Source organism: Crotalus tigris, unplaced genomic scaffold (genome assembly GCF_016545835.1).
Source record: "Crotalus tigris isolate CLP2741 ecotype Arizona unplaced genomic scaffold, ASM1654583v1 scf7180000019007.31208882:3723066, whole genome shotgun sequence".
Taxonomy (NCBI): domain Eukaryota; kingdom Metazoa; phylum Chordata; class Lepidosauria; order Squamata; family Viperidae; genus Crotalus; species Crotalus tigris.
The window spans coordinates 2,847,474-2,991,652 of NW_024097321.1; the positions used below are offsets into that span (position 1 = coordinate 2,847,474).

Here is a 144,179-nt window from a genome sequence, read left to right on the forward strand (position 1 = left end):
GAAGAAGGCAAAGGCAAACGAGTTCCAAAATTTTGTGAAGAAACTTGCAGGGAATTGCAGGAATCAATGCTGACTCAAAAAGAGAGAGAGAGAGAGAGAGAGAGAGGGAGGGAGAGTGTTTTGAAGAAGATGAACGAGGAGGAGGAGGAGGTGGTCCAGATGGCTGCAGGGGGGGGGGGGGGCTAGCAGAGGATTCCTGCTGAAATGAACTCAGCATCACACTGTTTGGAAACAAAACTAATTTAATCTATTATCAAATGCTGTTGCCCTGAAACCATATGATAAAATAAACTGGGGCTTAAAAATATGTGTATGGAAAAAGAGATAATATGCAGACTTGAATCCTGAATTGGCCAATCCATATCACAAATGAATTTTAAAGTAACAAAGAGTTAAATCCATTCCATGTACCACATCCTTTGTCACAACAGATGCATATAGAACAAACAGTTTATTCATTTGTCCTGGCACAGAAAGAGCATGTCCTGTCCAGTGAACCTCATCTGTCTAATTCCACAAGGTACCAATCTTCTTTAATTACCCTTGCTTTGATGCTCATGAAAAAAAGCTTTGAAGAAAATGTTGACTTCTAGCCAATATGTGTCCTTCTAGTTTACTTATTTTGCCAGTTCCAGGCCTCTTTGAAAAGCAGAGAAGACACAGAGAGAGAGAAATAAGAGTCAGGCGAGGCGGATTCAATTTGTATTCGAAGTGAGAATCGAGCAGCAGACATTGTACCAGGGCTTACAACTGAATATTGTGAAATACTGATGTTCTCCTCCTTGATGCCCCCCCCCCCAATGACTCCTAGGGATGCATATCATCTAGGCTTAGATTCCTGCAGCAGCATAACATTCTAAGGCCAAGGTCTCAGACTGTCAAAATCTGCCCGTCCCTGGGAGAGTTACAAACTACTTGACTGCATTGTCCTACCAAACATTCAATGTTCTTCTGAAGTTCCTTCCTGGAGAAGGCAGGGTGACTTTGCACAGTTCCCAGTCAGAACATTTACTTCTCCCTCCCCATATGCTTTTCACCTTTTCATCCTTGCAGCTCTTTTTTTTTTTTTTAGGTTGGAAGCAAATTTTACCTGAGTTACTTGTGTCTCAACTCTTGTGATCTCAGCATCAGTGTCCTCCAGCTTCCCACTTGGAGGCAAGGATGATGTAAATGGCTATATTGATTATGTTTATGTGCTAGCCTGTCTGCTTCATCACAGGAAAATGTTGCCAAGGCTGACTCTGCCTTCTGCAACTTATAGACATACTTTTGTCCTGATCAGGCAGAAGATTTTGCCTGAATTGTCTATGGATCTATCTTTTGCTTTGAACTTACTGTGAGACCCTCAACATGATCAGTAGCATGAATAGAACAAAACTGTGGATGAGACTGTCATTTTCTTAAATTTTACTTTTTGGAAAAGTGAATCTATATTTGCTTTACATATATATATCTATTGCAAAAAATGAATGATAGGGGGCCACACCCATGTTAAGCTTGAGCTTCATCTACTTTTTGCAAAAAGACTTACCCATGCAAGATAATTCATTAGAGACAGTACATGTCTTTCACTAAATTTAAATCAATTTGAATAAATATCAGCATTTTGGATTGTTACCTATTTCTATCCACTGATACATAATAGAATAAATAGAGTATTCCACTGATATTGTACTCTTGTACTTAATGGAGTCTTTGTGATGGTCATTGAAGTCTCCCCATTTTGAGACTTCAGATTAGGTATGGTATGAGTGATCTGCATAATGAGTACAGTTTACTAAATCAGGGGTCCCCAACCCCCGGTCCGTGAATCAGTACCGGGCTGTGGCATGCCAGCAACTGGTCCACACAAACAAGCAAAACCTCATCTGCTGGATGCAGGCAGAAGACGAAACCATGCACCCTCTGGTCCGCGGAAAAACCTCTCTGCACGAAACCCGTCCCTGGTCCCAAAAGGTTGGGGGCCTCTGTACTAAGCCATGGCAAAGCTGGAATTGAATAGACAAGCTAATTGACTCCCCCTTCTATTTACAGCTTGATAAAGCATCTCTTGCTGATTTGAAAGCATAACAAGACAAAGCTATTTTCTAGTGAAATATCTATTCTAACTGTATGTCATATAATCTGAAATCTGGAATCTCACTTTTCATTCAACATCAAATCATATTATTTCACCATTTTCTTACTGTCCAAAATTAAATTTATCATTTTATAACAAGCAGAAGATAAAAGCTACAAGCATAGATACAATGAAAATATAGATGAAGAACCTGTCGACTGAGTGTAGAGGCTAGTTACCAGGAGAGATGAGGAGATGGATAGATTGCAGGTAAAAATAGCTTATTTACTCAATTTAGTTTAGCTGACACAAGTTGATCCTGCTGATCACATCTTCATATTGGAGGATCTCAAGATGTAAAGCATTCAGCAAGCTCTTTGGATCAGATTGAATTAGTTGGACCAAGTGACAAAGGATTTTAGGATTTAAGTAGCTGTGCTGGCTCAGTTACAGCCATTACTCTACATGGGAGAATTATAGGACAGATTAAAGAGTTTGAGTGACATGTAGACAAATAGGTAACTGGGACAAAACAACATTCATGAAGTATTTTTAGTACCAATATGACAGTTGGTCTGCCACTGACTTCTCCCAGGATGTTTTGCAATGTCCCTGTCTAATCTACAGTTCTGGAACCCCTTGCAATTCTTCATCCAAGTATTGTACAATCTATGCTTGACTCTGCTTAGTTTCTGAATACAGACAAAGTGAGGCCTGTACTTACATCTGCTATGGCAGAACAGAGGCAATTCATCTGTTGGTTACTGAGTCAATGGCCCAGGAGAAGATAGCAAAATTAGCAGCAACAAAAACTTGCATGTCACTGAAATTAATTTATCCCTTCTTCTCATTGAAATAAATGTTGGTGCACAATGAACATCATTGTCCTTCTTAATACTATTGAATAAAGTGCCGAGGGAATGAACATGAGGATGGGATTCATATTGCCTCAACAATGCCTTAGTCATGTGACAACCTGGTGTAAGTTACTAGAGGAGAGGTACATAACTTCCATTTTAGGGAAGATTATAATGGATGAAATTATAATGGATGGAGATGATTAGGGGACTGGAGGCTAACACATATAAAGAATGGTTGCAGGAATTGGGTAAGTCTAGTTTAATGAAAAGAAGGACTAGGGATGAAATGATAGCAGTGTTCCAATGACTCAGGGGTTGCCACAAAGAAGGGGGGGGGGACTTATTCTCCAAAGCACATGAAGGCAGGACAAGAAGCAATGGATGGAAACTAATCAAGGAGAGAAGCAACCTAGAATTAAGGAGAAATTTCCTGACAGTTAGAACAATTAATCAGTGGAACAACTTGCCTCCAATAATGTTCCAACACTGGAAGTTTTTAAGAAGAAATTGGACAACCATTTGTTTGAAATTGTATAGGGTTTCCTGCCTGAGCAAGGGGTTGAACTAGAAGATCTCCAAGATCCCTTCCAACTCTGTTACTCTGTTATCCTGTAATAGAGATCATCTCTCTGCCTTGTATTATTCTAAGGGAAAGTTTGGAACATGATCAACTGCTGTGAGGTGGCCATTTTTTGCCCATGGAGAAAAAGATATTATAAAATAAAATTGTGTCTTGCCAGCAAAACAATCCGCTCTTCTCCAGAAGAGAATGTTAAGTAGATGTTCCTAGTTTTGGTTCTCCTTTCCCAATCCTATCAATAAAACTCAAGATCAGTGGTTCTCAACCTTTTTAATGCCACGACCCCCAACTGGTCGTAAGTCGAGGACTACTCAACCAGTCGTAAGTCAAGGACTACTCAACTGGTGCAGCACTGTTTGCAGAATGGGACTTTTGGTGGGCTCAGCAGGGCAGAGACAGCCTGGACAATTCCTATTGGCTTTTGAAAGCCAATAGAATGAGACTCTATTCAAGAGAGTCTATTCTATTGGCTTTCAAGAGCCAATAGAATAAAAGGGAGTACCACAGCTAAAGAAAAGGGGGAAAAATGGTGGACTGCATTGTTTGGCGACCCCCGTGAAATGATCATTCGACCCCAAATGGGGTCCCGACCCACAGGTTGAGAACCACTGCTCAAGATCAAAGCTGCACATTTCAAGGTTGTATGAGTTTACCCTCCCCCACCCTCATATTGTCCTGAATATCTATGAGGTTACATATACAATACTAAAATTCATAGTTTAAAAATAAAAAATAGAGGGTTCAGTTTGTTACCTCTTTGGACATTCGATGGATAAATATGTCCTGTTTGCAACTGAAATAACAGAATATCAGCAGATTCTCAAAAATGAAAAAAAGAGGGATTAATGATCTTTGAGCATATATTTTTGGCATAAAGATAGGACATGATACTATAATAACAATACACAATCAATTTTTGTAGTCATTCATAAATGAAGTAATTAATTTGAATAGCAAAATAATCCCTCTCCAAGTCCTCTGGATCATGCAACTAAATTATTATGGGTTGTGGGAGGAGAACCACACATTCCTACTTCAGAGATAGAAATGAAATCATAGACTGTCCTCACAAAATGAGGGCATCTCATAAAGCTGTGCTTCACTTTTATTTTCCTTCTACATCCACACTGTGTGTGAGTACATACGAAAAAGTGATTGAAAAGATAAACATGAATAAGTCCTGTCAGGCTATCCGTGATTATATCAGCCTGATTGGGCCAGTATTTTTTTTAGACCCCAGATCCCAAACTTTGAATGAAAGTATAAGTCAGACTTTCCACCTCTGAAAGTGTTATTCCTCACTACAAATACTCTTTGCTTGATTCCTCACTACTCAATCTTTCTACTTTGGCTCACTGTTTAATGAAATTTGCTCCTCATTTTTGTATTTTTTGTTTTCCTCTTATTGGTATTTCCTTTTGTTATCTGATCCTTTTTTTTCTTTCAGGAATGTTTTCACTGAAAAAAGCTGTTCTTTTTAGCCCTCTGGCTGGACTTAGCATAACACAGTATGAGTCTGTCACTGCAGGTGGTGGATTTGCAGCACTATTAAGGAAAGGAAATTAAAAAATAGCTCAAATTGGCAGGTGGGGGAGGAACAGATTAGTGTAGGAGTGGGGAAGATAAAATTTCCCCCCACAAAGTAAACAGTGGAACAATTATATTCTATTTGTTCCTTCTCTGTATCTGCACGTTGTCTTCTAATTATCTATTTTAAACAAGTTCATATTTCTTACCTCTCTTAATAAAATCTTAACTCATTATCATCGCCTTCATTTGTAATAAATCTACTTTTGTCCCTTCTCTCTTTCTCATGTTTATGTTTTTCTCTATGGTCCTTCAAGAACTTGAAGAAACTGTGAACTAGGTCCTTCAAGCACATTCTGTCTCTTCCTGTCAACTTCTACTAGCTTCAAAACTTCCCCTATTGATTGCTTTTGTAAATTTGTGGTACAATTTCCATATAACACTGTAGTTCTCCAGTGCTAAATATTTTGTGGTCATAGCTGCTGAAACTCAAACATCTGAAGAGGAAGATATCTGGTTTTAAAAGTCTGCATGTATTGTGTGGGGCTTTGCATACACACACAGAGAGGGAGAGAGAGAGAGAGATAAATTTAATCAAATTTGTATGAAAAGTTATTTTTATTTATGTTTAGAACTCAACAGGAAAGTGCAATTTATTTTTTTAATCATTGTATCTTCGTGGTTCTGGCTTTTCATGCTGGCTTCATAATCAGAAGAAGTTCTTAAGTCATAACAGTTTGGCCTCAAGGCCACTGGAATATGCATTCTGTATATAGGATTTTGTATTATACATATATTTTATAGCATAGCATATATATAAAATATATGATATATTAATACATTGTCTAGTATATAAATGGAACCATTTACTTAGGTATGAAGAATCACCCACCAACTCCAGGTAAATGTTTAATAGCCTTGGATTTTATCTGGAAGTAGTAATAGATGGGTTTAGGATGAAAACTGGATTAAAATGAAATAAAGCAAACTAATATAGTCATTAAAAAGGTTGGCTTAGGAATTGAGAGTCAGCCATTCTGGAAGAAGTAACACTATTGTATTGCCCTAAAAGATCAGATTTATAACTGGGGAATATGTCCTTGATCAGATGCTGTAGCTGAATTTTCAGGTAGCATTGGCAAGAAGGACTTAATAGACAATGAAATAGTATTGCTGAGCAAATCTAATTTGACAAAAGTTGTCCATTGATGCAACTATGTTTTGCATGACGGATCTCTTCTCAAGATTGTTTGGAAGCTTCAGTTAATGCAAATATGGCAGTTGGCCAGACCAGACCAGATAAGTGAAAATACCACTGAAAGCTTTGTGTTTATTGTTTTCCAGACAAAACTGAAAATGTCTGCCTTGTCTTTTTCAATACAAAACATTGGGATTTTAAGATCTACAGGAAATAATGAATGGAGAATGCCCACATTACAGGCCAGGTCTCTGGGAAAAAACTTTCTCCTGAATCAAACACAAATGAGGGAGACACCCGTTCATTGGAGGTGCATAAGTTCACCTTTGTTTTTGGAAAGTGTGTTATGAAAGATAGCTCAACTGCAACATGTGTAACTGTGAACACCATAGCTGGCTCAGGAATTCTAGGAGTTGAGGTCCACAAGTCATAAAAGAGCCAAGGTTGCCTACCTCTGGACTAGCCAAACCCAAGTCCTGCATCCTTTCTTCATATGTTTTAGTCTCCAGGCCTTTGATCATTTTAGTTGCTCTTCTCTGAACTTTTTCCAAAGTCTCAACATCTGTTTTGTAGTATGGTGACCAAAATTGGTTGCAGTATTCCAGGTGTAGTCTCACTAGTGTTTTATAAAGCGGTACTAATACTTCACGTGATCTTGATTCTATGCCTCTGTTTATACAACCCAGGATTGTATTAGCTTTTTTGGCTGCTGCTGCACACTGCTGGCTCATAGTCAAGTGATCGTCCATTAGGACTACAAGGTCCCTCTCACTGTTATTGTTTTTGAGTTAGGTCTCGCCTAATCTGTATTTATACCTTTGATTTTTCCTGCCTAAATGTAAAACTTTGATTTTCTCCACATTAAAATTCATTTTGTTGGATAGGGCCCATTGTTCAAGTTTGTCAAGATCTTTTTGGATCCTGAGTTTGTCTTCTGGGCTATTGGCTATTCCTGCCAGGTTAGCATCATCTCCAAATTTGATGAGTTCCCCTTCTATTCCCTCATCTTTCAATCATGTATGATTTTCAGAGACTATCTAGAGAAGTCCCTGAAGTTTTCTTGGCAAGTTTTTTTTCAGAAGTGCTTTGACCTTGCTTCCTTCTTAGGGCTGAGAGAAAGTGACCTGCCAAAATGGAACTAGAATTCATGGTCTCCCATTTTTTAGCCTGATGCCTTAACCCAGTGGTTCTCAACCTTTCTAATGCCGTGACCCCCTAATACAGTTCCCCATGTTGTGGTGACCCCAAAGTGGGTGTGGCCACCAATAAGAGGGAGTAGGACAGCTAGGGAAAAGGGAAAAAAATGGTGGACAGCATGGTTTGGCGACCCCCATGAAATGGTCATTCGACCCCAAATGGGGTCCCGACCCACAGGTTGAGAACCACTGCCTTAACCACTACACCAAAATGACTCTTTTAGTGATTCCAATAACTATGATTAAAACATATCTTTTTCAAGATAGCCCTTGATAGCCTTTAATATTACTTCCTATGGATAATGATATGGTTGTTCCATTAACTCTTGGCTGGATATTCTGATATCCTCCAATTTATTTTTAAAATAAACTACCCAAACGTCAGATGAAATCTATGCTTCTATTATTACTTTTGATTTCTTTCTGACCTTGGGAAACTAGTTCTCTGAATTCTATATCCTTATTTTGTAAACATGACATTCTTAATTCTTGCCACTAACTGTAATCTTGTTTGCCTCTCTTTAACCGTGCGTGATATTTCGGGCATTTATCCCTCACTGCCTCAGCACTGTCAAATGATTTATCCCTCACAATTTGTCTGACTATTGTAGGCAGTTCCTTTCTTTCATGTCTGCATTTGTGGCTGAACCACGAAATTCTAGTTCCAGTAATTTTCACTTGCCATGATTTAGCTAGGGATTTCACTAGGGGTTTGAGATTGCTAACCACTTCCTCATACACGGTATGTGCATTTTCTGGATTTTGAATAAGTACAGCCCTCCACTGTGGCATTGTTGGACTGTATAATGTTAATCTAACAGCTTTGGCGAAAGGGGTTTTCCACTTCAGTAACTTGTAATTTTTTTTATAATGCCTTTTATATTATGGCTTTCTATGCTACTTTATTTCCACATATCCACATTAGGTCCAAGCCAAGTGGTAAGTAATCACTCTCTGGACTGCCTATAACATTAAAATGTTGTACTAATGGGAGCCATGAGGGTGATATGAATCAACAACAGCTCTCCCTCTATGGCTGACTGATGTATAAGAATTCCTAGATTGATTTCACCGTGATCCATGTAAACCAGACCTAGGCACTTTATGGCCCCTGGGCCACATACAGCTCTTTGGCTATCCCTGTCTAGCTTGTGTGAGGGCAATCGGAAATTAGAAATAAAATGTAAATAAGACATAGCTTGTATTCTTACCAGTACTGTAGTAGTTAATCAAAATCATATAATTTACTGCTTTTTATAAAGCGATAAAATTCATATTGAGCAGAATTAAATTCAGCCTATTGGTTCAACCCTCCACAACAGTCCCAGTTTCTCATGTGGTCCCTTTGGAAAATTGCTCACCCTGATGTAAATTGATCATTTGTAATTTATACATTAATTTGGGTAGTTCTACTCCATGCCTATTTTAGGTCTTATCATGAAATACATGTCCAAGAGGGAAGATGGCCTCCGATTCAAAAAAAAAGTATTGATGCCAATTCTAGCATTAAATTCCCCACAAATAATTAAATCTACCTTTATAGTTTGATGTAACATTTTAACAAAATATTGCCTCAGGTTACCCCAGGTTAGCTGTTGTCTAGGAGGTATATAAATGTTTACACAGATTAAGATTCCTCCCTTTAGATTTCAGCCTCATTATTTAAATTCCATCTATATCATAATTTCTCAGATTAATCTCTTCTATTCTCACATCAAGATGTACTGTGATTAGGCAATACATTTTATAATTACATTATAAAAATATTCACCATGCAAGGAGGTAAGGAAATAAAAATAACTAAGTGAAGATGCTTAGACCTGGGTTTCATAATTCAGTTTTGGGCATGCCTAAACCATTCATAATATTTTCCTCCATAATTTTACTTATGTGACACAGCAGGTGATACCATCTATGTAATTAACTTTGGCTGATCTTAAAAAAGCTAGTGTGTTAGCACTGAGTGGGAGACCACCAGAACTCCCCAAAATTGTAGACTACAATAATTTAAAAAAAAAAATCATAGAAGAAAGCAGGAAAACAACATGAAGACCTCACTGTAGTTCATCAGAATCTGAATTTGACTCAAGAGATACTTTCCATTTTTTAATTTTATAATTAGATGTTTCTGGATAGAGCCCCTCACCCCCCCAAAAAAACCTGCCCCCCTTTAATTAGAATCCTGAAAGCATTTACTATCTTCTTACCTTATAATCTCTTTCTTCTAGAAAGGTCAGAGCCATTCATTTACCAAGGCTATTACTGTGGCCAAGAGCTGCAGGAATGTTGGAACATTTATAACATAAACATGCAAGTCTTGGACTATTACATCAACTTACAAATCTGAGGGTTCTGCTTTAATAAACCGTATGAATGATAGATAAACCTTATGTCATATACTTTTATAGTAATATATCTGCATAAGCAATAGCGTTTTTTGACAGGCATATAAACCCGAGGCACATGGAATTATTCCTTAAGTCATGAGCGTTGGACAGTGGGATACTAGTGACGGGGAGCAGAATCCTGTACAGGATTCTATATAACACCTTACTCAATGGGACAGAGGCAAACCCTTTATTTCTGCCCAGACAGGCACAATTCCTTTCAAGTATTTATTTAGTTTAAGAGCTTATGTGGAAAGAAGCAAGCAAGCAAAGTAGCCAGCCTTGGCATTTCTTTCCCAAAGTTATGCCTAAGATGTGCAGTCCCAGAATGCATCAATTATTACAGTTTTGGTATTTTATCTTATTACTCTGTGAGGGAGAACTCCCGAATAAATAAGGGGCTGATAACACACGGAACCCACAATAACACAGACTCCTTGCAAAATGTTTGCAGGGCATGATGTGTATGTCTTTTGGTTTATTGAATTTTAAGAAAACATGTGCGCCATGCCATTTCAATTATCAGAAACAATGTGAGACCTAACAAAATTAGAAAAAGGAAAGAAGAAATAGGTCACCGCTTGCTTACGCTGACAGTTAATTGGCACTGACATGCCAATTCAAAGCAAGCAGAATTTATTTTATTTCCCAAAGAGTGACAGAATCTTTTCACATTAATTTTGGTGCACGATAGCCCCTATAATAAATCACAATCATTTGTTTTGGAGCAAATGGAAACTTAATCAAATGAATGTAGGACTCACTGTCTTCTACATCTTTCTTCCTTTGTTCTCTTTCTTTTCTTTCTTTCTTTCTTTCCTCCCTCCCTTCCTTCCTTCCTTCCTTCCTTCCTTCCTTCCTTCCTTCCTTCCTTCCTTCCTTCCTTCCTTCCTTTCTTCCTTCCTCGTGTATATTTACTATGTCATAGCCTTTGGGGGCCAGTAATAGATCTAAAGCAAAAACACTATTGTTAGCCAGGTTTGGTCTCATTAACTCAGCAACTGCTGGAATTAGAATACAAAGAAAGGGACAGAAAATTCAAGTTAGTATCAAATATCTTTTTTTAAAAAAAGTAAGCAAAACTCTGATCTTCTCCCATCCTGCTGTTTGTTTCCTAAAGGCCTTCTGCTAAATATGATTGCAGCTTTGCTCTGTAGCAAACTATAGGGGGGGAAAAAAAAAAAGCCAGAGCAGCTGCCTCAATAGAGCAGAAAGGCTGGCAAATGTAAGTGTCAGAAAGACAAAAAGAAAGGAGACATGTCTAAAAGTGAGAGGAGGCAAGGAATGGTATGTATAGTCCGCTTTCCCTTAAGCTCTCAGAGATCTGTACAGATGTTACATTATGTGATGTCCCCATATACAAGGTTTTATATGATTTGCATCCTCCCCCTTGGATGGAATTTTATTGTTACAATACACATCCTATGTAAATTGCAAAATTACTCTGATCACCAGGAGGCAGTATGTGGCTGGTTTCATCCTATTTGGGACTCTTCAGATGTACTGTACATAGCCCCCTGCTATTCAATGGGGTTGAAACCCTCTGCTAGGAATTGAACTCATGGACTTACTACAGAAAGGTAATCTTATCTGAGCCTCTTTGGGGGAAGAGAGGCTGGATGAGAGGCTCTCACCTGAGGTAAGGGATCCTATTCAGATTTATTCTTTGGAAATTGCATATTAGGTACCTGTCCTTGAAGATACTCCATAACTCCTAAATCTATGAGGAAAGGTATGGAACAATATAAACAAAGGTGCAATATAAAAAAATGGGTTGGGGGCCAGTTGTTTCAGAAAATGGTTTATGTGGGACTCAGGAATTTCTCCTGAGGGTCTTGCAGAGATAAAGAGAATCTGTGAGTTCAGGTGTGTAGATTCCCCAGTAGTCCCTGCGTGAAAGCCTTGCACAGAAGACAATCAAACGCTGGAAACAAGGTCAATGATAACTTCTCTTTATACAGTAAGTCAGTTGGCTGGTTGGTTAGTCTTACTTAAAACATGTATGTCTGTAAATCTTTGGATGGCTTATAATCCATTTGGAATTAGTCCAGTTCAAAAGGAGAATATGACATCCAATTTCACATTTCAAATCTATTTCTGTTCTCATTTTTTATTGCAATCATGATTATTTTACTTCAGTGAAGTAATATTTGTATGACATGATTGAAATTATTAACATTCAATTATTTTAAAGGCTTAAAATATTGAAAATAAAAAGACAAAAGTATAATTCCCATTGGTACTAATTTCTGTTAGGATTTTAGTGTTACCAGCGCACAATTATATATCCCGTCCCCAAAACAGATAGATAAATACACCCAAAGCAGGTGTTAGTACCTAGCTAGCCAGGTTTTAGCAAACCCCCTGAGGAAAGAAAACCTGTATGAAGGCACAGACTGTAATCTGTAGAGTAGAAGGAGAGAAAATCCATTAACCTAATATTGCCATCAATTGACTCATTTATTTTTTCCTGTCCCCTCAGCTGCTGCTACAGATTGGGCCCTATTCTTCTTAACAAATAGACTAGGAAATTGCAGAATGGCTAGAAAAGCATCAGATGCCGGTTTTGAAAAACATAATTTTCTTTAAAAAGCAATTAAAATAATTATACACTTTTTTATTTTTTGTGTATTATTATTATTGAAGCCATCCAGGTGTCTTGGCTGCACTTGGATGACTTGATATGAACTAATGTTTTTCCCCTTTGCTTCTTTCCATGCATTCCAGAACATCCAAGCAGGGAGCCGGTAATTGATAACAGCTGGTCTGAAGCAGGGAATTAAAACGATCAACTTCATTCTGCACAAACTTTAATTATTTTACAATAGTTGGCACATCTTGAAACTCTAAGAGCATGTTATGGGCATACACTTATAAAATGGCTTCCCTACTGAGCAAGGCAAGTCACAAAACACCTGTTTACTAGAAAACAAAGTGTGGGTGCTGGTCTCATTTCTCCTACTAAGATAACCTCGGTTTCTTCAACTTGCTCCTATCATTGTAGTGGAGGCTTTCCAGCAAAGCCCTAAGTTGCCCCATATCATTTGTATTTATTGCCAATTCTCCTGGGTGTTGATAGCCTCCAAAAGTTCCCACTTGGTTTATCTCAAAAAGCTAAGATAGGTCCAAACTGGTTAACATTTGGATGGAAGACTATCAGGAAACACTTGAGATTAGAGTGAGAACTTGGAAATATTCTGGATGAAGCCAGTGGCAAAACCACTCACATACTGTTGTCATAAAAACCACAGGACCATGCCCAAAAATCACATGGAGCTGAGCTCATCTTGGAGGAGACTTTACTATTACTATTTGAGGCTGGAATATTGCTTTGTAACATGCCAATTTCCCAATTTTTTAATTAAAAGAAGCCTTCAAGATTTCGTGACTGTTTCAATATTTTGAGAAGGGATGTTTTGTCAGGCTCTTCTGGATTCTTTGCAGAACCTTAACAACCATAGTTATCCAGTTAAAGCAAAGCTCATGGATAATCAGAAATGTCCTGGTTGACAATGCTTAGGCAATGAATCCACTTCCTTCGCTATCTTTTGCCAATTCCACAATGTTCTTTTATTTTTGCAATTTCCCTTTCTCACCTTATTGTAAATGATTGATGGATAAATTTATTTGGAACATTTTCTTTATATAGCAACCAAAAGTCATTCGTTTCAATAGTTTGCAGTATATGCTGTCAAACTTAACAAAGACATTTAAAGTCTGTGCTAAACATTACTTGAGCCTTCCATTGTTTCCTTTCTATCTGGATTATTCTGCTGATTCAACTCCAGAACTGAGACTTGGCTGTTAAGTTTTCCCCTCAATGTAACAGCATCAGCCAATAGAAAAAAAAAACCAATAATAATTGATGGAATTTTCCCTGAACAGTTCTATGACCTTGAACTAATCCAAGCTGTTCATCTTGGATACTTGACTAGTTTAGGAACTGTATATCAGTTCAAGGGCTTAACAGGAATGAAAACAATATTAAAACTTACTGACACATCAGTTTGGATCAGGCAATCCAAATAAATTAAAGATATTGCCAATTGCATGATGCAAGTCAGAAACAAATGAAAAGTTTGGTTTGAATTCATCGAAGTCATAGACAATGCCAGAAAATGAAATCTGTACTTCAAGAAATAAAATTAGGCCTTAGCTCAGTGCTTTGAACTTTCGTATGATTGCAGTCTGAAGGCTGCAGAAGTCTCTATGTACGGTTTTCTTCTTCTCCATTTACCTATTAGTTTTTATTGTTGGCAATTGGATGTTGCTATATTCTTATAGAAGAGTGAAAATATATTTCCCAGTAATTATTTTTAATGTATTCTTTTTTAAAAAAATGTATTGCAGTACACAAAGCGTTCAATCTACTAGGTAGATATTCATTTTAAAGTTAAAAGAATAGTTATCTACTTCTTTGTCAGGACAAGGTTGTGATAACAAAGAGGCTTAATCGGACTAATTATTTCATGTTAGGGAAAAGACTCTAATGCTGGAAAACGCAGAATGAAGGAGAGGACGAGGCGAACCAGCAGAAGGTGGATGGACTCAGTTTGCAATGTGGGCACCATTGAAAGAAGGACCCAGCTGGGGACAATTTGTCATGGAGAAAATCTATCTGTATGGTTATTAGAAGTAGACTGAATTGAAGGTGCATCACCATCATCACTGTCTATATTCTATAAACTTGGATTGAAGCATGATATAAATGCAGTCACTCAGTCAATCAATCAACCAATCAATAAATCAAAGCTGCTGCAGGAGATCCCAAGTGCCTGGATCTGAATCTTGTCCTATTCTGGCCCAATACCAGAATATTTGGATTAAGATTGTCTCTAGTGAGAGCAACCTGCCTTGAAATTTGCTTGCCACCTTCCAGACCACAATTTGAGAACTCTCCTTAACTATCAGACTACACTGGCTTTCTGTCTCCTATCCCTCTCAGTTTTTGTTATTGAAACTCCTGAATGTAATGTAAATGTTGTGATGGAATTACAAAAGCAATATACAAGAAAACAAAATGAAGGATGAAATGTTGGTAAATATAAGTGCACTATGATAACAATAAAGAAGTTAAATAATTCTATCTTTCTTATTGGCAGTGAGATTTTTTTTTTTGGATAAACTTTTTATTGCTGGCATGTATTTGTGCGCAATGAGTTCTGGACTTATTTTATTGCCCATTTTTTGTAGCAATCAGAGGAAATTATCGTCAGATTTCAGGAAATCCTTAAGATATATTGGTTTTCTTTCTTTTAATAAGTATCCTGCCAAACTTTATGCCAAAAAATGAGAATAAATAAAGTTTATGTTTTAATTTATTTGGCTTCAGCACTATTTTATACTAATTGATATAATTTCAATTGAGTTATTTATTATATTTATATACTGTTATAAACAGAACTGACTTCCAGTTACTTTAACTGGGTACCCACCAATCATGTATCTATTTGAAGACACATCTTGTGATAATTCGGGGGGGGGGGGGCAAAGACTGTTTCCCAAATCTTTATGGTCTGATAAAAGGCATCCATTTCTTTTTTAGGTCAGTGTCAGCACTGTTCCTTGTTCTGTACTTTTTCATTCATTGCCCTATTAATTTTTGTGGATTGGAGTGTCCCCTAGTGACAAAGATGTATGGTTGTTCTTGCTTTCTTTCTTTTAGATATGAATACATTCAGTGTCATCTTTGGGTATAAGCTGGAAAGGTAGTGAAGAGGAATTTTGGAACAGAGAAAATGAAAAACCTAGAGGGTGCTAAGCACAGGTAGTCCTTGACTTACAACCACAACTGAGCCCAAAATTTCTGTTGCTAAGTGAGACATTTGTTAGGTGAGTTTTGCCCCATTTTACAACCTTTCTTTCCACAGCTGTTAAGTGAATCCCTGTAATTGTTAAATTAGTAATGTGGTTGTTAAGTGAATTTGGTTTCCCCATTGACTTTGCTTGTTAGAAAATCACAAAAGGTGATCATATGACCCCAGGACACTGTAACTGTCATAAATATGAGTCAGTTGCCAAGCATATGAATTTTGATTACGTGACGATAGAGATGTTGCAATGGCCATAAGTGTGAAAAACGGTCCTAAGTCACTTTTTTCTAATGCCGTTGTAACTTCCAACAATTATTAGACAAACCGTTCTAAGTTGAGGATTACCTGTACAAATCTTTAATATCTAATCTATATCTCTTGGAATGAAGTGCCTCAGTTACTGATATTAGCTAACTGTTTTTATTTCCAGATGAAACAGGTAAGTTTGCAGAATTGTGGCCTGACTATCCTTATAGGCTGGATAAGGGCTATTCCATTATGTATTAATTCTGTTATGATGGTACTTCGTTAATTATTTCATGCAATTTGATGCTGCCTGACTCCAAGTGATTCTGGGCAGCTCACAAATCATCAAGACAATATAAAAATAACAACAAAACCATTTCTAGCTTCACCATTGTCAGTTTTCTTGCTAATAGTTTCTGCACCACCAATCATTTCTGAATGGCGACTGAGTGATTGTGGTCCTATTGCTTATCTCAACAAAGCCTTAACCCAAGTATGGCAATCAATTTCCCTCTTAGGAATGCAAACTCCTGAACTTTGCAGGAGAAGATTCAAGAATGAATTCTAGATAGGTCAGTCACTTCTGGCTGTGGAATTCTGGGAACTGAAGTCCACACATCTTATAGTTGCCAAGTTTGAGAAACACTGATCTATAGCAGAATCAAGAAATCTAGACATACTTATATGTCAACTCCATGATTAAAGCTGTAGGGTTTTTTTCCTGGTGTCTCTCTGTTACAAACTTTTTTTTTTTTTTTTTGCTCATTTCTCATTTTTGGAGGTTGATGATCTTAGCTGATCTCAAACTCTTACTTTTTGCTTTGCTGGCATCAGCTTTGCAATGAGTTTTATATGTGGCTGTTCACCAAGCAGTTCCAAACTTGAAATTTTACATCTCTTTCTCCTGCCTATTCAATCTATCAAACTGAGAGCTGGTCATTTTTCTGTAGAGGAAATGGTTAACATTAAGACATTGTTTAGTGTTCTATCTCTGGCTTTCTGATCCTGCTGGTTCCAGCTCTCACATCTGTCCATTATTATATTATTTATTTAAGGAAGATTATAAGTATCATGATTGATGTAAGAACGGGTTAGGCATTCATGTTGTTAATATTTTCATAGGAATTGGCTGAATTTGGGAGCTGGAATGCAGTTTTCCTTTGTTTTTCATTTTCCTCTGATTTTGGCATGTTAAAAAGTGCAGAAAAAAATCCATATTATTAGGGAGATTACAAAATACTAAGGAAAACAGGGAATAGAAAGGACATGAGTCACCACATAATTAAAATGCACATAATTTTTCATGTAAATGTTAATAAACAAACCCCAGAAATTACATAGGTGGGAAAGAAGTTATGGAAATGAACCAGATTTATTTACTTATTAAATAAATGAAACATTTATCTGTTTGAAGCATGTGCACACCAGCCGTATTATATCATGGGGACGTGAACCTGTATTCTCTGTGTTTCATCTGTTCTTCTTTTCCTATCCCTATGGCATCTGTCAGCCATTTCCATAGGTCATATATTTATGTATGTGTTCTTTCCATTTTTTCCCATCAGTCTTACTGCAAAGTTCATTGATCTCCTTTTATTATTAATTGCCAACACTGTTAAGAGCGAAACACCAATTTATATGCTTTGTGAAAACAATCTGAAAAAAATTGTTGTTTTTTTTAATTCATGTCACATTAGCAGTAGATTTCCTGTTAACGCTGAGGTATTGGCATTCTCCTGATTATTCTCTAATGGATATAATCCCTTGGCCAGCTCCATCAAGAATAGTTTAGTATGCATGCAATTCATTTATCAATTTGCTTTGTGGACATCAGTAGGACTGTATAAGCTACAAGACATTTAGTTATTTTGAACTTTAAAGTTGGGCATTGTAACTTGCAAGGGATTTTTTTTAAAAGTCTGCCAATTGTTTTGTTTTGTTTTGTTTTGTTTTAAAAAACTGCTATCTTAGTAGGTAAGAATTTTTTGAAAGACCTTTTGTGGCACTCCTGCTTATTTCTTAAATGGGAATTTGCTGAGGAACCACTCTTTTGGCACAGAAGTGCAGAATTGCACATTGTTTTCCACAGAACTTTCAGGAAATAACTGTATTTTTTTAATCATTCACCCAGAAATATAATTTATGGAAGACTTGGCATCAAACAGCATTGTGTTGCTGTTTTTTGTGTTTGGTTGGCAATTGCTGCAAATATGAACCATGCCTTTGGCCTCTGGATCTTCCAAGAATATTCCGTGGTGGAATTCATATAATACCAGACAAACCACTACTTTCCAATGCTGGATTATTTAAAATGTTTTGTCAATGTATTGAACTACCATCACTATCTACTTGCAATGCTTCCTGAGTCCCATGTGGGCAGATTCTAGCTCAAGGTAAAAGCACCTTCAGACTTTGCAAAGAAACAATCCCATTTCAGTCTCTGACATGATCTCCAGATAAGAAAGAGGGTATGCCCACCTAGTTCACTAGTTCACTTAGCGCAGTATCAGCCAAACGACAGTGAGAACAATTAAACAATGGAACTGCTAGCCTCCTGGAATTATGGATACTCCATTGCTGGAGGTTTTCAAGAGACGTTTAGACAACCTTTTGTCTGTAATGGCATTGTGCAGAGCATTGGACTAGAAGACCTCCAAGGTCCCTTCCAGTTCTATGATTCTACAGCAAACAGATGAATGGAGAACTTTCTTGGATCCCCCCTACCTGCCTGGAAGCTTCTCCAAGCATTAAGCTATGATCTATTATGAACTTTTAACTAAGCTTAGGATTCCCTGTCCAGACAACTTGTCTATACTTTGACCAGATGCAAGGCAACTTGATCAAGAGAAGGTGGTGATGCGGAACAAAATATTTTACAAGAAACAGTGCCTGCATAATTAGATATGAAGAGAGAGAAAAAACCAGTAAGCAAAGACAGATCCTTTTTGGGATTATGGCCAGAATAACATCCAGAAGGAAGCAGATGTGATGCAAAGATCAGTGCACGGGCCAAGTGTTACTGCCTAAGAGCATACTTGAATTTCTGTTGGGAAAAAAAAGTGGAGCATTTTCACAGGCTCTAAAAATGTTACATGAGCAGCCATGTTAGCAGAACTGTGATACTGTACTACTTATATTGCAATGATAAGCTTAGTTATGTACAGAATCAATAAAGAGGGGGCCATTAGAGCCAAAAAATAGTGCCAAAATGAGAATCCATCTGGGAGGTGATGCCAGTTTTAGATGAAACATTTAAATTATGCATATGCTTTGATGTTGTAACCTCCATCACTCCCCACACTTTTGGCAAAAGTTAATGTAACAGAGCAAAACAGATTACACAAGACAAGTTTGGGCTTATTAAAACATTGCACACCATCTAATTTACTGTTTCCATTCTGTAAGGAATTCCATTTTTCATTTTCTTTTCCCACATAAATGTTTCCCGAAGGTGCAAAGCTTGTAGAGATAAGCAGATGTAAAGGAATCCTGCAGCTCTTTTGTTTCCCGCTGCCACATTCTGCCATTTGTTTCCTCGATACATTTGCAGGTTCCTTTGAGAAATGTCAAGGAAAAATATATATTTTTTAATTTTCCTCTCTGCTCCGTCCAGCTCTTGTGGGGACAGAGCAGAAGAGGCTGACTGGGATGGAGAAAAAAAAATATATTGTAGCTCATCAGCCTGAATAACTCAAGAAGCAGCTCTTCTGTTGACTTCCACTACAATTTGGTGTGTCGGGTTGCAAGAATATCACATGCCTTAAGCAGATGGTCACAGGAATTTGGTCTCCCATAGTTAATTCTTAGCACTGTAATAATGAGGTTTTGCTTCCCAGAAGAAAGACAGATTCCATAAACTTACCCAATCAAAAAATAAAGAATGCATTCCTCCTCCTCCTCTTCCTCCTCCTCCTCTTTTTCCATCGTGATGAAGGAAGCCACAGAGTTACTTGAGAGTGAGATGGGCAGCATATAAATTTAATAAACAAAGATAGAAGAAAGGAAAAAGAAATGTCAAAGGCCAGCACAAAAACCTTTACTGCAAACCCTTGAGTGGTTTATATTTTCTCTGGCCAAGCTATGCATCAGGAAAGAACTGGGTCAGAAAAACTGTTTTATTTTTATTTTCTAAAACCAACTTTGGCTTGTCACTCCCTTTTTAATTTTATTTCTCATTGATTCCCAAAGAGTTTAGTGATGGAGCAGGAGCAAATGAACAGTTGGTGCTACTTCTCTCTATGGCTGAAGAACCTTGCTCTTTCTCTCCCAACCAAATCTTGCAGTCCTCTGCAGTCACCTGCCGTACAGCCCAGATTAACAGAATAACAGAATAACTGAGTTGAAAGGTCTAGTTCAGGGGCCCCCAACCCCCTGGAGCCACGGCCTATTCAGAATTGGGCTGCATGAGTGGCTGACTGGCTGGCTTGCCAGTATCTTCTGCCCAGGTCTGAGACAGGGTCACTGGCTCAAGATCATGCAGACAGTTTTGTAGTTAAGGCAAGCCTGGAACTCAGTCTCCTGACTTCTAATCCAGCGCCTTAAATATTGGGTCAATCAACTCTTATAGATAATAGTAGGAGAAACTAATTGGAGTTATTCCATAGTTCCTGTTATGCTAATCCTTTAATCTAGTAGTTATTCTAGCTGTGACTTGGCAACATGTTTTATTACAGGCCTAGGAACTCCAAACTACTTTCCTACACATAAATCCCTTTCACATAGAGACAAGCTCAAGATTTTTGTAGCCCACTTAGAAAAATAACAAGATGAAGCCAACATAATCTGCACAAACCATAATGATACCAAGCTGACCAAGACATCACATTTACACAGTGATGTCTTCACATGAATGCTGCTCTTATATACTTTCATCCTGATGTCTGGCACAAATGCAAAAGTTGTGATGTTCGCACTATGATATTCTGCACATTCTTCATTTGCTTCCCCGGCCTGCCACTCATTCAATGGAGGGTGGCTTTTCTTAATTCTTTGTACACAGACAAAGGAGTCAGGAGGTCAACTCTTATCTCAATACTGACAATAGGAAGGTGTCCAGTGCCACACTTATGGGGCAGCAAAGTAGTTTTGAGTGTTTTTCAAACTTGGCAATTTTAAGATGTGTGGACTTCAACTCCTAGAATGCCTTGTTATGATCATGCTGGCTGGGGAATTCTGGGAATTGAAATCTACACATCTTAAAAGTTGCCAAATTGAAAAACATTGGGTTAGACCAGTGGTGGCAAACCTATGGCACACGTGCCAGAGGTGGCACTCGGAGCCCTCTCTGTGGGCACGTGTGCCATTGCCCCAGCCTCGCCTCCCCCTGAACCCCCCTCCTCACCAGCAGCCTGCCTGGAGGAGAGTCTCCCCCAGACACGGCCCATGTGCAGCAGCATAGCCAAGCACATGGCAGCCGGGCAGCAGGGGCAAGACTCCGCCCTAGCGCCCCATCACGTGCAGATGATGTTGCGGGGTGCGGGTGTAGGGTGTGGCCGCCATGGCGCTGCAAGGCCACCTGAGCGATCTGTGGTGAGTGGCCCTGTAGGGGGGCAGATCAGGGGGCAGAGCGGGGGCGGGCTGGGCAGTTTTGGATACTTGGTCTCTAAAAGGTTCGCCATCACTGGGTTAGACAGTGAAAGTCAAGCTGTCTAGCAAAAGCCTCTTTGCTCTTCTGAATACCTTGAAGGCATCATTGTAATGTCCTTTATGTCAATATGAGGCCATTTCCTCAGCTATGTTACAACGCTGGAAAAATTTCCTCTCATCTATAGGTCAGCCCATTAGTAGGCTTATATATTTCCTGCTATGTAAATGATACTTGAGGACTACCATTACAATTTTTACCTTTCTTACAAGGAAATGATTTTAGCATGAATGAATAGTTGGGTCTACTCTCAATGTGCAAGACGTAACCTTCTGACAAGATGTTCTGCTGCTCCCTAGCACAGGGAAACATGAAGGGCAGCATGACGGAATAAGTATGAGGGAACTTCAACTTCCCAAGGGTACTTTTATCTTACCTATGTCTCAAGCCAGTGGTGGCGAACCTATGGCACAGGTGCCAAAGGCGGCACTCAGAGCCCTTTCTGTGGGCACCTGTGCCATTGCTCCAGCCCCGCCTCCCTCCTCTCCTCACTAGCAGCCCCCCCAGAGGAGAGTCACCCCTGAACGCAGCCCATGCAGAGCAGCACAGCCAAGGACATGGCAGCTGGGCAGGGGGATAAGACTCCGCCATCATGCCCCGTTGCACGCAGTTGATGCTGCGGGGGCGCGGGCAGGGCAGGGGCTGCCATGGCACTGCTGGGCCACCTGGGTGATCTGCAGCAGGCCATGGAGGTGGTGGGTGGCCCTGTGGGCGGGCGCAGGGTGCGGGGACAGAGAGGGGGGGGACAGGGCAGGCCCGGGTTTTGGGCACTCGGTCTCTAAATGGTTCCCCATCACTGTCTTAAGCCCATGACTGAAGACATTGCGTTGATTAATAATGAACCTGGCTCAGATGCATGTACTACCTGGTATTCTAATGAAAAGGAAACTTGAGGAGGAGGAGGAGGAAGAAGAAGAAGAAGGAGGAGGAGGAGGAGGAGGAGGAGGAGGAGGAGGAGGAGGAGGAGGAGAAGGAGAAGGAGAAGGAGAAGGAGAAGAAGAAGACAGGTTTTTGAATATATCAACATCAAGGCTGGGAGTAATGACCTGCTCCATAATTTCCCTTCAGTTGCATAATGTTGCCCAGATGTTCACAAGCACTTGTAACTTATCATTCTTGTACAGGATGGATGAGAAGAAATCCATAGGAAACCTTCTGGATGAATAAAACCCTTAAAACCTGTTTTCGGGGTGTGTGTGTGTGTGTACGTGTAGGAAACCTCTGAAAGGAAAACTAAGCTACAAGTCTTGGGAACCACTTGAATCTGTGAACTTTTGAGGGAGGATGCTAAACAGTCTGGGGAAAATTATTTGGTCTTTTTAAAGCAGAAGACATTCATTTAGACATTAATTCACCCTTAATAATTCCCAACCCTTCTGCCAATTCAATTGTGGTCACACCCCTTTTTGTAGTGTGCCATCAACAGTAGGATTAGCAGTGGCCATCCAGATTTAGGGAGCCCAAAAGAAAAATCTAGTTAAACTTGATGTGGACTCTGAACTAATCAAAAATTGTACATCTCTGGTTTAGCAGTATGTTTAATTATATTACATATGCAAAATCTATCCTTCTATATCCCTTCTTAAAAAGAAATTCAAACCTGGAAACTTTTCGTTTACTATAACTTAAAGGGTGACAGTAAAAATTACTATAGCCCTACATATCTGAATTTGCTAAACAACTAAAATCAAAGGCCATTCGGAAGAAAACAAAACAAGTCAACAACCATGAGTTAAAGAAGCCAGAACTTAGTTTGATCTAGAAAATTAGCAGGTTCTTCTTGTCTTACATAGTACTTCACAAGGTTGTTGTATGGATAAAAGTTTGGGCCTGTATTTAAAAGAGAAGCAATAAAAATGCAATTAAATGAATCCCGGAACAGAAAAAATGGAATATAGCCCTTCTGTCCCTTGGGTGTATTTTGTCTTTCACGTTTAAAAAAAAAAAAAAAAACACTTTTGTCTTCAGACCTATGACTTTCCTCGCCTGCAGTCTCAATCCGCCTAGCAGAGCCCGTGTTTCGGACGGCTCGGGTTTGGTTGATTGTGTGACGGAGATTCTCAGCGATCACATACGGCAGGCCGACCTCCGGGCGAGCTGACCCCAACATCGCCGCTGCTGAGATCGGAGCTGCCTGTTTCGAATCACGGAGATTGCAATGGCGCTACCGGCCAGCAGGAGGAGACAGGAGGCCGGCTAGGCAGCCCCGCGGAGAGGAGCGGGGACCGCGCTGAAGAGAAGGGGCGAGCAAAGACGGCGCGGAGGCGAGGCTGAGCTCTGCTAAGTGGGGAAGTGCGGAGGAAGAGCGCGGTCTCTGCACCGGCCCGTCGGCGTCCACTCCCAGCCACCTTCTGCGGACACCGCTTCCTAACCCTCCCTTTGGCAGCTTTCAAGGCGCCCCTGGCCCTTGCGCCCACCGGCTCCATGGCTGCTTCGGCTTCGCGGACCTTCTTGCTCACCGTCGGGGCGCTCCTGGTCCTCTTCGCTGCCCTGCTCCACTCCGCCTCCCCAGGTACAGTCCCCGGTTCGTTCTCTCGACGGCGCGCCCGCGGGCGCCCTTGTGGAGAGGGAGGGAACTCGGGAGACCCTGGGGTAGTTTGCAGAAGGGGTTGGGACGCCCTCCCCCCTCTCTCCCTCCCTCCCTTCCTCTCTCTCCGTCCCCCTCTCCCTCTCTCGACGGTTAAATTCCTCAGCCTGGCACCCCAGGGTGCGTGGGACTACAGCTCCCCAGTTGGCTATGTTGGCAAAGGAAGACGGGAGTTTTAACTCTGTGTCTCTGGAGGGCCCCGCGCTCAAGAGAATCGCAATGGAAGCCACTTCCCCACCGCAGGAATACCTTGCGTGAGAAATGCCGCGCTTCCCAATTCTTATCGCCTCTCTTGCCCCCCCCCCCATAACTCTTATCTCCACCTGCTTTGCGGTCTGTCAGCCAATTGGGCTTCCTGACAGAGCAAACGTCTGCTAGCCTGGATTTTTTTTTTTTTTTTTGCATCACACATAGATAGATGAACATGCAAAAGCGATTGGCCAGCATTGTCTTCTTTTTCTTTTAAAAGAGGATTGATGGACCATGGCTCTCCACACAAAAAAATTTTTTTAAAGAAAACCTCATAGGAATGCAATGGAGCAAATGTTTATTTGTGTACATGGGATCACTGCTTAACACACACACACACACACACACACACACACACACACTTTTCCAAAGCTCTGATCTCCACCTTTATTGTCCTTCCATGTCTGTTTTGGTTGCACAGTCCCACAGAGCCAGGAAACCTGAACCAGTTGTTCCTAAGTGTAAAGCAAACACAAAATACATCTCTTCCGAGGAGCTCAGGGAAGCTTCTCAGTTGTTTGCAAGGCAAAGATTGCAATCCAGGGATAGCATTCCTACCAAATGCTGCAGGGTAGATTTGCAGTAATTATGCATAGGTTAACTCCAGAAGAGAAATGGTTAGTGATTGGAAATAAGATTTGGAGGGGGGGGGGGGAAATGAAACAGTGAGGAATGACTGAGGGAGAATTTGCCACGCACACGCTGTTGGAGAGGATTTCCAGGGTCTGGATTTTTTTTCTCCTGCTCAGAATGCTCCCCACATCCACTTTTTATAAAAATATGTATTATTGGTAAATGTCATTGAAAAAAAATTGTCTAGAATCTGTAAAGATACTTCAGATTTGTGTTGGGAGTGTAACCAGCAAGAGAGATCTTTTATCATATATGCTGGATGTGCAAAAAAAAAAAAAAAAACTAGGAAGTTTTGGGTTCAATTACATTTCATTAATTCAGAGGATTTTTAAGATTTATGTACAACTGAAACTAGAGGCTTTTTTTTGGAACTGATTGATAAATAGTTGGGAACTTCATGGAGCTTCATTTTTATATATGGCTACTGCAACAAGACTATTATAAGCACAAAGGAGAAAAGATTTGATACTATCCACAATGGAGGAATGGAGGATGAAGATGATGGAACTTGCTGAGATGGCCAGATTGACAACTCTGATCAGAAAAAAAAGATCTATTATCTAAGTTCAGTGCTGACTGGAAACCCCTACAGACTTTGTGTGAAATGGTGGGGGGTGGGGGGGGAATGAAATTGTGACATATGGTTTTAATGACTAGAAAAAAATAGATGGTAGAAAAAGTGTAAGTCATGTTGTAACCATGAGTAAGAAGTTAATTTATCTGTAACTATTATAAAAAAAATCAAAAGTCTATTCTTCCTTCCTTCCTTCCTTCCTTCCTTCCTTCCCTCCCTCCCTCCCTCCCTCCCTCCCTCCCTCCCTCCCTTTTGCCTTTTTCTTTTCCTCTCTTTTTTCTCTATTCTAAATATTCTTGCTAGATTTTAATCTTTTTAAAATAAAATTATATGCATAAGAAAAGAATGTTCCCCACCTCCCACTCCTTTTTTTGCTTTTATTTTTGGTCCTTTTGATCTGTGTTTAAAAAAAGCATGTACTTTTCTCTTATAGGAAGGGCAGAAATGGTAAGTAGCTGAATATGCCCATACAAGTTGAGCTTGGGAGTAAAGTACAGGAATTCCTAGTGCATATTTGCCCACAGGGCCAGTTCCTCGCCATAATATGATGATAGGATTGTTAAGGTAGGGACTAAATCCTAAATTAGCAAATCCGTTTAGAATCAAAGAAACATCAATCTGAGAAAATACAGTATAAGTTCATAATGTCAAGTTGGAAAGTTGAAACAAAAACAAGTGCGCCTTACTGAGTGGTTTCTCCTCTCCCAGGTTTTGAATATCAGCTATTTCATGGTATTTTTAAAAAAACGCATTATGAAGTATCTTTCATCAGGCGTACATTGTGTCAATACTGTGGTTGTTTCCAGCAAGATGTCTTAGATTATAAAGATGGGTGTGGCAACTCCTGAAGAGTTCCCACTGCATTTTTCAGCTCTTCTTTTGGAGAAAAAAAAGCTTTGCAGGACAGTGGCTTCCAGGAAGCGTCTGCTGGAACACTTTAGTCTAACACAATACGGAACTCTACAAAGACTTTAAATCAGTGGTTCTCAACCTGTGGGTGGGGACCCCATTTGGGGTCAAACGACCATTTCATGGGGGTCACCAAACAACGCAATCCGCCATTTTTTCCCCCTTAGCTGTGCTACTCCCTTTTATTCTATTGGCTTTTGAAAGCCAATAGAATAGACTTTCTTGAATAGAGTCTAATTCTATTGGCTTTCCAAAGCCAATAGGAATTGTCCAGGCTGTCTCTGCCCTGCTGAGCCTGCCAAAAGTCCCATTCTGCAAACGGTGCTGCACCAGTTGAGTAGTCCTCGACTTATGACCGGTTGAGTTGTCCTCGACGTACGACCGGTTGGGGTCGCGGCATTAAAAAGGTTGAGAACCACTGCATTAAAGTATCTGCAACTCACTCAGAGGTCACTTATTGGTTCTCTGAACAGTTCCTGATGATCTAATCAGAGTTGTTAATAGCAATTGGGAGCTCCTAATGCCACAGAGAGGTGTTTTGGTTGTTTTTTTTTTTTTTTTTGGTCTTTGCCCGAAGTCTTGTGCTGAACCTCAACTTCATCCCGTTTAACTCAGTTACAACAATTGGATGCACAAATCAAAGAATTTTGTGGAGAAAACCAATTGGATGACCAGGGGCAAAAAAGTTTTGTCTTTGCTTTTATATGGAAACAGTCACAAGATATTGAAGGCTGAGTAGTCTGCCTGGGATAAAATAATTGCTGGCTCTATTCTGTTCAGTTCCAAATAAACTTGTTATAGATAATCGTTGACTTACAACCGGTGACTACTTGAAATTACGACCTACCTGAAAAAGGGAATTTACGGCCTAGATCAGGTGTAGGCAACCTTGGCCTAGATCCAAAGTTCCAATGAAGCCCCCCCCCTGCAGTCACATGACTGCACTTTGGGTGCTCAGCAATATGGCTATATTTACGGTGGTGTGTTGCATCCTACAGTAATGTGACAAGTTTTACACCAGTGTTATGCAAAACTGGTTACTTCTGGTTTTCGTCAAAAACTGTGCCCATTGTGATCCATCGGTTTGCGTAACAACTGCTGCATTTGTTTAACGACTGCCACAAAAAATGTTATAAAATCGTGACTGACCCATTTTTTTGACTGTTATGACTTAAATAGTAATGGGAAAGCTCTATTACCGTCTTAATTTGAAGACTATTTGTACTTGCTTGGAAAGAATTCTAGAATTTCAAAAATCTGGAATTTAGTGAAAGGACACCCACATGAATTATCATGTCTAATATTTACTGCTCCATTCACCCGAGCAGCCTATCTTGGCCTTAACTTTCCTCGCCTTCCAGAGATGTAATTCTTAATCTCATAATTGAGAATGATGCTTAGCCATGCTAACTGGGAAGGATGAGATAACAATCCAGCACATCTGTATGACCAGTCTACTATCAGCACTGCAATCTTATACATGTCAACTCAGAATTAAACTTTATTAAGGCAAACCCGCACAGATTAGCCCACTAGCTGTTTCCTAAGGACATGCCCACCTCCCACCCCCTCTATCTCATTGACCACTTGCAAATGAGGCAAACCAAGCACAGCTTTAGATACTCCACTCTGGAAGTAACTTCCCCCCCCCTTCTCCTACCTGCATATGCCAAACATAGGCAACGAAGGGCACAATGATAAGTCTTGGGGGAGGTCGCCAAAAATGTGCTCCTTGCTATGCTCTGTGTCAGTAAATTTGTGGCTTTGGTTGGTTCTGCCAGTTTCCTGTGGAGCTGCACTCTTTCATCTGATTATTGACTCGTTCTTAGACTGGTCTTATAGATGTGATGGACTATTATCTCATCACTATCTCCTTCTACCAAAGGAGCAATTAACAAGCATATCGATCTAGATCAGGGGTGTCAAACTCGCAATGTCACATGACAAGTCGTGATGTATCACAACTTTTTTTCCATTGCCGGCAATGGGGTGGGCAAGGTTTCGGCATGATGCATCCTGCCCATGGGCCGTTAGTTTGACACCCCTGATCTAGATCCAGCATATGAATAGGTGAGAAACGAGACCATTTGAACTGCCAATCAATAAGAGAACCAGAACTGCTCAGAATTCAAACATAGCACCAAACGAACAACCAATCGCACGACCAACTGACCACACTGACACACATTTATAAGCTAAGGAGAATAGGACAAGAAAATCCTGCTGATGATGTTACCTGGTTTGGAAACGAAACGTTCAGAGAACAAACCGCAGCCAAAATTATCTCATCATTTCCAGTTAGCATGGCTAAGCATCGTTCTCAATATGAGATTAAGAAATACATCTCTGGAAAGCAGCTGGGGAGGAAAGCTGCAGTAGACCAGTGCTTCTCAACCCTGGCAATTTTAAGATGGTGGAGGAAAGTTGCAACAGACCAGACCAGTGTGGATTTCAGTTCCCCAAATTCCCCAGGCAGCATTTGGGAATTCTGAGAGTTGAAGCCCATAGACCTTAAAGTTACCTAGGTTGAGAAACACTGCTGTGGATAAATCCTTTATTGAATATCTGTCCTTGATTTGCTTGAAGATAATGTTTTGTTTTGTTTTTAAATATTTTATTGGTTTTTTAATTTTTAAGAAAAAGTACTCAGGACACACCATGGTATTTGGATAATCAAACATTCCAAAGTAAAAACATAAATAAACAACTCAACTCAATACATTCACTGTCTCCTCTCTATTTCCCTCAAATAACATAATACGTTTAAAATATTCCATTTCTAAATTAAATTTCTATTACTACTAAACCTGTTTTAAAACTTTATCAGTTTACAATTACCAAAATCAAATTTCACTTTATCAACAAGTTATCAATTCAGGTATCCCTTCCAGATATATTCTAGTTCTTAATTTCTCCCTCCTTTTATCACCAATCTCATTTATTTCTTCTTCCATTACACAATAGCTATCTTAATTAAAAAATAATATTAATTTACTTCAATTCATTACAGAAAGCTTGAAGGTAATGTTAATGAATAAAATATAGGTAGTCCTCAACTTACAACTGGTTGCTTAGAGACTGTTCAAAGTTACCACAGACCACCCACCCCCCAAAGTATTTATAGCCCAGATTCAAAGTTCTGATAGCCATCTTGCTGGTCACATGACCACATTTTATGTGCTTGGCCACAGGCCTGCATTTATGGCCACTTATGATCATGTGACCAAGGTTTATGACATATTTGCCAGAAACAGGTGTTTACAATGGGCTCACTTAACAACCACTGCAAAAAAGGGTCACAAAATTGGGCTTGGCCATGTAACAACCCATTTAACGACGGTCACAACTTATGACCATAGTTGCAGTCTCAATCATGGTTGTAATTTGAGAACCACCTGTAGTTTTGAGAAAGGGATTAAATCCTTGACCTCTTTTTCTTTAAAAATGGTTTGTTTTCTTTCTTTCCGAAAAATGTGAAAGTTTGCCAACTGTTGTAATGAAACTTTCCTTTAATGAATAATTGCCCTATTAAAAGTTATGAATGAAATAATTATCAGAAAAAAAAATAGCACGTATTTTATTTTGGCATAGTGCAGGCTATAGTGCAAGGTTCCAAATGCTGGCATGCATTGACGTGAGGGAAAAGAGAATTTTATAATAACACTTTCCATAACTATTGCATTTATTATTATTGTTGTTATTGTTGTTATTACTGATCAGCGCATAGTCAGCCAGATGTTCAGACCGGATTTGGCATCCTTGTCTACCTATTGAGTCCTTACCAAGGATCTGGGATAGGCAGATGTGGATGTTTGATAGTATTACAGATATCGTCGCAGGACGGAAGCAGTTCCTAGTAAGGCCGCCTTTTGCAATTGACTAATGGCGAATTTGTCAATGCCAATGGTGTTCAAGTGGTGCTCCAGTTGTTTTGGGATTGTACCCAAGGCGCTTATTACTATTGGTACTACTATTATTATTATTATTATTATTATTATTATTATTATTATTATTATTATTATTATTATTATTATTTTAGCATTAGTATTACTGTTTACTGTTTCTAAAAAAGGGAAAAATAAAACATTGGACTATCTGATTGTCCATCCAAGTGGTAGCCCTATCCCAGTGTTTCTCAAACTTTGGTAACTTTAAGTGGTGTGGACTTTATGCTGGCTGGGGAATTTTGTGAGGTGAAAAATCTACTCATCTTAAAGTTGCCAAGTGTGGAAAAACACTGCCCTGACCTATTTTGTTTGATCTTGGAAAGATAAGGAGGATCAGGAAATCCAAGGACTGTAAACCTTACTGAGAAAATCAGAGCAAAGCAACATAAAACAAGATTATGACTATGGATCGTGCCCACTCTATTAGAGGCCCAATTCCAGTGGCACTGATTGTTTAGCACGTCATGACCTACTGACCACAAGGGAGCAGTAGGGGACAGAGAGTTAATGATTCACTCTGTGTCTCCTCTGTGTCTTTCACCCTGCTTGTTTTAACAGATGGCTAATCTCAGAAAAAGAGGAAGTAAAGAAGAAGTAACTCCTGCAAGAGAGTGACTTTGACATTGGTTCCTGGCAACTGCCTGGACTAGTCCTTGCACTTTTCTTGGTAAAATTTCTGATATAGTTTGCTCTTGCCTCCTTCCTAAGGCTGAGAGAGAGAGAGTGACTAACTCCAGGTCATCCAGTTGGTTTCATGCCTAAAGCGGGACTAGAACTCACAGTCTCCTGGTTTCAAGCCTGGTGTCTTAACTGCTACTTAACCTGGCTTTCCAAATGATATTACATAATTACATAATCTTCAATCCTTGTGCTCTTTGCAAGACTTTAAGAAGGCAGATCCTAGCTAAATCTGTTAAAGTTAGCAAACTATCCTGTGAAAAATTATAAAGATCAGAAAAGGTCATCTTCTGGATTGGCTTAATTCAGGCACCTTCCCAATCTGTCCAAAATGGAGCAGCATTTCTGCCAACTAGCATGCATCCTACTTCTGAAGCTTCACTAGCATTTGGAAGGAGGTATAGTTGGGCGATCTTTGAATAAGAACCATTCAAGAGCTTGAAGAGGGGAACACGAGAAGAGATTTTTGATTGAAACATTTAACTGCTAATCTTAGTGAATGGGTTTTTCTCTTTGTGAAAAGGAAAGGAAAACAAAAGTAGCTTTGGATAAGTCTGCTAGACAATGTTGTTACTGAAACCAGGAGCAGAATATTGAAAGGGTCTTAATGTAACATTGGATTCTTATTATGGAAAATGGAAATGTTCTGCTTCTGCTACTGTTTACTCTATTTCTATACTCAATTCATGTCCTATATTGTAATTTCCATGACTTTGGAGCTTATTGACTATAAAATACAGCAAAACAAAGAATCCTTTAGCCAGCTTTAGATTCATCTTTTTCCAGCTTTAAATATCATCCCAAAATTGCAATGCTTCTTGTCTATAATGTACATAATTTTTTATTTTCATTAAAAAAAAAAGATAGGAGAGAAAGAAGTAATGCGACTGTCCTTTGTCCAACCACATCATGATTTTTTCATTTGCTGTACAGCACGTAAAAGCCTTGGTATCGAAACTGGGCAAATGGAGAAGCTATTCAAAATTTGGAAAAAAATCATTTTTTCTAATACATAAATATGTTCAAAATTTATTTTGATGGGTACGTAAAACCCTAACTTACATCTTTGTTTCAACTTATGACCTTGGTGATGGCAATGAAGTTTAAATTGATTCCAGATTAGGGGATGGCATAAAGCCAGCCTGGCCTAATCAAAAAGCTAAGCAGAATCAGACCAGGGCAATGCTTGGATAGAAGACCATGAGGAAATACTAGGATTATAAATTTGATTGAGACAATTACATAAAGTCAAGCATGACTCAAATGAAGGGTAACATGGAAGGTGATGGGTTCTCCTTCACTGAATATAGTTAATGGAGATGGGATGGTTTTCTACCACAGATGCCATCAGTGGAATCCCACACTGGGCAAGAGATTAAATTAGAAGATCTCCAAGAGATTAAACTAGATGATTAAATTAGATCTCTTACATTCTTCAGTTCTGTGATTCTTTCCTTAACAGTGGGTAATCTGAGGCCTCTGTCTTAGGCAGGCCTTGGGCCTCTTTTTAAAAGTCCCAACTATGCAAATGTCTTACTAAGGCCACGGTCTCCTCAGAGTTTTCATTTCATAAATGACCAGGTTCAAATTATCCATGGTGACCACATTAAGTGAAGAAGGTTCTAACAAAAAATGGAAGGAAAGAGAAGAGGATGTCCATCCATAAGGTGGATAGATTCAGTGACAGTTGTCACGAGTGCATTGTTGAACACTTGAAAGATCAGGTTAGGAACAGATTCTCAGGAAGGAAATTTATCCATGTGGTCATGAGAAGTTGAAAACAACTTAATAGCACATAATCACTCAACCAAAACCACAGTATATTTATTTCTCCTTTCCTTCAAAAAAACAAAACAAAAACAAAAACAAAAAAACAGTCTTTCTTGCTTATTATGAAAAACTCCAGAATATAACCTTAAGTTCAATGGATAATATCTGTGATTTTCTTAAAACATTTTATATCTAAGAAATTTATTTTTATCTTGAAAACTTAACACAAAATATTAGTTAGCTTTTGAAGACATCAAAACTGCTTTGTGAAAAACAGTTTTCATAAGTCTCACTTTTGTAAATAAATAAATACTTAAATGTAAATACATAAAATATTGAATGAAGTATTTAATAGGGTGCTTTTTTAAAAAAATTATATACTGTGAAATATAACTGCCTTATTGGGTAAAACATGCACCAAAATGCAATAACATTCATGCATTGTGAAAATAACTTCAGGTTTTTTATATTAAAACTAAAACTTGGCTTTAAGGAAACAACCTTCAAAATTGTCTCTGTAAAACTGATGAGTGGTTACTCTAAGTGGCAATACAGAAAAGAACAAAATGCACTCAACTTACATTTTACAAAGATAAAAAATGTTTTTTAATATAATTTGCCTGTTTTGATATTTTATAGTTTGGACTTTGGCAAAGGAGGATGTTTCCTAATCCCTAGAAAAGATGCATCTGATAGTGCTGATTTATTGATTGTGTTTACTATTAAAAATACAACTAACAAGAATGTTAGATTTCTTCATCAAGTGCATGTTAAAGCTTGAGTATGTCTTCCTTGACATTTTTTCAAATTTCTGAAAGAACGTTGGCAAGAACCAGTGGAAAATTGAACTTGCACAGTAGAGATGGAGTGGAAAACCTTTCTATAAACATGAATCTTTCTTAGGTGGGCAAAAAATGTCTTCTTGTAACACAAAGTGGAAGAATATTTTGTAGTGTTGAAGGAAAAGTCTTCATCATGGTTCAGTTCAAGCCGGGAATAAACAACATGGTGACTGCTTTAGAAAGAAGATTGCAGAGGAGAGCCAGACAGAAAGATGGCTCTGGAAAAAAAGAGAGAGAGCACATGTAGGGAGTGGGTTTTATACCTTCTTGAGCCTTTTGTTTGGAGTTGTTCCAGTGGCATGAACTTTGACCTGAGTCTGAGTGTGCATGTGCCTTTCTGGTATTCTGATGGTGGTGGGTTAATCCTATTATGTCCCAAAGGTCAATCCTGCTTCCCTGGGGCTGATGACTCTTAGATTTTTGGTGTGAGGGATTGTTGATTCTAGGGATCTTTCTTCCTAATCTCAGTTTCCTGACTCCAGTCTTTCTGACAAGATTATCACATCTGCAATTCTGCAGTCTTGGTTTCTGTTTGGGACAGAGAGACTTGGGGGTGGGGTTGATTTCTGCTTTTAAAATCCTTTAGGGAAATATATTCTGCCTTTTAAATATTTCCAAAAATATTTCTTTGTCTGTGGGGGGGGGTTTGACTTCCCACAGTAGTCAGGTCTCATCATCATAACCCAACATGGTCATGAGGCTTCTGTAAAATTTGCAATGGAGCATCCTTGATGGATAAAAGGCTCTGATATTAATTTGTCCTTTTGAATTCTGAAGTTAGACTTTTGTCCATTAATTCAGGGGTCCTCAACTTTGGCAACTTTAATGCTTGTGGACTTCAACTCCCAAAATTCCTCAGCTAGCTTTGCTGACTGAGGAATTCTGGGAGTTGAAGTCCCCAAGTTTTAAAGTTGCCAAGGTTGAGGACCCCTGCATTAATTGTTTTGGGTAAAGTCTTAAGCCACAATATTAATTTTCTTCTAAAAGGACTTGAAAGAAAACATCTTATAATTAACTTTGCTTGACACACTGGAATGTGTGTTACTTAACACACAGTATTATGCCTCTTTCTCTCACAACAGCAACCTTGTGTGGTGAGCTGTGCTAAGTGGAAAACTTAAAGTGTGGATATATATCTTTCATTCGAATGAAAAGCTATCAGACACAGAAATGCATAAAAGTGTGGATGCATTCTTTGATCATCATTATTTCATTGTATCCAGCTTTTTATTTCTTTTTCCCTATTTCACTGAAAAATGAAAAATAAATCTAAATTTATATTTTAGTAATTCATCTTACAGTGGTGATCCCATTTCAGAATGTTGCAGGGAATGAGTCATAATATAGGTTTGGATGGAGAGGATTAGAGTTAAGCTCAGGTCCAACAAAACCAAGTGGCAATGGGTCTTTCCAGATCCAGGGACTTTTCTGACTCTAGTTCTAAATGGGGTTGCATTTCTCTAAATAACACTAATATGTCATATGAGGATCCTTGAGAACTCTTAGCTCTTTCTGAAAGAGCAAATGATAGCTCAGTCAGTGTCTATTTACCAGCCTAGACCAGCCTTGATACAGAGAGGAAAGCTTTTTGAGCTTCTATCCAAAATCCATGTGCAAAATAAATGGATGGATTATAGAATGTACAAAATGAATTACAAGACATACTAAACTTGACCTACCAAGGAAAAGTTTCATCTAGCTTCAAATATGTGTTGGACATCTGGAATTTTTTAGCTACTGTTAGTATTACATCACAAATATATGCTGTAAAGTTCTGGAATCAATAAAAATTTACGAACCAGAAGGAGTTATCAGCACTTAAAAGATATGAGAGCCAGCTGGATGTATTGATTAAGGCACCAGGCTAGAATCCAGAGGCCATGAGTTTTAGTCCCAATTTAGGTTACTCTCAGCTCTAGGAAGATGACATGGGCAAGTCCCTTCTGAAATCTCCCCTGTAAAATCTCAGAAACTTAGCCAGGCAGTTGCCAGAATTGAAGTCTGACTTGAAGAGGGGAAAAAAGATAGAAAGCAAGAAATGTAATTAATTCATGGACTGAAAGATCTATTACACCAAACAAAATATTTCTCTGTCAGCTTTGCGCCTAGTAACTAGTAACAGGGAAGAAATTCCTTTCACCCATTTTTTTACCCTAATTTGAATTACTGTGACTTTTACCCTAATTTGAATTACTGTGACAAATGGAATATAGTTATTCTTTGAATCATAAACTGATCCAAATATGTATGGCTTTCCTTACTGTTTTGGAGTCAGCAACAGGCTCAAAAATACCATGCAAAACCATGTCTATAAAGAAACATTGAATGCAAAATAATATACAATAAATGTTGCCAACAAAGCATGTGTTATTAGAGGTGAAATTTTGTGCTATTTAAAATTGCAGGCAGGTGTGGAAATTGGATGTCACTGATTTATGAGTGAATTCATACTTGATTGACACGAGTTAGTGGTTACCTACTAAGAAGGCCACAGTCCCCTTCATTGCAAGGCCCTGTCATTTCTATTATTATTACTATAGTTGATTACACAGTCAAGGAGATGTTTTAACTAGATTTGGCATTTTTGTCCATCTATTGAGTCCTTCTCAAGGATCCGGGCTAGGCAGATGTTGCTTAATAATATTAAATGTATCTTCACAGGTTGTAAGCTGTTCCAAGTAAAACTGCCTGTTGAAAGTGATTTATGGTTATTTTGTCAGTGCCTATGGTGTTCAGGTGTTGCTCCAGAAGTTTTGGAATTGCATCCAAGGTGCCTGTTACTATTAGTACTAGCTTTGCTTATTTTGCCACGATCATTCTATTTCTATTTGCAGCTGTTTATATTTTGTGATTCCCCCCCCCCCAGTTCTTTCTCTTCTCTTCTGCTGTCTCCAGGTATTGCAATGTCTACTCTCCACAATTTCTTTTGTCTTTCTTATCAACAATTGTTAAGTGTGAGGTGTTGTGTAGCAGATGCTTCTCTGTTTTAATTCTAAAGTTCCAAAGCATTTAGCTTCTTCATTTTCTCTTACTTCGTCTATTTTGTGGTCCCCCAGTTCTTGCTTGCAGGCAAATGGTATTTCTTGCAAATATTCCAGTGCATCATTGTTGCTACTTTGTCATGCTGTTGTTTGTAGTCGGTTTGTATGATCTTGCAGTAGCTAACTAGGTTCTTCAGCTTCTTTGCAGAGGCAACATTTGCTGTCTGTACTGTCTTCTCAATCCTGGCTTTCTATGCATTTCTTCTTAAGATTTAATCTTGTGCAGCCAAAATTAGCTCCTCTGTTTCTTTCATCAGCTACCCTGCTCTTAACTCTTGCCAGGTCTTGTTGTTATCTGCTTTGCCTGCTAACTTTTGGCTATGTAACTAGCCATGCAATACTTTGTTTTACTATGTCTCTTCTATCTGGTCTTTCTTATAGGCCAACTTGGTCTCTTTGGTATTCAGTAAACCTTCATTACTAATTCATCTTCATACTTTATACAACAAGAGAGCAAAATAGAATCTAGACCTGTGTTGAAAGCTGGGAAGATCAGAACGAACATAGAATGGTCTTCCTATTATCTAAGATCATCTTTACTGCTACACCCAACTGGCTCTGGGTTCCTTTATGGCAGAGGTCCCCAACCTTTTGGGCATCAGAGACCCATTCCGTGGAGAGAGGTTTTTCCACAGACTGGAGGGGGTGTGGTTTTATGTGCTGCCTGTATCCTGTGGATGGAGTTTTGCTTGTTTGTGCGGACCGGTTGCTGGCATGCCGTGGCCCGGTCCTGGTCCACAGACCGGAGGTTGGGGATCCCTGCTCTATGGCATTTCATCTTTTCCTCACATAGCTCTCAGTGCTAGAACATCTGAGATGCATGAAATATCTGCTTCAGAGCTCTGCATGAAACACACACCAGGATGAGAAGATATAATTCCATAAAGAAGGCCCACCAGCATAGGAGCAGCATGTTCCTTCTGGCTGTGAAACTAAAATCAGAAAAGGATCTAATTCTCAGGGAATGCCTGGCGATGTACTTATCTTCGCGTGATATGTCATGATTTTTAGCAGGAATCATGTGAGTAGCGATGTTGGATTTTTTAACGGCTCTCGTGATATCTTCTCCAGATGTGTGACACCTTTACTGCATGAAGGTTTCCATAAAAGGGCTTCCTCCCAGCATTTGGTTTTAGCTATCAGTTCCAAAATGAAAGTTTCCAAGATTCTTCAAGGGGAGACATGAAAATTATAAATCTGTGCTTTTTTTAAGTCTACAAGATTAGCCTGCTTTTTAAAACAGATTATCTCATCTATTTTTGTGGAATTATTCTGTGGGCCTATTTCATCAGTATTTACTCTATTTATGCATTTGCATTAATAGCGTAAGATATTCTACATCCTTTCTGATCTTCCCATCTTTCACCGGAAGTCTTCATTCAGTTTTGTTTTCTTGTCACATAAAATATTTCTACTTTTGAAAACATGTGAATCAACAACCATTGGAAGGTGGTTAGATTGGCTTTCTAATTTGCTAGCCCTACAGTTTTTCTGAGTACTAGGAAAACTGGGAGATCTAAGAACCCATTGGATGAAATCCTTGAGCTGGCAGACCTTTCAATATAATGACTAAATAGCTGTGGTATGGCTGTTGAGCGATTTAGATTTTTAAGAAAGAAGGTATAATTGCTCATTTCAAAAAAAACAAAACTTTTAGAGAAACAGATGTACAAATGTGGTTTATAAATAAAAGCTGGAATAAATCCCTTTTCTGTATAAAATAGAGATATTTTTGACCCAGAATACCCTCAATACATTAACAATTTATAGTACTACCCTGCAATTACTGTGGCAATGTAAACTGTGTCTGCATTAGGCATATATCTCCAAAGTAGTGGATAGATGGTGCTAGAAATCTATAATGTAGATAGTCTCAGGTTCTTCAGAGATCCAGTGATATGTCTGTTAAGTAACCATAAATTACTCAGGGTTGATCCATTTCTTCTATCCTAAAATTCTTCTTATATTGGCACATGTTTACTTAAGGGTACATGCCACTGCATACCATGGGATTAGTGCTATGTAAAAATTTCATAGTATTTCAGTTCTAAGTCATTCTCTTTTCCTTAGCTTCGAACCTATACTTTTGTTAATATTGTGGTGATTTGCTCTGAGGTTGGTATAGGAAAGAGAAAACATTGAATGTTGACTAAAGAGATCCAGGTTCATATCTCTGTTCAGTCAGGAAGGCAAGAATGTAATAATAATAATAATAATAATAATAATAATAATAATAATAATAATAATAATAATAATAATAATAGTAATAATATCCATCCTGCGACGATACCTGTAATACCATCAAACATCCACATCTGCCTATCCCAGGTCCTGGGTAAGGACTCGATAGGTAGACAAAATGCCAAATCCAGTCTGAACATCTGGCTGACTGTGCGATGATTGATAATAATAATAATAATAATTAATTATTATTATTATTATTATTATTATTCTTTTATTATATTACTATTAATGAAAAATCCAGCAAAAGGGGCAACACCAGGCAACTACAGGCCAATTACCTGCTTACCAACAACTTTCAAATTACTAACTGGTGTGGTAGCTGATGCAGTACAACAGCATCTAGTTGAAAACAATCTCTTTCCACCTGAGCAGAAAGGAAACCGTCCCAATAGCAGAGGAACAAAAGATCAACTCCTATTAGACAAAATGATCTTGGAAAACTGCAAGAAAAGGAAGACCAACCTGAATGTGGCATGGATTGACTACAAAAAGGCATTTGACTCTCTGCCACATGACTGGGTAATCAAGTACCTAGAAATAACAGGAGTCAGTAGAAACATCAGAAAATTTGTGTAAAGATCGATGGCACAATGGAAGACACAGTTGCAGATCAAGAGAGGAATATTTCAAGGAGATTCATTGTCACCATTACTATTTGTTATTGCACTGTTTCCTCTGTCAACAATACTGAATAACTAAAGACATGGCTATCAAACATCAAAAACATCTACCAGACTATCCCATCTCCTTTACATGGATGATCTGAAGCTGTATGGAAAAACATCATCTGAAATAGAATCGCTGCTCAACACTGTCCGTATATATAGCCAAGATATTGTTATGGAGTTGGGCTTGGACAAATGTGCCACACTTACTATCAAACAAGGAAAATAATGAAAACTGAAGGAATCAAGATGCCCCACGAAAATAACATTAAGAGTCTGGATGAGGAAGATTACTACAAATACTTGGGTATCCTTCAAGCTGACAACATCAAGCACACTGAAGTCAAGAAAAAGATTAGAGGTGAATACATCAAGAGAGTGAAAAAGATCTTAAAGTCCAAACTCAATGGAGGAAATACCATAAAGGCAATCAACACCTGGGCAATCCCAGTCATTAGGTACACAGCTGGAATAGTGGACTGGACTCAAGCAGAACTAAAAGCAACGGATAGGAAGACCAGAAAAATAATGACAATGAATCATGCCCTTCATCCACGCAGTGACATTGACAGACTTTATCTACCAAGGCAAATAGGTGGGCGTGGAATGATACAAGTACATCAGATGGTTAAAGAAGAAAAAATGGCTTTGGAAGAATATCTGAAGAACAATGATGAAGATGCACTGAAATTAGTATATCAGGAAGGCTTACTGACTACTGGAGAGACCAAACTGGCCTACAAGAAAGACCAAATGAAGAACAGAATAGAAGCATGGGAAGACAAAGCACTACATGGCCAATACATGAAAAAAATAGCTGGGAAAGCAGATAATAATAAAACCTGGCAATGGCTAAGAGCAGGAAAATTGAAGAAAGAGACCGAGGGACTAATTCTGGCTGCACAAGACCAAGCCTAAGGACAAATGCATACAAAGTCAAAATTGAGAAGACAGCAACAGACAGTAAGTGCCGCCTATGCAAAGAAGCTGAAGAAACAGTGGACCACTTGGTAAGCTGTTGCAAGAAGATTGCACAGACTGATTACAAGCAGCGACATGACAAAGTCGCAACAATGGTGCATTGGAAGATCTGCAAAAAATATCATTTGCCTGTAAGCAAAAACTGGTGGGATCATAAAATAGAGAAAGTCATAGAAAATGATAAAATTAAACTGCTCTGGGACTTCAGAATTCAAACAGACAAGCACCTGCAACATAACACCCCAGACTTAACAATTGTCGATACGAAAGACAAAAAAGTCTGGATAGTGGACATGGCAGTGCCTGGAGACAGCAGAATAGACGAGAAAGAACTGGAGAAGATAACAAAATACAAAGACCTACAAATAGAAATAGAAAGACCGTGGCAAAAGCAAGCAAGGGTAGTACCAATAGTAATAGGCTCCTTGGGTGCAATCCCAAAACAACTGGAGCACCACTTGAACACCACTGACATTGACAAATTCGCTATTAGTCAATTGCAAAAGGTAGCCTTACTAGGAACTGCTTCCATCCTGCGATGATACCTGTAATACCATGAAACATCCACATCTGCCTATCCCAGGTCCTGGGTAAGGACTCGATAGGTAGACAAAATGCCAAATCCAGTCTGAACATCTGGCTGACTGTGCGATGATCCATCATCATCATCATCATCATCATCATCATCAAAAATTGGAAGGGACCTTGGAGGTCATCTAGTCCAACCCTCTGCTCAGGCAGGAAACCCTATACCATTTTGGACAAATGGCTGTCCAGTCTCTTCTTAAAAACTTTCAGTGTTGGAGCATTCACTGCTTCTGGAGGCAGGTTGTTCCACTGGTTAATTGTTCTAACTGTCAGGAAGTTTCTCCTTAGTTCTAGGTTGCTTCTCTCTTTGATTAGTTTCCATCCGTTGCTTCTTGTCCTGCCTTTAGGCGCTTTGGAAAATAGCTTGACTCTCCCTTCTTTGTGGTAGCCCCTGAGATATTGGAACACTGCTATCATGTCCCCCCTCATCCTTCTCTTCGTTAAACTAGACATATCCAATTCCAGCAACCGTTCCTTATACGTTTTAGCCTCCAGTCCCCAAATCATCTTTGTTGCTCTTCTCTGTACTCTTTCTAGAGTCTCAACATATTTTTTACATCGTGGTGACCAAAACTGGATGCAGTATTCCAAGTGTGGCCTTACCAAGGCATTGTAAAGTGGTATTAATACTTCATGTGATCTTGATTCTATCCCTCTGTTAATGCAGCCTAGCATTGTGTTGGCTTTTTTGGCAGCTGCAGCACACTGCTGGCTCATATTTAAGTGATTGTCCACTACAACTCCGAGATCCCTCTCACAATTACTACTATTGAGCAAGGTACTCCCTATACTATACCTGTACATTTGGTTTTTCTTGCCTAAATGTAGAACCTTACTTTTTTCACCATTGAATTTCTTTTTGTTAGATAGCGCCCAATGTTCAAGTCTGTCCAGATCCTAGCTCAACTCATTTTATGGATCTGGAGATCTTTGGTGCATAACAAGAACTTTCTAAGCTTTCTTTGCTATTTCATAACCTAGCATAATGCTGTTGATATATAGTGAATTGGTAATGAAATTCAGTTTGCTGGCTGAAGTGGAACAGAAATGGTACACTGCCCCATTACTGGGTTTAACATTTTTCAAAGATCTTTCTGGACATTCATATTCAGTTCCTGTTTTCATTTTTCCCTCATGATGTAGTCTAAAATCAGGTTGGTTAAGCAAGATACATTCTCAAAGATTTGTTCATAGCTCCGCAGGATTGTCTGGGATGCTACACACCCTCTTCATGATCTCTTTTCCTTGTTACCTTCTGGGAAGAAGCTTCGTGGTATCCAAAGCAGAACATTTAGATTCGGTCATCTCTGCAGCACTAATGAAGCTTATTTTTCAGAAGCAGTTTCTGGACAAACAAGGTAGAAGCTGTAAAGATTTGATAGTTCTGGAAACAGAGATGTAGTACAACAATCCGCCACCTGAACTTTCAAAAGGGAAGAATCCTAGTGGTGCAGCCTATGGAAACTGTGGCAAGCAGTTCAGGACCCACTGATGTTTCATATTCACAGTATAGAGGCAATGGACTCCCTAATGGACTACTGTAACATGCTCTGTGTGGAGCTGCCCTTGAATTCTGAAGCAAAATGCAGCAGTGCAGATAGTTATGTGTGCCCCTAGAATGGCACATGTTACACTTCTGTTCTCTGAGTGGTGGTTGCTTCTTGTTCCAATTCAGGGCGCTATTTTTGACCTGTAAAACCATACATGGATTGGAGCCAGTGTATTTGAAGGACTACCTTTCCCCGATCACATCTATTGATCCCGTCAGGTCAGATAGGAGGGACAGGTTACAGTTCTTGTCAGCAAAGGAGTTCCATCTTACTCAGGAGCAGAGCCTTCTCTGCTGTGGCACCTGCACTTTGGAACACCATTCCCCGTCTCCTGAGGTGAGGAGGCCCTGATTCTAGCCCTAATTCTATTGACCTTCTAGAAAATTCTTAAAATGTGACCTGGGAATCCCTTGGAAACAGGGAGCCTATGAGATATTATGAGTCTTTCAAACATTCCCTACCCCCCACGCCTATGGTCTTACTGATATTTAATTGGTTGTAGTGGCTATTTAAGATATGCTTTCATTATTTTGTTTTCTAGATGTCTCCCAGAGTCACATTCATGACAGGGACAGCTATATACATTTGATAGATAAATAAACTTGTCTCCTTTATAAATCTGGCCAATATGGCAAAAAAAAACCCCATATTAAAAAACTCAATCATACTGGCATTAATTAGTACCTCAGTTCTACTGAAGAGAGAGGCAACACAGGGTACACTGCAGAACAAGTGACATTCTACCCTACTTCTCATCTTAACATCTGTCTTTTGAGGCAGCTGTTTTACTAATGATAGGGTTGCCTTTTTGTTATATGATGTAGATGAGATAGATATCATCGGTGAATGTCTAGAGCTAATCCTCAGTAAGAAAGGATAATTCTGTTCATGTTGGTTTCCCTAATTTCTTAACTTACTGACTTCCAGTCTGGCAGAAAAAGCTTGCATCATTATTCATATTGATGCTGTGATATGCATACCAATTCTATTGCTGGAAATCCACATTTTTATATTTATTCTAATGTGGGTATTTTTGTGAAACCATTTTTTCTATATGAAAATACATTGCTTTTCCAGTTTTTGGACTTTGAAGAAGTAGGATAGAAAGAGTATTGGCATTTTTGAGATTTGGTATTGAAGAAGACTCCTGAGAATATCATAGATAGCCAAGAAAAATAAACAAATGGATCATTGAAAAAGTCAGCTCAGAGTCTGCACTCAAAGTACAAATGACCAGGCTGAAATTATTCTACTTTGTATGCATTATGCCTAGTTCTCTACAGCAGTCTGTAATGCTGGAAAAAGTGGAAGAGAAGAAGAAGATGGACTTTATTACAGTGGTGATGGCTGCGCCATTGGAAGACCTAAAGGACCTAGCTAGGGATATATTGTCATGAAGAAAATCTGTGTTGCTAAGAGTAACACCAAGTTGTTGGCAGAGCACTGTATTTTCAGGTATGCTTTCCCTGAATGCATGTTTTAAATTTTCAAACATTTTGGAAAGTTCTGAGTATAGATTTCAGCTTATATGTGCATTCCAAATTGTTCTACATATTTAGAAAATATTTTCCTAAAGATTCTGCTCAGCCAAATTTTTCTTCCATCTTTACTTCTGGAAACTTCTAATTTCATTTCCTATGATTTGTTGCTCTTTCCTCTTTCTCATGTAGTGACTGAGTCAAAGGCTTAGACCCAGAAGATGATGCAGGTCAGAGAGAGACAGAAACCAAATTTACCACAATCAGAATAGTACTGGAAGGGACCTTTGAGGTCTTCTAGTCCAACACTCTGCTCAAGCAGGAGACCCTATACCATTTCAGACAAGTGTCTGTCCAATCTGTTCTTAAAAACCTCCAGTGATGAAGCACCCACAATTTCTGAAGACAAGCAGTTCCAGTGCTTAATTGTTCTCACTGTTAGGAAGTTTCTCCTTAACCCCAGGTTGCTTCTTTCCTTGATTAGTTTCCACCCATTAGTTTCCATTGGTGCTTTGGAAAATAAGTTGACCTCCTCTTCCTTGTGCCAATCTCTCAAATACTGGAATACTGCTATCATGTTAGTCCTAGTCTTTCTTTCTCTTGACTGGCCATACCCAATTCCTGCAACTGTTCTTCATATGTTTTTGTCTCCAGGCCTTTAATCATCTTAGTTGCTCTTCTTTGCACTTTTTCCAAAGTCTCAACATCTTTTGTAACATAGTAGTATTCCAGGTATGGCCTTACTAAGGCTTTATAAAGCAGTAATAATACTTCACATGATTTTGATTCTATGCCTCTGTTTATACAGCCAAGGATTTGTAGAGTATTAGCTTTTTTGGCTGCTGCTGCACACTGCTGTCTCATATTTAAGTGATCATCCACTAGGACTCCAAGATCCCTCTCACAGTTACTGTTTTCGAGCCTGATTTTGCCTTATTTGTACTCGTACCTTTGGTTTTTCCTGCGTATGTGTAAAACCTTGCTTTTCTCTACATTAATTGTTATTTTTTGGATAGGGCCCATGGTTCAAGTCTGTCAAGATCTTTTTGGATCCTGAGCTTGTCTTCTGGGGTGTTGGCTATTTCTGCCAGCTTAGTGTCATCTGCAAATTTGATGAGTTCCCCTTCTATTCCCTCATCTAAGTCATTTATGAAGATATTGAAGAATACTGGGCCTAAGACAGAACCTTGTGGTACTCCACTATTTACTTCCCTCCATGTAGCTGTAGTGCCATGTCTTCTCCCATCTATCAAGCAGCTTATTCCATGGTTCATTGGGGTGGGTAGAAATAGGTGCTGCCATGTTTTGGAAACCAGACTGACAGGCAAATGCAGTGGGCAGTAAATCTACAGGGAAGAATTCATATTAAGACCTCCATAGAATGTTTCATATTGCTCTCCCTTTTTAAAATCCTGCAAAGAGAACTAGGGTAGAGAAGCAAATCCTTGTCTATAGCCACATTTATTTTAAATGGATATACTTTCCATATGGCTTTTTGGCTGCTTTAGTTTTTCTCATGCCCTCTGTCCCACGAAGAGTCTTTATACCAATTCCAGTTGGAAAAGGGTATCTATAACTGGTGCAGAAGAAGCTGATTTATTGCAGACTTCCTTCCTGCCAAACCAGACCAGCAGAAGTTCAATTAAATTATGTGGCCAGTAGCAATGTATTCCGTCTTTGTCAAGGATCAGCAATAAGTCTGATTTATTACAAAGTGAAAATCAAGGAGTTATGGCAGGATATGAAAGCGCCAAGCCCATAGAACCTTCAGATATGGCTATTTAACAGAAGGTTGACATATTAGAGTTGCCAGCAAAATTGCTCTTTAAGAGGATTCACAGCTACTGCTATATCCAGGTGAGATATATATTACAAGCTATAACATCTTTAAATTCAGTTTCACTGGCAGGTAAGCAGGTTTATTACAACTTCTCTGTGGCTTTTGGGAGGAATATCAAATGGACTGATTTTTAACAGTCTGTCTATGGACTGTCTAATTTTCAAATTATGCGTCAGGTAAAAATCTTACTGACATTTTTCTTGTGCACAGAAAAGTCAATAATAACTTTTATGACTGATCTGCTTGCCAACCACATGAAGAGGTGGTTGATCCACTTGCCAGGAATTTAAAAAAAGTTTAAGCTGCTCAATATACACTCATTATTATATGGATCCACATTAGTTGTACCCCCCCCCTTGTGAGTTTCAGAATATTTGCTGGTGTGCTAAGGAGGGAGGGAGCAGATACAATTTTTTAGGCTTAAGGAGCATTTAGTTTTTTGCTATATTTTCCAGGAGAAATAGAGATTTTCCACATGGAGCATTTATACCAATGCTACTATCACCTCTCTGCTGTTGTTTCCCATGATGTCCTCCTTGGCCGATGAGTTCAGTCCTGCCCACCCCCAGCTTTGTTCTGGAAGTCCAGATAAACAACATATGCACTGCGGTTTCATCAAAAGAGTCCTTTAGAGCAGTGGCCCCCAACATTTTGGGCACCAGGAACCGGTTCATTGGAGAGAGGTTTTTCCACGGACCGGAGGGGGGTTAGTTTTACATACTGCCTGCCTCCTGTGGATGGGGCTTTGCTTGTTTGCATGGACCAGTTGCTGGCAAACCACAGAGCAGTGCCAGAGTTGGGGACCCTCCCTTTAGAGATTTGGTACTCCAGATCCTGTGCAAACTGTTTAAGGCAATGGTAGGCAACCTTGGCTCTTTTATGACTGGTGGACTTCGACTCCCAGAATTCCTGAGCCAGCACTGCTGGCTCAGGAATTCTGAGAGTTGAAGTCCACCAGTCATAAAAGAGCCAAGGTTGCCTACCCCTGATTTAAGGGATCAGAACAACCTTCACAATCCCACTCCTCCTTTTGCATATAGCTTAATAGCAGAGAGGAATAAAGTTCATAATGAATATCTTAATAATTGCTTCATGCTGTCCAGAGGTTCAGGTCTGAAAGTAGGGATTTAAAATTGGCTTGATGGATTCTGATTAAAGGCAACTCCCTAGTTACGGTAAAGTAAGGTGAAGCTGGGAAGCTGTGGAAGGCAGAAGGATTTTTGGTGGGAGAAGGAAGAATCTGAATAACAGAAAGCAAACCAGATCTTGTACTGATGCCTAATTGGACAAATACGCTGAAGGAAATGGAAGCATGGCATCATAGGTCCTAAGAGTTTTCCAATCTTGGCAACTTGCTGGCTGGGGAATCCTAGGAGTTGAAGTCTTAAAGTTGCCGTGGCTGTGAAATCCTCTTCTAAAAGAAAAGTAGCTTTATTAAGTCTGGGGCCTTTTAGGGCAAATGCAAAGATGCCATTGCATGCATGTAACTGCTTTCCCACATCCCACATCAGGACAGACTGATGGCATAATCATGATCCAAGCATCCTGGTACCGTTTTGATTGTAGCGTAGTTCCAGATCATTGTAGAAAAATGAGAATAGTTTCTCCTAACTTACCAAACAGTAGTTCAAAGGATAATTGCCCTGTATCTTCTTATATAGATAAGTGGCCCTTCCTTCTTTGGCCTTATTTCATAAGCAATAATTTCTTTTTTTTAAAATTTTGTTTTTAATTATTTTTCACCATACACCATACACCCAAACAAACTTAAAATACATAAACATAAATCTTTTCTTTTAACAGAACAGTACTATACATTTTAAGCATTCTTTACATCTTATTTACATTTTATGTACATGAATAATTATGTCTTTTCCTTTCTCTGTTCTAGCCAATTATAACATTTATTCCAAATTTCATAAAATTCTGTCGCCTCCTTGTCTTTTAATTCTAATGTAAGTTTGTTCATTTCTGCGCATTCCAAGACTTTGTACATAATCATATCATTTGTGGGAATATTTTCACTCTTCCAACATTGAGCATATGCTATACGAGCTGCAGTCAATATGTGTATAATGATGTGTTGGAGTTGTTTTTCCATCTTTAAATTTATTATGCCCAAAAGAAATAATTCTGGTTTAAAATCCATTTGTATCTCAGTTATCTCCTGTATCCAATCTCTTATTCATTCCCAATAATTTTTGAGCAATAATTTTTAAGGCATTATTTGATCTGCTTGATGAGAGTTTGAGATCAATCCTATGTCAGATGATTGCATACACTTTTCATGAGTCATGAAATTCATTTTCACTCAGTCCTGTTGGGTCCATTGAACTGTTTAGAACACCCGAAGAGCACATTTCTCTAGGTGTTGCATTCAGTGGTTTGTTCTTAAATTGGAATGTAGATTGCTAGCCTTGGTAAGTGCTATTCATTTTATTCAGTACTAGTTTTTTAGTGTATGGTTTTATGGTGGAATTGGATGTATTTCTTCTAAATCAAGGGTGGGCAACTATGGTGCCTTTTCGACCTGTGGATTTCAACTCCCAGAATTCCTCAGGGCCATAGTTGCCCATTCTGTTCTACATAAATATGTGCATTTTTGTTTGTTTTTACCTGAATTTAAGCCACCCACCATCAATGTTTGGGATTGCCTATAAATAGTTGAATAGCCTTTTCAGTTATCTACCAATATGTTTGTGCTCTTTTCTATTCTGTGGCTACACTACATATGACTTGCAATTTTCCTACCACTTAATTTACCATCAATGGTTTCCACATCCACATTTTTCAGCCCTTTCAATTTTTCTCCACTATTGCAATACCTTAATGGCTTGGATCTTGAATTCATTATATTGCCTCTTATTTCATCTCCATTGTACATGTTAGTGTTTGTGTCTATCTACTTACGGTTAGAAGATTACATGTCAAATCTTCTCATTAACAACCTGGACTGGTGATTTTTTCCCCCTCAACTCATGTGGTTTGAACTCATGTGGTTTGTTTCTGTAGTTCAGCCAGTTTAAATGCATGCCTTGACTCTTGATTGCTATTTTTTTTTTGGCCTTTTCTCATTGTGGTTTTTCATAATCTGTACAATATTTCAACTAACAGTTTTATTAAGGGAAGTAGTGGTATGTGGATATATGCTTGGCAAATACTGAAAATGCAGCTAATGTATCTTGGGAGCTGTTGTAGATTACAAACTCACCATACTGTATAACCTGTGTCTACTTAGTTTGCCTTCAGTGGCCTTATACAATGTTCCTCAATGAACAAATAGGTGTTTTGTTGCTGTGTAAGCACGTCAGCTCACTCTTATGTACTTTTGTAGCATATCAGAAATGTATTTGGCATTTTGATTTTCATGTTGCGCCAAACACATATTGGTGCATCTGGATACCATTGGTTCCATCTGAGCAAGCATGCTTATTTCATAGAATAAGCATGTTGGAATGTCCTACATCAATCTTCATTTATGTATCTAAAATAACAATTTATTCTTCTTGGAGGAAAAGTTACTCCTTTTCTACTGTTAATTCTTTGATATCTCAGAAGTCTTTAATTTCCTATTGTTCTGAAAACCCAATTTTGAGCCAGCTGATTTTTATCATTTTAGCAGACCTTTAGCTTGGCTTATTTCCACCAGTTTTTTTCCAATGATTTGGCCATGTGGAAGTAACTGCTATTCTAGACTTATTCTAGTGTTCTTTTCTACTTAAGATAGCCAAATGTAACTGGACAGCTATAAAAACAAGCCTCTTGTCATGTAGCAAATCAAAGGCCAATTCATACTGTGTTTTTAAGGACTCCCTTGAATTGATCTTGTCTTCGAGGCAAGAAGGGCCATGTTCATATAGTTTTCTTGGAACAAAAGTGATTTGCACTGTCTCCCTCTGTGATCATTATTCCAGTTGTCTACAACAAATCCAATATTGACTAACAACCTTCTAATTTAGCTCACATCTTGGGATTTCCTAATGTTATTCAGGAAACTAAATGCAAAATTAGCAGCAGAAGATTATGAGCAGAACCACTACCATTACCTCCTCCTCCTCCTCTGAGATCTAACAAGATTGGCTAACAGTGCCACCTCTGTGACTACATATTTGAAATAGATCAAATGTACATTGTGGAATGGTATCCTAGGCCAGTGGTGGTGAACCTATGGCACGAGTGCCAGAGGCGGCACTCAGAGCTCTCTCTGTGGGCACTCACATCATCACCCCAGACTTACGTCCCCCATGGTGCCTTCCTCACCAGCAGCCCCCCCAGAGGAGAGATGCCCCCAAGTACAGCCGGCGCAGAGCAGCACAGCCAAGGACATGTGCTTGTGCCCCATCGTGCGCAGATGATGCTGCGGGGTGCTGGCGGAGGGCATGGCCACCATGGCGCTGCTGGGCCACCTGGGCAATTATGCGGCAGGCCGTGGAGGCAGTGGGTGGCTCTGTGGGCGGGTGGAGCTGGGCTGAGGGCGGAGCGGGTCAGAGAGGGTGGGATGGGGCAGAGCGGGAGTGGAGTGGGGGCAGGTGGGGGCGGTTTTGGGGCACTCGGTCTCTAAAAGGTTCACCATCACTGTCCTAGGCAGTAAATGATTGGCAAACCTTGCAATGGGTCCCTTGCTCACAGGAAAGACATGTAGGTTGAATGAAGTTGAATGCTGGGTAGCCGCTGTGAAATGCAAACACCAATAAAGCACCTACCAGATCAGTTATCCAGGTAGTACTTCTTATCAATATATTTCATCAGAACAGATATTTCGGTAAAGAACCAAGGAAATGAATAAAAAGTTAGAGCATATATTCAAAAAATGTGCAACATTTTTGTAGTGTCACTATCACCTAAAAATCTGAATCTGGAAAAGGGAGCATGTGAGACTGAGGTTAAGGCTGGAAGATTCTGTTGACCAAAGAGATGTCTCATTTGGACCGTCAAAAAAGATCTGTATGATATGTTACGCAGTAGATACACAAAACATTTTATGTTTGTATTTAGGGGAGAGATCCACAGGAGCAGTTCTGATATGGACAGTTTGAAATCCCGGGGACTGGAATTACCTAAAACTATGTAAAGTAATTAGAAATTTGCAGATTTTTAAGATCTTTAATAAGAAATAATTCAAAGCAATCAGCATTGGAACTGGTTATGTCATATTATATTTTCTTAATTTCATTACAGCAGTGTAAAAATTGGCAATTATGCAGTTAATGGTAGGTTTCATGTCTTCTGAGAGAAGATTCATGTGGAAATATGGGATCTTCCTGGGGATCTATTTATTAGGGGCAACTTAAATAGACCTAATATCCCTGTAAGATGTATGGTGTAATAATCTGTGCAAAATGGTTTATCTTTCTTTGTTACCACACAGGTAGATGTGCTTGATTTAATGGAATTTTAGGTACCTGCCTCGCTGTGTGGGTTGTAAGCTAATTGTGCCTGATTTTAAAGAATGCAGTTCTCATTCTGGGGAAAATAAGGTTCTGTAAATATTGTTCCCAAACGCCCTGATTTATCCAATTTCCGCCATGTAGAAGCAGCTTATTAATTTGTTAACTCCATATCTTGTATGAGCAATTGCTTAGCTTGGTCATTTCCTAGGGAGATTAGGAATGGTGTAGAAAACTCATATAATGCTAACTCCTGCTGCATAACCTGTTGCTTGGAGAAGGGAAGTTATCTGTGAAAATTAAAGAGATCGGTCCAGTTGGAAAAAAAATTGGATTTACAACCAGGAGCTTATCCCCATCTTCCAGGCCTTTACCTGGATTTTGGACACTCCTCTCTCAACTCTTAATTGAAGGTCCATTCAGTGTAGTGGGAACTCAAAAAATGTGTTTGCATTGATTCCAGCACATTTTTTGCATAAATTCTTACTTCTGTGCTGCAGCAGATTTGGCTTCAGAGTTTGGTGTCACAAGGGATCATTATATCTTCATCTGTGTAACAAAAAATGTTTAATAGCATTTGGTTTAACCCCAATAGCATTTGGGGTTAAAAGCAGCAGCCTGCTCTATTTGTATCCTTCTGCTTTCCAGAGCAGAATTTCTCTGTTTTCATTCAAGATCCCCATGTTAGCAGTTCCTTCTTCAATTAATGAATACTACAGTTTTGAAAAGTTGGTTCTTCAGTGTGGACGCAGAAAGAATGTATCAGAGTAACTGTTTACTTGTGTGCTTGTGTGTTTTTTTACATTTTTTTTTAAGAAAAGAAAGTGCCAAACAGACCTTTGAGAACACGCTTCCGTTCATCATCTGGCAGGTCGTCCATTCAGTGGAGACCATCCCATTCGGCAGACTCAAGCCCGCGGAGATATCCAGGTTATCTTCGTGGATATTGGGAGAGCAACAGAAAAATGAGTTTTAAATCTCTGCCAAAAGAAGAAAGAGCCCATTATGCTAAAAAAATAGGTGTGTATCTAGTGAAAGTTTTCGATCATCTGCTTATTGTTCTCGCTGTTATGTTGTTTTATGTGCTATGAAAAATCATTTGATCTCTTCTCCTCTTTAATGTGTTTGTTATTTCATTCACCAGAATGAATGATTATATCATTCATTACCAATCATAAAATTGATTATAGTAGTTCTAAACTGCGAAGAACAAAGTCAAGCCAAAGTTCACCCTTGGCCACCAAGAAATAAAATAACAATTGTATGTTATAAAAAAGAGGAAATATGATGGGGCACTCAGAAAGGAAGGCACATACATTGCTAATAAAAGACTTGATTAAAATTGCAGTGACTTCAAATAAGAGGTATTTTTGCAATGTTACAATTAAGTGGAACATTTGCAACCCAAGTTTATTTCACTTCTAACTTACCTACATCAGAAATAAATTCTGACATATATTGCTAGCTATTTATTAAATTAATTAATTAGTTGGGTGGGGTTGATGGCATTCATATCAGAACAATGAAGCTTCAGATTGAGGCAATTTTTTCCTCTTTTTTTAGTTGTCAGTGTCTCACCCCTTTTTAATGTGCATCGCTTGGATTGCACACATATAAAAAGGGGCAGATCTTAGATCCAGTCACACCTGCCATTTTGATATTGTTTCACCCTTGCTAAGGAGACCCCTGGCCACTTTAGCTGACAACAGTGGTACTAGTGCTTGTTCTGACTGCAGTGGTTGTCAAGAGCAATCAGTTACAATTCTTTGAAATGGAAGCTTTCGTTCTTAACAAGCCAAGCACTGTTGACTTTTAATCTTTGCAGTAATAAAATGTATTAAAATAGTGTATGTGTTTCCTGTTGTTGTATGCAGCATCTGAATCAGTATATTTGGTTTCACCGCATTCAAGAAACTTTCAAGGGCGGACTCAACCAGTACATCAGGTTGTATTAACCAAGAGGAAAATCCCAGGTCAGTTTTGAAATCAGCGTGCAAACTGGCAAGACATATTATTGCATAATGACTTTTTTTTTTTGCTAGAAAATAAAATTTGGCTACAAAGTGAAAATTAACAGAGGGCTAGAATCAAGAACATGTGAAGTGTTAATACCACTTTATAATACCTTGATAAGACCACACTTGGACTACTGCATCCAGTTTTGGTCACCTTGATGTAAAATAGATGTTGAGACTCTAGAAAGAGTACAGAGAAGAGCAACAAAGATGATCAGGGGACTGGAGGCTAAAACATATAAGGAACGGTTGCTGGAATTGGGTATGTCCAGTTTAATGAAGAGAAGGACGAGTGGGGACATGATAGCAGTATTCCAATATCTCAGGGTTGCCACAAAGAAGAGGGAGTCAGGCTATTCTCCAGAGCACCTGAAGGCAGGATAAGAAGCAACGGGTGGAAACTAATCAAGGAGAGAACCAATCTAAAACTAAGAAAATTTTCCTGACAGTTAGAATAATTAATCAGTGGAATGTTTTGCCTCCAGAAGTTGTGAATGCTCCAACACTGGAATTTTTTAAGAAGAGACTGGATGGCCATTTGTCTGTAGGGTTTCCTGCCAGAGCAGGGGGTTGGATTAGATGACCTCCAAAGTCCCTTCCAACTCTGTTATTCTGTTATAGTTAATACAAGGGAAGACAATCTAGTGCTTTCATATATTTTAGACCACAAATCCCACAATCTCTTAGCATCAGCATATACTGGTCAGGATGATGGGAACTGAAATCAAAGAAGGGAGCACTAGGCTGCCTATCCTCTATCTAGGAACTCCAGAGACCCACTGTAGAGATGGCTAGACAGATTTGTGCTTTATGCTACATTTAATTTTAAATTGTCTTGAAACTGTTACGAAGACATTTCGATTGTTATCTTCATTGGAAAGTACATCTGGTACGTAGTTTTGGAAAAAGGCTTCCAGATAACTGCTAAGTATTTTATTTTTCCTTGTCCAATTTGTATTTGGGTGGAACCAAATATTGTGCATTGCAGGCTTGGAAATATAATAAAAAATAAATCATAGCATACTGTGTTGTTTCCTCTGAAGATACTGCTTCAAAATAAACAAATAAATGTGTAAATAAGTAAATGTTTTTCTTAAAACAATTTTTGGTGGTTTTAGAAATCTGGGATGGAATTTGATGTTTTTCTACTTTTGAAAGTTAAGGAGGAGGAGAAAAGCCAATTCAGACTATTTTTTTCCACATATTGGATTCTTAGCCAATAGTCAGAATGCTGACTCTTTGTCTAGAGGAATTTGGATCTAATCCTTACCCCACTGACTATGTAAACTTCTCCCTTCTTAAATCAACTTCCATATTCATGTCCCAAACACTCATAAATCCCATTGTCTCATTTCAGAGGAAGATGGATTGGAAGAAATGAAAGACATTGCTGTTCGAGTCATGTCCTCTCATTCAGTACTGGTCACATGGACAGATCCCTTCAGTGAAAAGCAGAAAAGACCAATCCCCTCTAGGTACTAAGCATTATCTGGGCTCTTTACATAGGCTTACCACAGGTATGCCAATTCTAGCTTGTTGCTTGCAGATTTGGAAATCTAGCATGGCTGGGCAATACTTCAAGGAAAAACAAATCTAACTGATTTGTTGCCCCTTAACCACAGAGCCAATACAACTTTACAGTCCTAGTGCCATGTCCAACATAGGGACAGTAATTGAGTGTCTAAACTCTATTGTGAAGCTTTGGGCAGTTGTCTCAAATTAAAAGTATTTCTTCCATGCAGAAGATTGTTGTGAAGCATTCTTTAACAAGATTTGTTGAAAGGGGTAAAGTTGCAAGAATTTCAGCAAGTGAACAATATCTAATTTGGAATCATTATATTCCAGTATATTAAGTTGCAGTCATGTAGACTCTCTTAGTTTCTCTTTAACTACTTTATATGAATCAGTGGACAGGCATTTTTTTTCACTGATGGAAAAATCTGCAGCTGGCTGTTTACAAAGCCATCTCTTAAACTTTAGGCTTGCTGGATGGCTGTAATGTGGAGTTCAATATGTATTAAATTGAATTTCATTTTGAGATTATTCTTCTGCCATCACATCCTGAAAATTCTGACCAAGAGTATTCTGCTATCCTTGAAGAATTTTCCAGGTTCTTCAGGGGTTGAGTGCACAGTGCATGTAAAGTAGTCATATCTGAACCTTTGCTGTTGTGCATTGGGTTAATCCTGCATTCTTCTGTCACATTATTTCTAGGCAATACACTGTCCGTTACAGAGAGAAAGGGGAATCGGCAAGGTGGGATTACAAACAAGTATCCAACAAGCGGGTCTTGGTGGATAAACTAATTCCAGACACTATGTATGAATTTGCAGTTAAAATCTCACAAGGAGAAAGGGAGGGCAAGTGGAGTGTTTCAGTTTACCAAAGAACCCCAGAAACCGGTATGTATTCAGTAGTATCAAAATTGTGCCTGTTAAATCTTTTTTGGAATTGTTAAGGTTCCAGTCCAAAAAAACCCAAATAAAATCATCACGTTAAGCTAATTTTCTTAGCAACAATATGAACATGATTTGCCATTACTTCTCCCAGGATAGGGTTTCTACTTTCCCAGTCTGACATACAAGCTCAGCGTCTGCTTAGCTTCTGTTTTAAAATCAGCCAAGTAAGAGCTACTATCTAGTTGGGTAAAGCAGGCATACTATTTTATATGTCAGTTTGCTTTTGATTTTCTTTAACCAATAGGACCAGCTGCTTCAGTAATTTCTCAATAAAAATAACTCTCTCTCCCTCTGGTCTTTAATTGGCTATCTGTCTGTCTTATCATCAAAGCAGTACTGTACTGACAGGCATGCATGGGTTTAGAACAGGGGTCTTCAAACTTGGCCCTTTTATGATTTGTGGACTTCAACTCCCAGAATTCCTCAGCCAGCGTGCCTGGTTTAGAATTTCTCTGAATTGTTTATATTATACTGTAAAAGTGTAGCATGGATAGCAAGCAAACCCCAGCATTTTGTAAATGACAGGCATGTTTGGAAATTGAAGGACATGTGGTAGATGCTTTTGTAAAATATCTACCAGAAGGATGCTTGCTGTCTCACTGAATACCTGCTACATGTTTATAATCAATTGCAGAGCATCATTTTATCAGATAGCTCTTTGCCACTCATCAACCCCCCCCATCAGAATGTTCCCTATTCTTTAGTTAGTGTCCTATTCCTGGCATGAGGGCACATTTCCAAATTAAAAAACACTAGATTGCAGTGATCCATCACTTTTGTTTTATAAGAAAAGTTGTGGGTTCTCTTCAGAGTCCAGAGGCATTACTGGAAATAAAAAATTCTAGAGGCAAATATTTAGGAATGAAGCATCCCAGTGTCTCATATGAAGAAATATGGGAGATAAGGAGCCTATTGGGCATTAAAGGAAGTGTTTATTTATGAACCTTCCTTCCTTCCTTCCTTCCTTCCTTCCTTCCTTCCTTCCTTCCTTCCTTCCTTCCTTCCTTGTACCTTCTCCTTCCTGTATTTGCTGTTTATTTTGCAGCTCCTGCTAGTGCCCCAGAAAACCTCAATGTGTGGCCAATTAAAGGCCAAACTCCTTCTGTTGTGGCTACCTGGGATGCCCTTGCAGAAAGTGAAGGAAAAGTCAAAGGTAAATGGGGGAAATAAATTAGAGAACCTCATGTGCTGATTTCATTGAGCAAACAAAAAAAAAATGGCAAAAGGAGAAAACTACATCACAATCCTGATCTAAATCAGCAAATTGAACAGATGCATTGCCCTCAAATGCCTCTCCCTTTTTTTAGAGAGGGATGCAGGGGTCTGAAACAACATTAGCAGTTCACATTGTTGCTGGGAGGCATTCATATGCTGGAAAGCAAAAGAATATAGTTGTACTTTGAATTCTGGTATATCTATAATCTAAGTCAGGATGACACCACCAGTTTTAGGATTGCAACACTGAACACACACACACCCCAACTCAAGTCTCAGCAAGCTGAAAATAGAAAGCTTCATGGCATGCCACCAACAAGCTGATATAATTCCCCCCCCCAGGAAGTAGCCACTTCCACCCTAGGAACCAGTCCCGACCACAATGGCACAATAGTGCAAAGCTAGGAATGCAGCTGCTTGTGGAATTTATGGCCCACAACACAAAGCAACAAGGGGAAGCTGCAGCCGCTTTGTGTTCAGCCACTACAGTGTGGAAAAGCAGGGCTAGGAAAGAGCCAACTTCCCAAGTGCTCCTTCTAGGCATGGAGACACACCTTCAGAATTAGGTGACTGTGAGAAAGAGGGCATAGACAACAAAGTTCAAGAATGCAAGAGAAATGGGGAATGATCATTCATTCATTCAATTTCCCTTTAGAGTTTTCAAGAATATAATTTTAAATTCAGACTTGCATTGTGGCTCTTGCTTTTTTAGTTTGGCAGTTGTATGGGGCTTGACTCTGTCCTTAGGGAAAAACATTAGGGTTGCTGGCCCACCTGTCCAGTTGAGGTCCCCTCCACAACTCGGGCCCATTCCTTCCCATATCTCCTTGCAGCCTCAGCAAATGAAAGGGATTGTCACGTACAGCCAATGGGTTGCAACTTTCAGAACTTTGACCTAAAAATGATACAGAGTTTATGGAAAATATAATGAAATGATGGGTAGAGATAACACTCAAAAATAATCACCCAAGCAACTGATATTAAAAATACATCCAGCTCAAGTACTTCCAACTAGCAAGCAACAGAATTGTTTCATTCTGTAATCAGAAACCCTTTTAACATCATTTACTTTTTTAACTAAAAAAACAGAGATGCCAATTTCAGAGTGTTCTACGTCCTTTTCCATTTTCATGTGAAGTCTGTTCTTTGCTTGTTTATGACTTAGGTGTTGGATTTGTAAAAGAATGCACAAAAATATTTATAAATTATAAATTACACTTATAATTTGAAAATAATACCTATTCAAATAAAGGCGTGCTATTGCTAATAGGCATCAATATTGTATTCTATTAGCTGCAAAATCAGCTCTTTTCATATTGCAAAGTCAACATGAGAAATAAACAGAAGGCAATCTTTAATATGAAAAAGAATGTTATAAACCCAAAAATAAATAATACATAAACAGAAGATGCATATTCATTAGTCTTATGACAATATTGATGGATCGCAATTCCATGGCCTAAAGTTTTATTTGAATAGTTAATTGATATTGTTCTCTTACTGTTTATGCTTCCTAAGTTTTTTTTCATATGAATTCTGAACTATAAAATTACAGGCTATGGGGAAAGATTACATGTATGAATATTTTTTCAAACGGAAAAAAATCTGCATCATGAATAAAGAACTTTGAATGAAAACCAATCTCCCTTATAATTTCTTCTTTCTAGTGTTCCAAATGCAAATTGTTTTAATGAACTAGAAAAGTCATTCAGTCATACTGTATTATAAATTTGTGAAAACAAGTCTACTTTACATTGTTTTTTTTTCACAAAACCCTTAGCAACGTTATGCTTTGCTTGTGCAATAAGGATTGCAAAGGGAAGAACAATTTTTTAATGAGGTAACACGTATCAAGCCTTAGAAGTATCTTAGATGTCATCACCGGTGTCACCATCCTTATGGATCTTTAGTCTTTGTTTTGGATTTAATTAGTTTCATTCATGTTGTACATGCAATGTCTTTTCATGCTGAAGATAGCAGTGGTAGTATCAATACTAACGCCCTGGGCAAGTGAATATGTTCATCTTAGTGTAAGTTCATCTTATACACACATACACAGACACATATACATACATAGCACACACAAACAAAATGTTCAACTTGTATTAATGTATATGTACTAAGATGAACAGATTCACTTGTCTGATACATTAGAATTGACTGTCACTGCTACCTATATATATATATAAAATGCAGCATCTTTTATACCCCAGCTTTTGTCTTGACGTGCATCGCCAGTGTATTAATTTTAGTAATGCACGTTCTAATTCATCCTACCCATACAGTCTGTCCACTGGAAACAGGATTGTTTTCAGTTTCCTACTTCCAACCGTCTGCCAAATTGTTTCAGAATACATTCTCTCATACGCCCCGGCACTCAAACCCTTCGGCGCAAAGTCCATTTCCTACCCGGGAGAGACTACATCTGCTTCAGTGGAGGGTCTGCAGCCTGGGGAGCGCTATGTTTTCAAAATTCGTGCTGCAAACAGAAGAGGCCAAGGCCCTCAGTCAAAAGCCTTCAGTGTTGCCCTGCCAGCAAGTAAGTACAGTGGCTCCATTGTTCACAAACTTCTTATTGCCTTTTTTAAATTCATCACATCTTGATAATTTTGGAACAATCCCTGCTCCTTTCCAGATGATTGAGTAGTTTGAGGGGGTAGGCACGGGATAGGAAATCTTTAAGGCAGATACGGCTCTTAAATCTCTGTCGTCTCCTCTCCCACTAATTTCAGACCCCTTTGCTGGCCTTGGAGGTTTTTTAAAAGGGAGACAGGTAAATGAGGTAATAAAAAGAGAAAGAGTGAAAGCAGTGAAGAGGACTTTGCCTATATAATCAAAGGTGTGCTGTTAATATTTAAGAGCTGATTACTGGCTTCAGCAACCAGGCTTCTCCATAGAACATCTGAGGGATAAATTAGGCATTGAGGCTCATCTCTGCTGTCAACTGGCTCAAAAGATTAAACTATATATATTAACAATTGGCTCTCAGAAGTCAGCTCCTGCACACCCTGCCTAATACCCTACCCATTAGTGGCTTCAGCTGTACCCCTTCTTGCCACATACTCTCTGAAAAAATGTTTTTGACAGAGCAAAGTTTTCCCATGTTTAGGCTCATGCAGCCCTTAATTGGATGGATCCTAAAACATGTCTTTTTTAGGCATAATGTTCTGCAGGGATTTTAAGTTAAACTCCAGAGCCTAGATCGGGGTGTCAAACTGCCGGCCCACGGGCCAGTATCATCATACCAAAGCCGTGCCCACCCCATTGCCGGCAATGCAAAAAGAGTTGCAATATGTCATGACATGTCATGTGACGTGGTGAGTTTGACACCTGTGGCCTAGTTGGTGGCAGAAGTTAGGCATATTTCATTGGTTAATCCAGAAGCTATATATGTACTATTTCCATTTTGCACTGGGTAATTAAAATATTGTAAGACTGTGAAAATTAGAATGTTCAGGAACAAATTTATATCATCAAAATGTTTTTCTTTGTTTCCTGATTCCAATGTTTGACTATATTCCCTAAATAAATATCTGAGAGCTATATTTGAAACTGAATAATATTTTACTTTGATAGTGATCATATTGTGTGGCATTTAATATCAGATATAATTTCTAAAAGCACAGCTGATGGCATTTAGTTTGTCCTAATGCTCAGTAACTAACATTTTTTTCCTTCCTTACTCCTCAAGAATAAAAAAGCAGTAAAGTCTAGAACAGTGGTTCTCAACGTTTGTGTGACGGCGACCCCCGCCACACAAACGTTATGCACATGCGCGGCGCTGCGCGCATGGGGGCACTGCCCCCATGCGTGGCGCACATGTGTGGCACCACCCCATGCGTGGCGCACATGCACGGCACCACCCCATGCGCGGTGCACATGTGCGGTGGCGCCCCATGCGCAGCGCGCATGCGCGGCAGCGCGCATGCGCGGCAGCGCCCCCTGAGGGGGGGAAATGGCGGATCGCCACCTTTGGCGACCCCCGAAAAATGGTCGATCGACCCCAAATGGGGTCGCGACCCATAGGTTGAGAACCGCTGGTCTAGAAGTCTTTAAAAATTGATGTGTTAAGCTAAATTTTCATATTCAGAAAACAGATTTTAACAACAACAACAACAATAATAATAAAGAGGGAAGGGACCTTGGAGGTCATCTAGTCCAATCCCCTGCTCAGGCAAGAAACCCTAAACCATTTCAGACAAATGGCGGTCCAGCCTCTTCTTAAAACCTTCCAATGTTGGAGCATTCGCCGCTTCTGGAGGCAGGTTGTTCCATTGGTTAATTGTTCTAACTGTCCGGAAGTTTCTCCTTAGTTCTAGGTTGCTTCTCTCCTTGATTAGTTTCCATCCATTGCTTCTTGTTCTGCCTTCAGGCGCTTTGGAGAATAGCTTGACTCCTTCTTTTTTGTGGCAGCCCCTGAGATACTGGAACACTGCTAACATGTCACCCCTCATCCTTCTCTTCATTAAACTAGACATACCCAATTCCAGCAACCGTTCCTTGTGTTTTAGCCTCCAGTCCCCTAATCATCTTTGTTGCTCTTCTCTGTACTTTTTCTAGATTTTAAAATATTTTATTAATATTTATATCAGCTAGAGATAATTAAAATGCAATATGTTTTATTAGTAAATCTTTTCTTTCTTTCTTTCTTTCTTTCTCTCTCTTTTCTTTTTCTCTTTTCTTTTTTTGATAATTGTTTATTTTTTATATTTGTTTCTCTTGTGTCTTTGTTTAGCCAATGTAGATGAATTGAAGATGAATCAACGAACAAATACAGAAGAAGATTTGGAACCTAAAAGGTCTATGAAAATTATGCCTTCTTCCCCTTTTCTAACTTTTCTACCATCTTCTTCCCTTCCCAAACATACAGAGGATGAAACAAAGGATCTAGGACAGGACAGACCTAACCTTCCTCCTGTCCCTAAAGCTACTGTAGATAATTTGCCTGTAGATAATGAAAGTAACAACCAACTAGACAATCTGGAGGATAAGCCTAGAACTCCAGAAGAGAGCCATTCAGTTTTACTTTCAAGTAAGCAACTGTCTGCATCCCGGAAGACAACTCATAGTAGACCCACCAAATTGCGTTTCCCTTCTATATCAGTTAAATCTCCTTCACCAACCGCAGCTGCAAAGTCTCAAAATCATTCACATCACTTCTCTTACAAACCAATTATGCCTGATACCGGCGATATTCTTGAGAGTGATAAGAGCAGAGGAACAGAAAAAAGAGAGCAGAAATTAAATTTCAGGGCGTCTTCTCCCCAGGGAGGTTCATCTCCATCTGTGCAAACAAAGCCTCTCACATATTCTAATCGCCATGCATTGAGAGATCCAAAAATAACTACCTCTGCTGTTTCTGCTGCTGCTACCCATACTTTACCTCATTCACGTGTTTTATCTTCTGATAAACATAAGTCCAAGGGAAGAGATAATTCTGATGATAGTGAAAATGAAAAGAGTGAAAGAGAAGATGAAGAAGACAAACAAGGGTCATCGTATTCTAGACCAAATTTTAGGCCCTCTTCAGGCCCGGCTACCTCGGAACGCTTTGATTTATTAAAATATAGATCTGTTATTACTTCTAACAGATTTGCAAATAGAGCTACCAATAATCATGATGCAAAAATGCAACCACCCAAAGATCCTTCTGCTACACAGCCTTCCAAAGTCCATCCTCAATTTAGTTCTCGTATAGCATCTGGCAGTACAAGTCTTAGATCTAATTTCAATATCGATAAAAAACAGAGGAGTAAAAATGAAAATCCTCTACCATCCACTCCTCTCCGTAGTTACTCACCACCATTTGCTAAGCAGTCTTCTTCTGTAGATGATTTCAAAAGGAAACCTGTGGCTGAAACTAAGAGTCGCCACAGAGTTACACCAACTAACAAACCTAATCTTGTAAACACCCAAGAAAATAATCATAATAAAGAAAAAGAAACCACAGATACAGATTCCTCAAGAATATCTGTAGAAAAATCATTTCCTCTACATTCTCCTACTTCCTGGTCTCAACTTGATGATGGCAAGATCAAGACTACATCTCCTAGGACAAAACAAACATCATCTTTGTCAAAGAAACCAAACACTGCTTTATCCCATAAAATTGTACAGTCAGAATCCATTCGTTCCTCAAAAGCATTAACTGATTGGGCACAAGTCCGATCGTCTTTAAACTCAAGAAGTGATCTGATGTTGCTTTCAAAGAATGACAAAGAACTTACTGATAATGACAGTTCAGAAGACAAGGAAACAAATGTTAAAGAGGAGCAAAGAGGATCTCCTTTAACACCTGCCAAAGGAGTTCCCATATCTAGAAGAATATCTACATCTTTGTCTCAGGGAAGAACCCGCTCTCTTTCAAAGCATTTTAATTCTCGGTTTGATAGAACTGATAAAAGATCTCCAACTCAGTTACCAGAAAAACAAGCTGGGTCAAGGGTTATAACTTCTACTGAAGTTACCTCTAATATGTATAAATTGCCTTCATCTTCACAAAGATCTAAATATGTACAACCGACATCTACCTCTTCCAAAGACACAATCAGAGACTCTCAATACAGTAGAGAAACTTCTTTGAAACAAACTCATCTTTCAGAGCCTCATTATCCATCTGGGTCTAGAATTTCAAGTAGGGTAGCATCCCAAATAAACAAAAAGCATGGACTTTTCCAGCCAACCCCTACAAAGGTTGAACTATCTCCAAAACAGCCCTCCTCTAAAATACATCAATCAATTTCAAATAGTGATGGTGATTACGAAGACTATGACCGATCAAGTGTAGAGAAAGATCCTATTTTGTCTTCATCAGCCAAGACTTCACAAATTTCTAACAAACTGAAATCCTTGCCTAAATTAAACTTAGCTTTGCCACAAACCTCTGAATCTGTGTCTTCTCATAGTCGCTTGACTTCTGATGTTTCTCCAACACACTCCTCAACTTCTCCCTCAGTGCCTCCTATTCAACGAATACAGAACTCAAGATTATTAAATCCTTCTCAACGACATCAATTTCGATTTCCTCATAGACAAGGTGAAGTATAATTCATAAACTTTCTATTTAAATTGAAAGAGAAACGTTTTACATTTGGGCAGTAAGAATCTCATTAGGGAAACTGGTTTTGGAGCCATCTCCTAGTTTTGTGTTATAAAGACTTGTAGTCTCTGAACTTTTGCACAGTTCTGCAGACAGATAACATTGAACCAGTCTTTCAGTGAAAATCTTCTCACTAAGAAAGCCATATTTTTGTGTAGGAATCAATAATCATATTAGATAGTCTTAATTCCTGTAAATGTTTTTTAGATGTTTCACATAGTGCCTATCCTAGGTTAATTAAATAAACATGTTTATTAGATAGCACATAAGTTTTACATACTTAGGTAGTATATAGAATTATAAAGCAAAGCAAAAAAAATCTCACGAAAATTTTTTTACTATATGGATGATATGCATATTTAATTTATGATAAAAAAGTAGATCAGGTTTTTAAATCCCATATTTTAAGAAGTGCTTTATTGCGTGTCTGGAAGAAGTATTATTATAGGTTAAATTATAAAATACCAATTTGGGGGATTCCTGACACGCGATAGAGGGGGTATCCAGGGGTGTGAACTTGGATAGGATTTCTTATAAGGAATTACTTAGATTGGTAGGGAGTGATTGGCAATTAAAATCGTTAGTTGAGTTAAAGCAAGAAAATATGGTACAGTCTTGGATTCAGTATAATCAATTGTTGGTTAGGTGGAAGTTATATCAAAAGGTTGGTATTACTTTAATGGATGAGAATTTGGTAAAACAGATTAAAGATCAAAATCGAGCGCATATGAAGAGAATTTATAATGTTTTAATAGAAATGGATTCGGAAACGGAATTAATTAAAGATTGTATGGTAAAGTGGGCTCAAAATATTCAAGAACCGATTCTATTGGATACATGGGAAGTAATTTGGGTTAGAAATGTAAATTTTACCCAGGCACAAAATTTAAGAGAAATTTTTTATAAAATGTTTTATAGATGGCATCTGGATCCTAAAAAGTTGTCTTGTATGTATCCTAATTTACAGCCCAAATATTGGAGATGTGGTAATTTGGAAGCCACTTATTTTCATATATGGTGGACTTGTAGAAATATAAAAGCCGTTTGGATTAAGATCTGGTGGAACATTCAACAGATTTTTAAGAGAAAGATAAAATTTACCCCACAATTATTTTTATTGGGTGTTATTACAGATTGTGATGTTAAAGAAATTAATTTGATGTTGAATTTGATAACAGCTGCAAGGTTATTAGTAGGGCAATATTGGAAGAAGGATTGTTGCCTACTATAGAAGAATGGACGATTAAAGTGTCAAATTTAGCAGAAATGGCTAAGATTTCTGCTTATTTGAAGGATCATTCACAAGAAAGATACATTTCAATCTGGAGAAGATGGATAAATTATATTCAGAATAAATATGGGACTAAAAAGTTTCAGTTAGCTTACGAGTGAATTTTAGAGTATTATTATGAAATTATTATTATTTTTAGTATTAGTATTGTTTAACTATTTGGGGACTGTATTGTTTAATAATTAGGATATTAATTTGTTTATGTTCTCATTATTATTATGTTCATTTTTAATTTGCTTATATTTATGTTAAAGGGGAGTTAAAGTGCATTATGGATTTGGTTATTTATATAGTTGGTAATGTTGGTTAGATTATGATTATCATATTTGTAACCCTGTATTCAGCTCTGGGAAGTGGGGGAGGGAGAGGGGAGGTTTGGGTGGGTTAATATTGTAATTTTTATAAAACTTTTTAATAAAAAAAAATAATGTGTGATGAACATGTTCTGTAGGCAAATGTAATGTGTAAACAAACAGTAAAATAGTAGTGGCCATATCAAACATAGAAACACATTTTGTAGAGATACATTTAACCCCAATATGATTGGGTAATCTAGTTTAAGCAGTATATGTATGCCTGAAAGACACTTTTATGCATGCTCATTTATAAAATGTATTTTGTCATGTTGGAATGATTTGAATTTAATTGTCATTTCCCTGAATGGGCAAAATGTCTGATTGTTGTATGTTTTCACCATGTATCTTTCAGGCAATGGTAGGAGACCCAATATGATGACAAAAACAGATCTAAATAATAAAATAGTTCCAAATAATAATGGAAAACGAAATGGACAAAAAATAATAAGTGGTCCACAAGGTGCAAAGTGGGTAGGGAGACTTTTTAAAATATCTGAAAGATTTTATTTTATATTCCTTTGAGTTGGAGGGCCTTTCAATCAACATATTGCTTTCAGATTGTAGATCTTGACCGAGGGCTGGTGCTGAACGCCGAAGGGAGATATCTCCAAGATTCCCAAGGAAAACCTCTCAGAGTAAAATTAGGCGGAGATGGCCGCACCGTCGTTGGTATGTTGCATTCTTATGTTCTATGACAGTGTTTCCCAAACTTGACAATTTTAAGGCATGTGGACTTCAACTCCCAGAATTCCACAGCCAGCAATGCTGGCTGTGGAATTCTGGGAGTTGAAGTCCACATGCCTTAAAATTGTCAAGTTCGGGAAACACTGTTCTATGATGAAGGCCTTTTTTTTGTCCAGTAAACTTCCCAGAGAATTCTACATTGTGATAAATCCTGAAAGTAAGTAAATTATTTGTTTACTTACTTGATTTATATACCTGCCCTTTTCACTTTTATGTGACTCTAGGCAGCTTGCAATAAAACAAATGAAAATGTGAAATGGATACAGGGAATCCTCGACTTACAACAGTTCGTTTAGTGACCATCCAAAGTTACGACGACGCTGAAAAAAGTGACCCGTGACCCTTTTCCACGTGACTGTTGGACCATCTCCACAGTCACACAATCGAAATTTGGACACTAGGAGTCGCGTCCTGGAGCCATGTCATCACCTTTGGCCACCTTCCGACAAGCAAAGTCAATGGGGAAGCTAGATTCACTTAACAACTGTGCTGCTAACTGCAGTAATTCACTTAACAACTGTGGCAAGAAAAGTTGCAAAATGGAGCAAAATTCACTTAACAACTATCTCGCCTAGCAACAGAAATTTGGGCTCAATTGCGGTCAAAAGTCAAGGACTACCCATAATAGAGAACCAAAATAAAAACACATAGCAATTGGGAATGATCTAATTCAGGGCTCTCCAACCTATGGGACATGGCCCACTACTAGACCGTGGCCTACTCGCCCTCCACTCACCCTAGCCTGCGGACCCATTTGCGCATGTGCACGGGACTAGCGGCGGTGGCTAGCACCTGCACAAATGGGGCCGCTAGCATCATGCGAGTTTTGTGGCCAATTTTCATATGCACACGGGGGCTAGCAGCAGCAGCTAGCACCTGTGCACATGCGCAAATGGGGTCGCTAGCTCTGTGCGGGTTGCACAGCCCGTTTGCACATGCATGCTGGGCTAGCAGCGGTGGCTAGCACCTGCACATCTATGCAAACAGGACCACTAGGTCTATGTCAGTGCATGTGGCACCAATTCCGTATGCGCAAATTTCCCAGCTGCTTCCTTTCCCTCCGGGCCTCCAGCATGAAAAGATTGGTGACCTCTTATCTAATTTGCCATCCATACAATCAGGCTATGGGTTCTAACTCATGCCCAGGGCTCCTGGCTCGAGCATAAAACCAGCTTTTCACAGCCTTTGGATTGGATGGAGCCAATTTAAACTCAGACGGAAGGGGGGCCATAGCAGAAAAAGGCTCTCCTAGGCCCTGCCAGCTGACACTCTCTTGCTGATGATACCTGGAGCATGCCCATCTTACCAGATTGGACAGGGCAGGTAGAAACAATTGGAGCAAGATAGACCTGTAAATAACCTGGCCCTAAGTCGTGAAGGGCTTTAAAGGTGAAAACCGGTAGTTTGAATTGTACCTAGAAGCATACTGGAAGCCAATGCAGCTCATAGAACAGAGGTGTCACATTATTCAGATAACGTACCTAGGACCAGGCAAAGGCATCTGATCATATGAGCCTTTTTTCCCCCCACCTCTCAATAAAACTCTTCTGTCAAGCAAAATGTATACCAGGAAGCCATAAAAAGATTTTAAAATGTGCTTCTCTGTTTACTGCTCTTTGGATGTCAGTGCATAGTTTGCTGAAATGGAGCCTTTACACCTTCTGCCCCCCTCCCCCGCAAAAAAATAAATGATTTGGGTAAATGTGTCACTGCCTTGAATAGCGTTCCTTGTGAAAGATACCACTGGCCTTTTTGTAGTTTGGTGACACAATCTGGTCTCTTTTCAATATCTGCTGTATTTAATTGGATAACAGTGGTAGCCTCAAGAATCTGTTGTTTCTCACAAAATTAAATAAGGTTGGAGAGGACTCGTAATGGCTGCTGTGTGTCTTACGAAAGGCATTTTGATCATAATGAATAGTTGCTTCATCAGTCTTTTTATTAAAAAGTCTGTGCACCATATGGAAAAGAACGGTTGAAGCTAAAGAAGGCTGCCTGGAAGAAGTCAGTATATTAGGAGGGGGTGCTAAAGATATAAACATTTTGTATGCAGGCATTCCTCAACTTACAACATTTTGTTTAGCGACTTCTCAAAGTTACAACACTGAACAATGTGACTTATGACCGTTTTTCACAGTTATGACTTTTGCAGCATCCCCATGATCATGTGATCAAAATTCAGATGCTTGGCAATTGATTCATACTTATGATCGTTGCTGTGTCCCAAGCTCAGGTGATCACCTTTTGCAACCTTCTGTCAAGCAAAGTCAATGGGGAAGCCAGATTCACTTAACAAGTGGGTTACTAACTTATCAACTGCAGTGATTCACTTAACAACTGTGACAAGGTCGTAAAATGGGGCAAAACTCACTTAACAAACGTCTGACTTAACAACAGAAATGTTGGGCTCAATTGTGGTCATAAGTTGAGGACTACCTGTAGTACAGCCCTGAGAATGATTACTTAAATATTCAGTAGTTCCGGCATCTTAAATGGCATGTGTCCAGTTTTCTAGACAAAGACCTCACTTAAATCCAGTACTTCCCAATTCCTAATGTCCTAAGGCAGTGATTGAAGTACATTTCCCTCTTCTTGTCTTCTGATAGATTCTAAAGGAGCTCCAGTAGTAAGTCCAGATGGCTTACCTTTGTTTGGACATGGAAGGTTTAGCAAACCTGTAGCAAATGCACAGGACAAGCCAATAATAAGTCTTGGAGGTAAGCCGTTGATAGGCCTTGAAATGGTTAAAAAAACCACCACTCCTTATACAACAACAACTACAACAACTCCTGAACCTACAACGACTCCTGAACCTACAACTACAATTGCTACAACTACTCCTGAACCTACAACTACTGAGCCACCAACAGAGAAACCACCACCTACCTGTCCTCCAGGCACCCACACAGAGAATGATGAACAAGGGAATCTTGTATTAGACCCAGATGGTCTGCCTGAATGCTATTCTGAAGGTACCCTTTCTTACGTTGGCTAAAGATCAGTAATACCTTTGAATATACCTACATCAAAAGTTGTGATGCGGGGGAAAGGCATCTATTTTCCAGCAAGGCTTTACAGTTGCTGGGCTTACCAAACAGGTAAGATTCAAGCTATCAAAAGCTTGAATTAGCGGTTGTGGAAGAAGAAACAATTCCTCGTTCTCTCACATCTGTTGCAACCACAAATTGTTGAGCTGTTCAAACCAGCAAAATGCAGAAACAAGCCCAAAATTCTTTAAAGCGTGCTTTAGGCAGATGTAGACCTTTATGTAGGTAGTTTTTAAGCAAAAGTTAAACTCAGGAGAAAAACATTAACTATACAAAACAGTTCATTTTCAAGTTGGGCTCCTGTTCTGTGGTAAGCTTGTATCTCATCAGCCCTTGAGAGCATGTTGCATGTAATAATATCTCTCAAACCTGACTTCTGTCCATAGAATCAGTGTCTAAAGATCTCATGTACATTGATCGTACAAAAGTCACTTAAAACTCTTCTGTCAGTCCCTATAATGTGTAGTATCACTTCCCACACTGACAGAGCATTGGTATAACTGACCATTTATCAAGGATAAGTTCTCTGCTGTGTATCCTTAATTAAATCTTAAGGAAAATGCTTCGGATTTTAGAAGAAGAGAAAGATTTTCCCTCATCATTTGAAGGAACAGAGAAGAATTTTTTTCCTGTTCACATTTGAATGCCCACTTAGTTTGTTGTTTATTCAGAAACCATTTGGCTCCTTTCTTGCTTTTTGGGGGGTAGGATTTCACTCCTGAAGGAACAGGAGGCAATCTGGTGGTTCTGGACTTGCAGGTCCTGCTGGAACAGCCAGTGAAATCCAGGACAGAATTTGTCCAACTTCAACGAGTTTGCCAATTGCAAACATACGTGGAGCAAACTTATTTAATTAATTAATTGGATTCCTATCCCATCTTTATTATTTTTATAAATAACTCAAGGTAGCAAGCATACTCCTTTCTCTTCCTATTTTCCCTCTGTGGAGTAAGTTGGGTTGAGAGACAGTGATTGCCCCAAAGTCACGCAACTGGCCTTCATGCCTAATGCATTAGTGACGGATGCTCGTGCCTTTATGACGCTGTGCTTGAATTGCGATCGTGCACAATAGGCTACCTTTGACTCCTCAGAAACTCCTGTTGGACCAGAACGTAATACAAGAGCCAGTTCACCAAGGTAACACTTATACTGAGTTGGTTGCCAATATGTTTCCAGTGTGCTAGTTGTGAAGTATAAAGCTCTTATGACCTCAGGACCATCTTCCCCAAATGGATGATGCCCAAACTGTGTGTGTGTAAATTGAGAAGCTGTGTTGAAGATTTCTACCCCCATCCCACAAGCTGCCTTATGGACAGCTTATACCCTGGGCCCGGGATAGCCCCCTTTCTGTTGATTTCTGAGAAGGTGGATTGGACCTTTGGAGTGTAGAATGCAAAATATTGGATCAGCTGCCATTTATTTATGGATGGTTTAATCGGTTGGTTTTACTGAATGTGTTAGTATTTGATATGTGAAATGTCCAGAGTTTTACACTGGAGTGGCATATATTGTAAGTACTGTAGAGGGGGGGGAGAAGTGATAAATAAGTAAATGCTATAAGTAAATAAATGTAACATCATGAAATGGTTACTTACATTTAGCAGGGTGATAAACTATTTCCAAACCTCACCTACAAAAAATGCCTCTAAGTGTGGGATCTGGAATCCTTTAAAGGCAACCCAGAAGAAACTAGAGTCAAAGGACTAAACAATTGACAATGATTTTGAAGGATAAACCAAAATTGCAATGTGAAAGCAAGAGATGGCCAAAATTTTCTTATCTCCAAAATGGTATTAGGTAAGTCAGCATATTTTGCATGTTTTATTTTTTTCCTGAACAGCATTACTTATTGGTTTTTAGTACCACTGTAGAGTTAATTGCAACTCCTAACAACCTAGCCAGTATGATCTATGATAAGGTTTACTAGAAACTGGATATCAGCAACATCTGCCATGGACTTTGCTGTTTATAGAAGCTATGTTGCACTGCAAATTGTTTTAAAAGTTGCCTACCAATCCTACATGCAACATTAAACAGTCCTCTCTCATGCAACACTATTTAAATTATGAGTATGTAATTTGCTCTGCTAAGATATGTAACAGAAACAAAGAAAGGCCATTATTAAAAGGGAATTATAGCAGTAATGATCATAGGAAGAAAGTGCTAATTCAGTTTTCCCAACCTGGTGCCTTCAAAATATGCTGGTCTACAATTTCTATAATTTCCACATGTGTGGCCATAGATCAACACATCTGGGAAGAACTAATTTGATGGTAGTTTTTCTAAAGCTAACTACTGTGGGTGCATAAGATAAATTAATGAACAGATTACTTACATTTAGTAAAAGTTAAAAAAAATGGCGAGCCAAAATAATTCTTTAGCTCTTAGAAAACATTATCATTTCAAATGGTGCTTTTCAATAGAGAGAAGACAAACCCATATACATATCTGTTGTTTTTTAAACGTTTCCTGAAAAGTTATATGCTTGCTCTTATGAAAGGCTATTGGTAGAGATTTCCAGTGTTCGTGACAGAGAATAGAATTTTTAAGCCATCATGATGTTAGGAGTATAAACAACAATTAAAAGTCATTTTTAGAAAACTATGGTTATAAAGAACCCACAGATTTAGTTCCCTCGTGTTATCTTGAATTTATGTATCAATATCTGTCTGTCACAAATGAAAGCAAATATATGTGTCCCAAGATAATGTTGCAGGATCCAATCTGGGTCGGTCATCTCTGCTCCGGTGACCAACCCAGATTGGATCCTGCAATATCCACCTGTCTTTCTAGAGCATATTTTATATTTTATGACATGTTACAGTGGCTCAAATAAAAGGGAGGACAAGGTGGATAGAGGGGAATGCCAACATGGGCATGATGTGTATGCTGCAATTCATCTATTTCCCTCAGCTGTCCTGACAGAAGTCTATAGTGGCAGCTTTTATATGATTATAAAAGCTGCCAGTGACCTAAGAGGAGTCTACTATATTGATTGTCTTGGATGCTTAGAATTCTCAGAAGAAAAGTGGAATATATGTCAACAACAGCAGTACAGTAATAATAAGAAAAGTCTTAATACTGATATTAGAACTGAAAAAGTCAACATAGTGCACTTGAACATTTCATGACTCATAGTTTAAAACTTATAGGATCGGGCAGTACATACGTATTCTAAATTAAGAAAAAGACTAAGAAAAGGAGGGTTTTCTGAATTATAGATGCAGAGAGAGTAAATGAGAACACAGATGTCAGTGGAATTCTCTCTGTAATAAAAATTAATGTTTATGTATGCAGAGAAGTTTGTTTTGGTGATGCATATGCAGAGGAGACCTGCCTAAATCATATTTTAAAATGCAATCTCTCTGTCTCTCATCTTTCAGCTACCACTTCTCCAACGGCCTTAACATTGCTCTTTACATACTGTCATTCATGGTTGAAAGCACAGCAGTGCAAGAACCAGTTTGGAATATACAAAACCTGACTCTGTTCAAAAGACCAGGATTTCAAGAACATTGGGTTTTCAAGTTATTCAGATGGACATGCCGACAGGCCAGATGTTCAGTGAGCTATTTTTGCTATGGACTGATTGAGCACCTGAGGTGTCCCTGGACAGCTCTCATTGAATGTGATGAGCATTTTCTGAACACCCGCTAGATGACAGAAGCAGTGGCCAATGTGTTGCAAGAATGTTATCTATCCCTGTGTGGTGTTGGAGGATAGATAACAGCTTTACCACAGTCCTGCCAAATGCAATCAATATAATCTTCCAGTGGCCCTTCCAGAACGTTCTCTTAGGATGGAAAAATGCAGCAGCATCTTGGGTCAAACACGTTGTCATTTCTCAGGAATCCGATCAATTGACAGCTTCCAAATGGACTCAGGGAAATGCGGTGTGAAAAGAATGCTGCTGTGGGTTTTGCTAAAATCCTTTGGTCCAATTTTCTCCTTGGGGTTTTATAAAAATGAGTTTAGCAGAGACGGTTGTGTTCCACAGACAAGGAACATTTGGGAAGTCCAAGTGATGCAGCAGTGAAATCCCAGACGGTTCAACATCTTTGAAGAACTATAGTCAACATTAAAAACCACTTTTATAACTGCTGCTATCATGTTACTGGAAAATAGAGGCCCGTAAACATGAACAGTTATGAGCTTATTAAGGAACCAGTAGTTTCTAAGCTGCTTTTTTTCTTTTTTCTTTTTTTTTTAAAGCTTAGTAAAGCAAGCATTCACTTGAACTAGCTGCACTCAGAATTCACAAGACTGTGGATGACCCTTTAGATTACCTTTTCTGGTTAGATTATCCTTTTTGATCTTTTATACATGTTGAGTTGAGTCTATGGAGAGATCTGGGAAGGAAGGAAGTGGGTAATATATGCCAAAGAAGAATTACTGGCAACTCAGCTATAGAAAAATGAATGGTCAATTTTGTTTTGCCCTTCCCAGGATTTGCTTTGGCATGGCTCCTAAAACTGTATTTTTCTTCTTAAGTCTGAAAGTCACCTGAGATGAAGTGACAATGCTTAGGCTTATAAATGAGGAAATTGTTCAGGTTGTGTTGCAATTGATGTTGAATAATCGAAGTGGACTAGTTTGGATTTACCAGCTTCCAAAATCTTCCAGAGATGTTGGACAACATTTCCCATCATCCTTTGCCAGTATGCTCATTGGTCTTAGCCAACACATTGAAGAATATCAGACTGAAGAAGACTGGCTTAACAATGATTCTGATTCATGTGAATTTTTTTCTAGCATTTGCCTATCGTTTGGGTGGCAATGAGTATCTTATATAGACCTTTAAAAGTGTAATATAGTAACCCCAGACAGACATGATAGGTGTTTCTAGATCTATATCTGCCATCTTTTGTCTCATTGTGCTGCTTACAGATCAATATTTATAACTTAATGTTTTGAAATAGATTGCTGTTAAATATGTTTAACTATGCAAAAAAAATTCTAAACTTTCATTCTGATGAAAGAATGCAGAAAAGCAGGAGCTGGGGTTGCTTCTTAATGGTCAATAATTATTCATGGAATATCCTTCCATCCCTCTATTTATTAATATCATGTAAGTGAGTAGCTAATGCTGATTCCCATGGGAAAACAGATATATTGCAGTGAGGGCAAAATTCAACAAAATGTAAACAAAATATCTCCTCCCCGCCCAACTTTTCACTACCATATTGGCAGCTAGTTAGATGGAAGGTGATATTTTGGCAAAACAATGCACCTGAATTTCTCTCCACAAATTCCCACTTGCTCTTTATATCCAAAGCAGTTCAGCATAGAAATCAATTTGTTGTTTGATCGACACATTACAATAGAAGCCATTGGCTTTAGATAGGGATAATCACTAGCCATTGAATGAAAAGGGATCTGTTTCACTGTTTGAATATATTCTTTTTTCCTTAGATGTATTCTCAGGGTTTGATGCAGATATAACAGGAACTACAGAATCGTACGTGGTTTATGACGAAGGTACTGGTTACTTGAAAAATCCTTTTCCAAAATGGGTTTTACCTTTCATGTTTGCTTCTAGAAATGCATTTCCAGAAAGATATAATGAGTTTCTAAGAACACACTGGTAGCCTAGACAGAATTCCAATCTAAATATGTCTAAACAGGAACACTGACTTCCACATTCTGATTTTAGTGTCTCCAGGCCAAACAAAAATTAGCAGGTCTGCAAGCATCATGACTTTCTATATAAACATACACTTGACAGACAGAGATGTGTGTTTAAACAAAATTTTAAATGGCAATCTTTCCAACCATGTAGAAAGAGGATGGTGTAAGCAGATTTTAATAGCTGGAGGGGGCTACTGATTAAGGGTTACCTCATTCATTGCTTTCTTATATCTTATTTTTATTCATGCTCATTTTTTATATTAAGCTTGGATAATGCCATTAACGTATAGGAGAAAATAAGTAAATACAAATTGTATACCAGAAGGAGTTTTTTAATCTTGGTTTAAATGGATTTTTGTCATTAAAATTGGCATGGAGCTTTTTTTTTTTTTTTTACATAACAGAAGGCAAAACAGATAAAAATAATCAAGAGAAAATATCCCAGTGATCTGTTTTGCTCCTGGAATTAATAATATTGATCATATTTCTGTGTCTTGTTCTTCCAGAGGTTGTGCCTTCTGGAAAAATACCATAATGCTGTTTTCCTTCACCAATAGCTATCAGATTGGCCAAGGACACGTTTTGTTGTGTTTGTTTTATTCCTTGGGTCATTCAAGCAAGAAATTTAAAGCTCTCTAAGTAAACATTCCAAGCAGAAGACACAAACCATCTTGTATGAGTGAAGTTGCCCATAAAACCAACCACTGTAAATTAAGCAACACTGGACACCCAAGAGGAATCCCAGCTCACCCACCACAATTGTTGTGCAATGCCAAGAACTCTGTCCAACTTGCAGGCACACATAGCTAGAGGTCCTCCTGCGACTGTTTTAGTTGCTGAACACATGTGAGAAGGCAATCCATGATGCAAATCCATTACCATATTTTATTTGGCCAATTACACTTGATGGGTTCTCCTATGTCATTGCAAGCTTCTCTCCAATTATTAACTATCTGTCCACTTGGAGCTCTGGACATGCACAATATACTTCGGACTTCAATACCATAATTTATTTATATATCGCTTCTCAGCTCAAAGGAGTTTACAATGTAACAATTAAAATGCAATAATATAAACATGTTTAAAAGTACTATAAAAACAACGTATTTATTTTAAAAAAGGTGGCAGGAAAACAAAACAGAAACCACTTATGCAACCTTCACCCAGGAAGATTTGGGTAAAGAAGGAGTTTTCAGCAGTGATCTACAATACGTATAGTAGATTCCTCATACTTTCAAGGGCAGAGTTAAAAAAGAACAAATTTAAAATAGGACTACCAAGATGGTGACAATTGCAGAGAGTTCTGGGATCCAAGAAACAATTAAAGAATCCTGGCACAATGAGCCTACAGAAAAGATGATGAAGGGAAATATGATTGCAGAAAAGCAAGTAGATTGTTTTCTGTTACCTCAGAGAAGGGCTTTTCAACCTTTTCACCCATTGTACCACTTTTAGGATATGGCAACATCCGAATACCACCAGTCGCCTAGCAAGGTGTCAAAAACTTGATGACCCCCCCAAAAAAGGAAAAAAGTGATAAAGTACAGGTAGTCCTTGACTTACAACAGTTCATTTAGTGACTGTTCGAAGTTACAATGACACTGAAAAAAATGCCCCCCAAGCTACAGCTGAGCAAGACACCTGCCTGCCCGCCCGGCGGCGCTCCTCCTTCTCCTGTCCGAGGTTTCTATTGTTGTGAGCATTTCTGTTGAGGATTGGCAGAGGGGGTGGGGTAGGGGGTGTTTGGTTTTTATTCCCCCCCCCGTCTGCTGGGTGGTTTCAGCAAGTTTGGTCACTTCACAAGACCCTGGGACACTGTGACCGTCATAAATATGAATCAGTTGCCAAGCATCTGAATGTAAATCACAAGACTCTGGAGATTCTGCAACACTCCAGCTGATCGGCTCTTCTTCTGGGCTCAGCAGAAGCGCCAGGATCAGCGCCAAGCTCCAGCTGGAGCCTGGCGCTGATCCTGGCACTTCCACTGAGCCCTGATAACCCCGCAGCTCCAGCCATCTCTTGCTCAGGCTTGTGCAATGCTGCCACCAGTTCAGCTTATTCCCCTCCCCCACTACCATTTTTCTAGGATGGTCGCGTACCACCTGCCAGGTGCCAATGTACCACAAGTGGTACCCGAACTACTGGTTGAAAAGCCCTGCCTTAGAGGACAGAATTGGAACCAGTGAGTAAAAGTTAAAAGTAAAGAAAAAAAGAGGGGGAACTCTTGATGGTGGAAGTTGACAGTGGAACAGAATGCACATAAAATCATCAATTCTCCTTTACTAAAGGTCTTCAAACAGAGAGTGAATGGTCAGAGATGCTATGTAGACTTCTTCAATAGACGTATAAACCAAATAACTTTTCTGCTTCTTCAGTGGCCTATGACCAACCTTGGGCAACTCTTTAAACAAATGCATCACATTTTCTTTTCTTTTCTTTTGTCTAGATTATGAGTTTTTTGAAACTACTTTGCCACCATACACCACTACCACCACCACCACTACTACTACCACCACTGAATCATTGCCTGAAAACAACTTTCCAGAGTTTAGTGTCACGGGCACAGATCCTTTATCAGAATATGATTCTGCTGGAAAGAAACGATTTACTGGTAAGTCTGAAACTTCTGTTAAAAAAACAAAGATTACCAGTCCTCTGATAAGGGCTTCTGAAGCTAAATACTAGACCAGAATACTAGACTGTCAGTCTTGTCAGCAAGATTATTTTGTTAATGGCAAACATGTCCTGTGCACATCACCTGGGAACCATTTGTTTTATGAGATCATAATAAGAATCATAGTCAAATAGAGGAAATAAAAAAAACACTACTCTACACCATTGATAGAGTTATAAATTCATATTTTAAACATCTTTCAGAAGGACCGGCTTAGTGTGTTTAATGGCATCAGGACTTTTGCTGGATTCTTCTCCCTATAGAAATTCCCCCTCCCTGCTCATAAAATAAAATAAAGTAAAACTGTAAAATTCTGAATTCTTACAAAGTTATGAAATCGTGTGTATTATCATTTTTTATAATTTTATAATTTGTATAATTATCATTAATTTTTATAATTAGATTATAAAATCTAACACCTTGTACTAGAATGCTGACTTTACCGGACTGACAAAATCTTATGAGACTTTTCTGGCTTTGTGCATTTTCTTTTGAAATGTACATGATCTTGCCTGAGAGGACATGAAAAGCTCTTGCAATCTTTTCCAACATAAGGTTTGAAATGGAAAAGGCCTATCAAGGTTTGCTGGCTTTTAATCAATTCTGTCCCTTTTTACACCGATTTTTTTCCTCACCTAAACTAAGTAATTCAAACATTGTTGCCTTTTGTTGTAAAGAAATTATTCTGGTTTTCATTCTGATCTTGACAACATAGTATTCCCAATTCTGATCCTCTTTGGAAGAGCTTGGAGGAGAAAAATTGAGTCTGCTCCTTCTAAGAATAAAGCACATTCTGTGGTAAATGTTAAAAGGTTTTCCCCCTGGAATTGGCAAAGAGAAGAATATTTTCTCAAAATCTGTACAGTATTCATCAATCTCTTGAAAATGTGGAAATTATACAGTAAATGCAGTATCTTGTTCCAATGTAGACGTTGGCCTATATAGAAAGAAATGTATGAATAATTATTTCAGTCCAGTAGGTGTCTTTCAGCTGGCAATTCATTTCCCTTCTTTTGAAGAAGATTCAGCTTCATATTGTTGAAAGAAAAAATCTTCATTGGGGTCCAGTCCAAGCTGGGAATAAACAAAATGGAGATTGCTTTAGAAAGAAGGTTGTAGTTTATTGAAGAGCAGAGCCAGACAGAGGACTCTGAGAAAAACTGACCATATGTTGCTGCGAGTGTGGGCTTTTATACCTTCTTGGGCTTTTGAGGTTGTTTCCTGTTCCAGTGTCATGAACTTTGACCTGAGCTTTCTGGTATTCTGATGGTGGTGGGTTAATCCTATTATGTCCCAAAGGTCATATCCTGCTTCTCTGGGACTGTGGCTGATGGCTTACTTCCTGTGTTGGATTTCTTGGGTGAGGGGTTGTTGATTCTAGGGATCTTTGTCTTTTTAATCTCATCAGCTTCTAGCTTCCTGGCTCCAACCTTTCTGAAAGAATTGTTGAATTTGCATTTCTACAGACCTGGTTTCTGCTGAGGGGGAGGGAGAAGTTTCTGCCTTTTTAATATTCCCCAAAATATTTCTTTCTCGGGGGGGGGCTGACTTCCCACAATATGAACTTGTGATTTTAACATTATGTACTATGTTGCTACTCCACAGTTTAACTCTAAACCTAATATGAGAAGAGTGGTCAAAATAAATACCATTTCTTCAGGTTTTGTTTGTTTTTTTCATCAATACAAACCTTTGTGCATAACAAAGAGACTGGAAGGACAGTTATGAAATGATGGACATCATGTTCTGCTCCTCAGTGTAATTGCAAGCCTTTGATTTTGTTTTATGCTGTGATGCATAATTTTTTTAAAGTTCTTTATAATGCTATAAATGGCACATCCCTTACATCTATGAACAAAACAAATCTAAACTTGTATTTTTGAAAAATAATAGAAAAATGCTGTACTCCTGGATTAAGAATTGCATCATGTGAAAAGGAAAAGAAGAATGATATCCAAAGTTTATTATTATCTCAGAAGGTGATCCTTTGCAGTTCAATGTCAAGTAGGGAGATTTCTCTCGGCAAATGTTCTCTTCAAAAAAAGATTTTTTTAAAAGGTTTGCAACAGAAGAGGAAATAGCTGAATTTCCTTTCTTATGACACCATTTATTAACAATCTCTCTTTTTCACACACAAACACACAAAAACAGAGAGAGAGAGAGAGAGAGACAGAGAGAGAGAGAATTACTTTCATTTTTAAAATCCAATCTATATAACAGGACATGAAACTGCATGTAAAGTTTGTCCCCGAGAAAGCTGTTTTAAAAGGGAAAAAAGTGCTTCTAAAGATGGTTTTTCGGTGGTAAATTTGAATCAGTTTGTTCCTTTGAAGAAATTACTTTTTGCTTTGGTTTCAATCAAGCCTTTGACTAGGTATGTCTATCAAGCTGTCAAGAAGTCTTCCTTTTCTCTCACCAATGAGATCAGGTCATTTGGGAACAAAAAGCAATCCCTTCGCTTAAAAATAAATGCACACTTGGAAATAATTCCTCCAGAATGACCAAATCTAACAAGATTAACAGACATTCTTTTCTTATAAACATTTTGTCGCATTCATGAGGAGAAAAGGAAAAATTGTTCTAACAAGAACTGTAAACTGTAACAGAATAAATATTTCCACTGACTAGTGCAAAGAGATTTTTCATCCTCAACCTGACCTTTTGAGATAATATGTATGCCCATTAATTTACAAGATCTGTTTGCCTGAACCCTTCTTACTGGTGTAAAATACAAAAGTGATAAATTGAGCTGGGGTAGCAATATTCTTCATTGAACTTGGAAGGTGAACTTTGTATCTCAGGAGGAAACCATACTGGCATTCTTGCCTACTTGCTAAGTGCTGCTATTTATTTATCTTCATTATTTCTGTAGGTTGCTGCTTAAGGTTGTTTGCAAGGTATGATTAAAAAGATAAGTCAAGATTTGCAGCCATGAAAGTACAATTGAAACCTCATGTGTTTCTTACGCGTGATGCAGCCAATCAGGGATCATTTAATCGTTTCGCATCTCAGCTGTAGCTGTAGAGAAAGAAAATAACCATAAAATTGGTTCAAGTCCATAGTGTACCTTCTCTGCAGTATTCTGAGCATTATGGTTAACCCTTAAGTACTCAGATTCTAAGCACATGTTTGAAAATACAGCAATCCCTAGTTGAGACTATCATAATCACAACCATTCTCTTAGCTTTTATTTATTTTATTATTTAATTGTCGCTAATGTTAATGCTTTTATAGTTATGTTTTATGTCATTATAAGCTACCCAGAATCATTTGGATAGTGAGATGGGCAGCATATAATTTTAACAAATAAATAACCAAATCCTAAACTTTTAAGAGACAGAATTGTTGCTGTGAGGCATATGCAAATAGCAGCCTTACTACTACTTAAAAATGATACTAATAAGACCCTACTTATTTCCTAAACTTCCTTCTAAGGATGGTGTAGCTGCTGAAAGAGCCAACATTTAATACTACCAATTGCTTACCTGTTGTACTGAGTTTATTCAAAAAGAAGATAAAGCTCAATTTATGTGGGAGCATTAAACAGAAACCTAATTGGTATATAAAGTTTATATTCTGATGCTTTTTAAAAATTGGTATATATATATATATTGTATATTCTGATGCTTTTGTTTTAAAAAAAATCCAGCCTTGTAGTTGCTTGCAACTTTGTTTAATATACAGAGCTTTGTAAATCCCTTTATTTGCTGTACAGGCATTTTAATAGGTATGAGATTGTGAGGAAACTCTGATTCACAGAAACTGAGCTGCCTGCAGTGCAGTCCTCCCATTCTGGGAGTTGAAGTCCACAAGTCATAAAAGGGCCAAGTTTGAAGACCCCTGGTATGAGGGATCCTTGGTGCTCTCTGAACTTGGTTATTTTCTTGCAGGCATTTCATTATTCAAACTAGATAACATCATCAGTACATTTTTAATAGGTATTTTTTCATAATTTGTAGTTTTAAAAACAAACAAACACAGCATTCCTTTATATATGCAATATGTTTTCGGGGTTCATTTTTCTACACTTACAGAAACTTGCCCACTTCATTCATTGCTACAAATATGTGCAGTGCCTAAGCCCATTTTTGTGCATCTTTTAAATAAATCCCCTTAAATTTCTGTTTCTTTCTTTTTGTAGACTTAAAATAAATCTTCTTTCCAGTTTGCAAAGTTAGCAAATGATAGGAAAATAGACAATTCCTAGGCTCAGGAACTGTCCTTTTTAATGCATATTTTAACCAATTTGCACTTTCAATTAGTCTTGGAAAGTTGTCTGGATGTCAAAACTGAGTGTTCCTTTTACTAATCTATCACCACCACAAACTTTTAAACTGTATGATCTCCTTTTGTGGTTTCTTCCAGCTCCTTATGTGACTTATCTAAACAAAGACCCAGCAGCTCCATGTTCTTTGACAGAGGCACTAGATCACTTCCAAGTAGAGAGCCTGGATGAACTTGTTCCCAAGAACTTAAAGAATACAGGGATGCAATCTCCGAAGACTCCTCACAACATCACCATAGTAGCTGTGGAAGGCTGCCATTCTTTTGTGATTGTTGACTGGGCTGCACCTACCCATGGAGATCTGGTAACAGGTACACTAATGCTTGTTGCAAAGGTTGGACTGGTCATAGAGGCTGAATTGAACAGAACTATTTTTTTATTTCTTCTCTGCAATTTATTTTGCAATAAATTCCCTGATGCCTTTCATTCAATCATATTCCAGGTTTCTTTCCAATACAAAATAAATTTTGGCCTAAATTACAGAGCTAATCTCTTTTTAAGATGACTAAATAAATAAAACGTGTCTTGAAATGCAACTAAAAAAATATAATGTGAGGATCAGTATCTCTACTTTATATATATTGTTTTTGAGAGGCTTTATTGATTGATCTTTTAATTGAGAGGCTTTTTCAAAGTTAGGGTGCCACCATGAAAAGTCCCTTCCTCTTATAAATATACATCAGACTTCAACATCTGATAGTACTTGGAGAAGGCTCTCATTTGAGGATACATAGGCAGTCTTGTATGTGTTCTACATTTTGCTTTCATAAACACTGCTAATTTATTTTCTGGATTCAGAACCCCTTTTACTTGATGGGAAAGTCCAGAAGCTGCTAAAGAGGTAGGAAATTACAGTGTTGAAGGATTCAATACCCTTAGAAGCCTAAGATCACTTATCTATGGCTATTATTTTCTTCCTCCACTAATACAAATTTATTTATTGACACCATCAAGTCAGTCTTGACTTCTAGCAATCGCCCGGACTAGTCCTTGAGTCTTCTTGGCAAGACCTTTAGGAGTGGTTTGCTATTGCCTTCTTCTGGGGGCTGAGAGAAAGTGACATTAGGAATGTGGACATTAGGATTTTTCAAAGGTTTATAGGAGCCATATGATCTTGGGAAAAGGTCCGATGCTTTAATGATGCACATTTTGAAGCATTTTTTTCTGGTAGAATCCAAAGTGTTCTACATCTTTATTGGACATGGGCATAGTTAATGCATATAGATAGCTAATGCCTACTTGCATGATGTTGATTGATGTTCCCCACCTAGTTTTGCTGCCACGTCTTCTTGGCAGAAATAGGAATTCTGTCCAGCTTTGAAAATATGATGCTGCATGATGTATTAGGCTACTGAAGTACACTGGGGTCTAACACATCCATGTCATCTTTTTCTTGACAGGTTATTTAGTTTACAGCGCATCCTATGAAGATGTCATTAGGAACAAATGGTCAACCAAGAGTGCAGCAAGCACTAATTTACCCATTGAAAACTTGAAGCCAAATACAAGGTATTATTCCAAAAGACATGATTTGGAGGGGTGGGGAGGGAAATGGATATAGAAACACATTTACAGTTGAAAGATGTCTTGGAAATCATCATATCTAACACACACATACCACACCCATCCTGCATGCGATGGGTGTGGTATGTGTGTGTTAGATATGCGAAATCCATGTCTTAACCATTTGAAGTCAGGAACTGAGTAGACTTTCCAAAATCCCATAACCGTTATGAATCCAACTCAGTCACCAAGTCTATCTTGGATTTGTACCAGCTCTTTTATTTGCTACTTAATCTCCTCCTGTATCCTTTCACAAGTTATCAAAGTTGCAGGCAAATGCGGCAGTAGATGTTTGGGAAAGGAGGAACTGAAAATATCATGTGTTTGCTTTGTACTCCTAAATAATTTACCCAGATGAATAGGAAGTACAGTGTCCAGAATCTCTGATGAGCACAAAGATTTAGGAAGACTCAAAAAAAAAATTCAGCATGGAAAGTTAACTTAAACTTGATTTTTGCCTCCCCTTCAAATGTACTTGCATCAAGGACTATGATGTCATAATGTAAGTGATGTCATTTTGTACGTTGTCATTGTGATATCATTATGGATTGTTATGAATACCACTGCTTGTGTCCTCTTTTCCACTAAGCTCCAGTATTCTCCACTTGGAGTCTTTCATTGGAGACCAAAGGTGCCGTTCAAAAGGCAACTGGAAAGAAAGTCCAGTTGCTTTTTGAAAAGCACTTTTGGGACTACCATGATCTGGGTGATTGAGAATCTCCATAGACTTTCATTGGAGCATTTTGTAGCTGTTAAGCATTTTCCCTCTGCTCCTTATTGGGCACAATCGTTTTTGCACCCACAGTGCTGAGAATAAGGCCAAGCATCTGAGTCTGACAATACCCAATTGTGGGGGGACGTTGTAGGCAAAGATGTTCATCTTTCAGAATCTGGGGAACAATCCGGAATCACGACAACATATTAAAAAATATAGCAGTGACACTAGCATATGAGGAACTAATTAATACCAATAAAGGAGAACATGTGTAGCTCAGACGTGAAATGAGGGGCCCTTGGTGTTCTCTGAGTTTGGTTCAACCAAGCTCAGAAAGCACCAAGAACTCATTTGTCCTCAAGTCATTCTGCTCAGTTGCTTATATTTGTTAACCAAGATGCTCCTGCTCTAGACTGTATAATAGGGAAACAGAATTTCAGGATAGGATTGAAGCCTTTGCCTTTTCTTTGACAGCTAACTATCATCGGCACCACCAGTGCAGTGTTTCTCCTACGCAAACATAGCCCCTTGTCTTGTGACTTTAAAATTGCCCCTCAACCACTGTAAAATTTCTGCAGTTTAGCAACCTGAACTGGGAGTTTAAGCTAGCTTCAATCCATGTGTTGATGATTATGTGCAGATTGTGAGGAAATTCTGATTCACAGAAACTGAGCTGCCTGCAGTGCGGTCCTCCCATTTTGTTGTGGTTTCTGATTGAAGGATCTTATGCCTACTTATTCAATTGAGTTTTAGCCTTTTGCTTGTTAAATACCTGGCTAAAGTATTTTACTCTGTACAGTCATTCATTTAGTATAATTTTTTTTTAATTATAAATTTTTACAATTTTACAATAAAATCCCTCACCCACTCTCTCCCAGCCCCCCCCCAAAACCCTCCCCCCTTCTTCCCAGAGCTGAATACAGGGTTAACTAGAACTAAAAAAAAAACCATTTATACTTGAATACAATTCAAACAAATATAACTACATTCAAAAAGCAAATTTTTAAATACTTTAACTCCAATATATATAAAAAGAAGAAAAAAAAAGAAAAAAAGAAGAAAAAAAAAGACAAAACAAGTCTACATTTCTAATCATTATCTTAAACTTTAAATATAGATTATTCAAAAGCTAAATAATATTTTCTAATATCATACTTAAACTGTATAAAGTTTATCCAATAAATATTTCTCTTGCGTTTGATCTTTCAAATAAGCCGAAATTTTTGCCATTTCAGATAAATAAAAAACTTTAAAAAACCATTCCTCCAACGTCGGCAAAAATTCCTTCTTCCAATATTGTCCTATCAACAACCTTGCCGCTGTAATTAAGTTTAACATTAAAATAATTTCTTTATCATCACAATCAGATACAATACCTAACAAAAACAATTGTGGAGTAAATTTTATCCTTCTATTAAAAATTCTTTGAATATTCCACCATATCTTGATCCAAAAAACTTTTATACTTTTACATGACCACCAAATATGATAATATCATGTATCTTCCGGTTATAAAACCTGTTTGATCCGTATGTATTACTTGATTCAATATAATCATAAGTCTATTAGCTAAAATTTTGGAAAAAAAATTATAATCTACATTCAAAAGAGATATAGGTCTATAATTTTTTAGTAAAATAAGATCTTGATCCTCTTTTGGGATCAAAGATATAAAAGCCCTACCCCAAGACGGGGGGGGCGGGTGGTGTCTCTAATCCCTGTAATATATCATTAAAAAGTTCCTTTAAAGGTTCTATCATATCATCTATCAAAGTTTTATAATAAATTGATGTCAGTCCATCAGTACCCGGTGCTTTGCCTACTTTTAATTGTTTAATTGCTGTAATAATTTCATTTAGTATAAATTTTAATATAGTCAGAAATAGATTAAAATATACAAATAATTGACACACCATTGTTTTAATGCAATATAAGAGTTAAGATTTTCTTCTTCTTCTTGCTTATTATTATCCTCTGTACCTTCTAAGCTCTGCAGCTGTTTGATAACTGCCTTCTAACACCTCAGATCTTACCTACTTAAAATTCACACTTAGCAACATGTAAAAATAATCTGTAGACACTTAAGTAGAAACATAAACACCGTCACATTGAACTTAATTCCTGATTACTCTTTCCTGCCGACGTTCGTGGCAGTGTTACACCAGTAATTTGCTATGTTTTTCCAACTTTCCAGTCTAGTCAGAAGCTCTGGAATTCCTCCATCCAACTTCCAATCAGGGCCAATCCTGTTTAACCAAGGATCAGCCAAGGTTGGCTAAAAAAATTTGGAACTCAGAATCATGATGGATTGTGCTAAATCTCGAACTATGTTGCAAATTGCTTAATCTATCAAGTTTAAAATACTTTGCCATAGTGTTTATACTATATTTATTTCTCTGAAAAGAAGAATATGGTTTTATTTTTAATATAATTTACTTTAAAAATGGATAGCATTGTCTCAGCTATCCAGAGCATCTATAAACTGAAATATTCTATTATTTTAAAAAGTTGCCCTTTTTAAACAAAATCAGTTGCTTTCTTGTGAGTTGCAATTGCTGCTGAATGCTGCTTTATATATTCAGATTTTGGGTAAAATTCAACTTTAAATACTCCTTAGAGTTTTCTTATTCTACTATGATTCTTTCTTAATTAATTTTTATTTGCTATCCTTTTACAGTATTGGAAGACAAGGAATATTGTATCTAAGCTGATCTGTATTTTTTTCTTTTTGGAAAACAGACCACATGATAGGTTTTAAATAATTAAACCAGATCTATGGATCAAATAATATATTTTAATATTTTCTTCAATTAAAATTAAGGAATTTGTTTTTGCTTTCCATCATATTGGAACTCTGGTCATATAAAGTAACCATTAATGAATTTCAGAAGTAGTAATCAAGTCCAAAACCAAATAGGAATTATAATACTGTGTGCAATTCAATTACTTACTTATTTATCTTAGACTAGACTAGACTAGAATAGACTAGACTAGAATAGACTAGAATAGACTAGACTAGACTAGACTAGACTAGACTAGACTAGAATAGAATAGAATAGAATAGAATAGAATAGAATAGAATAGAATAGAATAGAATTGGAAGGGACCTTGGAGATCTTCTAGTCCTGCCGCCTGCTCAAGCAAGAGAACCTATACCATAACAGACAAGTGACTGTCTAGTCTCTTCTTGAAAATCTCCAGTGATGGAGCACCCACAATTTCTCAAGGCAAGCTGTTTCACTGGTTAATTGTCCTCACTGTCAGGAAGTTTCTCCTTAATTCCAGGTTGCTTCTCTCTTTGATGAGTTTCCAACCATTGTTTCTGTTCTGCCTTCTGGTGCTTTGGTGAATAACGTGACCCCCTCTTCTTTGTGGCAGCCCCTCAAATACTGGAATACTGCTATCATGTCTCCCCTATTTCTTCTTTTCTTTAGACTAGCCAAATACAAGTCCTGCAGCCGTTCTTCATATATTTTAGTCTCCAGGCCTTGAACATCTTAGTTGCTCTTCTCTGAACTTTTTCCAGACTCTCAACATCTTTTTTGTGATATGGTGACCAAAACTGGCTGCAGTATTCCAGGCGTGGTCTTACTAGGGTTTTATAAAACGGTACTAATACTTCGTGTATTCTTGATTCTATGCCTCTGTTTATACAATCCAGGATTGTATTAGCTTTTTTGGCTGCTGTTGCACATGGCTGGCTCAGTCAAGTGATTGTCTGATAGGACTCCAAGATCCCTCTCACAGTTACTGTTTTTAAGTCAGGTCTCGCCTAATCTGTACTTGTACCTTTGATTTTTCCTGCCTAAATATAAGACTTTGCTTTTCTTCACACTGAAACTCATTTTGTTGGATAGGGCTCATTTTGTTGGATAGGGCTCATTGTTCAGATCTTTTTTGGATCCTGAGTTTGTCTTCTGGGGTGTTGGCTACTCCTGCCAGTTTCGTATCATCTACAAATTTGATGAGTTCCCTTTCAATTCCCTTATCTAAGTCATTTATGAAGATATTGAAGAGTATTGGGCCTAAGATAGAGCCCTGCTTACTTCTCTCCATGTAGCTGTAGTGCCATTGAGGACTACTCATTGAGTACAGTTTGCCAGCCAGCTACAGATCCATCTGGTGGATATGTTGCCTATTCCACCTTTTTCTAGCTTACCAAGGAGTTGGTTGTGGTCTACTTTATCAAATGCCTTACTGAAATCTAAGTATTCTACGTCCACAGCATTTTGCTGGTCTACTAGTTTAGTCACCTTATCAAAGAATAAAATAAGATTGGTTTGGCATGATCTGTTTGTTATAGCAGTTCTTTTTCTAATTACTGAATGTAATTTTTGTCCAAAAATGAATCATTTATGATGTCAGCTCTTTTTCAACATTAGTTTTTTATTATTATTTCTCTTCAGCCCAACTTCTAGTCTGAAGTCCTGGGACCTGAACTGTATTCATATCAGATTTGTCTGTAAAACAATTAGAAATTGAAGAGGATGTTGGCAATGAGATTCACCCAATTTTGGGTAGCATTTTCTCTGTCAAAGACTATTATTTAAACAGATCAACTGAAAAATTATGGAAATCTTTCCCCAAAATCTCTATATTGATGAAGCTACTTACTAGAGTAGCCTCTAGAGAAGTGAAACACCTGTAAATAAAAAATCAAGCTTAAAGAACCCCAACAATACAATTATTCTATTAAAATGTCCTTATATTGCATTATGACTTTGTGCCTTAGAGTTTGTGCCTTTGAAGATCTGTGTGCCTTCAAATCACTGTTAACTCCTAGTGACCATCTGAACTAGTTCCTGTAGGTTTTTTTGGGAAAGATTTTCAGAGGTAGTTTGCCACTGCAATCTTCCAGGAGCTGAGAAACAGTGACTGGCCCAAACTTCTCTTTTCCTTCAATACAAGAATTTATGGCCCTTTCAATTCCACAGTTCTGAGAGTTTTGAAAGGACACCTATCTTTCAATTGGATATTTGAGAATATGGCAAGTGTCAATATATAATTCATTGCTCAAGGGATGTACTTCTCTTTCTTCCAAACAATCTGAAGTGGCTGGGCCTAAATACATGTGCAGAGGCAGCTTTTGGATATTATGTCAACTGGACATTTATCAAAATAAATGTGCACTGGTTAGCTAACAGTGCATATAGAACAACCAAGGGCTCAGTTTAAACCAGATATCAGACAGTTTATCCTTCCAGCTCAGAATTAAAATAAGGCCGGCAATTGGAGCCGCTCAAATTGACAAGGTGGCTTTTATATACTTTACAAGGGATATGCAGAAGACTATTTTTATTCACCAGATTTTTCTTTTGCCCCCAACTCTTTGGGAAGATATTGATACATCTCCTTCCAAGGAAAGTATGGGCTAATTCATGGATGTGCCCATGCCACAGAATTTAATATGGCTGTTTAACATTTGATGACTTCCATCTGTCTACATCAACCAATCTCACAGAAAGTAAACATAGTGCTTGAGATAATGCTGGATATTTAAACACTTCACCTATTATGTTTCACCACTGTCTGCTCTTTGCTCATTATCAAATTCTGTTGGTTCTTGCATGGTTTCATGACTGAATAAAACTTTTTGATGAAGCTATCATTAGAGGTGCCTCCAAAAAACCAAGGTGTATTTAATATCTTTTGTGGAACTTTTCAGCATTCCTTCTAAAGCCTGTTCAGAATTTGTCTAATTTTATTACCATAAGCTGTTATTATTCTGCCATTTTAATGGATGCTCATTTTCTGTCTTTCCTTGATTTAGGTATTACTTTAAGGTCCAAGCAACAAATCCATATGGTTATGGTCCTATAAGTTCATCTATCTCCTATGTCACTGAATCTGGTATGGTGGTTTCATATAATATTAAAATATAAAACAAGTTTTAAACTGCACTGTCAACCATAATCCAATGTGTATTAAGACTTCAGAATAAAAACAAAGGACAACAGGAATGTTCAAAGGACTATACAGTAAAGGAGGAGGAGGAGGAGGAGGAATAATGTTAAGAAATAAAGACAGCTTTGCCCAACCTGAGCTTTCTTCAGATATGTGGATTTATTTCCAAACTTCTCCGGTTAGAATGGCTATTGTTGAGGATTCTGGGATTTGAATTTGCACATCTGGACAGTACCAATCAGGGAGGTTGGTTAGAACCGAAGTAACAAAAACAAAATGACAAAGTGCTGATTGTCTCCGGCCAAACAGGAGTGAGTTTGTGCTTCAGATGTGGCTCTTTCTACGCAGAGAGCCAACATCAATGTTTTCTAATAGCTTCTCAGATTGCCCAATGTGGATTTAGTTTTTGCTATCCTGATAATAAAGAAAATGAATGGCAGACCAGTTCTATTTTCTTCTCAGGAAAACTACATGGCTATTTCCATTATTAGGTCATCAGGGGTCAATCTCAGCACAAAAAAAAAAGTTTACCTATATATCTTTACCCTTAAGTGGAAAAAAGATTAAATTAAAAAATAAAAAGAGGAAATTCCATTTCTGCTGCTTGCTTGGCAAGACACTTCACAATAGTTTTTCTTTCTTTCTTTTAATCCTGAGCAGCTGAGTAATTTGAAGCAATTGTGTCCGTAAAAAAAGTTTGGGAAACAATTTTTCTTTTAGATTTTTTCCTCCTTCTGGGTTGAAGCTTGTTTTCATTTCATAAAGCTGATTCTGTTCTTTGAAATCAAAGGCTTTTAAATAATTTCAAAATATGTCCAGTGATAGACATATTTTTCCATGCTATTTTTACTTGCAAGGTTGAGCATAGGTCATTTGGCACAATGTAACAACAAAACACAATGGGGTTAACACTTTAAACTAACTCTGGATAACTCCAAGGTTATTTTTCCTCCTAACCTTAGATTCTTGAGTTCCTGACTTGGAATTCATGTACATAACTATCTTTCAAAAATCTGCCTCCAAATCAACTCAATAGTTCTTGTTATAGATTTAGAGTAGGAATCTTTGCATATGAGGGATGTAAAAGTAATGTCCAATTGAGTACTTCCACATTGATTCCTGGAAAAAATGAGTTGAAGCCTTAATTCAGGGGTGTCAAACTCACAATGTCATGTGACATGTCGTGACGTATTGTGACTTTTTTTCCATTGCCAGCAATGGGGTGGGTGCGGTTTTGGCATGACGCAGCCAGCCCGTGGGCTGGCAGTTTGACACCCCTGCCTTAATTAGTTAGCACCTATATCTGCAAGGGAATCAACAAGTCTGCTTGACAAAGACAGCAATTACATCATTGTACCGTAAGCCTTGCCCCTTTTGTGTATATGCATAGTGAGGTCCCATGCACATGAAAAGAGGCACAGATTGAAGCATGGAGCAGTGATGTTGTTTCCCTAATTGTCTTGAAAGCACCAGGAGCCTGCAGATACTTAGGTTGATTAGATTGATTAAAAGAGACTTTTAAAATAAGTGTTTACACTTACTAAAGAATCATTTCACTGAATTAGTAGTAAATGTGTATTATATTAATACCAGTATTTTAATAAAGAGCCTGTGATTACCATCCATGGCAGTGAAAAGTTCAAATATGGAAATTTCATTGTCAAAAACAGAATAAAATCGCAAAGCAGCTGGAGCACCATTTGATCACCATCAGCATTAATAAGGTCACCATCAGTCATTTGCAAAACGCAGCTTGCTTAGAACAGCATACATCTTGCAACAATACCTTTAATACCATCAAATAATATCTACCTATCCCAGTCCATGGGAAAGGCTCAGCTGGTGGATAAAATGCCTTATCCGTTCTAAACATCTGGCTGACTGTGCAATAAACCATATTAATTTATTAAACTTGTATGCTGCCTGACTCTCAATGGCTGGGCAGCTCACAGCAATAAAAAAGCTACAATAAAATCAATAAAAAAGAGGTAAAAGATGGTAAGTACAATGAAGAAAGGGATATACTATATGTAGAGACTTTAAAAGAAAAAGCCAACGAAGAGGAGTCAAAGGAGATAAGGTTTAATGATTGTATATTTTAAAATAGTGGAGAAATTACAAAGGATAGCACTGCTTCAGGCCTCCTTCATCAGAGATATTAAGAGGAGTGGGAGCATAAAATAAAATAAAATAAAATAAAAAATGACCCTCCAGTGTAAGAAGGTGATAAAAATGCTGCTGTTTTGTCAAGTTTTTGAAGTATATCATACTGTTTTTAATTTCATTTGTTGCTTTAATTGATTTCTATATGATATTGTATGTGAGCCATTCAGAGTTTATGAAATTAAGCAGGATACAGATTATACAAATAAACAAGATTTAGAAATTACCTGTCGTCTTATTTTTGGATGCTGAATTTTAGAATAAATAATTGAAACATTTCCTTGTTATTTCCTTTCAGATAATCCTCTTCTTATTGTCAGACCGCCAGGTAAGTCTCAGTTTTGCTTTCTGGTGCTTTGTTACTTTCTCCTGAGAGTGGCATAGATTAAAACTGTGATTTAATATCTATGATGACGAGGAGAGGAGAGGAGAGGAGAGGAGAGGAGAGGAGAAGGAAGGAAGGAAGGAAGGAAGGAAGGAAGGAAGGAAGGAAGGAAGGAAGGAAGGAAGGAAGGAAGGAAATCAGTGGAAATCAAAGTTTGGAAGAGTATCCTCACCTTAAGAACCCTTATAGCATAATCACAGAACTTTATTTTGTTTGAGAGCCACACTTGCCCTTGAAATAATGAAATGACAGGTGTTAAGTCAGGACAGCTTCTTCACAGTTCTCTAACCACTGCATGAATATACTACAGTTACTCCTTTTTTCTGCTGTGTCATGATGTTGCCTTTGTCTCATCCACCTCCACTATCTGAGGGAGTCTGTTCCAAAGTAATATTTTCTCTTTTCTCCCAACATATCATTGGCTATCAGCCTGATCTGGCATGCTTCATTGATGCATGACATTCAGGAATTAGGATTCGTTCAGGTCCTATTGATCACTTAGGCTTCTGAGAGCCACACACACACACACACTTCAAATGTATAACTTGGAGGAACCAGTGAAAAAACCACAACCAAGACAATGGTTAGATAAAAGGAATTTGAGTCCAGAGCAGAAATATAATTTGAGTAGCATCTCAGACATGTTCTTTCCTAATTCTCATAAAGATAAAGGGAGAAAGAGGGGAAGCACACATTCAGAGATGCAAGATTCTGTTACTGTAACATCATCATCATCATCAACATCATCATCATGTATTAGCATTCATACCTCTAGCATCTTAATCTAGTCTACCTTAAAAATGACTAGTGGATAGCATTTTAATGGGGCCATCTGAAGGAGACCTACACTTTGTTTAAGCCAGTTTATTATAATTAGATTAGACTAATTAAAATTTAAGTACTATCAATATAATTGGCTCTCTATGTAATTAGTCATTTTGCTTTCTGTCACACTAAAAGTTCCAATATAACATCAAAATTTGATGGAGTGGCTACACTCCAGAAAACTCCAAAGAGTTCATCAGTTCTTGGAGTAGAGGAAGAGCAGAATTCTATATCTATTTATCAAGTTAGTAAACAATATTTCAGGTTAGTGACTTTTGTGTGTTTGTTATAGTTCTAGAAGCGATCTAGATTAGAATATTGCAGTGCATCTTTCCTTATGTAATTCAAGATAATGACTGCTTAACTTGACATTTAATATATTTTTAGCACAATGTTATCATACAATGGATTAAAATTATGTCTTGGAATCATAATTTGTTCCTGGGTTTTCATGTTTAATATTTAAAATGCAGAAAGTGCCAAATAATTCTTGCAAGTTGCTTTGAGTGCCTAACAGAAACCATATGGCTGGCTTCACAACAGCAACTGTAGTGGTATATGGTCGATTTCACTGGCACCTCTTCATGGGAAACCACTCTGCTGATGAAGAGCACAAGAATGTGGAATGTTGTGATCCAGATTCATTGTATAGGTCTCTTTCTCCTTTCCTTTTTCTCCTTTTTCAAATAACATTGTGGCTGAAATGCTAGGAAAAGTGAGAAGCTTGGTGTAGAAATTTCAGTCAGAGCTCAATGGGCTTATCTTTGCATGTTATTCGTCATTTGAAGTCTGTCTGTAGGCTTATGCCTTTTTCCAAGTTGAAAAGGCCAAATAGTGCTGTGGTAGGTGTTTCCCCTCCTTTTAAAAAAATATGATTCTCAAGCCATGGAACCGCTGCCACCAGTGCAAGAGAGCAGAGAATATAGGGAAAGCTCATATTTTAGAAGCAAAAGCCATTGTAAGCAAGAATGCACTTTTATGTGCTATTATATTACCTGCTAGGGATACTACTAGATCAGATGCTTAAATTGGAAGTATTTTGTGCAAATTAACCTAATGATTTCCTGCACTGATGCAGGCAGAGGTCTCTCCCACACACATAACTACCCTGATTTTTAAGGCTGAGAAGGCAGTTCTTTGGTGTTTTCTTTTGTACTTCTAAACTCTAATAATTTTAAAAATTAGGAGAGTCCATTCAGGCTTAAGTTTACATGTCAGAGCACTCAGTCTGTAAAATAAGAACAGTTGGTTTCAAAAAGAAAGATAGATAATTCCCATAATCTTTTGGAGCGTATTGCAGGTTGCCAGATTTTGTTGTGAATGTTGAATACACACTGAAGAGTTTCTTGATCCATTGTGGTTCAGATTGTGGTTTGCAGTGTAACCATTCAGACTTCGAATGAAGGCAAATATATGTGTTCCAGGATAATGTTGCAGGATCCAATCTGGGTTGGTCACCAGGACCAAAGTTTAGCCTTCTGAGCTTTTGGACTTGTGCTGGAGCCCATCTTCAGAGAACCTCTCTCTAATGGAATGTGTTATTCAGGCTTATTATTCATTCAGACTCCTTCCAGACAACTTGCAGTGGTATGGAGAGCCATTATGAAGGAAACAAAAAGCTTCCTCACCATTTAGTAATCTACGTCCACTTATATCACTATGGGTGTATGATCACTTCCAAATCAAAGTAAATCCATTTTAGTAGATTGTGAACTGGTCTGGTCAAGTAGTAACATTTAGTAAGTTATTCTTAAGTTAATATGATCATATTTCATAGTCAAGATTTTAATCTGTTTTGTAGGTGGTGAACCCATCTGGATCCCATTCAATTTTAGATACGATCCTACATACTCAGAATGCAGTGGAAAACAATATGTGAAACGGACGTGGTACAGGAAATTTGTAGGTGTTGTTCTTTGTAATTCATTGAGATACAAGATTTACCTCAGTGATGATCTAAGAGGTATGTATTTGGGTGATCTGTCAGCGCTGGACTAAGATATAGTAAAGCTTCGAAAATAAATGTGATTACCTTGTATGATTAAAATGTATCCAAACTATTGGCTGGAGTACAGTAAATAGTTCAGTCTTTTTTGCCCATTTCTTTTAATCCTATCCAAGATACATGCTGTATTGAAAACACTTTGGATTGTCTCCCAGTCAGTTTTAATAATTTGGGATAATCTGAAGTTCTGTTATTTGAGTTCTTTATCCACTTTCAAGTGAGTGAGATGGCAGCAGGAACAAAAAAAAGCCATATTTTGCAGTGTTAAAATTTTGATTTGGGTCCCCCTGCAAAGAGTTACAAGCCTGTGTCTTAGTAGACTATGGTATCATTCCATAATGCTTTGGTTTGAACAGTGCTATGTCCTAGTAAGATCATTCAAAAGATTTACACTTTGTCACATAATACAAAATGTCAGTTCAGTTTCAATCATTTCAGCTAAGTTCACCACAGTTTTGGAAATTTGGAGATTTCTCATTCCCTCACAATCCTTGAAAATCTGAGAACAACTACTTTATTTTCAGCAAGTGCATAATGAGATGCTGTAATGTTTTAACTCAGATTTAAATGGAATCAGTCCCATCGTTTTAAAAGGAAACATTACATATCAGAATCAGACCAAGAAGCAACAATTGTGTTTTAATTTTTAAATCATTATAGAAAACATTTTAAATGGGTTGTTTTTAGGGGAAGATGCTTAAAATAGTATGTGTGTAACCTAGAAGTTTTTTTTTTAAAAAAAAGTTATCATACAGTAGAAACAGAATGAAGTGGACTTAAGGGTTTACACATGGGGGGGGGGAAACTGCCTGGAAATAAACTCATTTACTCATCTCTAATTGTAATTCTTAGACTTGATTCTATTCAGTGAGTTAGAGAAGAATATTTCTGTATACATTCATGTATGCATTTTTGTACCATCTTCTGTTTTATGTGGAATAAGAATACTGCTACCTCATTTTAGTGCAAGTTCTTAATTATATACATATTAATTGCTCCTAACAAATTGAAAAAAGGTAACCACAGTACAAAAAGAGTGCTGCCAGCCCAATGGCAAATGTGCCACTTGAAGGCAAGAAACTTTAACTGTGATTCTCAGCCAACTATTTTTGACCAAATGCAGGAATGTTGGCAAGGACCACTGGTTCACTTTCATACTGTGCCAGTGGATTATTTCATTATAATGCTCCTATTATTGCAGAAATTCATAAATATAATAAATAAGTTACTACCAAGGAAGGGACAGGAGATTCTTCTCTCTGGATTTATAGTCTTGGTTGCAGCAAACACATTCTAAGTGTTTCTCACTTTTTTCCAGATATGTTTTACAGCATTGGGGATAGTTGGGGAAGAGGTGAAGATCACTGTCAGTTTGTAGATTCACACCTGGATGGACGAACAGGACCACAGTCCTATGTGAATGCTCTGCCTCCTATTCAAGGTAAAAATAAGTGCAACATTAATTTGATGGGGGTCTGGAGATTTACATTGCATACAAGTTGTAAAAGAAAGGCAGTTTATGTCTGGTTCTACAAAAACTGTGATTTTTGTAATATTAAAGTTGGACTTTCTGTTCCCAGGTCCCCCCAATGCATCAGCAAATATGTTCAGGCAGTTCAGTATTACAAGCCAGTCTTCCCTCAATGTATTCTCCACATCTATTGGGGTGTCAACTCCAAACCAGCAACAGAATTAGAGATGGAACACATTAGCAAAGCACCACGCTGGGGAAGCTTATGACAAATTATTTAATTTCCAGTCTAGGCAGTGACTGGCAAATGTTTTAGAACCTTGGCATTTTAGCACATTTAAGGAAATAACTTAATTACTGAAATGCTAGCTTCATGTCGTACTTTGCTTTCTATGCAAGAGTGAGTGATCCAGATAGGGCTGACTGTCGAAAAGAATCACAAAATATCCTGAAGTAATGGACATAGCACAGAAGACAGCATTCCAGGTAGCCCTCCATCCATGTGGAAAGGAGTGCTGAGAATTGTTAACATTTTAAACATTTCACTTCTTTCTACCGGCTTGTCTATCATTTGAAAATGGTTATCTTTAGTTTGATTCCTTTTGATTTCTTAATTTTACCCTTTTTTATTGCTAGCACTGATATTTCTGCCTTATGTGTTCTCTTCTTTCCATTGGTCACCTCTGATTGGTGGGGCAGAGCCAGAACACACCTCTGCAACTTTTTTCAGATTGCAGGAAAAATAGCAATAGCAATAGCACTTAGACTTATATACCACTTCACAGTGCTGTCTAAGCAGTTTACAGAGTCAGTATATTGTCCCCAACAATCTGGGTTCTCATTTTACCAATCTCAGAAGGATGAGAGATTGAGTCATCCTTGAGCTGGTGAGAATCAAACTGCTGAATTGCTGGCAGCTAGCAATTGGCAGAATTAGCCTGCAATACTAGATTCTAACCACTGCACCATCAAGGCTCTTAATGCTATGATCTGCTAAAACACTAGTGTAATTTTATTTACCTGGCAAGAGCCACTCCTACTTTAATACAAAGGACATGAAAGCATTATTGGTATTAATGGTACATCAGAACAGGGCACAGCTTTCTCTGCCTATTAGTTTGGAATAAGTCCCACTAACATGTGAAATGGCAAGCTTGTATTATGTGATACACAATGTTTCTGTCTCTTCAAATCGGCATATATTACTTTGGGTTGTTCTAATTCTCACAATAACCCAGACAGTGCCTTGGAATATAGCCACTCAATGCACTCAAGCAATTTTTAGAATGGAAATGCGGTTATGCAACATATTTCTATGGCCCTTATCTTGTCAGGCACAAACAATCAGAGCTACATGTGAAGGTTGGCTACTTTATTGTATTCTAGTTATAATACAAAAATCTGCTCAGACTACTTGCCTTCTCTTGGGAACAAACAGATAAGGTGCCATGGAACTTAGGAGAACTTAGGACTTTTGTGGATGCGCAATGACTCAAGACTAATTCCCTGCTTGATCCTTCCCTTTTGTCTGGCTGGTAGTTTTCCAACTGATCTACAGTTATAGAAGGAGATCTGTGTGGAAGATTGGTAGGGTATAAATGTAAAGATCTATCTGGATTCAACAACTTTCTTTCAGATTTGAAGTACAAGGCACCACTTCTTGCAGTAGCCAAGAAAGAAAGCCCAAACAATGAATTAATGAGTGAAAGAACTTCTATGTGTCAGAAAGAAATTAGGCTGGCCCCACACCACTACCATTTGTTTCAGAAAGGGGCCTTCAGTCAACAGCAAAACTGGAAAAATCTGTAATGTAGAAAGAGAAGTAACCAAATATCAAGTGATTATTGTTAACAGAGGCTACGCAGCAAAAAAGATGAAGAGGAATAAGAGCTGGTGATACACCCCAATAAGAAAGTTCACAAGAATTACAGGCCAAGAAACTTTACTTCCCTTCTACTTCAAACCTTCTGTATTCAGCAGTACAGTAAGAACAGTATTTAAGCTGCTTCTAGAACAGGATAAGTTTTATGCCATAAGAAATAACACAAGGAGAAAATTGGGTTTTTCTGAGGAATGCTCAGTTAGCCAAGTGTATCTCACTTCTTTTCCTCCATCTCCATTTTCTTTACAGTAATTAACTAATTATTGAACTAAAATTAAAATTATTAAGTAAAATTAATAAAGTAGTTACATCCCTCAATGTTAAGGTAGTAACTTCAATATTTTGGTTCCTTCAGGTTATTATCGCCAGTATCGACAAGAGCCTGTATCATTTGGACGCATTGGGTATATGACACCCTATTACTATGTGGGCTGGTATGAGTGTGGTGTAACAATTCCAGGGAAGTGGTAGCTGTGCTACGGTCCTCTGCAGATCGTAACCACAACTTTTGAATAACTACCATTGAAGGACTTGGAGCAACTGCATCTGGGAATGAAAGAAAACAAAAATCTCTCAAAGAAGAAACAAGAGAAGCTCACTGGAACTCAATGATGTCCTTATCCTAAATCAATGGTGCTGCTTGGTTATTTTGCTTCAGGACATATATAGGATGAATTTGGGGTTGTCCTGCCTTTTTCTCCTTGGTTCTAATAGGCCTGGGAACGTAACTGAAATGAGCAGTTATCTATGCTCAGTGAAGCCTAATATATTTGATTAACCACACAGAAAAAATGGAATTGTGATATATCTTGCAAGAAGATGACTTAAGCATGCTGTGCTTGCATTATGGAATGTTAACCACTTTCCACTGCTATTAATAGAATTCTTTGTTGTTATCCACTTTGGATTGTGAGCTTCAAAATGTTAGCTTACAGCTGCACTATGTTACAAAACGCCCCTGAAAACCAAATGGAAGTGTTGCTCACAACTTCTTCTGGGGGTTTGCACATGGCTGAACAAAATACCAGGTCACTCTGTAAATTCAGCTAACACAAACAATGAACAACCAGTACACTATAGTTGCAGAAATACTTTTTAAACTGAGATTTTGTAAAGAAAAGAATTTAGATAAATACGTTTATGGGTTAATGTTTATGTAAAAGGTGCTATTCATAACAAGTCTTCTGAAAATATTCTGTGAAAAATATACTATGCACAATACATTAATCATACATGACTCAGGCTTTTATTCTTGTAGATGGTGTTGAATTATAATGAAATAGAAAACATAGAAAAACAACAAGAAAAAAATGGGAAATTTCATCATCAAACTATTGAGTATGGCATGTTTCAGCAACAGTGGATTATTTGGTCCATATTCTAATGTGGCTAAGATTCCAACTTCAGTATAAATTTAACCAAGTGTACATTAAAGGTACTTTAGATGCTCTTTAAAGTCTAAATCACAAAGTTATTTAAGTGGAATAGAAAGAGAGTTTGATTTCAGTGAAGTATGCTTAATTTGCCGTATTATGTACATTTGCACCAAAAGAAGGCTACACAAAATCATGTGAGAAGGGTTAAAAAATTAATTCTACCTCTCTCTTCCCTTGCCCACATGGCCTCAGATATACCCTCCTTTCCATGGTGGTGATTTTTAAAGTACATGTTAAATGCAATATAGTATTTAATATCACAAGTAGTATACTCTGTCCCCTGGCTGCACATGTGCTTAAATTTGAAAATTTAGATCGAACATCAAGCCTTCAGTTGCTGAAAACTTTTTAGTCTTTTTCAAACAGACATTTATTTAACCTAAAAATCAAACTCTGAGAATTAATTCCACCAACCTGGTGGATTTGAGACTTATTTTTCATGAAAAACAATATCAAGTTACTTTTGAAGAGATGAGAGTTTCAAAACAGTTCACAATATTGCTTGGAAGTCACATGCTTCAAAAGAAGAAAAAAATGCAAGCGCTCCAACCGTAGCTTGAGTCACTCAGATTTTGAGTATCTCTTTTTTTTTTTTTTTCAGAAGCAAAGCCTCTCATCAACTATTTAGCACAGACCTTGACATTTTACTGCCCATGGACCATATCTGGCCTTTTGGCTGTCCCTGTCGTGCTTGTGGCATCAGTGGTATCAGCAGAGGGGGGAATGGGGGCATCAGCAAGATGGAGCAAAATGGCATCATCATTGGCAGGAAGCAGGGCAGAGGCAGGGCGACCCTCCACAACAGTTGCTCATGTGACCTCTTGGGAAAATTAATTGCCCACTCCTGATTTAGCATATAACCATATAGTATGCAGGACTTTCACATTTTAATTTATGTTGCTAACATCCTAATCCCATTAATATGGCAATACATTACTTGTTCTTTAAGAAGAGATATTTGAGATACTTTGCAGTTCTCCAGTGCACATGTGGAATCAAGCTGTTTATGTCACATCCTTCCTGTATAACCAAATTGTTAAAAATAATGATGTAGCCTCTTCTCAGATGAACCTTGTGAACACACAGAATTCTCATATGTGTTTAAAAAGTACAGGATGCAGATACAGCTGGATAGATACTAAACTGGTATTTAAATGTTAATTTCGCTTTCCAATTTATTATGCATCTTTTTTTAGTAGGCTGATGATGGCTTGCTTATTTAGACAGAGATCCTCCAACCTAGCTGGATGAAAATGTCTTCCTTCCCTATACTTCCTCTCTATTTAACATGGAAATTCTAAATAGAAAGTATAATTTTCTTGTATTGCACAATTGTATCAGTGTTGGTCAATTATAGCCATTCAACATCATGCCAAAATTACAGTAATGAGGACAAACTTTACATCTCTTTAGCATTGATTGGTTGACACTACATAATATTACAAGTAATCAATTGGAAATAGCTAAAGTCAGTATACTTTTTTATAGTAAATAACACTTTCTGATGCCACTTTATTGAGTAGTATCTCTCCATTAAAGACCAAATGTTTTGGGAAATAAAGCAACTGAAAAAAAAAATCATGAAGAACGCTTGATTTCAAACCAAACTAGCAGATTCTTCCAGCAATAAACAATAAAGAATTGGAAGCATCCACAGAGCTGGATGTAAATAACCAATTTCCAAAATGTGACAAAGTTTGTGGGCTTCCATGTTTATGAGCCCCATTTGATATTGCCAATGGGCAAATATGGCTACTGTGAAAACACTGGAAGGCAATGATTGATTATCATTATTTTTGATTTATGTCCATACTTTGCATATTGGATTTTACTTTTCATTTATCTCCATTAAAACCAGAATTGCATATTCCAGAGAGTGTTTCCTGTACCAATGCAATATTTTTCTAGAAAAAGTTAATTGAGGGTTTGTAGATGCAAACATTAGGCCTGGCACCAATATGCAATACTTTGATAGAGCAATTCAAGTCTTACAGAGCCTTGACATCACTGATAAGTCCTTATTACTGATCCATAGGATTAACCTAAACTTAGCTCTCTGGGACATTGTGTAAATGTAATGGCAGACAAATCCTAAACAGAGGATACTGATAAGTGTTTGAGGCACTACTTCTCAATGTGGTTGCCAGATCTGTTTTCATGGGTGGTCCTGAGGACAGCAGGGAAGAGTGTATAATGATATATTGAATGATGCCATAGTAACTTGTAGTCGGAAACTCTGTACAAGATTTGCTAATGTAGGAAACCTCCTCCTTCAAAGCAGATTTCATTGACCTCCTGTTTAAACCTGGAATTCTTTTTTTGGAACATAAATGGTGCATAACAAGTCACTACTATAATCCAAAAGTTCATGAACTGTCCCAAATAGGACCATATGAGCTTTTTCTTGAAAATCACTAGAAAGTTTAAGTCATGGAGGAACTGAGGAATTCTGGGAGTTGAAGTCCACATATCTTAAAGTTGCCAAATTTGAAAAACACTGGTTTATGTCTCCAGCACGTGAAACACTCATAGTTAAGTGCTTTCTGGCAGCCTCCATCCGAGAACAATAACTGTAAAACATCCCTGAGTTGCTAAGACCCTACAGTCTTCCCAAATAATCAAGCAAGTTGGCTATACTTCCAAGAGAGACTGGCTTAAGGGATCCATCCTGTTTAAAAAAACCACCAAACACTTTCCATTCAATAATGTTTTCCCAACATAGACGGAACTTGATTTTCTGCCATCTGCTGCTTTTGGAATGCAGTGCAAAACAGAAGGGTAGGATTCCCGGGTGAAAGTATGGTAACAGTATGTAAATTGTGGGAGTTAATAAGCAGCACAAATATAGGAGATCCTTCTCTATTACAACTTATTTTTATTTTTTCCACCTTTTCTAGCAGCGTCTTGGAAAAAAAGAACACTTCTGGAATATTCACCATTTTTTTAGTCAAGCTATTTCCTGCTACCTTCCTATATTTTATACTGCGGATTTCAACACATTCAATATATGAAGACAGCAGGTAATTTATCTCTACTACCAAACATCCCAATGCACTCTGTAATAAAATGACTTATTACAAAAATTCCATTTTCTTTTGCTTTGACAGTAGCCTTTCATTTGCCACAATTGATATATTATTAATGGAAATACCAATTTCCCTTGAGTTCAACTGTCGTTCTGACTGTTTTCAGGCCTCTTTGCAACCATATTCAGCAATATTTCTTTCTTTTCCTCTCATCACATCTTTCTAAAGAGACCATGTGAAGCCTGCCATTTAAGCTGATCGCTCTATTTTCATAGATAAGAGATTTTTTGGAAACAGACTCAGCAGTACAAGTCACCATTTTCCTTTGTTTGTTTGAAGTGCCGGTATTATGTCCATAAGCTCTAAAATAAAATAACTTGCAAATATTTGGTCCTACAGTAATCTATATTCTACATCTGATACTATGAAGGATAAATGTCCTCTGGGAGATCTTCCAGTTGTATATGCAGTCAGTTAGTTGGGTGGGATGAACAGCCCATGTAGGGGAGATGAGCGGCATAGAAATAAATAAAATAAATACATTCTGATATTCCTGAGGGCTACTGGTGCTGAATCTATGTAGAAATGCTGCTTCAGAAATAGCAATTTCTGCTCTTGTTGGAGAATATTCTTGGTTTGCCACACTTCATGGATCATGCTAGAGCAGCGGTGTCCAACCTTGACAACTTTAAGACCCGTTGACTTTAACTCCCAGAATTCCCCAGCACCCATGGGGATTCTGGGAGTTGAAAGTTGCCAAGTCTTAAAGTTGCCAAGGTTGGACACCCCTGCATTAGAGCTGCATTCTGGCCTAGCTAAGGGAATCCAGGTATGGAATTGCTAGCCCAGTGGGACAGCATGAGAAACCAGAAGGCATCAGAAATTTGCCATGGGAAAATTAAAGGTACACGTAGAGTTACCATATTTCTGAACAGGTAAAAGAGGAGACTGGCAATTGGAAAGAAGAACAAATGGGGGAAAGGAGAAGAAGCTGCCTGTTTAATATTTGTGTTTATTTTCACAGGAAAGGATTACAAGTGAGTAGGCAGGAACATAATGGGGAATAGGGTACATCTTGAGAAGAATATATTAAGGCCAGTTAGGAGGCAAAAGCCTTCAGCACCTAGCTGATTACATTTCAGGCAGCAGTCCAAGCTAGGAGGAGGTTACTAATCAACTAATTAAGGTCACAGAACAGACCTCTTATTCTGGGAGTGCTCCACCAGACAAAAGTGGCTCAGGAAAATATAAGCTTGTTAAATGCTCAACAATTTAGATAAGATTTGCTTTCAAGGCTATGCCTGTCAGAGAAGATGAGGATATGTCTTTCTTTTGCCAGATGTCTGATAACCCTGGATGCACGGGAACATATACTACTTTGTTTTGAAAACAAAGCCTGAAGAGATGTATAGTTCTGGACCTGAGTAAGATTAAATAGTCAGAAAAGGTCTAGCTAGCAACTGATGGGCTGGTTTTGCTCTGTGCTTAGCAAGAGCAGAAAGCTGGCTTGAATGGTAAGCATTGATTGGGGGTTCTCCACAAGCTCTAGTCGCACAAAAATATTAACATGCCTATGTGCGTGTAAGGTCCAGTTTTCCAAACAAATCTAAAAATAGTTAAAACAATTCAGCTCAGCCCCAGGTGTTTTTTAATTTTGATTCAGCAGAGTTGGAAGATGGAAAGAGTTAGTCATCTGGAAGAGTTTATAATTCAGAAATATATTCAGGTGTACTTGATCAAACTCAGAGATGTATAACTTTCAATATTCAAAATGATCTCAGCCTAAGAAACTTTTTGCAGACTTGCTTCTTATTGCATTTATCTATGGCTATGTTTTATGTTGACTTTTTTTTTTTTTTGCTGTTCCAGTCTTTGATTATTGCTTGCCTTGGATTATACTTAGGAGAAATAAAATTTTGCTTCTATGTACCAATTGAAAATGTTGCCTTCTGGAACCATATTGAAATTGTTTCAGTTTTGCCGACCCCTCTAATAGATCCAGTGCTTTTTTTGTAAGAAAAAAGGTGCCGGAACTCACATCTTATTAATCTTTTATTTTAAAAAATGATATATTCAGCTTAGCAGGACCAGTGGTTGAGAAGTAATTAGTAATTTTTTTTCATTTTTAAATTTGGGGTCACACTTTTACACTAAATTTTTTTAAAGATTTTCAATTCACCAAAATTTTTTAAAATAAGAAATTATTTACCTTTTGCACATAGTCAATCACTATACACACACCCACATGTCAGTTGTGTAACAAACATAACGGTTGCTGCCCGCAGTAAGCACTCAGCGCGTGACCATACAACCAATCACAAGCTGAGCAGTGCCACAAGCCGAGCAGCGGCATCACAATCAGCGCGGATGATGTACGCATGCATCGGACTCGACACACAAGCAGCCTGCATGCACCGTTTTAATGATTTTGCCGCCAATCTGCTATGCTCAACAGGGTGATTCAAGTCCACATGGACCAAACATCAAATTTTCAAAAGTTACTTTTAAAACTTTGAAAATCCGTTGAAAAAAGGTGCTGGAACTCTGTTCCGGTGCGTTCTATGACAAAAAAAAGCACTGAATAGATCCATTAATGCTAATCCTCATCCCCCATAAATAAGTTTCACTTGCTTACATGTAAGCATCAGAAAGTTTTCTGTTACTGGTCTTCCCAAATCTTTGGTGGATCTTGAGCTCACAAGTTTCACTCAAAATTTTCAAAATGTATTAGCATCATAAGCAGGGCAATATAGTGTATAATAAACCAATTGTTTTGGGGCAGATTTTATGAGGGAACTATGGGAAAGGTCATCTAAAGCCTAGTTAAAATCTTAACAGAATGGCAGATTTCTTTAAAAAAACATAATTAATATTGAAATGTGGAAAAAAGAAAGGAAAAAAGAGTCTTACTATCTCTACAAGAAAAGTAGAGTACTGTCAATATGTTTTTAAAATTAGGACTGCTTGTCTTTACTTTATTCTGAATTAACACCAACAATCTGTTCTTGATTATGTTTATGCTCCTATTGGCTGTGCAGTTTAGTTGTCTTTTTCTTGCTTTTCCATCTCTTCTCCTTTTTGTTTCTTATACCTTCATTGAACTGTATTTCTTTTCTATTGAATATTACCTTAAATCATGAAGTTGTTCAGCTGGCAAAAAAAAAATTGGCAAAAAATTGACAAAAAAAGAGAGAAAATTTGTTGCACAGAGCTGTTCTTTCCGCTTCGAAATGCTCTGATATGTAATCTGAGATTACAAACAACTGAAGGACTATTTTCAAAATACATATTCTACCTGTGTCCAAGAAACTTTTGAAGCTGGATATTCTATCTTTTTTTATTGGAGTGTTTACTACAATCCCCTTGGAGGTCTATTCTTATTAGCTGATAAACCAGAAATAAATATTAAACATTTGAATATGATGTCCATATGATGTCCACTACCTACTGTAGTACCTCTGTTTGTGACCTAATTAGAGCATACTTAGACTAGAGGAGGAAAAAAAATCTAGAATTCCTAATGTCTAACGTAATAATTACATTAACAAATACAGGATTGTCACATGAGTTGGGGCTGGGAAGTAGGATTACTTGGAGCTGTTTTAAATTTCACAGAATGCAATGTCTCCAATCCAGTAGAATGAAAATGGAGCACCAATAATTCCAGGAATTTAGGTCAGATAGTGTTGCCAATGCTACCGCTAAGCCGCCAGCTACTGCCTGTGGTAACCAATCTATTATCTTTATAGATAAAAAAAAATCCAGTTAATTAGCCAAAACAAACCACTGCAACAGTGGAAAAAGATAAATAAGAAATGGCAATTAAACCAAGAAAAACATGACTACATGTCTAATAGAACTTTCAGCCACTTCCAAGTGTCTGTGAAAGGGCCAAATTCCACTTGGAACCTGAAGGTATATTTTTGTGGCAAGTTGGGCTTCCTTTGCAAGAGATTGTAGCAGCTGGTAGGGCCAAAAAGGCCCAATTGACAGTAAACTAAGGAGAAAGACCAGGCTAGAACACAAATTAGAAATTAGTCCTTCAAAAATGTAGTTCCAAGCCAGCTGGAATCTTGAGTTCAACCTAAAAACAACTAATACAGATCAAATAACATGTATCAAGAATCCACACATAACCAGCAATTTGGCAACACCATTTTTACGTTAAATTTTCTGGAAATATTTAAGTTTAGCTTCTTTTAGAACAGTTAGAGCACTTATAATTTTTCTGTTCATGTACAAATTTTACCTTTTCATCCTTTTGTCTGGTTATACTTTGAATTGCATTTAAAACATTTTTAAATATATTTCTCTGTTTGTTTTTATTGTGTTCTTAACCACTGGCTTGGATAGAAAAGCAGAATACACATGAATAGATAATTTACAGAACATGCTTTTACAAATCTATGTATCTGAATGATGTTGATTGCAAGAAGCAACTGAGCAGCTTGACTAGTGGGAAAATGAAGAAATTGCAGTTAGTAGAAACAGCTGAAGTTGGTGGGACTTACCACTCTGTAAGCATGTTCATTATTCAAGGGAGGTCAGCAGGGTTTCCATAATAAATTATTTGACTTTCACAAATCAGCTGCTTTTATTTCCTGCTGTAGGCACACATGACTAAAAGGTCATTTGAAAGGTTACATCTACTTGATTAGGTGCCGAGTTTAAAGTGTACTGTCTCTACATTATTGCCTGTTATCTGTAAATCCAAATGTAAATTGATCCATACTAAGTCTGTCTTTTTTTAAAAAAAAGAAGCTTTGTAATAGAGTACAATTTGTCTTTACAGCTTTATTTAAGTGTTAATAACATGAAGGAAATGAATGCAGGGATGACAAATGTAGCAGTTTGTTCTTCAAAAATAACATGGTCATTTTTTATTTTGATATGTGCAAAATTTCACATGAAATTTTATATAACATCCATTGTGCAAAACCTTTTCTAAACAGAATTTGTGGGCAATATCTACTCTTTCCTCTGACCTCTGACAAACTTTCTCCATTTTTGAGCCATGACTAGACCCATAATTCAATGTGTCAATTCTTTTGACAATGATATGATTCCTTGGGAGTGAAAGCATTTCATATCTGCCAACCAAAGCATGCAGCTTTATACCAAATAAATGTATTAAGACCTAACTTTATAAAATTTATTTGGGCACCAATTTGGGCTTTTATGGAGTAAAATGTGGACCCTGCCTTGGCAGCATATGAACATTTCTGATAATGTCTCTAAATGAACAACACATGTCAAAATGAAGAGCTTTCCTGATAAGCCCATAATTTTTCAGATATTCTTTTCAATCTTTGTAATCTGATGGCAGTGTGATAAATGTGTGTTATCTCAATACAGGAACTGCTGGTGGCTTACAAGTTTGCCAAGATTTGATATCCTGGTGCAATGTCCTAGCTTTGTAGCAGTAGATGCTTTCTGGTTTATCTGCAAGTTTTATAGTTATAATTAACTGATCAGAAGAAGCTGCAATCATAAGGACTTTATTCTCGCTAACTTATTCAGTTGCTTCCATGTTTGGATGGGTGTTATTTTGCCAGGAATGTTGGTCAGTCACTGCTTCCGAGTTCTTGCAAGCTCATGTTACACAACATCTGGTGATTCTCTGAAGTGAAGTGACCCATTCCAGTCCATTTCAGTTCACTGGTTCCCGGAATGTCAATATTCAATCTTGACATTTCTGCTTTGCCAGTACTAAGTTTGCCTTGATTTATTGTTCTAACATTGCACATACCAGTGGTATACATAATTTTTATAACATCAGATGTTCTTTTTGCCTCTGGCAGCGTCAGCAACTGGATGTCCTTTCTGCCATATTAGAAGCACCAGTGCTATTTGCACATATCCTCTGCTCTTCTCCAATAGTTCATTAGATACTTTCTGACCTAGGGGATCACCTTCCTGTATTAAATTGACCTTATCCTGATTCATGGCAAAGGGTTGCCATTTTTTCCTCCAACAGATATAACTTAGTCCAGGGGTCTCCAAACTTGGCCGCTTTAAGACTTGTGGACTTCAACTCCCAGAAGTTCTGGGAATCGAAGTTCAATACTGGGAATTGAAGTCCACAAGTCTTAAAGCGGCCACATTTGAAGACCCCTGACTTAGACTGACCACTTACCTAAGACCAGCCCCTCTACAGTAACTCTTCTGGGATGCTCAGAGTATCATTGGGATGCAGAAGCCCTTTCAACACTGCAAGGCAAAAGGGCATCAAGCTCAGAAGAATTAGATACATTTAAGTAACTAAGGTACCAGACATAGTTTGGGCTCATTAGGAAATGTCTACTTACTAGGTTAGAGTAATTTGGAAATGTTTTCAGCATCTCAGCAGCAAAAAAGAAGTAAAAATAAACTACCTTCTCTTCCTCAGCAGTGTTCCATTCAGTCAAGTAAAGATGAAGCAGTTAATCTAGCAGGCTTTACTGTGTCCTTGTATGCTTCATTTTTTGTCTATCTGGAAAAACTTTGGTGCAAGAAATCCTGAAAACAATGATTACTGTTTAAGTAACAAATTAGCCCTGAAAGTGTTCCTGAAACAGGTTGAATGCCTTGGCTTTAGGATTTCCCATCAATGCAGTTTGTCTTTTTTTCTTAATCTTTTACTTCTAGGCTTATTTGGATAACTGTATTAATAGCTATTAATATCTCCTTTTCCTTCCTTCCTTCCTTCCTTCCTTCCTTCCTACCTACCTACCTACCTACCTACCTACCTACCTACCTACCTACCTACCTATTCTTTTGTCTGTAGAATAAATTGTATCCATGCAACATTACAGAGCCGTTTGGTGTAGTGATTAAGGCATCAGACTAGAATCGAGATCATGAGTTCTAGTTCCACTTTAGACACAAAGCCAGCTGGGGGACTTTTTCATGGTCAAGAAAAGGCTGGAAAGAATATTACTCTGCTTTGATTCTGTAAATAAGTCGTGTAATTATGGACACAATTTGATATCAATTAGGCTGCAAGAGTTAGGGGACTTAGTTTATTAAAATAACAATCATAATTCCCTCTTCCAGGTTCTGCCCCATATGCAGTAAAAACACACTGATTCCTTTGATTGGTAATGCTACACATTAAGCTTGGTCATGTTTCAGAAGTGATTGAAATGAAGCGCTGAACTGAATTAATGAAATAGTGCTTCTTTATTATTTATTTATATTTTTATAATGTGCCATTTGACTTATTTCATATTTTTTCAGGCTTACACTTTCAAAACAAAGTTGTGATGCTTGAATGATTAGCAGCGACTTGCATACATGTACTTGTGAAGTCTAAAACACTTCATCTGAATCATTTTTGGAGTCTGTATTGCTCCACTATAAATGTGCAAATATTCATAAGTAAAGTTAGAACTGTTATTACTGGCATACACTTTTGTTCTCATACTAGGGATAGTTTTGTGTTCCAGTCTCCGTCTTCGTAGAAACTTTATCAGAATCCACAGTGTATTGCTCCTTCCTAAATAACTACCAGCCCAATAGTCAGAAGAAATTATTTCTGTTATCTGTAGCAGAAATCCCCAAAGAACAATACCGAATAGAACTGAGCAGAAATTGAACCATTCTTGGCCTTATTCCCATTATAGCAGCAAGCATAAAAAGGTTTTCATATTCAGGGGAACAATATATACAGTGCTTTTTTTCTTAAAAAAAAAAAAAGGTGCCGGAACTCACACATATCATACAACCTGCCTTGCCTACCCTACAAGGTTCCATCCCAAAAATACATATATATATGTATTGAAGGAAGTATAAATATCTAGTGCAGCAGCTGTCAGCATATTTGTGATAGATCATGCTGGATCACTCAGTGCCCAGTGATGGGCACCTTGAGAGGATGTGGCCCCCAAGAGGAGGGAATGTTTTGTTAGTAATTCCAGCTGTGATCTAAATCTTTTGGTAGAACAATTCACAAAACTATTTCCACCATACTAGGAGTTGCCTGCTCTGAATATTGCAAAGCCAGTTTATATAACAAGCCGCATCTGGGTTACCACTGTATTCAAAGCAATCTGCTCCAATTCAGTTGGAGAAACCACTAAAATCTCTTTAAATTTGATTCAAAGTCTTAAAACAGTCTGTTTTCTTTCTTTTCTTTTTTTTTAAATTATATTCAACAGAGTTACAGGGAGATGTCAATATGAAGCAATTAATTCTGACTCAAAGCAGTTGCCTAAACCAGGGGTAGGCAACCTTGGCTCTTTTATGACTCATGGTCTTCAACTCCCAGAATTCCAGAGCTGGCTCAGGAATTCTGGGAGTTGAAGTCCACGAGTCATAAACGAGTCAAGGTGGCCTACCCCTGGCCTAAACTCTTTAAAAAGAACCATTTGAGATTTAACCAGCTGCATTGTCTTTACATCTGTGAAGGCCAATCTTTATTCAGGAGAGACTCATCTCTGATCTGTGAAGGCTGAGATAGGATCAAATAGCCTAAATCTCAAGACCTGCTAAGTTTCATGTGTGTGTCTGTATTTGTATAATCTATCACTCTTTTTCAGTTGATTGAGGTGTTCAGTGCCTTATTTTATTATGTCATCATTTTTAATTCCTGCTTATTTATATTCATGTTATTTATAAAACCGGAAATGTCTCAAACCTCCCTGGATCATTGAGTAGGTCTGTTCAGTTAGCATCTAGCATCAATTTTATAATGCATATCTGTTTTCTTTGGTCTTTTTATATCATAGAATATAAGAGAACTGCTTTTCTTCTTCCTCTTCTGAACTATTTTAATAAAACCACCAGAAATTTAAATTTATAAAGCAGGCAACTATCATATTGCAATTCTCCATTTGTGTCCCATAGTTATTCATGACAGTGTTTCTGAAAATTCTACAGATGTTCTGGTTCAGCTCTTAGGTACTTACCTGAATAAGAAGACTTTTTAGGGAAATCTTTTTGGGAAGCCCAAAAGTAAATGCCCTCTGCAATGGAAAAATCCTTAAATCCTTGAGCTTATTTCAAAAAAGGGAACCTATAAGCTATAGGTAGACCTCACTTAAAAACTGCTGTGTTTAGCGACTGTTTGAAGTTATAATTGTGATAAAATAATAACTTTATGACTAGTCTTTGCATTTATAAACTTTGCAGCATCCTTGCAGTCATGTGATCTAGATTCACTCAATTGCAACCGGTGGGTGTTTATGACCATCAGAGAAACTCATGATCACCTGATCACCATTTGCCGGCTTCGAGGCTGGATTCCAACAAGCAGAGTCAATGGAAAAGCCAGCAGTAAAATTGCAACTCACATCTTATGACGTCTTGCTTAATGAATATGTTGCATAGCAACAGAGTTGCTGGTCCCAGTTGTGGCTGTTAAGCTCTGACTTTCTGAGAAGCCCAGTTTGTTTCAATATATGTTTAGTTTAATGTTAGCAGTTTTATTTCAAAAGAAAGAGAGGAAAACAGTAAATTATAGGAGGACAAAGGGATGAATGAAAGTTGACAAACCAGTTCCCTGTTATAGTTGTTTTTTTAGCAATATTAAGGTTTAATAAACAATCACCAATCACTGCCTATTTTACTTTAAATTTTCATGCAGAAATGTGGATAAATCATTAGCGATTATTGCTCGAGAGCTTTTTATGAATGTGTTGAAATATACACCATCATCATACGCAGATATATTTGTTCACTCAGATAAATATGCAGTGTTTCGGTGCACAATTGTGTTTGTCATTGCTTTCTTATTTTCATTCTTAGAAGCATACCAAGACTTCGAAGAAATACATCGGTTGATTTTCCCATTTCTGTTTGATTTAGATAGGTCACATACCGTTGTCTCATAGGGCTTTTTATAAATCTAGTTCGATATAAGCAGCAATCAAAATATTTGCAGTTAATGACTATGTAAGAATGTTTCATTCTTAAAATTTTTATGAGTAAAATCCTGAAGATGTCCATCTATATTTAGATCTCCTTCTCAAGAAGGGGTGGGCAATTTTGGCCCCTTTATGACTTGTGAACTTCAACTCCTAGAATTCCTGAACCAGCATGGAATTCTGGGAGTTCATGTCTGCAGGTTGTAAGGGGGCCATAGTTGACCACTCCTATTCTGAAGGAATGGAAAATTCCTTCCTTTTGTGTTACAAAACTAGTCAAAGAAGACATTGTTTCAGTTAATCAATGACATCTATGATGTATTGGTTTTTTATAATTACATATGGATTTTAGCCTCCTGTTTTATTTTGACTTTGTTGACTTGCATAGGGTCCAATTGGATTGGGGGCATGAAGGTATAAATATAGTAAAATAAATAAATTCTAGTTGTGTTTTGGATCTCCATTTCCCTTCTTGCCCCGGACACCCATTTTTCCTCAGACATTTCAATGTGTTTCTGAGTGGGGTCAATCAAGAGGGCATACAATGTAGATTTACATGATTGTCCATATATTTTACAAATTGAAAGGGTCATGGAAGCAAAATTTGGTGATTCCCTGTATGTGGTGTGTTATTTTCAGAATTGCTAAGACACAGTCACAGATCTTTGACATCTAATCTGGTTTCCTGACAGCCCAAATACCTCATCAGTCAATCAGAAATCTTATGAGCATCCATTCTGACTTAAGAGTTTGTCAGGATTTGTTCCAGCTTTCATGTCTGTCTGTCTGTCTGTCTGTCTGTCTGTCCCACTGTGTGTGTGGGTCTGCATGCATGTGCCTTCAAGTCACTGTGAAGTCCTGACAACTGCATAAACTAATTCCTGTGGGAAGACTTTTGGAAGTGGTTTGCCCTTCTCTCCTTCCTAGGGTTGAGGGCAAGGGATTCACTGGCCAAAGGTGACCCAGCTGGCTTCATGACTAAGGTGGGACTAGAAAATCTAGTTTCCTGCTTCTAGCCTGGTGCCTTAACCACTATACCAAACTGCCTCTTTCCAGTTTCCTATTAGTATTGCTTTTTATTGTTCAGAAGAGACTTAAGTATTTTTGCATACATTTGTGTGAAATACATTGTCTCTTGTCATCATCTGTTTCACACTCCAAGGCCATGGAGAAGTTTAATTGGTTATTGTCTTGCAATTATGGCTTCATCTTCAGTTTAATTTGCTAATTAAAACCACTATCTTTTCAGAAAATAAGGAAGCCCAGCTAAATGTGCATTCAATCAAGAGAATTTAGAGAAGACATACTTTCAAAACACTTAAAACAATTGAAAAATGTACATAAATAGCCAAATAACTACCGAAATAATGTTTTTAATATTTTACTAGGTCAGGAGACAGACACCACAAGGACTGATAGATTTCTATTGTTTGTGGGGTATATTACCAGACTGGTAGAGCTGGACCTCTCTTATATCAAAACAAGTCTCAAGACAGGGTCATCTTGAGTTTTTTTCTCACTCCCTCTTCTGTCCCAAGTTGATCTTTACTTAATGGTTTTAGTATTCCTTTTTCAAAGTTATGCTCTTCTACAGAAAGCGTATGACTGGTCGAAAGTCACAGAGTCAGCTTCCATGACAAAGAGGGACTATTACCTGGTTTTCCTGCTTCTAATCGTATATTATAACCACTACATTTAGTTTCATACTCTTTACTCTGATTCTGAGCTCTGTCTCCAGCCCAGAGTTTCTGTTGATCAGGATACTTCTTCCAGCTCAAGCTAATGCGTTCCAGGGTGTCTTTTGTGAGCAGAATAGACACAATTGAAGAATGAATGCCTCTTTCTTCTCTATCCCCTTATACTCTCTTTCTTGTAAAGGCAGTTTTGAGGTGTCCTGGGGAGAGCAGAAAGAAGAGAAGGAAGGAATGAATAAAAGAAGGAAGGAAGGAAGGAAGGAAGGAAGGAAGGAAGGAAGGAAGGAAGGAAGGAAGGAAGGAAGGAAGGAAGGGAAGGGAAGGAAGGAAGGAAGGAAGGAAGGAAGGAAGGAAAAAAGAAAGAAAAAGAAAGAAAGAAAGAAAGAAAGAAAGAAAGAAAGAAAGAAAGAAAGAAAGAAAGAAAGAAAGTCTTATTGTTTGTGAGGGCAATATTGCATAGTTTTCAGACCTATCTTCTTCCCTAACTCTAGGTTACAAAACCTAAACCAGTTTATTTACCCCATGTCCATTGTTTGACTTGTGATGTATATATTTAAAGTTCAAAACTAAGTACTAGGAGTATATTAAAGCAAAGAACAAAAAGATATTTATAGTTCTCAAATGGAATTTCTTTATATTACAGCCCAGATGTCAGTGGGTTTTCTTTCCAACTTGAGAATATGATTTCTTAACAGTGAAGAAGGAAAACTAAGTAATGTAGATAATCGATATCATCTGCTTGGCATAAGAGCAATGTTTTTGGTTTCAAGTTTTTATAGTTCATTATAAAGTTAGGATGAAGTTCAATACTAAAGGTCCCTTAAATATGCTGATTTAATTTTTAGCCATTAGAATACAGCATACAAAGTAAACTCATACTTTAGCTGCCTAGATTTTGCCTGTCTTATTTGGCTTAATACAGCTTATTTTATTAATGCACATTCAAATTGGCACCAATGAATTAGGCAAAATGCAAGGATAAGACTCTAAGGAAAGGGAATTAACCCTCTTAGAAAGAATGGCAGTCCCTTCTCTCATTCTTCTTGTAATCAACAATCTCTCCCTACCCAGAACTCTATTTTGATATATCATTCTTTGAGGTATATTGACAGCCATTGTCACTAGCTGCTTTCCAATGTTTTAAATAAATAATTTTCCTTTAAGTGCAGAGGATCAATGACAGCGTCCCTCTTTCCCTTAAAGTAAAAAAAAAACACAGAAGGTGCAAAATGTGTATCTCAGTCAACTTTTGAAACAGAGTAAGAACTTGTGTTATATTAATTTCCAATTTAGATTCATAAATGAGGATACAAAAAATGTAGTCCAGTAGAACAATAGAATGCTTACATTTAAAAATCAAAGAGAAGATACAGAATAATCTGACGGAAATGGAAAAATGTTCTGGAAATGGTGTGGGAAGTTAAACAAAGAGTCTTGGGCAATGGAATTAAAAAAAAATGAGATGATTCTGGGTAAAAGTCAAGTGAAGGAAAGCTAGGCAGACTTTAATGGGACATTGGGAATATGTTTTTGAGAAAGAAAACTTACTAAATGTTGATTAGAATAAACATGTGGTAAACTAAATAGACTTTGGTGATGGAATGTTTTGCATGAATCTGGAACTGAAACTTGTGGTGACATGAGATATATGTTTTTGGAAACCAATGTGTATTTTGTATGCAAATTATGCTGAGTTCCTACCTAAGAGTCTGAATGAGCTGCAGTCAAAGCATTGCAACAGGGAGAATGGATCTGAAAATGTTTGTATGAAAGAAAAGATGATTATAATGGCTTCATAAATTGAAAAACACTAAAATGAACAGATGAGTACTTTGGTAGAATGTTGACTGAAGATGGGGACATGAATGGAGAAATTTTAAGATGTGTAAATGCTGGATAAAAGCAATGAATAGTATGTTGTTGTTTTTTTATGAGGAATGAATGTGAAATAAGTGAAAATGAACTACATATAAGAGCATCCTTCAAAGAACACCCTTTGTTATACTGTAGTGAACATTGGATCTATCAGGAGAAACATACAGATAAATTGAATGCAACAAGAATGGTTTGTTTAAGAAGTTTATATATAAAATAACAAGAAAGAAGGTCAAGAATGGGCAGGTAATGTATGTGAATTGAATGCAAAACAGTGACCAGTATAAAATGTATTTGAGGAGGTTTGCTCATATAAAAAGAATATAAATGGAATTGCAACTATTTTAATTAGCAAGATGATTAAAATAAAGTGAGTGACTGAATATGAATAATGGGCTGGAACCTGTGGACTGACATGTGTATAAAATTAATCCAATTAATTTTAATAAGGTAATATAAATATAAATCATCTTCCCAGCATGATTGTTTATTTTTTGTGACTGTGACCAAGGCTTTTGGATCATGAGTGAGATAACGGCATGAAATGATAGCAAAACGATTTAAAAAAATTCTCATTACCCCAGGAGCAATTTAACTTTGACAAATCTACCTGCCTAGAAAGGCCAAGAAAAAGCAGTGAAGTTGAGTAGGGCTAGATGTATCTGTTCTCCTTTTATTGGCCAGAACTCTGGGCCACATAAGATGCTGTCTGATCTATTGCATGACAGGGATTATGTCTCAGCAAGACAAAGCAAATGAGCTGATTTGTCTATTTTCAGAAGATAAGAGTAGACTTCATACACTGACAATAATTCTGCAAAGAAGCAAGTTTTTCTCCAGCATTACTTCCCTGGGGTTTGGGGAAATAGCACTGCTGACCGGCTCCATGAGAGTTGGCAGAGATTAAGAGGAAGAGAGGAAGGAAAACAAGTTAAGAACAGCAGGAATGGTGAATTTCAACAATTCTATGAAAATCTTTTAAAACTACTGCACCAAAGACCTTCTGTTTTTAGAAAAAGATCTTGCTGTTGTATTGGTTTGGGATTTTATGTTTTAAATCCAACTAGAAATATCCACAGGAGGTGGGTTAGGGTCAATGAGGAGAGAAGTGTTGCCCTTTCCTGATGCAATCTCTACCCCTTTGGTATGTGTGTCTTGAGAGTGTGTGCATGGATGAAATGGGTGGAGCTTTGCAGTGCGACAATAGAACGCTGCCTTGGATTCTGCAGATAGGCCTCAACTTATAACCAGTTGCTTAGCAACCGTTTGAAGTTACAACTGACCCCCCCCAAAAGCTGCTTACAATCTGGTTTCAAAGTTCTGTTATGCCAACTCCGTGGTCATGTGACCATATTTTGAGCACTTGGCCATTGGCATGCATTTACAGCTGTTTGGAGCACCCCGCAATGACATGACCACGCTTTGGCTGGAAAATTGGCATTTACTTCTGGTTTCCAGCAAAAATCACCCTCAACAACCATGGTGTCCACTTAACGATCTCTGTAAAAAGAGAGAGGGGGGGGGAGAGAGAGAGAGAGAGAGAGAGAGAGAGGATCCAGTCATATGGTGGCCTGCTTTATGATCATCGTGACTTACAACTGTAATTGTCAGCTTTAATTATGCTCATAATTCAACAACTGTCTGTAATCAGTTTTGTGCCTGGGATACTAGGACCTGATTCAAATCTCATTGCAAGCAACTGGATTTATATAATCTTTACATGCCCTGTTCTCGCAGGATTTTCTGAAGTTGCAGAGCCCATGAGAGAATGGGATGCTCTCTTGAGCAGACTCTGGTGCCTCCAAATATTGTATGCTTTTGAATGGTTTTTGGAGGCTGCAGAGGGTGTGGAAGAGCATCCTCTGAAGCCACTTCAAGAACAAAGGCTTCGTGCAACCCGGAGCTGCCTCAATTATTCTATAACTTTTTTAAAAATAAAAGAATGTGTAAAGAATTGTTTCTCTTTAGTTTGGGGGAGATTGACACAGCAACAGAGTCATGTTAGGCATTTTCCAAATTTTTCACATGCCAATCCCAATTTTTCACATGCCATCACTGGTCTATTGTCCCTATGGATGAAAATACCCTAGGAATAATAAAAATGAGATCCCTTCTCCTTTAAATATGGAGGATGACAGTACTTTTGGTCTTTGTCCCAGTCCATGCTCTCCTTGGTTAATGCAATTGTTTTTATTCCTGGAAAGTGCTTGGAATATATCGGATCATCCATCAACTGCCTTGCTTGCAACTGCTGCTCAGTAGGATGAGGTCATGTCTTTTCAACCAATACAGAGAAAACATGTAACAGCTAATTGATTTTAGTGTCCAAATCCTAACCTACATTGTTGTGGCATATTTTTTTTTGTGACACTAAATCAAAAGTGCATGTGATTTTTTCCCCCAAAGGCTTTATTCATCATAACAACATTTCCACATTTTGAACTGACAAATCAAATGTTTTAAATTACAACTCTGAGTCATAACTCTTATCCAACTCCACCAATTTCAGTAGAGAATTGAGCATGTAGTTAAGCTTTTCCTGCAAGAATCAACAGGACCTAAAAGTGATTAATGACGACGGCTGGTGGACTATGGGAATAGTCATCAAAGTCAGTCTGAATGATGGTTAGCATTATTTACTTTATTAGATTTATATCCCATCTTTATTTCAAGAACTCCAGAGAATACATGGAGCAATTCTTCACAATAACTTTATGAAATTGGTTGGCAGGACAGAAAATTCCTAGCCAGGACTGTTTCTCTGACAAAGGATGACTTGATCCTTGATCACTTGACTTTTACTCCAAAGCACCACACAATACACATAACATCTTGAAAATGTAACTCTAGATATAGTGAGGGCTTTTCTAGATAGCCAAGTTTAAATGTTATCTAACAATCCAAGAGCTGACAAAAAAGATATGCAGGTTTAAGTATGCTGCATCCATTGCTTATCTATAATAGGAACTAGACTGGCATTTCTGTAATCTACTCTGCATTCTCCCACATGGTTTATTTTCATTGAACTAGATCTCCACTGACCACTGACTGTCAAGGTGGAGGAGACGGACACTATGCCAAGCGTCATACTAGCATCTGGATTATTGAGATCTTTACATCAGGAGTAAAACCAGATCCCCAACCAAGTGTAGAGCAAATTCAAAGATCTCAAAGTGGATTTTGTTTCTCAGTTCCTATAGGACAAAAACAGGCCATTTTTTACCACTCTCATTCCTTGAAACCTTGCAGTGCATTTGTATGGATGGACTGGCACCCTCCAGACAAAGCAATATTTTTGGATCTTTTTCACCAAGTGATTTCCACAGAGAAATTACCCCTTGATCACCGAGTCAACCTACTGAAATCAAATGTTAGCCAAGGTTAGTGACACATTGCGAAAGAAGGGGAATTTTGCTGTCTTGACAATGCTTGTCCAGCTCTGTGAGGCAAAAATGATCACATGACTATGGGACACTGCAACTGTCATAAATATGAGTCAATTGCTGGGTATCTGAATTTTGATCAGATAAGGGTTCCTTCTCACATCCAAGTCATGGCATGAACATACCCCAATAAACATTTTCATATAACATGTACTGTTGATGTTGCCTTCTTCTTACTCCCAGTCCAAAGCTGAGGCAACTAAAAGTTATTTGTTGTTGTTCTAGTTTAACAGTAATATTCTCTTTTTTTGCCTTTCTTTTCCTTGCCTTTCCATCTTTTGTAGAGACAAGCCAGAACACCTCATAATGTAAAGTCCAGCTCTTACTGGCTGCTGCAGACACAATGTGTCAGTTGTAGTCCCTGGGCCATTTTCTAGGGCTATCCAGTCTTGGATGTCTTGTGGAAAAACGCAAGGACTCTTACGAATTCCAGAGGGTTTAGTAGAGAGATTTATTGCACAGGTTCAGAAGCAGTAGCAACAAGCAATTCTGAACCCCGAGGGCGGGTTCAGACTTCAATTGTATACTTTCTTTTTCTCAGGAACAAAGGACTATACATTCTAATACAAATTGTGATACATTACATGGAGAGATTTTGCTACATACATTGTATCCAAGTGCAATGCGCATTAGGTTAGTCACATACAGCATTTTTCAGTAATTATGCAAACACACCATTATTCTAGTGATTTTTCACTTTTCCACATTAGTCTACATTATTTGAGTCTGTTTTTGTTTGTTTGTTTTCTAGATGAGGCTTTCCTCCAATACCTTTCCCCCTGTACCTCTGAGCTCATCCCCCTTTGGAGCCAAGATCAGTTCAAACAGCAGCAAGATAGTAAAAATCTCTCTCCTACTGCTGCTGCTTTAACACATAAATCACTCTACAGGTTGAATATTAAACGTGTCATGAGATAGATTAAAAAACAGCTGACAGACTTAGCAATTGTGAGATTAAATGGAAAGAACTCTCCACTACTCTAGGAGACCATCCAACCATCTAATGGAACATCTTGTCTCTTTAGGTGAAGCTAGCCCCATTCTTCGGGCCTTCCCAAAGAGTGTTAAAACCTGGCTCTAACAACCAGCATGGGAATCCAATAGTGGTATGCAACTATTGGTGTTGGTGGCTTCAGAACTGTCTCTGTGTCTTTTTAACTTTGTCTGTTTCTGTAGGATTTTATGATTTTTACTCGTAATTTGCTGGAGAAGAGCCTCAAGTGATGAACCAATCCCTTTTCAGCCACTTAACTACATTTTCCTCTCTCCCCCTTTTTCCATTTAATGGAGCAATGGAAACAATATAGCTTACTTTTGCAGCCACGGTTTTGCCTTTTTACACTGGCCACGAACCACTAAATGCTCTCCTAAGCTTTCTGGTTTTGTTGTTTTATGGGAATTGCTTTTCTTCAAAAACAGCCAGTTTCAGTCCAAGTGAGTCCATCCTGTTTCATATTTCAGGATTTGTCTTAAAGTTGTTTTTAATCAGCTACCAAGATAATTTGGACTCTGATAAGAAGATTATTTCATAGAAGTAAAAAAAAACAACAGTTAAGACTTATCCCAATCTAATTTATTGATAAGCAACTGATGGTTTTTCATACAATTTCTAGTCTGAAGCAGAAACACTCCAGGGGTCCACTCATAATTCCTATTTTTAATAAAGACATTACCATTGCTCTCATAGCAACAAAGCAACAATTTGTACAAATTCCTGACCCATAACTACACTGTATTTCTTGTGATCCCATTTGTTTTGGTTGGAGACAAGAGCTACTAAGTAAATCTGCAGCCAGCATTCAGGGATTTTTGACAAAAACAGAAATTATATCATTGTCATGCCTCTTGCAACCTATTTCTTCATTAACAGAAGAGTAATACTGTACATTTACTGTAATTTCAAGCGAATGACCCATCTAGAGCAGATTGTTAACAAGTTTCAGATGCTCATTGATAATGATACTTTTTATTTATTTCTATTTACAGGGATATTACCTTCATCAGTCAGTTGTCAGAAAAGGACACGTGGAGACTTTCACTAAGCTTTTATTGAGTTTAGAAATGCATTTTCTAAATAAAAATAATAACAAATTGGCCAATATCTCCATTGGTTTTACACTGGAAATGAAAGAAAGACAATACTAAGAAATACATTAACCAATTTTGAGATAGAGTCAATGCAAAGAGCTTCATAGAATAAATTATAGAATAGAATAGAATAAACTATTATACTTTATCCATTGTCTACCTATATGTCTTCTGTCTTTTCAACTACACTATACTGCAATCCTTCTGCATAATAAACTTTAAGGGTGGAAATTTTTAAGCAAAGGAATTGCCATCCAGTTCAGATGATTCCAAAACTGCAGATGCATATAAGAAAAAAGGAAATAGATTTTATTGTACATAGGGAGACTTGATTATTTGCCTACAGGAGCTGGGCGGACTCAATTTTGGGGCCCATGGATGAGTCTCACCACTTGGTTAGGCTTTTATTCTAAGACCATATGACTCGACATCCTACTTCTTTTTTATACTCACTAGTTACAAGACCTGTCTTATATATGTAGAATTTTTGATAAGTCATTCATTGTTTTTATCAGATATGTTTGAGTAACCTACCTTCAATCAGATATCATCTTTCAATTCTCCCTTCCAGTAATGGGGAATTAGTTGGACTGCAAGGTAAATATTTAACCCTAAGTAACAGAATTGAAATCACTTAGCTGATTTTGACTTAGCAATGTCTTCAAGCAATGTCACATCCATTTTTATGTATGGGCTACTTACCATGAATTAGAAATGTTGCACTGAAAAAAATATTACTCAAAAATGTCTAAGCCCAGGAATAAAAATACATCAATAAAAATACAATACCAATACCAATAACAATAAAAATAATAAAGTTGGAAGGGACCTTGGAGGTCATCTAGTCCAACCTCTGCTCAGGCAGGAAACCCTATACCATTTCAGACAAATGGCTGTCGGGTCTCTTAAAAATGTCCAGTGTTGGAGCATTCACAGCTTCTGGAGGCTGGTTGTTCCACTGATTAATTGTTCTAACTGTCAGGAAAATTTCTTCTTAGTTCTAGGTTGCTTCACTCCTTGGTTAGTTTCCATCCATTGCTTCTTGTCCTGCCTTCAGGTGCTTTGGAGAATAGCTTGACTCCCTCTTCTTTGTGGCAGCCCCTGAGATATTGGAACACTGCTATCATGTCACCCCTCATCCTTCTCTTCATTAAACTAGACAGACCCGATTCCAGCAACCGTTCCTTATATGTTTTAACCTCCAGTCCAATAATCATCTTGATTAAGTCAATAAAACTTACTTCCAAGGAAAGACATTTTACCAATAAAGGAGAATATTTGAGGATTGAAATGAAGGATCCTTGGTACACTCTGAGCTTGGTTGTTTTCTTGCAGATGTTTCATAACCCAAACTAGGTAACATCAGTGCTTTTTTTCTAAAAAAAAAAAAAAAAAAAAAGGTGCCGGAGCTCACACATGTCATACACCCCGCCTTGCCTACATCTAAAAAAGGTGCCGGAACTTCGTTCTGGGCATTGTATGAGAAAAAAAGCCCTGGGTAACATTATCAGTGCTAGTGATCACTCAAAGACATTTTAGCTCAGGCTGTTAAACTGAACTCCACATTCTTCTGTGGTTTTCACTCCATGTCAACTTCATCTTTTAACAAGAAATTAGGCTGTACACTGGGTGGACCATGTTCAGGTCATTTATCTTGGACTGCCTTAAACTTATTTTACCTTAAATTCCAAGGCCATCTGATTACTTTGTATTTGTTATTTGTCTTGCTTTTTGTTATTTATCTTGTACTCTTGCCTTCTCTGAAGTGAATGAACAGCCTTACAGTGTCGTGGTTCTGACAGATGAAACTCTTCAAAAGAACTTTGAGGCATTGTTTACCTTAAAGAATCTTTATTTTGAGTAGCATAATATCGGCACTGCATAATCGAAGCCAAAAACTGAATTCCCCTCCCCTGAGCACATAGTATCAAAGCACAATTCCCTCCTTCAATTAACAGTCATAAATCACATTCCCCAATTAGTGTGAAATACCGGTCTCCTCTCCAGTTCTCCAGCCCACCAATTCCTTATCAGCTCTGGTTACAATAATCTTGTTTCTCACCCTAGGTTTAGTGTTGTTATGTCTAGCTGGACTCTCGTTTATGTCCCCCCTCCCAGCATCATCTAACTCTAAAAGCAAAAGGTAAAAGATGGCTACATTTCCCTCTGTTGTCAATGCAAAAACATCCGATGTTAGCAGCGTTGACATCCAGGATGTTTGTAAGGCAATTTATTATCATGAATATGGTGAACACTTCTCAATCCTGTCAAATGCACCAAAAAGTCATTATCTAACTGCAGATGATTTGCCATGTAGTTATAAAATCAGTCACCTGATCACTGTCCTGAACAAATAGCATGAACTAAGAAATGTTGGTAAGGTAAGCATTCTAGATATTGTAATGCCTGAACCTAAACTTGGATGAGATTAGGAACAATTTAAAATGAAGACATGATAGATCAGTAGGACTGACAAATGATTCCCAAATGTTGCTATTTAGTTAAAACCACAAAGGAAAAAAGAAACACTACCTTACTACTATGAACAAGGGGTATTTCTGGCCACAATGATATTCTTTAATAAACGCTTTTTATGTCTGAAATTCTCATTTTTGAAAACTGCCTCGGGCACAATTATGGAGAGATCAGATTTAAATCAAATAAGTTAAAAAAAAAACAACCTGTTCTTACGTTGAAGATATGTTTTGGGTAACTTGCAGCTGTTTATTTATTTGATTTTAGTCCAAACTCCTCCAGAATCATGCCTAGTTCTGTTTACAAAAATAAGAACTGCAGGCATCAAAGATGGGTAATATATACTAATAAACTTAAGCTGAATTAAAATATGGTCCTTTGAAGAGTAAGAAGGTTGAGTGAAAGCTAGTAGTAAGTCAACTTGACAAAATTTTTCCAAAGTACACCAACAATAGAATCTGGACCATTTCAATTAAAGGCTTAAAGATATTCTTCTAACTGATCAACTGATTTAGGATTTATGTTCCACTTGTCTGGTAGCCACTATATATACTATTCAAAACATTTATTTTATGTTGTTGTTTCTTTAAACTAGCACATCAAGTTTATCAATATTGAGCATAGACTAATTTTTGCCTTACTAGTTCCCTACCTATAGAATATATTCTCTGTGTCTTTCATATACATGCATATATATACCTATATTTACACATATTTACATACATATATGTATATACATATAAACATAGTCTGATCTCCCATCTGAAAACTCTACCATCTCATTTCACTCTGTACATAATCTGTGTCTCGTGCTGTTGTAAGAAAAGCAGATATGTCTCAGGGAATAACATTTTGTAGAAAGTGAACAGAAATAAATTCACATCCAAATTCCACAAAATATAATCACAGTAATTCATACATCAGATAAGCCCTACCTCATTTATTTCCTATTCAGTATCTTATACTAACACATTTTACTGTTACTATTATACCTAATGCTGTACTTCCCTCTTCTGTAAATGGCTCTGTCTTATAATTCCACCACATTTTCACCATCATTGCCTTTTTAACTATTAACCTGAGCTCTTGACACTATTTGGTCCTTCTTGTTTTCTTCCCATATTTGTGACATTAAAATGTATTTAAAGCACAATATTTCTCCCAAGGGAAATAGCAATATTTTATGACCAGGGAGACAGCTATAGCCCTTTTCATCATCAATGACAGCTAGTCTGAGATGTGTCTATTCCATTGTTCATATTTCCAGGTGCTCTGACTGGAACGGAGAATGGTTAAAACATTAGCAGAATCTTTTTTCAATCTACTGCTGTTCTGATTGAATGAAGATAGCTGGATTGCTCCTGGATAGCTGTATTTAGAGCCCAGATGTCCATGAAACACCTGCCAATGATTACATGAACACAATATACTGCCTTTATGACATTGTTTAGGTCTAAGAGTTAATGAGACATGGGAGTTGCCTATTTCTCCTCTTACCACAAAGATTGATGGAAAAAAGATTTCAAGGTTATCACAAAAGTACTAAGAGTCTTCTAAGTATAATTTTTTTTCTGCAGTGCCATGAAATGGGAGCATCAGTTATTTGGATATGGATTTGTAAATATGATTTGGAAGGAGTTTTGAAATTAACAGAATAATCCAATACACATTCACATGAAAAGAAGTCCTGCTAATGGGATTTATTCTCAGAAATAAGTGTTTGAAAATCAGAAGTACTATTTTGTCAAAATGGCATTATTGGATTAAGCTATGGAAAGTGGGGTCCTTCAGAAATTATTGAACTACAATTGTCAGCATTTCTCATTATTTCTTCTTCCCCAAACAGGGACGAAAACAGAGAAGCATCACATTTTATTTAAAAACAAAAAGAAAAACCATAATTAAAACATATAAAGGCACAATGCTAAATTCTTAAAGAGTTTTCCCTTGTTCTATAAGGTGTTTTCTAATTACAGTGGAAACGAGTTATTAAAATAACTAGCATATGATTTAGATATGATTTAGATAAGAGTGTTCATTAGAAATTCATGCTGAGCAAACATAAACTTCGTAGCTTGTTTCAATTAGGATTCTTTTTAAAGAAACAGTATTTTTATTCTAGAAATCATAAGGAAGACATGCTGAGTTGCTAATATCCAGAACAAGTTACTTGTTGACATCAATAAGTTGTCAGCTTCCCTGGTATTTAGTAATGCAAGAAGGAAAACCTGGTTAGGTATCCCATTTGTATGTATTCAGAGTGTCAAAGCAGAATAAAGTGCCAGATTAAATACATAAGCAATTCCCTTTTGGCTCCTTGGCAATATGCCTTCAAGTAACATGAAGATGGAACATGGTCTATCTTTTCAAAAGTTATGTATGTTTACTGTGCTGGTAAACGGTGCTGATGTTAAACTCAGCCCTTGTTTCCTGGCCTGTGACTTGGACTGTGCCATCCTGCTCTTGTCATTTTGTTGAAAACAGCAGGACTCTGCAGACACACAAGGCTAAATGACTTCTTGCGAGGCAAAATCCTATTTAAAAAATATTTTAGTATTCTTGGAAATAAAATTATGAGTGATCTAGCATGCTCCTCATGATAGGCTTGTTTTCCATGTCCATCAGTGCCATTGATGGCCTAATGAAATAATATCTAATAAGAAACACCAAAGCACAACTATTAAGCTTGCTGTGGGTTCTTTAGTAATAAAGAAATCATTTTATCCTATTGTGATCCATCCAGTCTAGAGTCAAGTGGCACTGAAGTTGATTGAATAAATGAATTAATAAATACATAAAAGCTTGATGGAATTGGAACTAACTACACAGTCATGTCATGTAATATTATAAAAATCATCTTACTAAAAACAAAGGAATTTTTTTTTGCCAGCCTTTGAATGCAAAAATAGGCTGAAGAGCCTACACATCAATTATCAGATAGGTTAAGCTATAGGAAAGTTGGAAAGCCAAACTGGCTTTGATGAAGCCCTAACACTTTCTGTGTGCTCTTCTATAGAAAGGCCTCCCAGCATGGTTATTATGAGCTCATATTTCCAGCTGTTTTTGTAACTCAGCCACTTAAAATTTTACAGAGGATTTAAAAAGGGGGGTAAACAAGTTATCAGCTGAGATACAGATTTAGGAAATTGCTACAAAACTAAGACCTCAAATAAAAATAAATAATATGAAACAAATCTTAGAATGCTCTGTGGTAAAACAGAAGGCATTTAAAAAATAATTTTAGGAGACAAATATTTAAATATAATTAATGTTCAATTCTACTGTTAATAATGCTCTGCACACAGAGGTGCAATGGTGCATCTTTATGATCTCCTGTCATCCTTTGTCTGCTGCCCTGTATAAATATTGAAATTCATCTGTCCAGAATTGAGAGATGATGGAAACCGTCCACAGAGATAAATAGAAAGATGTCCAGATTTCCAAGCCACGTCATGCCTTTTCTCTGAAGCTTGATTTTTGCAGACTGATGTCTTTGCCACGTCAAAACACTTCATATTAGAAATAAAAGTGAATTGATTCTGCCCAAAAATGTGAAAATATACTGCTGGTGATAGATCAGATTTGATGTAATGGCACTTTAAAGAAATAACAATATGTTAATTTGGGTGGATCTAGCATTGATTTAGTCAATGGATGCAGTACTAATAGAGGAACAAATAGAACATATAGCATAGAATAATAGGGTTGGAAGGAACCTTGGAGATCTTCTAGTCCAACCCCCTACTCAACAGGAGACCCCATTCCAGACAAATGGCTATCCAGTGTCTTCTTGAAATCCTCCAGTGATGAAGCTGCTACAACTTCTGAAGGCAAGCTATATCACTGATTAATTGTTCTCACTGTCAGGAAATTTCTCCTTATTTCTAGATTGGATCTCTCTTTAATGATCTTCCACACATTAGGTCTTGTCCTTCCTTTAGGTGCTTTTGGGTGGCACTGTTTAAAATGATAACTTGACCCAGGGATCCTGCCATCTCTGGGTTTTCAGGAGTTATTATTTTACTTTTGTGGAACCATGGAGCTGGAAATGGCCACTTAGGTTAGCAACCCTGTTCAGTGCAGGAATTCAGAATAATTCCTGTGTATGTTGTGCTAGCACATCCAATAAAGGAAAGTCTCTAGAAAAGTGTTTCTCAACTTCAGCAACTTTAAGTTGTGTGGATTTCAACTACCAGAACCAAACTGTTTACTGTGGAATTCTGGGAGTTGGTCCATACATTTTAAAATCATGGATCACTGAGGCCATTTCCTACCATTAGGACATTACATCAAAGCTTCCCTCATGCAATTTAAGAACATTATTCCGTGTCCTAAGCTGCATTGAATATATTGCTTGAAAAGTAATCCTTCCAAATTTACACAAAGTTAGATGCAGATGATGAAACTGGCAGTCCAGGATGCTACTATATTTCAATGTTATTATTTCAGGGTATATAATAATGGTATAATGAAGTATCGTTGATCAGCAAGCAGTAGGCTAATCAGTAGATAATATGATTAAAAATGCAGTTGGTGTCAAAAGTCGAAATAGCTTCACTGCAAGACAAATCCATCAACCTCTGCTCTCCTCAGAGGTTTTCCTTAAAAAATAAGGTACAAAAGGGGCCAGAAAACTTGCCAAAGGATCACCAGTTAATGTTGGTCCATAACTGAAAAGACCTAGAATCTTCTATGTCAGGGGTCCCCAAACCAGTACCGGGCTGCGGCATGTCAGCAACCAGTCTGCACAAACAAGGAAAGCCCCATCCATAGGATGCAGACAGCACAGAAAACCACACACCTCTCCAGTCTGTGGAAAAACCTCTCTCCACATAACCAGTCCCTGGTGCCCAAAAGGTTGGGGACCTCTGTTCTATGTGTCTCCAGGCCCTCAGATGTTGGGGAATCAAGAAGAAGACCTTTAAAAAATGATCCAAATGTCTCTCTCTCTCTTTCTCCCTCCCTCCCTCCCTCTCTCTCTCTCTCTCTCTCTCTCTCTCTCTCTGTGTGTGTGTGTGTGTATCCCTGTCTGCCTGATATGCATGTATGTATGGAGAGAGGAGAGAACGCATATGGAGAGATAGAGTGCATTACACTTATTTGTATATTTCCACCACTTTATATACTCCTTCTAAGATTACATTTAGCAAAAAAGCCACATGTTTATGTTGATGAAAGTTTAACGGGACTGTGAAATCTGCCACCTTCCAGATGTTGCTGATAGTCTCTGTGTCTATCATGCTGGCTGGGTTGCTGGAAACTGTGGTTCACTAACAGCTGGAGGGCTATTTATGGTTTATGATTTCCTATTTATGGTTAACAGCATAAATGTCAATAGAAAGGAGAGAGCAAGAAATAGAGGAGGAAAGGAAGATACATACTAACTAAACAACTGATGAAAGGACCTCCAGATTAATCAGAATAGACTATATGGCTTCTATTTTTAAGCGCAAAGTTCAAAATATAAGAGCAAAAAAGGACAAAGTGTTTAAGATCAAAGGGGCCAGACATACATATTTTTTTCTAGAAAGAAGACCAAACCTAGATATGATCAGGATCAAATCAAAATTTGTTTTCATTTCCTTTTTTTTCAGTGAAATAAAAAGATTGGAAAAGTTAGATTAATTGACCATTCTTCCTCAATGGGCATGTATTTTGTCACTATCTCCTTCTGTCACATACAAACATTACAATTTGGTGACTTTTGGAGAGCTGTGGGGGCCAAACCCATCCACATAGCCTTGGGGAGTCAGATTATGCTGGAAACCAACTTTCAAAGGACATGGTGCCAGACAGTGAAAGACTTCAAAGTATATACCCAATGCAATGCTGTAGGAAATTCATCACTTAGACAAGCCATTCAGGTAGCTGCTTCGTAGTCAGTTTTCAAGCCAGAATTAGTTGACTAGTTGTCCTAAAGAGGACAACAGTGAGGAATTTGTTGCTCATTTGTGAGGGAAAGTGCTGAGAAACTATGCAATAGTGTAAATTGAATTCCAGATAAGATTATCTCAACCAGAATTATATTTTTTCTGGCCATGTTGCTACAAAATCCTTTTTTTAACAGATCTTTCATAGAAAATGAACAAAATGTCTGAATGGTCTAACTGTCAAACTGCAATAATTTTTGTTAATTATAAACTATAATTATAAACTATAAAAAATGGATTATAGCATTCATTCAGTTATGTTACCACTTCTCACCTACTTACATCTTATGAATAATTATTGTGGTGGAATGAAGACCCCAAAAAGTGAGAGTATAGAACAAATCAATAAATACAGTAAATTTACTTCATTCTGCACATCCAATGAATTTACAGTGTTTATTGAGTATATTAAATGAGATAATCATGTGTGTAATTTACAGACATGTTTTTAAAACTTAATCTAAACTTTTTGAGAGCAGTGATCAACAAACATGCTTGAATAGTAAAGTTATGCTTAAAATCCTACAAGCTAGACTCCAGCAGTATGTGGATCGAGAACTACCAGAAGCACAGGCAGGATTTCGAAGAGGCGGAGGAACTAGAGATCAAATTGCCAACATACGCTGGATCATGGAGAAAGCTAGGGAGTTCCAGAAAAACATCTACTTCTGCTTCATTGACTATGCAAAAGCCTTTGATTGTGTGGATCACAACAAATTGTGGCAAGTTCTTAAAGAAATGGGAGTACCAGACCATCTCATTTGTCTCCTGAGAAACCTATATGCGGGTCAAGAAGCAACAGTGAGAACCGAACACGGAACCACTGATTGGTTCAAAATTGGAAAAGGAGTCCGGCAAGGCTGTATACTGTCGCCATGCCTATTTAACTTATATGCAGAGCACATCATGAGAAAGGCAGGGCTAGATGAATCAAAAGTTGGAATTAAAATTGCCGGGAGAAATATCAACAACCTAAGATATGCAGATGATACCACTCTAATGGCAGAAAATGAAGAGGAACTAAAGAGCTTCTTGATGCGGGTGAAGAAAGAGAGTGCAAAAGTTGGCTTGAAACTCAACATTAAGAAAACCAAAATCATGGCATCCGGCCCTCTCAATTCCTGGCAAATAGATGAGGAAGAAATGGAGGTAGTGACAGATTTTATTTTTCTGGGCTCCAAGATCACCTCAGATGGGGACTGCAGCGAAGAAATTAAAAGACGCTTGCTCCTGGGGAGGAAAGCTATGGCAAATCTAGACAGCATACTAAAAATCAGAGACATCACCCTGCCAACAAAAGTGCGTGTAGTCCAGGCCATGGTTTTCCCAGTTGCAATGTATGGCTGTGAAAGTTGGACCATAAGAAAGGCTGAGCGACAAAGAATTGAGGCCTTTGAACTATGGTGCTGGAGAAGACTCCTGCGAGTCCCTTGGACTGCAAGGCGTTCAAACCGATCAGTCCTAGAGATCAACCCTGACTGCTCTTTAGAAGGCCAGATCCTGAAGTTGAAACTCAAATACTTTGGCCACCTGATGAGAAGGAAGAACTCACTGGAGAAGGGCCTAATGCTGGGAAAGATTGAGGGCAATAGAAGAAGTGGACGACAGAGAATGAGATGGCTGGATGGAGTCACTGAAGCAGTAGGTGTGAACTTAAATGGACTCCAGAAAATGGTAGAGGACAGGAAGACCTGGAGGAACATTGTCCATGGGGTCGCAATGGGTCGGACACGACTTCACAATTAACAACAACAACAACATAATCATGGGTAGAGTACTGTACGCATTAATTCAGGCACTGAATGCTACAAGATGTTCCTCTGAACAAAGATTTTTTGGGACAAATATGCACCAAAAATATATAGTTCTCACACATATAAAGTCTCTGAAGTATGATTTTGTTGACATACCTAAAAATTGCACAAGTATATTGCATATTTTCAGTGCCTAAAGGCAACAATCCAGCACTTTGTTTTGAAAGCATTATTATTTTTTTCACAGATCTAGGAACAGCCAATTTGAAACATACTGTCTTTGAGCGTTTCTGGACAAATCTGAGAAACAGAAAAAAAATCTGAAGATTGGTGCTGTGCAATTGGATGGTTAACTAGATCAATAAGATACATGCTACATAAAATAATTAATGTACATGCTCTTACAAAGCAAACCTCTATTCAATTGAGCAATTCTAAAAAATGCCAAAAAGGTATTAACTCATGGAAGTATTTGAAAGGATAGTAGCAAAATTGATATATTCAATTAAGTCTATCACTGAAGCTCAGGAAACAATGATTAAAACCTAATCATCCTCCTTATCTCCTAGATCAAGAATATAAGGTTAAATTCTCAGGAGTTCATGTTTCAAACTTAATGTTATCACTACTAGCACAAGCTCTCTATGTGATTAGGAAATAAACATCTGGCATCCTGTAGCTAGGCAGAAATAACACAAAGTGTTGGGAATAATGGGACGTTGCCAATGTGAACAAAGGAACATATTAAGTTACTAAAAGTCCATTGTTTTGAAACTATTTCATGCCCAGCAGCCAAAGCTGTCTCTTTATTAAACTTGAAATTATTGGCAAGAAGTGCATTCTCCCTTACAGTAGGGACAAGCCAACCATTTATAAAAATGGATGAGTGTCCAGTTCTAAATATTTTTATCCATAAAGACAGAATAATGACCATAAAACAAAAAATGAATGGGGCTGTAAGCCAAGACTGTACAAGGCAGATCCCAGATTCTTGTTACATGATGAAGATGAGGAGGCAGCCCAGATGCCAGCAGCTGTGGCTTTTTGCTGCCATCCATTTCCATGGGTCAGTGAGATACCTTTCAGAGTTCTTTTGCTCAGCCTAAATGTTTGTGCCTAAACATTAACAAGATCCCAACAGAAATTCACAAGTAGGGGCATTTACAAGGGAAGAAGGTGTCAAAGAAATCAAGATGGTGCCCACAACTGGGTGAACAAACTTTTGTACATGTTTTGGCTACATGTAGGTAGTCCTCAATTTATGATCACAATTGAGCCCAAAGTATCCATTGCTAAGCAAGACAGTTGTTAAGTGAGTTTTGTCCCATTTTACCACCTTTCTTGGCACAGTTGTTAAGTGAATCACTACAGTTATTAAGTTAGTAACACCGTTGTTAAGTGAATCTGGCTTCCCCAATGACTTAGACAAGTTATCCTCCAGATGCTAAGTTGGGAAGTTGGATAAATCCAATATAAATGTACTGTAGTTTGTGTTGTGTTGCGAGCCTGCTGTGATGCCTCAGTTATTGTATTATTATTTTACTTCTGTTTCCTATTCAGTTTGTAGAGGTTTTATTATATTGTTTCTTGCAGGCTGTTTTTAACTAGTATTATGTAAGATGGGTGGCCGTATAAATTGTCTATATAAATAAATAAAATAAATAATCAGATGCTAGAAAATAGGAACTTCCCCTGCATAATATACTACACATCCACTGAGACTTTAGCTATGTAATAAGAATTACATTTGCTCTTAATTTTTTTTCCAAGGGACCACACTGCTTCCAGTCTTATCTTTCACTAAAAGGTATTTAAAAAATTTATTTATTTATTTATTTATGAGACTTATATACCGCTTTAAGTGCAAGCACTCTCTAAGCGGTGTACACCAGTAAGCAATGTATATATATATATTTACATTTCCCCCAACAATCTGGGTCCTTTATATATTTAAATATATCATTGAGAAGATGGTTTAGGTCAGTGATGGCAAATCTTTTAGCGACCGAGTGCCCAAACTGCAACCCAAAACCCACTTATGTATCATCGGGTGCCTGGTGGGCATGGCCCATTGGCTGGGTGTGGCCCATTAACTGGGTGTGGCCCATTGGGTGGGCGTGGCTGCAGTGGTAACAGCAAACTGGGTGAGACTAAAAAGTTCAATCAATCAATTCCAACTTTGTGAGATCTTTTTTCCCCCACAAGAAACTGAAATTGATTGATTGAAACTTTTTTTTTTGCACATGGCGGTGGAGGCCTAAAGTGAAAAGGTTTTATAAAACCCAGCTCAAGGCCTAGGACTGAGGCCACAGCATGTGTGCCCACAGAGAGGGCTCTACATGCCATCTGTGGCACGCGTGCCATAGGTTTGTCACCACGGGTTTAGGTTATACCTCTGCTGCCCAGAGTTGTTCTGTTAGACCAGTGGTTCTCAACCTTTTTAATGCCGTGACACCCAACTGGTCGTAAGTCGAGGACTACTTAGCTGGTGCAGCACCGTTTGCAGAATGGGACTTTTGGTGGGCTCAGCAGGGCAGAGACAGCCTGGACAATTCCTATTGGCTTTTGAAAGCCAATAGAATTAGACTCTATTCAAGAGAGTCTATTCTATTGACTTTCAAAAGCCAATAGAATAAAGGGGAGTAGCACAGCTAAGGAAAAGCGGGAAAAAATGGCGGACTATGTTGTTTGGCGACCCCTGTGAAATGGTCGTTCAATCCCAAATGGGGTCCCGACCCACAGGTTGAGAACCACTGTGTTAGACAGACAAATGTATAAATTTACTTAATAAACAAACCAGCAGATAGAAAATAGAAACTGGAACACCAGAATCACTCCATAGCATTGGAATAGCACAAAGAAAAGGAGGATGAAAGGTTAATTAAGTACAAGTAAATACTGTCAAATACTGATAACTACCAGGTTGCTGAATCCAATTACTGCAAATGACATGAAAACAAATTTCTTAGAATCTATATAATTCAAGCAAGAAAATGATATCTTTTTATGGAGAAAAGTGACTACAGGCAAGATTTCATCTTGACAGATTTGGATTCCAGAAATGCATAGCATAACATGCTCAGCGCTCATACAACTTCTGGGTGATTGATGATGTCTCCGATCCAGTGATACTGACATGGCACCAATCCAGTCCTTCATTCCTGTCACACCCAAGGCATTCAGCATAACAGAAAGGACAACAAGGGTCATGGCAGTGCTTCAGAATATTTGGCTGGAGGAAGATTTTTAATCCCAGCTGAATGCCATTGGCTTTTATCAACTGATCTGAATTCTTTGAGCAGACTGGGTTGCTTTATTATTCACAGACCAAAAGACCAACTTTTTCTCATGGTGAAGCAACGTCTTCTTTTCCATAGACTCATAGATTTGGGAGGGGCATTTGGGGCACTGAGTCGAAGCCCTTGCACCATGTAGGAATCCAATTGAAAGAATCCTAGTCCAATGTTCTCTGCTTGAGCATCTCTAATAAAAGGGGAATAACAGAATGGGAAGGGTCCTCGGAGGTCTTCTAGTCCACCCCCATGTTCAAGCAAGACACTGTATCATTTCAGATAAGTGGTTGTCCAGTCTCTTCTTAAAAATCTCCAGGGATGGAGCACCCACAACTTCTGAAGGCAAGTTGTTCCACGATTAATTGTTCTGTCAGGAAATTCTCCTCAGTTCTTGGATTCCTATCCTCTCTGATGACTCTGTAATGTTTTTGTTATTAGAGCACTTTTTTCTAACACTCCTCTGCCATTTGCTTTCTTGTAATTTAGATTCATTGTTCCATGTGTTCAGGAATGATAGAGAGCATGACTTGACCTTCTTTATACCGTATAATATAATTCAGACTCTTGAAGAGTACCATCATAACCCACAAACTCTTCTAAAGGCCAAACTTTCCTGATTCCTTTGCTTTCTCTTCAGAAGTCATACATTTTAATTTCCAGATCATACTTGTTGATTATCTGTAAATGATCTGTACCAGTGTTTTCCAAATTGCATGCAATATTTCTGGTGGGATCTGACCAACAAAGCAAGATTATTACTTCCTATGATTTAGTAACTGTTACTGCAGTCAACTATTCTGTTTGCCTTTTTTTTTTTGCTATTGCTGAATCATTCAGTCTGCAAAAACAAATAAACAACAGCTTGGTGTCTTGTACATCAGAGGCCAATCTAATAGAGAATAGAATGACGGATGGTTGAAGCCAACAGGCAACAGATTGGGTTGTAAAACTCAGCATGACCATTAGATGGCAGCAAAGAGAGTTTTCTGTCTTTGCTGCCATATACTGTATGTACATTAATAGCAATCTGGTTTTTTTGCAACCTAGATCTGGTATCCAGATCTGCAGTATTGTCGGTGCATAGTTAATAATTTTCTCGATTGAGGCACTTAGGAATTCATTGCAATCTACTGTTGGGATTAAAAGAAGCTCATATTCACTTTTACCTCATATAGTTCTTTTCAACAATCAGCTGTCTCTGTAAATATCAAACAAAACACAGATTTCTATTAAGACATTGTGAAGTATACACATTCAACAACAGCAGCTGCTACAACTGCTTAGGGGTGGGTTTCCAGTCATTACAGGTTCATGGTGTCATCTTCAGTCATTCATCAATCTTTCTATCAAGCTTTGTTTTAATAGCCTGGAGACATAAGGAGGCCTCATTTCACCTGAATTAGATAAGTTTCAAAACACCAATTATATATTTTGACTTTCTTTTGGACAAGTGAGCCAAATTTATTATGAATATAATGGCATGAAATGTAGCAAAATTGTTTCACTGATTTATTTGGACAAGGATGTAGGATTAATAAAAAAAAACAATCAAAGAGAAATTTTAAAATGAACTTAACCTTCCATAATCTTTTTTTTTTAATCTTAATTTTCAAATTTTCATGTGCTATCATAGTTCTAAGAGTTGGATCTGTTTAATAATTGATATTATTAAAAATGCTGGGGCAATTAGAGATTATTTCCAGATGCTTCTCTTTGCATTGCTAACTCATATTGACACATTTCCTGGCTTTTGAGGATATTTAATTTTACTTTATAGTTAATTTTTAATTATTACAGTTAAATTAATTGTAAAGTGGTTATTACATTTGTTTTATTCTACACAACAAAACATGTAACAATTTGAACATAATAGCCACCACCTGAATTGTGAAATTTTAAAGAGACTATCATAAAACATCCAGAAAAAAAATAACTCATAGTGACTAACTGTTTGATCTTGTACCCGTTTTCTGGATTTTAATAGCAACTTTAATTTCCTTCTTGTCCAAAGTGACCTAATGAGATTTATTATAAATGTACCATCCATTCATTTATTCATGCTCATTTGCCTCAAATGTTGCATAGTAGAAGGGGGGGGGAACCCTAAATGTAGCTGAATTGGCTGAGTTAAAAGAAGAGAGGAGATGGATGGGAACAAAGTATGAAATGCTGTCATGCTACTCTCCTCTGGTGAGAAGAAAGGAAATCTAATTGTGGTGGAAGGCCAAAAGCTTGCTTTGCAAGGAGGATTAAGGAAAATAATAATAATAATGATAATAATAATAACAACAACAACAACAAAATTGGAAGGGACCTTGGAGGTCATCTAGTCCAACTCCCTGCTCAGGCAGGAAACACTATACCATTTCAGACAAATGGCTGTCCAGTTTCTTCTTAAAAACTTCCAGTGTTGGATCATTCACTGCTTCTGGAGGCAGGTTGTTCCACTGGTTAATTGTTCTAACTGTCAGGAAGCTTCTCCTTGATTCTAGGTTGCTTCTCTCCTTGATTAGTTTCCATTCATTGCTTTTTGTCCTGCCTTCCGGTGCTTTGGAAAATAGCTTGACTCCCTCTTCTTTGTGGCAACCCCTGAGATATTGGAACACTGCTATCATGTCCCCCCTCATCCTTCTCTTCATTAAACTAGACATACCCAATTCCAGCAACCATTTCTTATATGTTTTAGCCTCCAGTCTCCTAATCATCTTTGTTGCTCTTCTCTGTACTCTTTCTAGAGTCTCAACATCTTTTTTACATCGTGGTGACCAAAACTGGATGCAGTATTCCAAGTGTGGCCTTACCAAGGCATTGTAAAGTGGTATTAATACTTCTTGTGATCTTGATTATATCCCTCTGTTATGAAGCCTAGCACTGTGTTGGCTTTTTTGGCAGCTGCAGCACACTGCTGGCTCATATTTAAGTGATTGTCCACTAGGACTCCAAGATCCCTCTCACAGTTACTACTATTGAGCAAGGTACCCCCTATACTATACCTGTACATTTAGTTTTTCTTGCCTAAATGTAGAACCTTGCTTTTTTCACCATTGAATTTCATTTTGTTAGATAGCGCCCAATGTTCAAGTCTGTCAAGATCCTGCTGTATCTTAAGCCTGTAGAAAAGAAGGAAGGAAAAGATTCAAAGGACAAAATCAAAATCATACAGGACAAGGAGAAAAGGGACCACAAGGAAGGCTGAGTGCTGAAGAATTGATGCTTTCGAGTTGTAGTGCTGTAGAACAGGGGTCCCCAACCCCCAGTCCGTGGACCGGTACCTGGCCGTGGCATGCCAGCAACTGGGCCACACAAACAAGCAAAGCCCCATCCACAGGATGCAGGCAGCACAAAACCATGCCCCCTCCGGTCTGTGGAAAAATCTCTCTCCACATAACTGGTCCCTGGTGCCCCAAAGGTTGGGGACCTCTGCTGTAGAAGACTCCTGAGAGTCCCTTGGATTTCAAGGAGATCAAATCAGTCAATCCTAAAGGAAATCAGCCCTGACTTTCTTTTGGAAGGACAGATACTGAAGCTCAAATACTTCGGCCATACCAAATGAGAAGAGAGGATTCATTGGAAAAGGCCCCAATGTTGGGAAAGACTGAAGGCAAAAGGAGAAGGGGACGGCAGAGGATAAGACAGCAATAGCAATAGCACTTAGACTTATATACCCGCTTTACAGCCCTCTCTAAGCAGTTTACAGAGTCAGCCTATTGCCCCCCCAACAATCTGGGTCCTCATTTTACTGACCTCGGAAGGATGGAAGGCTGAGTCAACCTTCAGCCAGTGAGAATCGAACCACCAAACTGCAGCCAACCAGCAGTCACCAGAAGTAGCCTGCAGTGCTGCATTCAAACATTGCGCCACCATGGCTCATAGATGGTTAGATAATGTCATCAACACAATGGGCATGAGTTTGGGCAGATTCAGAGAGACAGGGGGACGGGAGTGGCTTGGCGTGCTATGGTCCGTGGGATGGCAAAGAGTTGGACCCGATTTAGTGATTGAACAACAACAACAAATGAGAAAAAAGATGATAGCACTAAATAAACAATTGACATTAATTATCAGATTTCCTCAGATGTTATACCTCTGCCCCTTTCTCCCTAGGAAATTGAATAAACACACAGAGATACATAACTCTTGTTATCAAATAGGTCACTTAGCAACCATTCAAAGTTGTGACTGGTCCGAAAAAGAGGATTTATTACCTGGATTTGAAGTTTCAATGGCCAAGCCCTCTCTGCAGTCATGTGACTGGAAGCTTGGTAAACACTGCACATTTACAGCCATCTGCAACATCCTGCTGTCACCTGAAATGTTTTAGGACAGTTTTGTTGAAAGCCATACTTACTTCTGTTTTTTGATAAAACTCCACCCACAGCAAACCACTGGTTTGCTTAACAACTGCACGATTTGCTTAATGATTGTGGATTTGCTTCACAACCATCCCAAAGTTTGGTCATTCATGGGATGTGGCAAACTGCCATGAATGTGGCGTTGCTACCAAGCGCCTGAAATTCAATCATGTTGACTGCAGAGGGGGCCCAACCTTTAGAACTTCAAGTCCATAATGGGGAAACTTTCCATTATGGTCATATGTCAAGAACTTCCTGTACAGATACAGATATCACTATAAGCCAGTTTTGTGTAGTGCTTAAGGCATCAAGGTAGAACTAGGAGACTGTGACTTCAACCTTAGACACAAAGCCATCTGGTTTGCCACTCTCCCTCAGCCCTAAGACGGAAGCAGTGGCAAACCACTTCTGAAATCTTGCCGAGAAAACTGCAGGGATTAGTTGCAATATACATATCTGACTCTAAATGTTCACTTGGAAACCTGAAGTTTCTTTATTTCTTTGACAATGGCGGTCTGGAGGACACCACTGGTTGAATCCAAGTGGAATGTTCACAGATAAGATTGAGCCAGTTCTTTCAGTGTCTGGGAACTTGCTGGGTTTGAACAAAACCTGGTTGTTTGAACAAAGCCAATTAAATCACAGCCTACCATGATTACTTCACGGCCCCATGTATTATAGGGAATTCAACAAGTGGGTTAATTAAGAAAAATACAGTCCAGTTAAATAGGGGTAAGTGGGTCATATAAACATAGCCAATGTGATACAAAAGAAGTGGGGAAATGAATTTAAAAAAGAAACACCAATGCAAACTATGCTACATATATTATTGTTTCTTTCTGTCCATTTACAGTGGCTTGGTTTTCTTTTTCTGAAAAATATAATACAGCAATATAGCAACTAAATGCAGACTTAATGTTTGAGTCACACCTAAGTTGTCTCTTGTAAATAGTTTTTAGGACATTTCAGCCCATTCCATACACTATTCCAAATGACTGTAAAATGTTCCTTCAATCCAGATCATTTTTTTTCTGGATCGAGTTGAGAAAAATGAGAATATCAGCCTTAAAATATGTGTCTGCTGTTTTCTATACAGAACTGCCAGACTATTGATGCTACAGATAGTCTTCTAAATATCTGAGATGCAAACATGTTTGCCAACTATCCTAGATTTTATTGGTCTGAACAGTAAAACTGAGGTCTTTCAAATAACCTATTGCAGAGGAAGAAAACTTAATAACTCTCTGAATGTTTCCTGTATCCTATTTTTTAAAAGCATGACTGGATTCCATTATGGCCTTTGGTTTGCTTATAATTGGTCTCATGTGATGCATTCTTCAATCCCAGAAAATTGTTAAAAGTCAAAATAAGTATATTAAGCCTACCAGATGTTCAGTAGGCCTCTTTCAGCCTCTTTTCTAAGAGAGAGAAATCACAAGGCTGAAATGAATTCATTTGACACCAAATTTTTGGCTTGAACACTGGGCACTATCTAACAAAATGAAATTCAATGGTGAAAAAAGCAATGTTCTACACTTAGGCAAGAAAAACCAAATGTACAGGTATAGTATAGGGGGCACCTTGCTCAATAGTAGTAACTGTGAGCGGGATCTTGGAGTCCTAGTGGACAATCACTTAAATATGAGCCAGCAGTGTGCTGCAGCTGCCAAAAAAGCCAACACAGTGCATTCATAGGCTGCATTAACAGAGAGATATAATCAAGATCACATGAAGTATTAATACCACTTTACAATGTCTTGTAAAATGTAAGGCCACACTTGGAATACTGCATCCAGTTTTGGTCACCACGATGTAAAAAAGATGTTGAGACTCTAGAAAGAGTACAGAGAAGAGCAACAAAGATGATTAGGTGACTGGAGGCTAAAACATATAAGGAACGGTTGCTGGAATTGGGTATGTCTAGTTTAATGAAGAGAAGGACGAGGGGGGACATGATAGCAGTGTTGCAATATCTCAGGGGCTGCCACAAAGAAGAGGGAGTCAAACTATTTTCCAAAGCGCCTGAGGACAGGACAAGAAGCAACAGATGGAAACTAATCAAGGAGAGAAGTAACTTAGAACTAAGGAGAAACTTCCTGACAGTTAGAACAATTAACCAGTGGAACAACCTGCCTCCAGAAGCGGTGAATGCTCCAACACTGGAAGTTTTTAAGAAGAAACTGGACAGCCATTTGTCCGAAATGGTATAGGGTTACTGCCTGAGCAGGGGGTTGGACTTGATGACCTCCAAGGTCCCTTCTAACTTTATTATTATTATTATTATTATTGATCATCGCACAGTCAGCCAGATGTTCAGACTGGATTTGGCATTTTGTCTACCTATCGAGTCCTTACCCAGGACCTGGGATAGGCAGATGTGGATGTTTGATGGTATTACAGGTATCGTCGGAGGATGGAAGCAGTTCCTAATAAGACCGCCTTCTGCAATTGACCAATAGCGAATTTGTCAATGCCAATGGTGTTCAAGTGGTGCTCCAGTTGTTTTGGGATTGCACCCAAGGAGCCTATTACGATTGGTACTACCCTTGCTTGCTTTTGCCACAGTCTTTCTATTTCTATTTGTAGGTCTTTGTATTTTGTTATCTTCTCCAGTTCTTTCTCTTCTATTCTGCTATCTCCAGGCATGCCACGTCCACTATCCAGACTTTTTTGTCTTTCTTATCGACAATTGTTAAGTCTGGGGTGTTATGTTGCAGGTGCTTGTCTGTTTGAATTCTGAAGTCCCAGAGCAGTTTAATTTTATCATTTTCTATGACTTTCTCTATTTTATGATCCCACCAGTTTTTGCTTACAGGCAAATGATATTTTTTGCAGATCTTCCAATGCACCATTGTTGCTACTTTGTCATGCCGCTGCTTGTAATCAGTCTGTGCAATCTTCTTGCAACAGCTTACCAAGTGGTCCACTGTTTCTTCAGCTTCTTTGCATAGGCGGCACTTACTGTCTGTTGCTGTCTTCTCAATTTTGACTTTGTATGCATTTGTCCTTAAGGCTTGGTCTTGTGCAGCCAGAATTATTATTATTATTATTATTATCATCATCGCACAGTCAGCCAGCAGACCATTTTGATATTCCTGCATTTTGTCTACCTATCGAGTCCTTACCCAGGACCTGGGATAGGCAGATGTGGATGTTTGATGGTATTACAGATATCGTCGCAGGATGGAAGCAGTTCCTAATAAGGCCGCCTTTTGCAATTGACTAATAGCGAATTTGTCAATGCCAATGGTGTTCAAGTGGTGCTCCAGTTGTTTTGGGATTGCACCCAAGGAGCCTATGACTATTGGTACTACCCTTGCTTGCTTTTGCCACAGTCTTTCTATTTCTATTTGTAGGTCTTTGTATTTTGTTATCTTCTCCAGTTCTTTCTCTTCTATTCTGCTATCTCCAGGCACTGCCACGTCCACTATCCAGACTTTTTTGTCTTTCTTATCGACAATTGTTAAGTCTGGGGTGTTATGTTGCAGGTGCTTGTCTGTTTGAATTCTGAAGTCCCAGAGCAGTTTAATTTTATCATTTTCTATGACTTTCTCTATTTTATGATCCCACCAGTTTTTGCTTACAGGCAAATGATATTTTTTGCAGATCTTCCAATGCACCATTGTTGCTACTTTGTCATGCCGCTGCTTGTAATCAGTCTGTGCAATCTTCTTGCAACAGCTTACCAAGTGGTCCACTGTTTCTTCAGCTTCTTTGCATAGGCGGCACTTACTGTCTGTTGCTGTCTTCTCAATTTTGACTTTGTATG

General features: G+C 38.0%; 1 protein-coding gene across 4 annotated transcripts; it reads left to right on the forward strand.

Annotated features, from left to right (window-relative positions):
- The first annotated feature begins 23,377 nt into the window (after positions 1-23,377).
- FNDC1 (fibronectin type III domain containing 1) lies at positions 23,378-100,429 on the forward strand. Of its 4 annotated transcripts, none has more exons than XM_039358292.1 (20): positions 23,378-24,022; positions 52,290-52,493; positions 53,348-53,446; positions 54,846-54,963; positions 55,703-55,890; positions 56,993-57,100; positions 59,513-59,701; positions 61,898-64,198; positions 66,261-66,379; positions 66,466-66,577; positions 69,259-69,624; positions 75,112-75,177; positions 77,774-77,938; positions 82,367-82,597; positions 83,687-83,795; positions 90,335-90,414; positions 92,930-92,959; positions 95,643-95,804; positions 97,165-97,287; positions 99,555-100,429. In XM_039358292.1, the coding sequence occupies exons 1-20, from the start codon at positions 23,935-23,937 to the stop codon at positions 99,668-99,670; spliced, it is 4,974 nt and encodes a 1,657-aa protein (XP_039214226.1). In that variant the 5' UTR covers positions 23,378-23,934; the 3' UTR covers positions 99,671-100,429. The 4 variants fall into 4 exon arrangements, with proteins under 4 accessions (XP_039214226.1, XP_039214227.1, XP_039214230.1 ...); XM_039358293.1 differs by having other exon boundaries at positions 59,537-59,701; XM_039358296.1 differs by having other exon boundaries at positions 23,883-24,022; positions 52,295-52,493.
- Positions 100,430-144,179: the final 43,750 nt, after the last annotated feature.

Bases quoted from the DNA above. Each gene is read 5' to 3' on its own strand.
- FNDC1 (XM_039358292.1), top strand. From the start codon at position 23,935: ATGGCTGCTTCGGCTTCGCGGACCTTCTTGCTCACCGTCGGGGCGCTC. The intron at 55,891-56,992 runs GTATGTATTCAG...TTTATTTTGCAG, and splicing joins CCAAAGAACCCCAGAAACCG to CTCCTGCTAGTGCCCCAGAA. The intron at 57,101-59,512 runs GTAAATGGGGGA...AAATTGTTTCAG, and splicing joins AAGTGAAGGAAAAGTCAAAG to AATACATTCTCTCATACGCC.